The 144,179-nt window shown below is 48.2% G+C and overlaps 1 protein-coding gene across 1 annotated transcript; it reads left to right on the top strand.

Moving 5' to 3' along the window:
- The first annotated feature begins 47,114 nt into the window (after positions 1-47,114).
- LOC134892299 (protein kinase C delta type-like) lies at positions 47,115-48,750 on the top strand. The gene has a single exon (XM_063913602.1). It carries the CDS (start codon positions 47,193-47,195, stop codon positions 48,717-48,719), a length of 1,527 nt encoding a protein of 508 aa, XP_063769672.1. The 5' UTR covers positions 47,115-47,192; the 3' UTR covers positions 48,720-48,750.
- Positions 48,751-144,179: the final 95,429 nt, after the last annotated feature.

The raw sequence follows: 144,179 nt of genomic DNA, 5'->3' as shown, positions 1-144,179 counted from the left end.
CACGGAGACACGGAGTGGGACAAAGAGGAAATCACGATCCCCAAAGACGGGAAACTCCAATTACACACAGATACCCGAGAAGGAAGATAAACAGGAAATACTGACGGAGGAATCCTCCCTCAAAATTATTAACCTCTCAGAACATAGGTTAACGGAAGACTAAAATGCAGTCTTAAGGAAAGGCTTATCCTTTGCCCCTCAAAAGAGTTTTAATCGCTTTCAGTGGGAAAAAAATACCAAGCTATTCTGCCGAAAACTATTACTGACCAAGTTTTATGCTAATAAAACAATGCAACAAGCGGATAGATTGACCACATCCTCTTCCTTATTACCGCACGGTATACACAACACTCAGGATCATGAGGGGATGGAAGTCTCTGAGGAACTCACGGAACAAGATCAAGAAATGATCTCGATACTGGAAGAGCTATCTATGGAAAGCACCCTGAGAGAGACCCAAACAAGAACTAGAACTATCTGCAAGAAAAGATCAACCTTCTTCCCACAAGGCCAAATATGTCCAGAGGTGAAGATCTTTATGGATATGGTCAGTAAAGATCTAGATGGGATACGAAGAAAGGGATCCAAATATACGGACAACCTTACCAAAGGGGAGCGAAGAGCTCTCAATGAGATCAATGAATGGGAGGATGTGGTCGTGAAACCCTCCGATAAAGGGGGTAACATTGTCTTATGGCCGAAAGAAATGTATATCCAGGAGACCATGAAGCAACTCAGTGATCCTGAATGTTATGTTAAGACACTGTTCAATCCTACTGACAACTGTAGGATAACCCTTAATCGACTCATTGAGAAAGCTCTGAAAGAAAGTGATCACGCAACAGGAATATGATTTCCTGCGGGTAGACCATTCCAGGACCCCAACTTTCTATCTCTTGCCTAAGGTGCATAAAGATTTGAGCAACCCCCCAGGAAGACCGATAGTGTCCGGTATAGGGGGTGTATCAGAGAAGGCCAGCATCTTTATTGATACCCACTTGCGGAAACATGTAACTGCCTTGCCATCCTATACACGTGACACGGGGGATGTGATTGCGAAACTACATGATGTAAAATTGGAGGGTAATCACCTTTTGGTAGGTCTTGATGTGGAGTCACTGTATAGCAGCATAGACCATGCAAAAGGCCTTGCTGCAGTAGAATACTTTCTTCAAATGGAAGGTCCTAGTGAATTTAACTCCTTCCTACTGTGACTATTGCACTTTGTCCTTCACAAGAACATCTTTACATTTGCCGACGCATTCTTTACCCAGATACGTGGAACAGCGATGGGCACAGCTTGCGCACCCACTTATGTCAACCTATATTTGGGCTGGTGGGAGAAGGAAGTGGTGTTCAATGAGATCAATGAACCCTTTACCAGCAAAATAACTTGGATGCGGTATATAGACGACATCTTCGTTATCTGGGAAGGTGACGACAAGTCATTGAAAGAGTTCATTCAGCGGCTGAATAAGAATGATCTGAATCTCAAACTCACATATGAGATTAGCAGAGAATCCATCCCATTCCTGGACCTCAGAATCTATAGGGATAAGGATGAAATGCTGGCAACAGAACTCTATAGGAAGAAGACTGCCACAAATAGCCTACTACTCAGTACCAGTTCACATTTACCCGCAACTGTTCAGAACATTCCTAGGGGTGAATTCCTCAGACTAAGACGAAACTGCTCAGATGATGATATATATAAGATCAAGAGTAAGGAACTGACAGGAAGACTAAGAGAGAGAGGATACAGTATGAGGTGTATTAAAAAAGCCAGTAGATCCCTTCTTCACACCAATAGGCAATCTATTATCTTCCAAGAGAGCAAGAGATCAAAACAATTGAAAGACTCCTTGACGAAACCCGAGATACGGTTTGTGGGTGACTTTTGCCAAGAGTGGAAGGAAATCAGGGAGATCATTAACAAGCACTGGCCTCTACTACTCAATGACTCTTACTTGGCCAATAATCTTGGTCCAACAGTATCGATGAGCTGGAAGAAATCACACAATATTGGGGACAAACTGGTTAGGAGTCATTTCTGCCATCTTCCAAGACGAGAGGATACGATTAAAGGCACATATCCGTGTGGCTCATGTGCAGTCTGTGCACATGTTGAAACAAGGCCTGACATTAAGGATAGGGATGGAGATGAGCTGCAAATGAAGGAGTTCTCAAATTGCCAAACAACCAATGTCATCTACTGTATCCAATGCCCATGTAAAATGCTGTACGTGGGCATGACCACCAGAATGGTAAAAATACGTATAATGGAGCATATGGGCAATATCAGGAATGTTGAAGCGGACTCGATGAGATATAGGAGAATCACCTCTGTTGCCAAACACTTTCAACGTAAACACTCTAAGTCTCCTCAGGAACTGAGGTTCTTTTGCCTTGAGAGATTACGGATGGGTATAAGAGGAGGAGACACCTCTAGAGAACTGCAAAAATTGGAAAGCAAGTGGATTTTTAAATTAAATACAATGGCACCAAGAGGCTTAAACGAAAACATCAATTATGGGGTTTTCCTTCCAACTTGAACTCCACCCTATCTCCATCCCCAGGAACTCATTGGTCTAACACACTTTCTAGCTTCCGCTCCTCTCATGTCCTCATAGTTTCCCTCCCTCTCTCATACATATTTGTCTCCGAGTCAAATAAGATTCTTTCTCTTTATTCTCTATATTTCCTCATCTTATGTTCCCATCTAGCTCATATGATAGGAACTGCTATATAACCCTAATTCTGCAAGCTCTACACACTTAGTAAACAAATGAACACTCTTATTATACTGTTCTGTTTATTTTCTATCTAACAGTAATAAGTACTATCTAATCCTTATGGATATTGATTTCGTCCATGTGTGTGAACCAATTGTGTTATATCTATACCCTATATAACAATTGTTCAATATTTATTAGTATACCTTGTAGTTTGGCACAATTATTAGTTTAACTATGTATACTCTACATTACATCTGTTAGATATATAATGATGTATCCCCCATCTAGGTGCAAGCATTATTTGAACGACGAGCATTAAGTCCAACCTTCTAACTCATATAGTTACACTACAGTATATATTTGGGTTTAGTAATATATTTGAATACCCAGGAACTACTCTTCCTTTTTATTTTCCTTATGTGGTTTTATTTCTTGTTATTCACCATATAGCTGCGATTTCAGGATTAATGCCCAACACCCCACTATATAACCCACATCACTTATTGCAAAGGCCTAAGCCTAATAGATATACTTCACACCCCTTTTCTATACTAATTATTCCTTTATCTTTTTATTCTAATTTTCATATTTAATTATTATATACCCTTCCCTTTTCCCCTTTATATTTAATCTCACCATTACTTTCCTCACTCCTAACTATCTAGTATAGCTCTAATGAGCAATTAATTAGCTCAGCCTGTCACCATGGCACTGTCTGTTATGATTCCAGCACTCTGGTCAGAGGAGATCTTATGGCAAGGACCGGAGCACTGGAACGGAATGCTGGGGAAGGGAGCAGGACAGGAAAATAGCCCCTGGCGCCCTAACTCTGTTGTCTCACCCGTGTTGTCAGAAATCCCCTGCGAGACTATGGTTTCTTGAGCCCTTGGCAGCCGCGTTTGAAGGGCGGATTATGTCTGCCCAACTTCGATGCCCCCCGGTCTTAATGAGAGACAAAGGGAAACCCGAGACAGGGTGATAACAAGAGGCCCTCTAACTAAACAACCAGGCCAGGGGCTAAGCAAACTCAAAACTATAATATGTGCGGAGAAACCGCCAGGGAAAAGGACAACCAAAATATCCACTTGTCCAATTCTCCTACCCGGCACCGCCGAGTACCAGAGAAGACTTGTGGAAGCGGAACCCTCCGCAAATGCTCCAAACACAAAATATAAAAGGTAAAGCGGCTGAGCCGCAACACACGGCAGAGCCGCAACTCACGAACACCACTGGATATAAAACGGTGATCAGTCAGGACTCCAGGGAACCAAACGACCTCTTGGGATGAGATGACAACTCCCGAATACCGGACTTCTGAGGACTGGAATGACCGGATACAGCAGGACTGGAAACAGACTCTCAGCAAACAAAGGCAGCATGCAGGAAGCTATTACCGGCGTCTGTGAGAAGCCCTGGGAGTGTATTTAACAAGGAGTCCTCCAATCAGCTGCTAAAGGCTGATTAGAATAAATGCCGTGCAGCTGCCTTGCTGCACGGCCAGAGAGCAGGTGAATATCTTAATTTCCTAAAGCCTAGCAACGGGGAACGCGGTCCGCCAGTGGCGTCCCCGTTGCTAGGGTCCGTGCGGCTCAGCACGCCCGGCGTCTAGCGTTGCTAGGGAGCCGGCGGCTGTACGTGCACGGCGTCTCTAGTTGCTAGGCGCTGGGCCGCGCAGACCATCAAGCGGACCCCGGCGCCTAACAGTACCCCCCCCCTTGAGGAGGGGTCAAGGAACCCCTAAAGCAAGGTTTCTGAGGAAATTCCCGAAAAAATGCCCTCTTGAGCCTCGGGGCATGAAGATCCTTATCCAGGACCCAAGACCTTTCCTCCGGACCATAGCCTTTCCAGTGAACCAGAAAATACAGCCGATCCCGGGACAATTTGGAATCGAGAACCTTCTCTACCAAGAACTCCTGTTGTCCCTGTACATCCACTGGAGATCTACCCTGAGAGATCTTCCGAGGAAATCTACTGGAAGAAACGTATTGTTTCAACAGGGAACAATGAAACGTATTTCCAATCCTGAGAGATCTTGGTAAACGTAACCGAAAGGCAACTGGGTTGACTCTTTTAATAATAAGAAATGGCCCAATAAATTTGGGTCCCAGTCTAGCCGAGGATTGTCGAAGCCTGATGTTGCGAGTCGACAACCACACCCTATCTCCCACCTTAAAAGTGCAAGGACGTCGGAGCCTGTCAGAAAATTTCTTCTCTCGAAAGGCCGCTTTTCTGAGAGCAAGGTGCACCTTTTTCCAAATGGCTCTGAGATGGGAGGTTAAGGTAAGCGAGGAGACTGAGGAATGATGAAAAAAAGAATTAGCTCTGGGGTGAAAACCAAAAACTGAAAAGAATGGAGACTCTTTAGTGGAGGAATGACAAGAATTATTGTAAGCAAATTCAGCCAACGGAAGAAACTCGGACCAATCATTCTGGAGTTTGGCTGAATACAAGCGCAAATATTGTTTCAATGATTGGTTAACTCGTTCGGTTTGCCCATTGGATTGTGGGTGGTAACCGGATGTTAACGACAATTTCATCTTCAATGAGGCACAAAAATATTTCCAGAATTGTGCGATGAATTGTGGACCCAGATCAGAAACAATATCAGTAGGCAACCCATGAAGCCTGAATACATGGCGGAGAAACAAAACTGCCAACCCTTGGGCAGAAAGCAATCGGGGAAGAGCAATAAAATGAGCCATTTTACTAAAACGGTCCACTACCACCCATATGACTCGGAATCCGGCTGAAAGGGGAAGGTCAACCACAAAATCCATGGAAATATGAGACCACGGCCTGAGAGGAACATTTAAGGGCATAAGTTGCCCGATGAGCAAGGAACGGGGAACCTTATGCTGTGCACAAACCTGACATGAATAAACAAATTCCTTGACGTCTTTAGAAAGACCAGGCCACCATACTGAGCGAGAGACTAACTCCAATGTCTTAGAGACTCCTGGATGCCCTGAAACTTTGTTATCATGGAATTCCGTTAAAAGAGTAGCTCTCAAAAACTCAGGGACGTAAAGACGACCAGCAGGAGTAATTCTAGGAGCTTGGTGTTGAAGCTGTTTTAACTGGGTAAATAAATCTTGTGTGAGGCCCGCCCAGATGACCGAAGATGGAAGTATGGGGGTAACAGGATTGTTATTGTGAACCGGAAGAAAGCTACGTGACAGGGCATCAGCCTTAGTATTCTTGGAACCAGGCCTGAAAGTGATTATAAATTTGAAACGCGTAAAAAATAATGCCCAACGTGCCTGCCGGGCATTAAGTCGCTTAGCCGATTCAATGTATTGCAGGTTCTTATGGTAAGTCAATACCGAAATAGTATGTTTTGCTCCCTCCAGCCAATGCCTCCACTCCTCGAAAGCCCACTTTACCGCCAGTAACTCCCGATTACCAACGTCATAGTTGGATTCAGCGGAGGAGAATTTCCTGGACATAAAGGCACAAGGATGTAACTCCAGAGACTCCGGATCCTTTTGAGAAAGGATAGCCCCCACTCCAACCTCCGAGGCATCAACCTCCACCACAAAGGGCAATTCCGGATTAGGATGTCTGAGGACTGGAGCCGAGACAAAGACTTGTTTCAAGGCCCGCAAGGACAACTCAGCTTCACGCGACCAGTTGGTAGGATCCGCTCCTTTCTTTGTCAGAGCTACAATGGGAGCAACCAGGTCAGAAAAAGAATGAATGAACCTCCTATAATAATTTGCAAACCCTAAAAAGCGCTGAATTGCTTTTAAATTGGTGGGTTGCGCCCAACTAAGGATGGCCTGGAGTTTCTTTGGTTCCATGGAAAATCCCTGAGGGGAAATTATGTACCCTAAAAAAGATACTTCCGTGACATGAAACTCACACTTCTCCAGCTTGGCATATAAATGATTCTCACGTAACTTTTGAAGAACCAGACGCACCTGGGTAACATGTTGTTCCATTGATTCAGAAAAAATCAGGATGTCGTCTAAGTAAACGACCACGAATTTCCCTAGGAAGTCACGGAGCACATCGTTAATGAGGTCTTGAAAAACTGCCGGAGCATTGGACAGGCCGAACGGCATCACCAGGTATTCGTAGTGACCCGACTGAGTACTGAAGGCCGTTTTCCACTCATCTCCAGATTTAATTCGGATGAGGTTGTACGCTCCTCTAAGGTCAATTTTAGAAAAAAATCACAGCAGAACGTAACTGATCAAAGAGTACAGAAATCAACGGCAAAGGATAGGTGTTTTTAACTGAGATCTTATTCAGGGCTCTAAAATCAATGCAAGGTCTAAGCGAGCCATCCTTTTTCTCCACAAAGAAGAAGCCTGCACTTAAAGGAGATTTTGATGGTCTAATAAATCCTTTCTCAAGGCTCTCCTTTACATAATCATTCATAGCCGCAGTTTCTGGCCCGGATAATGCATATAATCTTCCCTTTGGCAATGCGGCACCAGGAATTAACTCAATAGCACAATCATAAGGCCGATGGGGAGGCAGAATGTCCGCATTGCCTTTGGAGAAAACATCAGCAAACTCCTGGTATTCCACCGGAATGAGTTCTGGAATGATAGCTGCTACTCTGACTGGAAACGTGATACATTCCTTATCACAAAAAGTACCCCAATGTGAAATCTCCCCCGACCGCCAATCAATGGTGGGATTATGAAAGGCCAGCCAAGGGTGACCCAGAACAACTGGAACTGCTGGGCAATGTGTAAGAAAGAACACGATTTTCTCGGAATGTAGAGCTCCTACTGTAAGTAGTACAGGGGGTGTACGGAGAGAAATAATCCCATTAGACAGCGGACTCCCATCTAAGCCATGCATGGTGACACACCTACCCAAAGGTAACTGAGGAATGCCTAAGGCCTTAGCCCAAGTTAAATCCATAAAGTTTCCTGCAGCTCCACTGTCAACAAAAGCCGACACCGAAGAACTGAGGCTGCCAAAGGAAACTTTAACTGGGACTAAAAGGGAGTTATTCGAGGAGATAAGCTGCAGACCTAGGTGGAACCCCTCACAATTCACCTGGTCAAAGCGTTTCCCGACTTGTTCGGACAATTACGAGCAAAATGTCCCTTACCCCCACAGTACAGACAAAGACCAGAATTTTGCCTTCTGGCTCTTTCTTCAGGAGACAGCCGGGAGAGACCCATCTGCATGGGCTCCTCTACGTCTTCAGGAATGGAATATACACACGGACTTGACCTTACAGGTGCTCCTTTTTCAGCCCTCCGCTCTCTGAGACGACGATCAATCTTAATAGAAAGCTCCATGAGTTTATCGAGAGTCTCAGGAGCGGGGTACTGAAGGAGACTGTCTTTTATAGACTCTGATAAGCCGAGGCGAAACTGACTGCGCAGGGCTGGGTCATTCCAGCCACAGTCGTTCGACCAACGGCGAAACTCCGTACAATAAACCTCCGCAGGATTTCTACCCTGTCTGAGAGCGCGCAACTGACTTTCAGCGGACGCCTCTCTATCACGGTCATCATACAAGAGCCCTAAAGACTCAAAAAAAAGCGCCAACTGACAACAATGCCGGATCCTCTGCTCTTAAACCAAATGCCCAGGTCTGAGGATCCCCCTGGAGCAAAGAAATAATAAACCCGACCCGCTGAGATTCAGTACCCGAGGAAGTCGGTCTTAAACGAAAAATAAGAATTTACTTACCGATAATTCTATTTCTCGTAGTCCGTAGTGGATGCTGGGGACTCCGTAAGGACCAGGGGGATAGCGGCTCCGCAGGAGACTGGGCACATCTAAAGAAAGCTTTAGGACTATCTGGTGTGCACTGGCTCCTCCCCCTATGACCCTCCTCCAAGCCTCAGTTAGGATACTGTGCCCGGACGAGCGTACACAATAAGGAAGGATTTTGAATCCCGGGTAAGACTCATACCAGCCACACCAATCACACTGTACAACTTGTGATCTGAACCCAGTTAACAGCATGATAACAGAGGAGCCTATAGAAAAGATGGCTCACTACAGCAATAACCCGATTTTTTGGTAACAATAACTATGTACCAGTATTGCAGACAATCCGCACTTGGGATGGGCGCCCAGCATCCACTACGGACTACGAGAAATAGAATTATCGGTAAGTAAATTCTTATTTTCTCTAACGTCCTAAGTGGATGCTGGGGACTCCGTAAGGACCATGGGGATTATACCAAAGCTCCCAAACGGGCGGGAGAGTGCGGATGACTCTGCAGCACCAATTGAGAGAACTCCTCAGCCAGGGTATCAATTTTGTAGAATTTTACAAACGTATTTGCTCCTGACCAAGTAGCTGCTCGGCAAAGTTGTAAAGCCGAGACCCCTCGGGCAGCCGCCCAAGATGAGCCTACCTTCCTTGTGGAGTGGGCATTTACAGATTTTTGGCTGTGACAGGCCTGCCACAGAATGTGCAAGCTGAATTGTACTACAAATCCAACGAGCAATAGTCTGCTTAGAAGCAGGAGCACCCAGCTTGTTGGGTGCATACAGGATAAACAGCGAGTCAGATTTTCTGACTCCAGCCGTCCTGGAAACATATATTTTCAGGGCCCTGACAACGTCTAGCAACTTGGAGTCCTCCAAGTCCCTAGTAGCCGCAGGCACCACAATAGGTTGGTTCAGGTGAAACGCTGAAACCACCTTAGGGAGAAACTGAGGACGAGTCCTCAATTCCGCCCTGTCCGAATGGAAAATCAGATAAGGGCTTTTACAGGATAAAGCCGCCAATTCTGACACGCGCCTGGCCCAGGCCAGGGCCAACAGCATGACCACTTTCCATGTGAGATATTTTAACTCCACAGATTTAAGTGGTTCAAACCAATGTGACTTTTGGAACCCAAAAAACTACATTGAGATCCCAAAGTGCCACTGGAGGCACAAAAGGAGGCTGTATATGCAGTACCCCTTTTACAAACGTCTGAACTTCAGGGACTGAAGCTAGTTCTTTTTGGAAGAAAATTGACAGGGCCGAAATTTGAACCTTAATGGACCCCAATTTCAGGCCCATAGACACTCCTGTTTGCAGGAAATGTAGGAATCGACCCAGTTGAATTTCCTCCGTCGGGCCTTACTGGCCTCGCACCACGCAACATATTTTCGCCAAATGCGGTGATAATGTTTTGCGGTTACATCCTTCCTGGCTTTGATCAGGATAGGGATGACTTCATCCGGAATGCCTTTTTTCCTTCAGGATCCGGCGTTCAACCGCCATGCCGTCAAACGCAGCCGCGGTAAGTCTTGGAACAGACAGGGTCCTTGTTGGAGCTGGTCCCTTCTTAGAGGTAGAGGCCACGGATCCTCCGTGAGCATCTCTTGAAGTTCCGGTTACCAAGTCCTTCTTGGCCAATCCGGAGCCACGAATATAGTGCTTACTCCTCTCCATCTTATCAATCTCAGTACCTTGGGTATGAGAGGCAGAGGAGGGAACACATACACTGACTGGTACACCCACGGTGTTACCAGAGCGTCTACAGCTATTGCCTGAGGGTCCCTTGACCTGGCGCAATACCTGTCGAGTTTTTCCCAACGGTTTATAATCATGTGGAAGACTTCTGGGTGAAGTCCCCACTCTCCCGGGTGGAGGTCGTGCTGAGGAAGTCTGCTTCCCAGTTGTCCACTCCCGGAATGAATACTGCTGACAGTGCTATCACATGATTTTCCGCCCAGGGAAGAATCCTTGCAGCTTCTGCCATTGCCCTCCTGCTTCTTGTGCCACCCTGTCTGTTTACGTGGGTGACTGCCGTGATGTTGTCCGACTGGATCAACACCGGCTGACCTTGAAGCAGAGGTCTTGCTAAGCTTAGAGCATTGTAAATGGCCCTTAGCTTCAGGATATTTATGTGAAGTGATGTCTCCAGGCTTGACCATAAGCCCTGGATATTCCTTCCCTGTGTGACTGCTCCCCAGCCTCGCAGGCTGGCATCCGTGGTCACCAGGACCCAGTCCTGAATGCCGAATCTGCGGCCCTCTAGAAGATGAGCACTCTGCAACCACCACAGGAGGGACACCCTTGTCCTTGGTGACAGGGTTATCCGCTGATGCATCTGAAGATGCGACCCGGACCATTTGTCCAGCAGGTCCCACTGGAAAGTTCTTGCGTGGAATCTGCCGAATGGGATTGCTTCGTAGGAAGCCACCATTTTACCCAGAACCCTTGTGCATTGATGCACTGAGACTTGGCTCGGTTTTAGGAGGTTCCTGACTAGCTCGGATAACTCCCTGTCTTTCCCCTCCGGGAGAAACACCTTTTTCTGGACTGTGTCCAGGATCATCCCTAGGAACCGAAGACAAGTCGTCGGAACCAGCTGCGATTTTGGAATATTGAGAATCCAATCGTGCTGCCGCAACACTACCTGAGATAGTGCTACAACGACCTCCAACTGTTCCCTGGATCTTACCCTTATCAGGGAATCGTCCAAGTAAGGGATAACTAAAATTCCCTTCCTTCGAAGGAATATCATCATTTCGGCCATTACCTTGGTAAAGACCCGGGGTGCCGTGGACCATCCATACGGCAGCGTTTGAACTGATAGTGACAGTTCTGTACCATAAACCTGAGGTACCCTTGGTGAGAAGGGTAAATTTTGACATGAAGGTAAGCATCCTTGATGTCCCGAGACATCATGTAGTCCCCTTCTTCCAGGTTCGCAATCACTGCTCTGAGTGACTCAATCTTGAATTTGAACCTCTGTATGTAAGTGTTCAAAGATTTTAGATTTAGAATCGGTCTCACCGAGCCGTCCGGCTTCGGTACCACAACAGTGTGGAATAATACCCCGTTCCCTGTTGCAGGAGGGGTACCTTGATTATCACCTGCTGGGAATACAGCTTGTGAATGGCTTCCAAAACTGTCTCCCTGTCAGAAGGAGACATCGGTAAAGCCGACTTTAGGAAAACGGCGAGGGGGAGACGTCTCGAATTCTAATTTGTACCCCTGAGATATCACCTGAAGGATCCAGGGGTCTACTTGCGAGTGAGCCCACTGCACGCTGAAATTCATTGAGACGGGCCCCCCACCGTGCCTGATTCTGCTTGTAAAGCCCCAGCGTCATACTGAGGGCTTGGCAGAGGCGGGAGAGGGTTTCTGTTCCTGGGAACTGGCTGATTTCTGCAGCCTTTTTCCTCTCCCTCTGTCACGGGGCAGAAATGAGGAACATTTTGCCCGCTTGTCCACGAAAAGACTGCGCCTGATAATACGGCGTCTTCTCATGTTGAGAGGCGACCTGGGGTACAAACGTGGATTTCCCAGCTGTTGCCGTGGCCACCAGGTCTGAAATACCGACCCCAAATAACTCCTCCCCTTATTAAGGCAATACTTCCAAATGCCGTTTGGAATACGCATCACCTGACCACTGACGTGTCCATAACCCTCTACTGGTAGAAATGGACAACGCACTTAGACTTGATGCCAGTCGGCAAATATTCCGCTGTGCATCACGCATATATAGAAATGCATCTTTTAAATGCTCTATAGGCAAAAATATACTGTCCCTATCTAGGGTATCAATATTTTCAGTCAGGGAATCCGACCACGCCAACCCAGCACTGCACATCCAGGCTGAGGCGATTGCTGGTCGCAGTATAACACCAGTATGTGTGTAAATACATTTTAGGATACCCTCCTGCTTTCTATCAGCAGGATCCTTAAGGGCGGCCATCTCAGGAGAGGGTAGAGCCCTTACAAGCGTGTGAGCGCTTTATCCACCCTAGGGGGTGTTTCCCAACGCACCCTAACCTCTGGCGGGAAAGGATATAATGCCAATAACATTTTAGAAATTATCAGTTGTTATCGGGGGAAAACCACGCATCATCACACACCTCATTTAATTTCTCAGATTCAGGAAAACTACAGGTAGTTTTTCCTCACCGAACATAATACCCCTTTTTGGTGGTACTCGTATTATCAGAAATGTGTAAAACATTTTTCATTGCCTCAATCATGTAACGTGTGGCCCTACTGGAAGTCACATTTGTCTCTTCACCGTCGACACTGGAGTCAGTATCCGTGTCGGCGTCTATATCTGCCATCTGAGGTAACGGGCGCTTTAGAGCCCCTGACGGCCTATGAGACGTCTGGACAGGCACAAGCTGAGTAGCCGGCTGTCTCATGTCAACCACTGTCTTTTATACAGAGCTGACACTGTCACGTAATTCCTTCCAACAGTTCATCCACTCAGGTGTCGACCCCCTAGGGGGTGACATCACTATTACAGGCAATCTGCTCCGTCTCCACATCATTTTTCTCCTCATACATGTCGACACAAACGTACCGACATACAGCACACACACAGGGAATGCTCTGATAGAGGACAGGACCCCACTAGCCCTTTGGGGAGACAGAGGGAGAGTTTGCCAGCACACACCAAAGCGCTATATATATACAGGGATAACCTTATATAAGTGTTTTTCCCCTTATAGCTGCTGTATTGTTAATACTGCGCCTAATTAGTGCCCCCCTCTCTTTTTTAACCCTTTCTGTAGTGTAGTGACTGCAGGGGAGAGCCAGGGGAGCTTCCCTCCAACTGAGCTGTGAGGGAAAATGGCGCCAGTGTGCTGAGATAGGCTCCGCCCCTTTTTCGCGGACTTTTCTCCTGCTTTTTTATGGATTCTGGCAGGGGTTAAAATTCATCCATATAGCCCTGGGGGCTATATGTGATGTATTTTCGCCAGCCAAGGTGTTTTTATTGCTGCTCAGGGCGCCCCCCCCCTAGCGCCCTGCACCCTCAGTGACCGAAGTGTGCTGAGGAGCAATAGCGCACAGCTGCAGTGCTGTGCGCTACCTTGGTGAAGACAGGATGTCTTCTGCCGCCGATTTTCCGGACCTCTTCTGGCTCTGTAAGGGGGCCGGCGGCGCGGCTCTGGGACCCATCCATGGCTGGGCCTGTGATCGTCCCTCTGGAGCTAATGTCCAGTAGCCTAAGAAGCCCAATCCACTCTGCACGCAGGTGAGTTCGCTTCTTCTCCCCTTAGTCCCTCGATGCAGTGAGCCTGTTGCCAGCAGGTCTCACTGAAAATAAAAAACCTAAACTAAAACTTTCACTAAGGAGCTCAGGAGAGCCCCTAGTGTGCACCCTTCTCGTTCGGGCACAGAGATCTAACTGAGGCTTGGAGGAGGGTCATAGGGGGAGGAGCCAGTGCACACCAGATAGTCCTAAAGCTTTCTTTAGATGTGCCCAGTCTCCTGCGGAGCCGCTATTCCCCATGGTCCTTACGAAGTCCCCAGCATCCACTTAGGACGTTAGAGAAAATCCATTTTTGATGTGCCGGTATATAATCTAAGTTACGATCTAGAGAGGAATCACCATTATGAATTAATCGTTATAAGTACCTCTTGTTCCTGGGAGAGAAATTTCCATGGTTTTAAATGAGCATAATTGCATAACTTAGTTTTCATTATTTGAAGGATAGGAATCACAGCGTTGCCACTAAGCGAATTAACGGTTATTTCTTTTGTGTCAACCCAATCTGTACTGTCTTTTCTTTTCTTCTCTTTGAAAAGGATAAAGAGCTGCCATTTTATGCTCACATATATGCTTTGATACTAGACACACATGGGTTGCAGTGATAAGAGCTGGTAAAATACTTACCATATATATATATATATATATATATATATATATATATATATATATATATATATTCTCTCTATTTTTCTGTGACACAAATATCCGAGATACCAGTATATATATGTTTTGACACTATATGCACATGAGCTGCAGTAACAAGAGCTCTTAATTACCTGCTACACATCCTTTACTGACAAGCTTTCTTCTTTTTGACACGAGTACTCGAGACAGAGTATCCATTATCTGGTCTCTAGTACGTACTGTCTTGTCAGCCATACATTGTTGCAGAATGGTGGACGCAAATATGTATCAAATTACATTAAGCACTGTTACTGCAGTCTTGAACAGTAGACTGGTGTAAAGGGTGACTGTATGTTACAAAACTTTAACATTACCCATTGTGTTCCTCTTCCTTTCCTTTTCACTCCTTGGAATAATACAGGAATTAGTATCCTGGAAAGGCACCGATCAGTGGTTTCTGCAGAAATATGAATCCCCCTATCGAGGGCTATTAAGGCTACAACATTATAGGAATTATTACTACATTTTAGTCTCCAAAGGGAGCATGACAGTAGCTAACCAGCACTGACAAATCTCAGCAATATTTCACTCAGCTTATTAAATTGTATAAATCCTTCTTGCCTTTGAATTTTTGGACTTTGACATCATTTAGATGCTCTAGTCCCACAGGCAATCTCCTAATTTTTGCACTTTCAGGCTATCAGATGAAATATTATGCCTGATTATGGTGACTTATTTTAAGTATGGAAATAAAAGTTAAATTTTAACAAAGTATAATCATTTCAAAAGAGTGCGCCACACATTAAGCCCTTATTTAGTGATAGGCCCACTAGTGGCTTACACTAATAACCTTTAGGAAAAACCACACTAAAGCCTGCCAGAGAGACACAGAGAGAGTTCTGCCAGCTCACACCCAGCGTCTATCCCGGTACTGAGGCCAGTAATAAGACTGCCCAGACCTGCTAGCGCTTTTTTCATATAAAATAAATTACCAAATTTTCAGTGCAACCCCCCCGTTTTGCACCCTGTTACTTGCACAGTGTGGAGGTCACGGCCAGCGTCTCTGCAGCCTTCTGTGAAGAGAAAAAATAAGAATTTACTTACCGATAATTCTATTTCTCATAGTCCGTAGTGGATGCTGGGAACTCCGAAAGGACCATGGGGAATAGCGGCTCCGCAGGAGACTGGGCACAAAAGTAAAAGCTTTAGGACTACCTGGTGTGCACTGGCTCCTCCCCCTATGACCCTCCTCCAAGCCTCAGTTAGGATACTGTGCCCGGACGAGCGTACACAATAAGGAAGGATTTTGAATCCCGGGTAAGACTCATACCAGCCACACCAATCACACCATACAACTTGTGATCTGAACCCAGTTAACAGCATGATAACAGAGGAGCCTCTGAAAAGATGGCTCACAACAATAATAACCCGATTTTTGTAACAATAACTATGTACAAGTATTGCAGACAATCCGCACTTGGGATGGGCGCCCAGCATCCACTACGGACTATGAGAAATAGAATTATCGGTAAGTAAATTCTTATTTTCTCTGACGTCCTAGTGGATGCTGGGAACTCCGAAAGGACCATGGGGATTATACCAAAGCTCCCAAACGGGCGGGAGAGTGCGGATGACTCTGCAGCACCGAATGAGAGAACTCCAGGTCCTCCTCAGCCAGGGTATCAAATTTGTAGAATTTAGCAAACGTGTTTGCCCCTGACCAAGTAGCTGCTCGGCAAAGTTGTAAAGCAGAGACCCCTCGGGCAGCCGCCCAAGATGAGCCCACTTTCCTTGTGGAATGGGCTTTTACAGATTTTGGCTGTGGCAGGCCTGCCACAGAATGTGCAAGCTGAGTTGTACTACAAATCTAACGAGCAATAGTCTGCTTTGAAGCAGGAGCACCCAGCTTGTTGGGTGCATACAGGATAAACAGCGAGTCAGATTTTCTGACTCCAGCCGTCCTGGAAACATATATTTTCAGGGCCCTGACTACGTCCAGCAACTTGGAATCCTCCAAGTCCCTAGTAGCCGCAGGTACCACAATAGGCTGGTTTAAGTGAAACGCTGAAACCACCTTAGGGAGAAATTGAGGACGAGTCCTCAATTCTGCCCTGTCCGTATGAAAAATTAGGTAAGGGCTTTTATAGGATAAAGCCGCCAATTCTGAGACACGCCTGGCTGAAGCCAGGGCTAACAGCATTACCACTTTCCATGTGAGATATTTTAAGTCCACAGTGGTGAGTGGTTCAAACCAATGTGATTTTAGGAACCCCAAAACTACATTGAGATCCCAAGGTGCCACTGGAGGCACAAAAGGAGGCTGTATATGCAGTACCCCCTTGACAAACGTCTGAACTTCAGGAACTGAAGCTAGTTCTTTCTGGAAGAAAATCGACAGGGCCGAAATTTGAACCTTAATGGATCCTAATTTTAGGCCCATAGACAGTCCTGTTTGCAGGAAATGCAGGAAACGACCCAGTTGAAATTCCTCTGTAGGGGCCTTCCTGGCCTCACACCACGCAACATATTTACGCCAAATACGGTGATAATGTTGCACAGTTACATCCTTCCTGGCTTTGATCAGGGTAGGGATGACTTCATCCGGAATGCCTTTTTCCTTCAGGATCCGGCGTTCAACCGCCATGCCGTCAAACGCAGCCGCGGTAAGTCTTGGAACAGACAGGGTCCCTGCTGGAGCAGGTCCTTTCTTAGAGGTAGAGGCCACGGGTCCTCCGTGAGCATCTCTTGAAGTTCCGGGTACCAAGTCCTTCTTGGCCAATCCGGAGCCACGAGTATAGTCCTTACTCCTCTCCTTCTTATGATTCTCAGTACCTTGGGTATGAGAGGCAGAGGAGGGAACACATACACTGACTGGTACACCCACGGTGTTACCAGAGCGTCCACAGCTATTGCCTGAGGGTCCCTTGACCTGGCGCAATATCTGTCTAGTTTTTTGTTGAGGCGGGACGCCATCATGTCCACCTTTGGTTTTTCCCAACGGTTCACAATCATGTGGAAGACTTCTGGGTGAAGTCCCCACTCCCCCGGGTGGAGGTCGTGTCTGCTGAGGAAGTCTGCTTCCCAGTTGTCCACTCCCGGAATGAACACTGCTGACAGTGCTATCACATGATTTTCCGCCCAGCGAAGAATCCTTGCAACTTCCGTCATTGCCCTCCTGCTTCTTGTGCCGCCCTGTCTGTTTACGTGGGCGACTGCCGTGATGTTGTCCGACTGGATCAACACCGGCTGACCCTGAAGCAGAGGCCTTGCTTGACTTAGGGCATTGTAAATGGCCCTTAGTTCCAGGATATTTATGTGAAATGACGTTTCCATGCTTGACCACAAGCCCTGGAAATTTCTTCCCTGTGTGACTGCTCCCCAGCCTCTCAGGCTGGCATCCGTGGTCACCAGGACCCAGTCCTTAATGCCGAATCTGCGGCCCTCTAGAAGATGAGCACTCTGCAACCACCACAGGAGAGACACCCTTGTCCTTGGAGACAGGGTTATCCGCTGATGCATCTGAAGATGCGATCCGGACCATTTGTCCAGCAGATCCCAGTGAAAAGTTCTTGCGTGGAATCTGCCGAATGGAATCGCTTCGTAAGAAGCCACCATTTTTCCCAGGACCCTTGTGCATTGATGCACTGACACTTGGCCTGGTTTTAGGAGGTTCCTGACTAGCTCGGATAACTCCCTGGCTTTCTCCTCCGGGAGAAACACCTTTTTCTGGACTGTGTCCAGAATCATCCCTAGGAACAGCAGACGTGTCGTCGGAATCAGCTGCGATTTTGGAATATTTAGAATCCACCCGTGCTGTCGTAGTACTACTTGAGATAGTGCTACTCCGACCTCTAACTGTTCCCTGGACCTTGCCCTTATCAGGAGATCGTCCAAGTAAGGGATAATTAAGACGCCTTTTCTTCGAAGAAGAATCATCATTTCGGCCATTACCTTGGTAAAGACCCGGGGTGCCGTGGACAATCCAAACGGCAGCGTCTGAAACTGATAGTGACAGTTCTGTACCACAAACCTGAGGTACCCTTGGTGAGAAGGGCAAATTGGGACATGGAGGTAAGCATCCTTGATGTCCAGAGACACCATATAGTCCCCTTCTTCCAGGTTCGCTATCACTGCTCTGAGTGACTCCATCTTGAATTTGAACCTTTGTATGTAAGTGTTCAAGGATTTCAGATTTAAAATAGGTCTCACCGAGCCGTCCGGCTTCGGTACCACAAACAGCGTGGAATAATACCCCTTTCCCTGTTGTAGGAGGGGTACCTTGATTATCACCTGCTAGGAATACAGCTTGTGAATGGCTTCCAATACCGCCTCCCTGTCGGAGGGAGACGTTGGTAAAGCAGACTTCAGGAACCGGCGAGGGGGAGACGTCTCGAATTCCAATTTGTACCCCTGAGATACTACCTGCAGGATCCAGGGGTCCACTTGCGAATGAGCCCACTGCGCGCTGAAATTCTTGAGACGGGCCCCCACCGTGCCTGAATCCGCTTGTAAGGCCCCAGCGTCATGCTGAGGACTTGGCAGAAGCGGGGGAGGGCTTCTGTTCCTGGGAAGAGGCTGCCTGCTGCAGTCTTTTTCCCCTTCCTCTGCCCCGGGGCAGATATGAGTGGCCTTTTGCCCGCTTGCCCTTATGGGGACGAAAGGACTGAGCCTGAAAAGACGGTGTCTTTTTCTGCTGAGAGGTGACCTGGGGTAAAAAGGTGGATTTCCCAGCCGTTGCCGTGGCCACCAGGTCCGATAGACCGACCCCAAATAACTCCTCCCCTTTATACGGCAATACTTCCATATGCCGTTTGGAATCCGCATCACCTGACCACTGTCGCGTCCATAACCCTCTTCTGGCAGAAATGGACAGCGCACTTACTCTTGATGCCAGAGTGCAAATATCCCTCTGTGCATCTCGCATATATAGAAATGCATCCTTTAAATGCTCTATAGTCAATAATATACTGTCCCTGTCCAGGGTATCAATATTTTCAGTCAGGGAATCCGACCAAGCCACCCCAGCACTGCACATCCAGGCTGAGGCGATTGCTGCTCGCAGTATAATACCAGTATGTGTGTATATACTTTTTAGGATATTTTCCAGCTTCCTATCAGCTGGTTCCTTGAGGGCGGCCGTATCAGGAGACGGTAACGCCACTTGTTTTGATAAGCGTGTGAGCGCCTTATCTACCCTAGGGGGTGTTTCCCAACGCGCCCTAACCTCTGGCGGGAAAGGGTATAATGCCAATAATTAGAAATTAGCAGTTTTTTATCGGGGGAAACCCACGCTTCATCACACACCTCATTTAATTCATCTGATTCAGGAAAAACTACGGGTAGTTTTTTCACACCCCACATAATACCCTTTTTTGTGGTACTTGTAGTATCAGAAATGTTCAAAACCTCCTTCATTGCCGTGATCATGTAACGTGTGGCCCTACTGGAAAATACGTTTGTTTCCTCACCGTCGACACTGGAGTCAGTGTCCGTGTCTGGGTCTGTGTCGACCATCTGAGGTAACGGGCGCTTTAGAGACCCTGACGGTGTTTGAGACGCCTGTACAGATAATAACTGATTTGCCGGCTGTCTCATGTCGTCAACAGTCTTTTGTAAAGTGCTGACGCTATCACGTAATTCCTTCCATAAGACCATCCAGTCAGGTGTCGACTCCCTAGGGGGTGACATCACTATTACAGGCAATTGCTCCGCCTCCATACCATTTTCCTCCTCATACATGTCGACACAACGTACCGACACACAGCACACACACAGGGAATGCTCTGATAGAGGACAGGACCCCACTAGCCCTTTGGGGAGACAGAGGGAGAGTTTGCCAGCACACACCAGAGCGCTATATATATACAGGGATAACCTTATATAAGTTTTTCCCTTATATAGCTGCTGTATTGATTTATCTGCCAAATTAGTGCCCCCCCCTCTCTTGTTTTACCCTGTTTCTGTAGTGCAGGACTGCAGGGGAGAGTCAGGGAGCTTCCCTCCAACGGAGCTGTGAGGGAAAATGGCGCCAGTGTGCTGAGGAGATAGGCTCCGCCCCCTTCTCGGCGGCCTTTCTCCCGCTTTTTTAAGGAAAAACTGGCAGGGGTTAAATGCATCCATATAGCCCAGGAGCTATATGTGATGTATTTTTTGCCATCTAAGGTGTTTTTATTGCGTCTCAGGGCGCCCCCCCCCCCAGCGCCCTGCACCCTCAGTGACCGGAGTGTGAAGTGTGCTGAGAGCAATGGCGCACAGCTGCGGTGCTGTGCGCTACCTTATTGAAGACAGGACGTCTTCTGCCGCCGATTTCCCGGACCTCTTCTGTCTTCTGGCTCTGTAAGGGGGCCGGCGGCGCGGCTCTGGGACCCATCCATGGCTGGGCCTGTGATCGTCCCTCTGGAGCTAATGTCCAGTAGCCTAAGAAGCCCAATCCACTCTGCATGCAGGTGAGTTCGCTTCTTCTCCCCTTAGTCCCTCGGTGCAGTGAACCTGTTGCCAGCAGGATTCACTGAAAATAAAAAACGTATACTTAAACTTTTTCACTAAGCAGCTCAGGAGAGCCACCTAGTGTGCACCCTTCTCGTTCGGGCACAAAAATCTAACTAACTGAGGCTTGGAGGAGGGTCATAGGGGGAAGAGCCAGTGCACACCAGGTAGTCCTAAAGCTTTTACTTTTGTGCCCAGTCTCCTGCGGAGCCGCTATTCCCCATGGTCCTTTCGGAGTTCCCAGCATCCACTAGGACGTCAGAGAAAATGGCGCTGCCCAGAGCTGTGTGGGTTATGTTAACTTCAATGTCAGTGCTGTCTGAGGTCCCCCCATGCTGCCCAGGGCGCCCCCCCTGCGCCCTGCAGTGCCGTGATCTCAGACGCATCTTCTGCCGTCACTGAAGTCTTACGTTCTTCTCATACTCACCCGGCTTCAATCTTCTGGCTCTGTGAGGGGGGTGACGGCGCAGCTCCGGGAACAAGCAGCTAGGCGTACCAAGTGATCGAACCCTCTGGAGCTAATGGTGTCCAGTAGCCTAAGAAGCAGAGCCCTTGAACTCTTAAGAATTAGATCTGCTTCTCTCCCCTCAGTCCCACGATGCAGGGAGCCTGTTGCCAGCAGGTCTCCCTGAAAATAACAAACTTAATAAAGTATTTTCCTGAGAAACTCTGGAGAGCTCCCTAGTGTGCATCTAGTGTGCATCCAGTCTCACTGGGCACAGAATCTAACTGGAGTCTGGAGGAGGTGCATAGAGGGAGGAGCCAGTTCACACCCATTCGAAGTCTTATAGTGTGCCCAGGGGCGGATTGGGAACAAAAAGCGGCCCTGGAAAAATTTGTACTAGTGGCCCCACATGGGCAGCACCAGAGGTGTAAGGTATAGCCATAGGCCATGGCCGCAGCACCCTCCCCCCAAGACTTTCCAGATAGTGGGCATGTCTAGCATCAAGGGGGAAGTTAAAAGGAAATAAAATTAAATATTATGAGCACATTATATGATACATCTTTAGAATTTAGGAAACTAATTCTTTAGAAAGATATTTTCTTGCTTATTACACCAACTGTATCCCAATCACTATTCACTCAATCTTATATGTCAGTCAAGCAGGCACACAGAGCACACACTAGATCATCTGCAATCACAGGCTAAGTGGCAAAGTAATTTTCATATATGCTAATTATTTTGCATCTTATTCATTATGTCTATAAATAGGACCACATGTCCTCAAACGAAACAGGCCCCACGGGTGCGTCGGCCCACCGGGAATCTTCCCTGTAAGCCCTATGGGCAATTCGCCTCTGAGTGTGCCCATGTCTCCTGCGGATCCCGTCTATACCCCATGGTTCTTGAAGCATCCCCAGCATCCTCTAGGACGTATGAGAAAATAAGATTTTACTTACCGGTAAATCTATTTCTCGTAGTCCGTAGTGGATGCTGGGGACTCTGTAAGGACCATGGGGAATAGACGGGCTCCGCAGGAGACATGGGCACTTTAAGAAAGAATTTAGATTCTTGTGTGCTCTGGCTCCTCCCTCTATGTCCCTCCTCCAGACCTCAGTTAGAGAAACTGTGCCCGGAAGAGCTGACAGTACAAGGAAAGGATTTTGGTAATCCAGGGCAAGATACATACCAGCCACACCAATCACACCGTACAACTTGTGATCTGAACCCAGTTAACAGCATGATAACAGAGGAGCCTCTGAAAAGATGGCTCACAACAATAATAACCCGATTTTTGTAACAATAACTATGTACAAGTATTGCAGACAATCCGCACTTGGGATGGGCGCCCAGCATCCACTACGGACTATGAGAAATAGAATTATCGGTAAGTAAATTCTTATTTTCTCTGACGTCCTAGTGGATGCTGGGAACTCCGAAAGGACCATGGGGATTATACCAAAGCTCCCAAACGGGCGGGAGAGTGCGGATGACTCTGCAGCACCGAATGAGAGAACTCCAGGTCCTCCTCAGCCAGGGTATCAAATTTGTAGAATTTAGCAAACGTGTTTGCCCCTGACCAAGTAGCTGCTCGGCAAAGTTGTAAAGCAGAGACCCCTCGGGCAGCCGCCCAAGATGAGCCCACTTTCCTTGTGGAATGGGCTTTTACAGATTTTGGCTGTGGCAGGCCTGCCACAGAATGTGCAAGCTGAATTGTACTACAAATCTAACGAGCAATAGTCTGCTTTGAAGCAGGAGCACCCAGCTTGTTGGGTGCATACAGGATAAACAGCGAGTCAGATTTTCTGACTCCAGCCGTCCTGGAAACATATATTTTCAGGGCCCTGACTACGTCCAGCAACTTGGAATCCTCCAAGTCCCTAGTAGCCGCAGGTACCACAATAGGCTGGTTTAAGTGAAACGCTGAAACCACCTTAGGGAGAAATTGAGGACGAGTCCTCAATTCTGCCCTGTCCGTATGAAAAATTAGGTAAGGGCTTTTATAGGATAAAGCCGCCAATTCTGAGACACGCCTGGCTGAAGCCAGGGCTAACAGCATTACCACTTTCCATGTGAGATATTTTAAGTCCACAGTGGTGAGTGGTTCAAACCAATGTGATTTTAGGAACCCCAAAACTACATTGAGATCCCAAGGTGCCACTGGAGGCACAAAAGGAGGCTGTATATGCAGTACCCCCTTGACAAACGTCTGAACTTCAGGAACTGAAGCTAGTTCTTTCTGGAAGAAAATCGACAGGGCCGAAATTTGAACCTTAATGGATCCTAATTTTAGGCCCATAGACAGTCCTGTTTGCAGGAAATGCAGGAAACGACCCAGTTGAAATTCCTCTGTAGGGGCCTTCCTGGCCTCACACCACGCAACATATTTACGCCAAATACGGTGATAATGTTGCACAGTTACATCCTTCCTGGCTTTGATCAGGGTAGGGATGACTTCATCCGGAATGCCTTTTTCCTTCAGGATCCGGCGTTCAACCGCCATGCCGTCAAACGCAGCCGCGGTAAGTCTTGGAACAGACAGGGTCCCTGCTGGAGCAGGTCCTTTCTTAGAGGTAGAGGCCACGGGTCCTCCGTGAGCATCTCTTGAAGTTCCGGGTACCAAGTCCTTCTTGGCCAATCCGGAGCCACGAGTATAGTCCTTACTCCTCTCCTTCTTATGATTCTCAGTACCTTGGGTATGAGAGGCAGAGGAGGGAACACATACACTGACTGGTACACCCACGGTGTTACCAGAGCGTCCACAGCTATTGCCTGAGGGTCCCTTGACCTGGCGCAATATCTGTCTAGTTTTTTGTTGAGGCGGGACGCCATCATGTCCACCTTTGGTTTTTCCCAACGGTTCACAATCATGTGGAAGACTTCTGGGTGAAGTCCCCACTCCCCCGGGTGGAGGTCGTGTCTGCTGAGGAAGTCTGCTTCCCAGTTGTCCACTCCCGGAATGAACACTGCTGACAGTGCTATCACATGATTTTCCGCCCAGCGAAGAATCCTTGCAACTTCCGTCATTGCCCTCCTGCTTCTTGTGCCGCCCTGTCTGTTTACGTGGGCGACTGCCGTGATGTTGTCCGACTGGATCAACACCGGCTGACCCTGAAGCAGAGGCCTTGCTTGACTTAGGGCATTGTAAATGGCCCTTAGTTCCAGGATATTTATGTGAAATGACGTTTCCATGCTTGACCACAAGCCCTGGAAATTTCTTCCCTGTGTGACTGCTCCCCAGCCTCTCAGGCTGGCATCCGTGGTCACCAGGACCCAGTCCTTAATGCCGAATCTGCGGCCCTCTAGAAGATGAGCACTCTGCAACCACCACAGGAGAGACACCCTTGTCCTTGGAGACAGGGTTATCCGCTGATGCATCTGAAGATGCGATCCGGACCATTTGTCCAGCAGATCCCAGTGAAAAGTTCTTGCGTGGAATCTGCCGAATGGAATCGCTTCGTAAGAAGCCACCATTTTTCCCAGGACCCTTGTGCATTGATGCACTGACACTTGGCCTGGTTTTAGGAGGTTCCTGACTAGCTCGGATAACTCCCTGGCTTTCTCCTCCGGGAGAAACACCTTTTTCTGGACTGTGTCCAGAATCATCCCTAGGAACAGCAGACGTGTCGTCGGAATCAGCTGCGATTTTGGAATATTTAGAATCCACCCGTGCTGTCGTAGTACTACTTGAGATAGTGCTACTCCGACCTCTAACTGTTCCCTGGACCTTGCCCTTATCAGGAGATCGTCCAAGTAAGGGATAATTAAGACGCCTTTTCTTCGAAGAAGAATCATCATTTCGGCCATTACCTTGGTAAAGACCCGGGGTGCCGTGGACAATCCAAACGGCAGCGTCTGAAACTGATAGTGACAGTTCTGTACCACAAACCTGAGGTACCCTTGGTGAGAAGGGCAAATTGGGACATGGAGGTAAGCATCCTTGATGTCCAGAGACACCATATAGTCCCCTTCTTCCAGGTTCGCTATCACTGCTCTGAGTGACTCCATCTTGAATTTGAACCTTTGTATGTAAGTGTTCAAGGATTTCAGATTTAAAATAGGTCTCACCGAGCCGTCCGGCTTCGGTACCACAAACAGCGTGGAATAATACCCCTTTCCCTGTTGTAGGAGGGGTACCTTGATTATCACCTGCTAGGAATACAGCTTGTGAATGGCTTCCAATACCGCCTCCCTGTCGGAGGGAGACGTTGGTAAAGCAGACTTCAGGAACCGGCGAGGGGGAGACGTCTCGAATTCCAATTTGTACCCCTGAGATACTACCTGCAGGATCCAGGGGTCCACTTGCGAATGAGCCCACTGCGCGCTGAAATTCTTGAGACGGGCCCCCACCGTGCCTGAGTCCGCTTGTAAGGCCCCAGCGTCATGCTGAGGACTTGGCAGAAGCGGGGGAGGGCTTCTGTTCCTGGGAAGAGGCTGCCTGCTGCAGTCTTTTTCCCCTTCCTCTGCCCCGGGGCAGATATGAGTGGCCTTTTGCCCGCTTGCCCTTATGGGGACGAAAGGACTGAGCCTGAAAAGACGGTGTCTTTTTCTGCTGAGAGGTGACCTGGGGTAAAAAGGTGGATTTCCCAGCCGTTGCCGTGGCCACCAGGTCCGATAGACCGACCCCAAATAACTCCTCCCCTTTATACGGCAATACTTCCATATGCCGTTTGGAATCCGCATCACCTGACCACTGTCGCGTCCATAACCCTCTTCTGGCAGAAATGGACAGCGCACTTACTCTTGATGCCAGAGTGCAAATATCCCTCTGTGCATCTCGCATATATAGAAATGCATCCTTTAAATGCTCTATAGTCAATAATATACTGTCCCTGTCCAGGGTATCAATATTTTCAGTCAGGGAATCCGACCAAGCCACCCCAGCACTGCACATCCAGGCTGAGGCGATTGCTGGTCGCAGTATAATACCAGTATGTGTGTATATACTTTTTAGGATATTTTCCAGCTTCCTATCAGCTGGTTCCTTGAGGGCGGCCGTATCAGGAGACGGTAACGCCACTTGTTTTGATAAGCGTGTGAGCGCCTTATCTACCCTAGGGGGTGTTTCCCAACGCGCCCTAACCTCTGGCGGGAAAGGGTATAATGCCAATAATTAGAAATTAGCAGTTTTTTATCGGGGGAAACCCACGCTTCATCACACACCTCATTTAATTCATCTGATTCAGGAAAAACTACGGGTAGTTTTTTCACACCCCACATAATACCCTTTTTTGTGGTACTTGTAGTATCAGAAATGTTCAAAACCTCCTTCATTGCCGTGATCATGTAACGTGTGGCCCTACTGGAAAATACGTTTGTTTCCTCACCGTCGACACTGGAGTCAGTGTCCGTGTCTGGGTCTGTGTCGACCATCTGAGGTAACGGGCGCTTTAGAGACCCTGACGGTGTTTGAGACGCCTGTACAGATAATAACTGATTTGCCGGCTGTCTCATGTCGTCAACAGTCTTTTGTAAAGTGCTGACGCTATCACGTAATTCCTTCCATAAGACCATCCAGTCAGGTGTCGACTCCCTAGGGGGTGACATCACTATTACAGGCAATTGCTCCGCCTCCATACCATTTTCCTCCTCATACATGTCGACACAACGTACCGACACACAGCACACACACAGGGAATGCTCTGATAGAGGACAGGACCCCACTAGCCCTTTGGGGAGACAGAGGGAGAGTTTGCCAGCACACACCAGAGCGCTATATATATACAGGGATAACCTTATATAAGTTTTTCCCTTATATAGCTGCTGTATTGATTTATCTGCCAAATTAGTGCCCCCCCCTCTCTTGTTTTACCCTGTTTCTGTAGTGCAGGACTGCAGGGGAGAGTCAGGGAGCTTCCCTCCAACGGAGCTGTGAGGGAAAATGGCGCCAGTGTGCTGAGGAGATAGGCTCCGCCCCCTTCTCGGCGGCCTTTCTCCCGCTTTTTTAAGGAAAAACTGGCAGGGGTTAAATGCATCCATATAGCCCAGGAGCTATATGTGATGTATTTTTTGCCATCTAAGGTGTTTTTATTGCGTCTCAGGGCGCCCCCCCCCCCAGCGCCCTGCACCCTCAGTGACCGGAGTGTGAAGTGTGCTGAGAGCAATGGCGCACAGCTGCGGTGCTGTGCGCTACCTTATTGAAGACAGGACGTCTTCTGCCGCCGATTTCCCGGACCTCTTCTGTCTTCTGGCTCTGTAAGGGGGCCGGCGGCGCGGCTCTGGGACCCATCCATGGCTGGGCCTGTGATCGTCCCTCTGGAGCTAATGTCCAGTAGCCTAAGAAGCCCAATCCACTCTGCATGCAGGTGAGTTCGCTTCTTCTCCCCTTAGTCCCTCGGTGCAGTGAACCTGTTGCCAGCAGGATTCACTGAAAATAAAAAACGTATACTTAAACTTTTTCACTAAGCAGCTCAGGAGAGCCACCTAGTGTGCACCCTTCTCGTTCGGGCACAAAAATCTAACTAACTGAGGCTTGGAGGAGGGTCATAGGGGGAAGAGCCAGTGCACACCAGGTAGTCCTAAAGCTTTTACTTTTGTGCCCAGTCTCCTGCGGAGCCGCTATTCCCCATGGTCCTTTCGGAGTTCCCAGCATCCACTAGGACGTCAGAGAAAATAGCGCTGCCCAGAGCTGTGTGGGTTATGTTAACTTCTATGTCAGTGCTGTCTGAGGTCCCCCCATGCTGCCCAGGGCGCCCCCCCTGCGCCCTGCAGTGCCGTGATCTCAGACGCATCTTCTGCCGTCACTGAAGTCTTCCGTTCTTCTCATACTCACCCGGCTTCAATCTTCTGGCTCTGTGAGGGGGGTGACGGCGCAGCTCCGGGAACAAGCAGCTAGGCGTACCAAGTGATCGAACCCTCTGGAGCTAATGGTGTCCAGTAGCCTAAGAAGCAGAGCCCTTGAACTCTTAAGAATTAGATCTGCTTCTCTCCCCTCAGTCCCACGTTGCAGGGTGCCTGTTGCCAGCAGGTCTCCCTGAAAATAACAAACTTAATAAAGTATTTTCCTGAGAAACTCTGGAGAGCTCCCTAGTGTGCATCTAGTGTGCATCCAGTCTCACTGGGCACAGAATCTAACTGGAGTCTGGAGGAGGTGCATAGAGGGAGGAGCCAGTTCACACCCATTCAAAGTCTTATAGTGTGCCCAGGGGCGGATTGGGAACAAAAAGCGGCCCTGGAAAAATTTGTACTAGTGGCCCCACATGGGCAGCACCAGAGGTGTAAGGTATAGCCATAGGCCATGGCCGCAGCACCCTCCCCCCATGACTTTCCAGATAGTGGGCATGTCTAGCATCAAGGGGGAAGTTAAAAGGAAATAAAATTAAATATTATGAGCACATTATATGATACATCTTTAGAATTTAGGAAACTAATTCTTTAGAAAGATATTTTCTTGCTTATTACACCAACTGTATCCCAATCACTATTCACTCAATCTTATATGTCAGTCAAGCAGGCACACAGAGCACACACTAGATCATCTGCAATCACAGGCTAAGTGGCAAAGTAATTTTCATATATGCTAATTATTTTGCATCTTATTCATTATGTCTATAAATAGGACCACATGTCCTCAAACGAAACAGGCCCCACGGGTGCGTCGGCCCACCGGGAATCTTCCTTGTAAGCCCTATGGGCAATTCGCCTCTGAGTGTGCCCATGTCTCCTGCGGATCCCGTCTATACCCCATGGTTCTTGAAGCATCCCCAGCATCCTCTAGGACGTATGAGAAAATAAGATTTTACTTACCGGTAAATCTATTTCTCGTAGTCCGTAGTGGATGCTGGGGACTCTGTAAGGACCATGGGGAATAGACGGGCTCCGCAGGAGACATGGGCACTTTAAGAAAGAATTTAGATTTTTGTGTGCTCTGGCTCATCCCTCTATGTCCCTCCTCCAGACCTCAGTTAGAGAAACTGTGCCCGGAAGAGCTGACAGTACAAGGAAAGGATTTTGGTAATCCAGGGCAAGATACATACCAGCCACACCAATCACACCGTATAACTTGTGATAAACTTACCCAGTCAACATTATGAACAACAACAGAGCATCAGTTCAACCCTGATGCAACAATAACATAGCCCTTATTGCAGCAATAACTATATACAAGTATTGCAGAAGAAGTCCGCACTTGGGACGGGCGCCCAGCATCCACTACAGACTACGAGAAATAGATTTACCGGTAAGTAAAATCTTATTTTCTCTAACGTCCTAGTGGATGCTGGGGACTCCGTAAGGACCATGGGGATTATACCAAAGCTCCCAAACGGACGGGAGAGTGCGGATGACTCTGCAGCACCGATTGAGCAAACACAAGGTCTTCCTCAGCCAGGGTATAAAACTTATAGAACTTTGCAAAAGTGTTTGAACCTGACCAAGTAGCCGCTCGGCACAGCTGTAATGCCGAGACCCCTCGGGCAGCCGCCCAAGAAGAGCCCACCTTCCTAGTGGAATGGGCCTTAACTGATTTTGGCAGCGGCAATCCAGCCGCCTAATGAGCCTGCTGAATCATGTTACAGATCCAGCGAGCAATAGTTTGCTTTGAAGCAGGCTCCCCCAAGCTTGTTGGAAGCATACAGGATAAACAAAGATTCTGTTTTCCTGACCCTAGCCGTTCTGGCAACATAAACCTTCAAAGCCCTGACCACATCAAGTAACTTGGAATCCTCCAAGTCAGTAGTAGCCACAGGCACCACAATAGGTTGGTTTATATGTAAGGATGAAACCACTTTCGGCAGAAATTGTGGGCGGGTCCGCAATTCTGCTCTACCCGCATGGAAAACCAGATAGGAGCTTTTATGTGACAAAGCCGCCAATTCTGACACACGCCTAGCCGTAGCCAAGGCTAGCAGCATGACCACCTTCCACGTGAGATATTTCAATTCCACCGTTTTGAGTGGTTCAAACCAATGTGATTTCAGGAAACTCAACACCACGTTAAGATCCCAAGGTGCCACTGGAGGCACAAAAAGGGGCTAAATATGCAGCACTTTTTTGAAAGAAAATGGATAGGGCCGAAATCTGGACCTTAATGGAACCCAATTTTAGGCCCAAAGTCACTCCCGACTGTATGAAGTGAAGGAAACGGCCCAGCTGGAATTCCTCCTTAGGGGCATTCCTGGCCTCACACCAAACAACACATCTTCGCCATATACGGTGATAATGTTGAGCCGTCACGTCCTTCCTAGCCTTTATCAGCGTAGGAATGACCTCACCCGGAATGCCTTATTCTGCTAGGATCTGGCGTTCAACCGCCATGCCGTCAAACGCAGCCGCGGTAAGACTTGGAACAGACAGGGCCCCTGTTGCAACAAGTCCTGTCTTAGAGGCAGAGGCCACGGGTCCTCTGTGAGCATTTCTTGCAGATCTGGATACCAAGTCCTTCTTGGCCAATCCGGAACAATGAGTATTGTTCTCACTCCTCTTTTTCTTATGATTCTCAGCACCTTGTGAGAGGAAGAGGAGGAAATACATAGACCGACTGGAACACCCACGGTGACACCAGTGCGTCCACAGCTATCGCCTGAGGGTCTCATGACCTGGCGCAATATCTGTAGCTTTTTGTTGAGGCGGGATGCCATCACGTCCACCTGTGGCAGTTCCCACCGACTTGCAATCTGCGTGAAGACTTCTTGATGAAGTCCCCCCTCTCCCGGGTGGAGGTCGTGCCTGCTGAGGAAGTCTGCTTCCCAGCTGTCCACTCCCAGGATGAACACTGCTGACAGTGCGCTTACGCGATTCTCCGCCCAGCGAAGAATTCTGGTGGCTTCTGACTGAATCAGAACCGGTTGGTCGCGAAGCAGGGTCTCCGCTTGACGTAGGGCGTTGTATACGGCCCTTAATTCCAGGATGGTGATGTGAAGGCAAGTCTCCTGACTTGACCACAGACCTTGGAAATTCCTTCCCTGTGCGACTGCCCCCCACCCTCGGAGGCTTGCATCCGTGGTCACCAGGAACTAGTCCTGAATGCCGAATCTGCGGCCCTCGAGAAGGTGAGCACTCTGCAGCCACCACAGGAGAGACACCCTGGCCCTGGGGGATAGGGTGATTAACCGATGCATCTGAAGATGTGATCCGGACCACTTGTCCAGTAAGTCCCATTGAAAAGGTCCTTGCATGGAACCTGCTGAAGGGAATGGCCTCTTATGATGCCACCATCCTTCCCAGGACTCGAGTGCAGTGATGCACTGACACCTGTTCTGGTTTTAATTAGTGATGAGCGGGTTCGGTTCCTCGGAAACCGAACCCCCCCGAACTTCACCCATTTTACACGGGTCCGAGGCATACTCGGATTCTCCCGTATGGCTCGGTTAACCCGAGCGCGCCCGAACGTCATCATCCCGCAGTCGGATTCTCGTGAGATTCGGATTCTATATAAGCAGCCGCGCGTCGCCGCCATTTTCACTCGTGCATTGGAAATGTTAGGGAGAGGACGTGGCTGGCGTCCTCTCCGTTTATTCATTGTTGAGTTGATGCAAATATTTGTGCTTGCTTATATCATTGTGGGGACTGGGGAGCAGCTTTATATTAATGTAGGAGGAGTACAGTGCAGAGTTTTGCTGATCAGTGACCACCAGTTTTAGCCGTTCTCTGCCTGAAAAAAACGCTCCTTATCTGTGCTCAGTGTGCTGCATATATCTGTGCTCACACTGCTTAATTGTGGGGAGGACTGGGGAGCAGCTGTATTATATAGGAGGAGTACAGTGCAGAGTTTTGCTGACAGTGACCACCAGTATACGTTGTCTGCCTGAAAAACACTCCATATCTGTGCTCAGTGCGCTGCATATATCTGTGCTCACACTGCTTTATTGTGGGGACTGGGGACCACCAGTATAATATTATATAGGAGGAGTGCAGTGCAGAGTTTTGCTGACCAGTGACCACCAGTATACGTTGTCTGCCTGAAAACACTCCATATCTGTGCTGCATTGTGTAGTATATAGTAGGAGTACAGTGCATAATTTTGCTGACCACCAGTATATAATATATAGGAGTACGGTACAGAAGGCCACTGCTGTACCTACCTCTGTCTCGTCAAGTAAACTATCCATCCATACCTGTGGTGTATTTAAGTTTTGCACAGTTTGCTGACCACCAGTATATAATATATAGCATTACGGTACAGTAGGCCACTGCTGTACCTACCTCTGTGTCGTCAAGTATACTATCCATCCATACCTGTGGTGCATTTCAGTTTTGCACAGTTTGCTGACCACCAGTATATAATATATAGCATTACGGTACAGTAGCCACTGCTGTACCTACCTCTGTGTCATCAAGTATACTATCCATCTAGATTCTATACCTGTGGTGCATTTCAGTTGTGCAGTTTGCTGACACAGTGACCACCAGTATATATAGCAGTACGGTACGGAAGGCCACTGCTGTACCACTACCTACCTCTGTGTCGTCAAGTATACTATCCATCTACATTCTATACCTGTGGTGCATTTTAGTTTTGCAGTTTGCTGACACAGTGACCACCAGTATATATAGCAGTACAGTACGGAAGGCCACTGCTGTACCTACCTCTGTGTCGTCAAGTATACTATCCATCTACATTCTATACCTGTGGTGCATTTCAGTTGTTGTGCAGTTTGCTGACACAGTGACCACCAGTATATATAGCAGTACGGTACGGAAGGCCACTGCTGTACCTACCTCTGTGTCGTCAAGTATACTATCCATCTACATTCTATACCTGTGGTATACCTCATTTTTCTTTGCATCATGTGCTGTTTGGGGACAATTTTTTTGAAGTGCCATCCTGCCTGACACTGCAGTGCCACTCCTCGCTTAAAATGCAAAATTTTATTGCAATTATTATTATTAATAAATTGGTAATGTTTGAATTGTGCACCTGCAACCTTTTTCTTTGTATGCAGTTCTACTGAAAGGTCTCCACAGGGTCGCACCTCTCATTACCGGTGTGCACCCCAGGACCCCTCCCCTGTATACCTAATGCTGTGTATTCACATACACAATAGAAGGCCAGAGACCCCTTCTGCCTGGTGGTAGCACCCACGCCCACCTGTCCTATATATTGGTTTTAATTAGGTTCCTGACATTTCTTAGACTGCATGCAGAGCAAGGTGAGTCCTGCACAAATGTATATTGGATTATCAGATGGGGGTGCATTTCCGGGGTGTGGGTCCCCCTGGACTGTTGTGGCTGTTTTGCCTCAGGAGCAACACATATTAACACTTATTTTCATATTTACTTTCATCCCTATCGTGTGTTTTGTTTCAATGTAATTCATTTCCTACCTTCACTTTTCACTACTTTACCTCTCACTACTTTATCTCCCCCCTCATTACCTCTCACTAATTTACCCCTGCTGTTTTCAGCAGCCTCTCTCACTAACCTATTTTCACTTTTTCACTATATATTTTTTCACTTTTGTGTTGCCCTGGGGTCACTCAGCTGCTTCATTTTGGGGGGTCCTGCACCCTAGATTTGTACCCCCCAAAATGTTAGGGACTTGCCCGACTAATGAGGTCACCTGGACGCGGTGGGCAAGCCGTTACTTATGGCCATAACTATGCGAAGAACCTCGCTTAAAATGCAAAATTTTATTGCAATTATTATTATTAATAAATTGGTAATGTTTGAATTGTGCACCTGCAACCTTTTTCTTTGTATGCAGTTCTACTGAAAGGTCTCCGCAGGGTCGCACCTCTCATTACCGGTGTGCACCCCAGGACCCCTCCCCTGTATACCACTCCTAGATGGGCCAGGTGTTTGTGTCGGCCACTTGGGTCGCTTAGCTTAGTCACACAGCGACCTTGGTGCGCCTCTTTTTTTCTTTGCATCATGTGCTGTTTGGGGACAATTTTTTTGAAGTGCCATCCTGCCTGACACTGCAGTGCCACTCCTAGATGGGCCAGGTGTTTGTGTCGGCCACTTGGGTCGCTTAGCTTAGTCACACAGCTACCTCATTGCGCCTCTTTTTTTCTTTGCATCATGTGCTGTTTGGGGACTATTTTTGGAAGTGCCATCCTGTCTGACACTGCAGTGCCACTCCTAGATGGGCCAGGTGTTTGTGTCGGCCACTTGTGTCGCTTAGCTTAGTCACACAGCGACCTTGGTGCGCCTCGTTTTTTCTTTGCATCATGTGCTGTTTGGGGACAATTTTTTTGAAGTGTCATCCTGCCTGACACTGCAGTGCCACTCCTAGATGGGCCAGGTGTTTGTGTCGGCCACTTGTGTCGCTTAGCTTAGCCATCCAGCGACCTCGGTGCAAATTTTAGGACTAAAAATAATATTGTGAGGTGTGAGGTGTTCAGAATAGACTGGAAATGAGTGGAAATTATGGTTATTGAGGTTAATAATACTATGGGATCAAAATGACCCCCAAATTCTATGATTTAAGCTGTTTTTTAGGGTTGTTTTTTTTTAAAAACACCCAAATCCAAAACACACCCGAATCCGACAAAACTTTTTCAGTGAGGTTTTGCCAAAACGCGTCCGAATCCAAAACACGGCCGCGGAACCGAATCCAAAATTAAAACACAAAACCTGAAAAATGTCCGGTGCACATCACTAGTTTTAATAGGTTCCTGACCAGTGTCATGAGCTCCTGAGCTCTCTCTATCGGGAAATAAACCCTTTTCTGGTCTGTGTCTAGAATCATGCCTAGGAAAGGCAGATGAGCCGTAGGAACCAACTGCAACTTTGGAATATTTAGAATCCAGCCGTGTTGCCGTTACACTTCCAGAGAAAGTGATACGCTGTTCAGCAACTGCTCTCTTAATCTCGCTTTTATGAGGAGATCGTCCAAGTACTGGATAATTGTGACACCTTGCTTCCGCAGGAGCACCATCATTTCCGCCATTACCTTGGTGAAGATTCTCGGGGCCGTGGGGAGACCAAACGGCAACGTCTGAAATTGGTAATGACAATCCTGTGTCACAACTGAGGGCCTGAGCTGATGGGAGGCAGCCTCAGTTGTAGGGGCTGAGATGTACCGGAACCTGGGAGGTTGTATCAGACCCCTGGACATGTAAGTAACATGAATAATAACTGCCCGAAGGCGTGACCACGACAACTTGGATAAAAGTCAATGATGTTTATTATGACAACTCCGCAACACAGCAGCAGTAAAAGAAAACGTAAAAGTCAGCAAAGAATAAATACAGTTCCTGGGTACTACAGGATGGCAGGAGCCACAGGGCACTGGTAGTGTGAGATAGTTCTTATGATCTTCTAGATGGAAAGTCCTTACCAGGCCCGACTGTAGCAATGGAGATAACCCAGGATTGTGCCAGCTGGTGTTCCAGGAAAAGCTGGGTTGCTGAAGATAAAACAGCTGCTGTGGATACTGGCTGGAACCAGACTGTTGTTAGCACGGAGTGGATACTGGCTGGAACCAGTTAAATAATAAATGAACTTGGGAGCGATGAAATATGAACTGAAATGTAGAACTTGAGAGCGGAGAAATAATAATACCGGTGGAGAGTGGTAAAGTGTAGAAAGGACACCGGCCCTTTAAGGGAAGCTGTACTCTGCTGGAAGCTGAGCTGGAAGCAGGTAATGTTGTAGCTGGAAACAGATGAATCCACAATGGATTGGAGAGTCAGGCTACACCGCAGGTGGAATGCTGGTGCGGGTCTCTATGGTGGAAGTCTTGAGACAGGAGCTGGAACCTGGAAGACAATCACAGGAGAGAGACAAACAGGAACTAGGTTTGACAACCAAAGCACTGACGCCTTCCTTGCTCAGGCACAGTGTATTTATACCTGCAGCAAGGAAGGGATTGGCTAGGCAATTATGCAGATTATCAATACTGAGAACAGATTGGTGGAAATGATCAGCTGACAGAATCCAAGATGGCTGCGCCCATGCAGACACTTGGAGGGAAGTTTGGTTTGTAATCCATGTGGTAATGAAAACAGTAATGGCGGCGCCGGCCACCGGAGACAGGAGGCGCCAGGCTGACAGATGCACATCCAACCACGCGGACACAGCGGAGGCCGCGGCTGACGTAATCGCCACTCAGACACTCTGCATGCAGAAGTTCAGGGACGGCGGCGGAGGCCGCGGGAGACGCCATGCCAGGTGTAATATGGCGTTTACTGTGACAGCGTCCCAGAGTGACAGGAGAGGATACAGGAATGTACACATCAGGATAACAGATGGGATCCGGTCCTGGAGCGCTGAGCCAGCCTTAGGAGGCATCTGATGGGTAAGAAATGGCGTCCAGATACCCGGATCGTGACAGCACCCCCCCCTTTAGGAGTGGCCCCAGGACACTTCTTTGGCTTTTGAGGAAACTTGGAATGGAATCTCCGGACCAAGGCAGGAGCATGGACATCAGAAGCATTGGTCCATGAACGTTCCTCAGGACCATAACCCTTCCAGTCAATAAGATATTGTAGTTGAACGTAACGGTGACGTGAGTCCAGGATCTTGGCTACTTCATACTCAACGCCTCGTTGAGTTTGGACTTTGGAAGTTGGAGGAAGTGAGGAATGAAACTGATTCAAGATCAGCGGTTTCAACAGGGAAACATGGAATGTCCTGGGTATTTTTAAGAAGGGAGGCAACTGGAGTCTGTAAGCAACAGGATTGATGACTTGTTCAATCTTGAAAGGACCGATATAGCGAGGTGCAAACTTCATACTGGGAACTCTTAACCTCAAATTCTTCGTGGATAACCATACCCGATCACCCACCTTGAGAGCAGGAACTGCTCGACGCTTCTTATCCGCAAACTTCTTGTACCTGAACGATGCCTTGAGCAGAGCTGATCGTACGCTCTTCCAGATATTGGCAAACTGATGCAAGGTGATATCCACTGCGGGAACAGAAGTTGCTGGAAGCGGTTGGAACTCAGGGACTTTAGGGTGGAATCCAAAGTTAGTGAAGAATGGTGTTGAAGCAGATGAAGAATGATACTGGTTGTTATGACAGAACTCGGCCCAGGGAAGTAATTGAACCCAGTCATCTTGAGAGGAGGACACATAGATGCGGAGGAAGGCCTCCAAGTCCTGATTCACCCTCTCGGTTTGACCATTGGTCTGAGGATGGTAAGCCGTGGAAAACTTTAGCTTGACTTGGAGGACTTGACATAAACTTCGCCAGAATTTGGCTGTGAATTGAACTCCTCGATCTGAGATAATTTCTTCAGGAAGACCGTGGAGTCGGAAGATCTCTTGTATGAATACTTGAGCCAACTTGGAAGCTGACGGAAGACCGGTGAGAGGAATGAAGTGTGCCATCTTGGTGAACCGGTCAACTACCACCCAGATGGTATTGAACTTGTTGCACATGGGTAAGTCTGTAATGAAATCCATCGACAAGTGGGTCCATGGTCGACGGGGAACAGATAGTGGAACCAGTTGCCCCGCAGGCGACTGGCGGGATACTTTATGTTGGGCACACTTTGGGCAAGATGCAATAAACTCCAAGACGTCCTTTTTCAGAGTTGGCCACCAATAGGACCTAGAGATAAACTCCAGGGTTTTTTGGATACCTGTATGTCCGGCAAAACGGGAAGCATGGGCCCAATGCATGAGCTTCTTCCTTAGCATCGGCTTCACAAAACTTTTCCCTGATGGGGGCGTAGAGTCCATCCCTACCGTGGAGAATGCCAACGGATTTATAATAGGATGCTTGTCTGAAGACTCTGACTCATTTTCTTGCTCCCATGAGCGGGAAAGGGCATCGGCCTTGCGATTCTGAGAGCCCGGACAGAACTGGAGTTTAAAGTCGAACCTGGAAAAGAAAAGTGCCCATCTGGCCTGACGAGGGTTGAGACATTGTGCGCCCTTCAGGTATAAAAGGTTCTTGTGGTCTGTAAGTATGGTGATTGAATGAGAAGCTCCCTCCAACAGATACCTCCACTCTTCTAGAGCGAGCTTGATGGCTAGCAACTCCTGGTCGCCAATGGCATAGTTGCGCTCAGCTGGGGAGAACTTCCGGGAGAAGAAACTGCAAGGGTGTAAATGGCCATCTTTAGCCCTCTGAGATAACACCGCTCCTACTCCAACGGAGGAGGCATCCACCTCTAAGATGAAAGGAGAGTCGATGTCAGGCTGTTTCAGAACAGGCGCAGAGATGAACCTTTGTTTTAAAAGATGAAATGCTTGCATGGCTTCTTCAGACCACTTGGACGGGTTAGCACCCTTCTTAGTGAAAGCAGTAATAGGCGCCACAATGGTGGAAAAGTCTCGTATAAACTTTCGGTAATAGTTGGCGAACCCTAAGAACCTCTGGACCCCTTTGAGGGTTAAGGGTACCGGCCAATTTTGGATTGCTTGTAGTTTCTCAGGATCCATCTCTAGTCCGGAACCGGACACAATGTACCCTAGAAACGGAATGGACTTGACTTCAAAGACGCATTTTTCTAATTTGCAATAGAGATGATTGACACGGAGACGGGACAGAACCTCTTTAACCCAAAAACGATGTTCCTCTAAATCGTTGGCAAAAATGAGGATATCGTCTAGATAGACCACGACATGACGGTATAGAATGTCTCTGAAGATCTCATTGACAAAATGCTGGAAGACAGCTGGAGCATTGCTCAATCCGAAGGGCATGACGAGGTACTCATAATGTCCGTCACGGGTGTTAAAGGCGGTCTTCCACTCGTCACCCTCACGGATCCGGATGAGATTGTATGCACCTCGCAAGTCCAGCTTTGTAAAGATGGTAGCTCCGCTAACTCTGTCAAAGAGCTCAGTAATCAGGGGTAAAGGATAACGGTTCTTGATGGTAATGTCGTTCAAACCTCTGTAGTCGATGCACGGCCGCAGACCACCATCTTTCTTTTTTACAAAAAAGAAGCCTGCGCCGGCTGGAGAAGAAGAAGGTCGAATGAACCCCTTTGCTAGGTTCTCTTTAATATATTCCTCCATAGAATGCGTCTCAGGCAGAGACAACGGATAAGTTCGGCCTCGAGGTGGAACCTTCCCTGGAACGAGATCAATCGGACAGTCCCATTCTCTATGAGGAGGAAGGATATCAGCAGAAGCTTTACTGAACACATCCGTGAAATCTTGATATGGAGGAGGTGGAACATCAGACGACCTGGGGGAGGAAGAACAGACAGGCAATACTTTAAACAAACATGTCTCAGCACAGGAGGAACCCCATGCCAGGATTTGCGTAGTCGTCCAATCAATTGTAGGATTGTGAAGACGGAGCCATGGAAGGCCCAGGACCACAGGATGTGTGGCTCTTGGAATCACTAAAAAAGAAATAAGTTCGGAATGAAGAACTCTCACTCTCAGACGAACTGGTAGAGTCCTTAAAGAAATAACTGCATCAAAAATTTTGCTGCCATCCACGGCAGTTAAAGAAATGGACGAAGGAAGTCTCTCGGTGGGTAGGGACCACCGTTTAACATAGGCTTCGGTAATAAAGTTCCCAGCTGCTCCGGAATCAAGGAGGGCAATGACGTTCCGATAACGTTGAGCAACTTGAAGCGAGACTGGGAGATTACAATCTTGAGGAGATGGAGAGGAGATCATTACTCCTAGCCGGCCCTCTCCTTGGCGAGCTAGGATTTGGAGTTTCCCGGACGTTTGGGACAGGCATTAATGGTGTGAGACGGAGCTGCACAATAGAGACAGAGAAACTCGGAGAGACGTCTTCGGCGCTCAGCAGGAGTTAAACGGGAACGGCCAAGTTGCATGGGCTCATCTTTAGATGGTGACAGTTGACGAGGAGGAGGAGCAGAAGATTTTGGAGCAGATGATCTTCCACGCTCAGTTGCTCTCTCTCTGAAACGTAAATCAACTTTCGTGCAGAGTGAGATTAGCTCATCTAACTTAGAAGGTAAGTCTCTGGTAGCTAACTCATCTTTAATACGCTCAGATAAGCCATGCCAGAATGCAGCATACAGGGCCTCGTCGTTCCATGCCAGTTCGGATGCCAGGATCTGGAACTGTATCAGATATTGTCCTACAGTACGTGACCCCTGGCGTAAACGGAGAATCTCGGATGAAGCTGAGGTTACCCGGCCTGGCTCGTCGAAGATGCGCCTGAATGTTGACACGAAGGCAGTGTAGGAAGATAGCAGGGTGTCGGACCTCTCCCATAACGGTGATGCCCAATCAAGGGCTGAGCCACTGAGAAGAGAAATAATGTAGGCAATTTTTGTACGGTCACTGGGAAAATTGCCAGGTTGTAGCTCAAACTGAATCTCACACTGGTTGAGAAATCCCCTGCAGAATCTTGGAGATCCGTCAAATTTTGCTGGCGTTGGAAGGTGAAGACGTGGAGCAGAAATGGGTAAGGTGGGTGGGGTTATAGCTGGAGTCACTGTGGTTGACGCACCAGACGCGCCTGATCCACGGAGAGTTGTCTGAATCCCATCCAGCCGAGTAGAGAGATCCTGGAGACAGCGGATGATGTGGCCCTGTGCAGCCTCCTGATGTTCTAGTCGGGCTGCCAGTTCTTGCATCGGCCTGGCCGCTTGATCCTGGTCTCCGGCTGGATTCATTAGGTCAGTGCTTACTGTCACAACTGAGGGCCTGAGCTGATGGGAGGCAGCCTCAGTTGTAGGGGCTGAGATGTACCGGAACCTGGGAGGTTGTATCAGACCCCTGGACATGTAAGTAACATGAATAATAACTGCCCGAAGGCGTGACCACGACAACTTGGATAAAAGTCAATGATGTTTATTATGACAACTCCGCAACACAGCAGCAGTAAAAGAAAACGTAAAAGTCAGCAAAGAATAAATACAGTTCCTGGGTACTACAGGATGGCAGGAGCCACAGGGCACTGGTAGTGTGAGATAGTTCTTATGATCTTCTAGATGGAAAGTCCTTACCAGGCCCGACTGTAGCAATGGAGATAACCCAGGATTGTGCCAGCTGGTGTTCCAGGAAAAGCTGGGTTGCTGAAGATAAAACAGCTGCTGTGGATACTGGCTGGAACCAGACTGTTGTTAGCACGGAGTGGATACTGGCTGGAACCAGTTAAATAATAAATGAACTTGGGAGCGATGAAATATGAACTGAAATGTAGAACTTGAGAGCGGAGAAATAATAATACCGGTGGAGAGTGGTAAAGTGTAGAAAGGACACCGGCCCTTTAAGGGAAGCTGTACTCTGCTGGAAGCTGAGCTGGAAGCAGGTAATGTTGTAGCTGGAAACAGATGAATCCACAATGGATTGGAGAGTCAGGCTACACCGCAGGTGGAATGCTGGTGCGGGTCTCTATGGTGGAAGTCTTGAGACAGGAGCTGGAACCTGGAAGACAATCACAGGAGAGAGACAAACAGGAACTAGGTTTGACAACCAAAGCACTGACGCCTTCCTTGCTCAGGCACAGTGTATTTATACCTGCAGCAAGGAAGGGATTGGCTAGGCAATTATGCAGATTATCAATACTGAGAACAGATTGGTGGAAATGATCAGCTGACAGAATCCAAGATGGCTGCGCCCATGCAGACACTTGGAGGGAAGTTTGGTTTGTAATCCATGTGGTAATGAAAACAGTAATGGCGGCGCCGGCCACCGGAGACAGGAGGCGCCAGGCTGACAGATGCACATCCAACCACGCGGACACAGCGGAGGCCGCGGCTGACGTAATCGCCACTCAGACACTCTGCATGCAGAAGTTCAGGGACGGCGGCGGAGGCCGCGGGAGACGCCATGCCAGGTGTAATATGGCGTTTACTGTGACAGCGTCCCAGAGTGACAGGAGAGGATACAGGAATGTACACATCAGGATAACAGATGGGATCCGGTCCTGGAGCGCTGAGCCAGCCTTAGGAGGCATCTGATGGGTAAGAAATGGCGTCCAGATACCCGGATCGTGACATCCTGTACCGCAAATCTGAGGTACGCCTGATGAGGTGGATAAATGGGGACATGAAGGTATGCATCCTTTATGTCCAGAGACACCGTAAAATCTCCCCCTTTCAGGCTTGCGATGACCACTCTTAGCGATTCCATCTTGAACTTGAACCTTTTCAGGTATATGTTCAGGGATTTTAAATTCAATATGGGTCTGACCGAACCGTCCGGTATCGGGACTACAACATGGTCGAATAATAACCCCCTCCTTGTTGAAGGAGGGGAACCTTGACCACCACCTGTTGAAGATACAATTTGTGAATTGCAGTTAACACTATTTCCCTCTTGTGGGGGGAAGCCGGCAGGGCCGTCGGTGAGGGGCATCTCCTCAAAGTCCAGCTTGTATCCCTGAGACACAATATCAATTGCCCAGGGATCCAACAGGGAGTGAACCCACTTGTGGCTGAAATTACGAAGACGTGCCCCCACCGGGCCTAGCTCCGCCTGTGGAGCCCCAGCGACATGCGGTGGATTTTGTAGAGGCCGGGGAGGACTTCTGTTCCTGGAAACTAGCTGTGTTGTGCAGCTTCTTTCCTCTGCCCCTGCCTCTGGCAAGAAAGGACGCACCTCGGAATTTCTTGTTTCTTTGTGATCGAAAGGCTGCATTTGATAATGTCGTGCTTTCCTAGGCTGTGCAGGAATATAAAGCAAAAGATCAGAATTACCAGCTATAGCTGTGGAGACCAGGTCCGAAATCCCTTCTCCACACAATCCTCAGCTTTCCATATGCCTCTTAAGTCGGCATCACCTGTCCATTGCATATTCTACAGACACGTCAAGCAGAAATCGACATATCGTTGACTCTAGAACCCAGTAGACCAATGTCTCTTTGGGCATGTTTATATATATATATATATATATATATATATATATATATATATATATACAGGTTGAGTATCCCTTATCCAAAATGCTTGGGACCAGAGGTATTTTGGATAACGGATTTTTCCGTATTTTGGAATAATTAGATACCATAATAAGATTTCATGGTGATGGGACCTAAATCTAAGCACAGAATGCATTTATGTTTCATATACACCTTATACACACAGCCTGAAGGTAATTTTTTGCCAATATTTTTTATAACTTTGTGCATTAAACAAAGTGTGTGTACATACACACAATTCATTTATGTTTCATATACACCTTGTATACACAGCCTGAAGGTCATTTAATACAATATTATTAATAACTTTGTGTATTAAACAAAGTTTGTGTACACTGAGCCATCAAAAAACAAAGATTTCACTATCTCACTCTCACTCAAAAAAGTCCGTATTTCGGAATATTCCGTATTTCGGAATATATGGATATGGGATACTCAACCTGTATCTCTTTTTATATATATATATATATATATATATATATCTTTATATATATCTTAAGACAGCATCTTTTATATATATATATATATATATATACATATATATATATATATATATATATATATATACACACACACATATATATATATATATATATACATACTAGGGTCTCAATCTCTGCTGATAAGGTACCTGACCACGCTGCTACAGCGCTATAAACCCATGCCGACACAATCGCCGGTCTGAGTAGTGTACCAGAATGTGCACGCTATCTGCATGATCCCTGAGGATAGCTGTTAACTCAGGGCTACCTTTTGGGCAAACGTGACACCCTAGGGGAAGATTCCCATCGTATCCTGGCCCTAGTAGGGAAAGGATACTCCCTGAGAATTCTTTGTGGGAAACTGCAGTCTCTTGTCTGGAGATTCCCGCTCTTTTTCATCATGAGAGGAGGGAAATTTACCTCAGCTTTCTTCCCCTTAAACATGTGTACCCTTGTGTCAGGGACAGATGAGTCATCAGTGATATGCAAATCATCTTTTATTACAATAATCATATATTGAATACTTTCCTGCCATTTTGGCTGTAACTTTGCATTATCGTAGTCGACACTGGAGTCAGACTCCGTCGATATCAGTGTCTATTATTTTGGATAGTGATCATTGAGAGACTCTGAAGGTCTCTGCGACATAGGGACAGACATGGGTAGATTCCCTGTCTGTTCTCTAATCTTTTGTGCAATAATTTCACCGTAGCACTTAATTACACATATCCAAACAGGTGTCGGCGTTGTCGACGGAGACACCCCTCACACACACATTTGCTCCATCTTCTCCTTAGGGGAGCCTTTTACCTCAGACATGTCGACACACACGTACCGACACACCACACACTCAGGGAATGCTCATCTGAAGACAATTCCCCCACAAGGCCCTTTGGAGAGACAGAGAGAGAGAGAGAGTATGCCAGCACACACCCCAGCGCTATTAACCCAGGAATAACACAGTAACTTAATGTTAACCGAGTAGCTGCTGTTTATATTGATTTTTGCGCCTTATGTGCCCCCCCTCTCTTTTTACCCTCTTCTACCGTGTATCTGCAGGGGAGAGGCTGGGGAGCTTCCTCTCAGCGGTGCTGTGGAGAAAAAATATGGCGCTGGTGAGTGCTGAGGAAGAAGCCCCGCCCCCTCGACGGCAGGCTTCTGTCCCGCTTAAATATACATTTTCTTGGCGGGGGCTCATACATATATACAGTGCCCAACTGTATATTATGCAAACTTTGCCAAAGAGGTCCTAATTGCTGCCCAGGGCGCCCCCTGCACCCTTACAGTGACCGGAGTATGTGGGGGTGTGTGAGAGCAATGGCGCACAGCTGCAGTGCTGTGCACTACCTCAGTAAAGACTGGAGTCTTCTGCCGCCGATTTCGAAGTCTTCTTGCTTCTTATGCTCACCCGGCTTCTGTCTTCCGGCTCTGCGAGGGGGACGGCGGCGCGGCTCTGGGATCGGACGACGAGGGTGAGATCCTGTGTACGATCCCTCTGGAGCTAATGGTGTCCAGTAGCCTAAGAAGCAGGACCTAGCTTCAGAGAGTAGGGCTGCTTCTCTCCCCTCAGTCCCACGATGCAGGGAGTCTGTTGCCAGCAGAGCTCCCTGAAAATAAAAAACCTAACAAAATACTTTCTTACAGCAAGCTCAGGAGAGCTCACTGAACAGCACCCAGCTCGTCCGGGCACAGATTCAAACTGAGGTCTGGAGGAGGGACATAGAGGGAGGAGCCAGAGCACACCAGAATCTAAATTCTTTCTTAAAGTGCCCATGTCTCCTGCGGAGCCCGTCTATTCCCCATGGTCCTTACGGAGTCCCCAGAATCCACTAGGACGTTTGAGAAAAGTGCAAGTAACTTTGCATTCGGAATAAATTATATTACAATACAAGAGGAGCAAACATGTTTATATATATTTATATTTATTTATTTGGTGTGTTTTTTTTGCGGGGGCAGGGTAAATACTGGCTGCTTTTGCATGTAGCCCACAAATGTTACATAGCTTTCTTTTTACACTGCAACTTAGATTTCAGTCTGGGCACACCCCACCCACATTTAATTCTCTCTGCACATGTAATTTCTGCATATAGGGGGTCTTTCCGAGTTGATCACTCGCTGCCGATTTTCACAGCGCAGCGATCAGTTAGAAAAACGGCAAAACTGTGCATGAGTATGCACCGCAATGCGCACACGCGTCGTACGGGTACAAACAGCATCGTTGCTGTGCAATGCTTCTAGCGAAGAATCCATTCGCACAACCGATCGCAAGGAGATTGACAGGAAGATTGCGTTTATGGGTGTCAACTGACCGTTTTCTGGGAGTGGTAGGGAAAACGCAGGCATGTCCAGGCGTTTGCAGGGCGGGTCTCTGACGTCAATTCCGGGACCAGTCAGGCTGAAGTGATCGCAAGGGCTGAGTAAGTTCACACCTACTCAGAAACTGCAAAAAACTTTTTTGTCCCGCCCGGCTGCACAAGCGTTCGCACACTTGCAAAGCGAAAGTTCACTCCCCTAGAGGTGGCGACTATCTGATCGCTGCTCTGCAAAAAATAGCTAGCGAGCGATCAACTCGGAATGACCCCCATACTGCAACATGGCTTCGCCCAGGTGCTCAGTTACTTGCTTTATTTTTGCTTTACTTCCAAAACAGAATCAGGCCTATACTTCGCACATCTTGATGATTTTTTTTATCTTATAGTTACTTGTGGATTTGAACATTGTTACAGTTACACAGAAGAAGACAAATCTGTCTATTGTAATAGGAGGTTTCTTAACACACACTGAAAGGAGCATGAAGTAAGGACCCCACACTTATCAGGCAGAAATGGTTTGCACTCCCAGAGAAAGTCAACTACAGTAAGCACAACTTAGGTGACATCAGCAAGGCATCAACATGAGCAGAAATACTGACAAGTAAAGGTCGATGTAGAAAAAAATGTCATCATTTTAAAATTATAGTAATTGATGTAAAACGATGTGGTGGTCAGGTGCTAAAACACACGTACTAACAACCGTGCCAGCAGCGTGGCGAGTGCAGTGAGCCCGCAAGGGTGCTCTTTTACCCTAGCCCCACTGCCGGCAATCCGGTGGTCGGGATCCTGGCGCCGGGATCCCAAGAGCCGGTATATCATAGTACACCCATTAAATACACCCAAATGTATTTTAAAGAGGTTATTACTTTCACATTGTTTGTAACAACTCACATCCTGTTTCTCATGGAACAGCAGATCAGCTTTACATTCTACACCTTGGAATCATGTTGGTAGGTAAACTTATTGCTAAATTTGACACAAAGAACATATTAAACATGTATGTAAAAAAAGATATCACTGAATTGGCTGAGGATGTGTATACCATGAAATACAATACAATTTATTATGCAGCAATGCTAGACTATTCATGAGATACAAGCCACATTAAGCAAATGATTCCTCATATGACTGGTGGAAAACAGTGATACTGTAGAATTAAAGAAAACATTTTAGTTTTTTTTAATAGTTGACATCAGAACTGGTGAAAATAAGTTTAGAATTTGAAAAGGATAACATTTTCATATATATCAGCTGCCATAATAGAGGTGACCTTTAGGTCTAAGCTCAGCTGCACAACTGTGACACAGTTATGACATCACAGTAACTGCTGACATCACGCAGCTACTTATACAGCTGCTGAAGCCCCTGAGTCTCTGTTTTCATGAACCCCAAACAGCAGTGACATCTTGTGATACTGCTAGTTTGTTTATTTTCTCTAAGAGCCCTACTCTTGTCTTCGGACTTAACATGGGATCTAAAAGGAGAAAGAAAGCAAAGATATTCAAGAAGAGCAAAGGAAAGCAGGCAGCAAAAAGAGAGGCGAGAAGAAATGCATTGGTTGAAGGTATGCAGAGAGGCTGGGACACATTGGCAGGATTTATGAAAAGGAATAGAGATCAGTTCCTAAAATCATGTAACAGATGTCAAAGATTATGGCAAGCGAGACACAGGAGAAATGTGGACATTGCTAAAGATCCAGGGGAAGGATGCAGCCATTGGCCAGGTCAGATAAAACTGCCAGAGAAAGAGATGACCAGAAAGAAAGCACGCAAAACAAACATAGAAAGACATTGGGACAGACTTGCTGGTTTTCTTAAAAAGAAAAAGAATCAAATTGTAACAGCAGTCAGCAGACGACAACCAGATATACCAACAGTTCAGAAAACTCCAGATGAGAGCATCACTATGCCCACCAACCACCACAGTACTATCCCCTTAACAGTAGAAACATTTACTTTCCACTCTCTACTTGGAACAGGAGGTTTTGGCAAAGTGATGCTCGCCACAGATGCCATTAGTAAGGAAAGAGTGGCAGTTAAGATCATAAAGAAGAGAGAACTCATTAAAGCCTCAAAGACAAGAGGAAAACTAAAAAATGAGGACATTTTGTCTGAGTGTCGGGTACTGCAACTGGCACGTGAGTGTAAATTTCTGACCAATGGAAATGCAGTCTTGCACACAACCAGCTATCTCTACTGCGTAATGGAACTGGGTGGCGGAGGGGACCTGTTCCGTTTTATGAAAGAGAATGTAACGCTGAACCTACCCACAATAAAATTTATCGCAGCAGAACTGGTCTGTGGCATGCAGTTCATGCATTCCAGAGGTATAATACACAGAGACCTCAAATTGATGAATGTTTTGCTGACCACCGACGGGCATGTAAAGATCACAGACTTTGGTCTGGCCCTATTGAATGCATATGGAGAAACCAAATCCAGAACACTTGTGGGGACACCTGGCTACATGGCTCCTGAAATTATAACTCGCAGGTCATACAGTGCAGCTGGAGATTGGTTTGCATTTGGTGTTATGCTTTATAAACTCATTTTACAAAAACACCCTTTCCCTGGAAACGCTGCAGTGAAAAGAAGAAAGATCCTTCAGGAAGAACCAACATATTCGGGACTTACTGATCCTGTAACAAAGGATTTTTTATCCAAACTCCTGTGCAAGTACCGGTCTGCCCGGCTCGGGGAAAAGGGCAAGGTGCGGGAACACCGTTTTTTCTATTCAGTTATCTGGGAAAACATAGAGACTGGAAAAACAGCATCCCCAGTCAAACCGCACAGGTGCTCCAACGACACAGATGAAAAACAACAGATTCCTGTGTCCTACAGTGAAGCTTTCAAAGAGCCAATTCCTGCAACAGACCAGAGCCTTTTTGAAGACATTCAATTTGTTTGCCCTAAATGGGGTGAAACGTATCATAATGTGCCAATGGAACCAGATACCATATCATCGGTTGACGGCAATCTGCACAACCAAAAATAGAAACATCTTTAACACGCTGCCTCTGCTGCCTGCCTGATCTGTTCAACATCTTATAAAAGGGTGGGAGGAGGGTGGGACTCGAGCTGCAGCCACCTCCACGTGGTGAGTCCTGGGTTGTTGCATGTATTTGTTCGCAACAAGCTGAGAGCTGCAGGAAGAGGTCACTATGTTGAGTTCACTTACTATATGACACTGAGCCTAATTCAGAGCTGATCGCTCCACACCCATTGTGTTGTGTGCACGCGCAGCGGCCGCACTGAACGTGCGCAGAGCATCTCACTAGTGCGATCTCCTCTGCCTGACTGACAGGCAGAGGTGGTCGCGGGGCTGGAAGGGGTGTGCCAGCGGCCTTTGAACGCCGTTGGGAGGGCGCTGTGCGGACAATGCAGTTGTTTCCAGACCATTTGCGTGGCAGGCCACTGTGGCTGCGTGATGTCACATGCAGCTGCTGCAACCAAAAACATGACAGGTAGCTGCCTGGGATGCTTTCACACCTCTGCTGGGGTCTTAGGTCTTGACATGCGGGCGGACTAGCCCTGTGCTGGGCATCACCCCACATGCCAAAGATTGTGATCGTAGACTACGATCAGCTCTGAATCACCCCCACTATATGGTGAACAGGGCATGTATTATGGGTCCTAACTATTGTATTCTGCTACTTAGCAACAAACAGTATGAGAGAAAACGCTGCCAGATAACTTTGTGGTGGTGTTCTGCGGGCATGCCTTTAGGGCGTAAATACAAAATCTTTAGGCGCCGGTCGGCCGACTAAGATATTATCAGATTTTAAAAAACTAAATTGCATGCAATCCAGGGATACCATGAATTCCCCTTCCTCTAGACTTGATATCACTGCCCTTAGAGATTCCATTTTGAACTTGAACTCCTTCAGAAAGGGTTTAGCAATTTTAGGTTCAGAATGTGTCTGACAGAACCATCCGGTTTCGGTACTACGAAAAAGTTTGAATAGTAACCTTTGTTTTGCAGATGAGGAGGGACCGGTAAAATAACCTGATTTCTGGACGGCTGCCTACAGAACAGCCCTGTCTGCCTGCAAAGCTGGCAAGCCTGATTTGAAGAATCGATGAGGAGGGAGATCTTTAAATTCCAGCCTGTACCCCTGGGACACGATATCTTGCACCCAGGGTCCAGGCCGGACGACACCCAGAAGTGACAGAAAAGCCTGAGTCTCGCTCCCACCAGCCCCACCTCCGGGGCGTGCAGTCCACCGTCATGTGGAGGACTTCGGCATACCTGAAGCAGGTTTCTGTTCCTGGGAACCGGTCGCAGCCGGTTTCTTGGATTTGGGTCGGCCTCCCCTAAAGAAGGTCTGGCCTTTCGTGGCTTGGCAGCCCAAAAGGTCTGTGATGCAGTTGAAGAAAAGGGTTTCTTCATAGCAGGTGCAGCTGAGGGAAGAAAAGGTGACTTACCAGCCGTAGCCGTGGAGATCCACGCATCTAACGCTTCCCCAAAGAGAGCCTGACCTGTGTAGGGTAGGGTCTCCACAATTCTCTTGGATTCCGCGTCGGCAGACCACTGCTGCAGCCACAGTCCTCGACGAGCTGAGACAGACATGGAAGAAATTCCTGCAGCCATAGAACCCAGGCCTTTCATGGATTCTAACCAGAAATCCTGCCGAATCTTGAATGTTACGCAAAAACAATTCAACATAAGATTTATCCATAGTATCCAAATCTTCAAGTAATGTGTCTGGCCACTTTACTATAGCTTTGGCAATCCAAGCACTGGCAACAGTGGGACATAATATAACCCCTGAAGCCGTGTACATGGATTTGAGCGTATTATAAATTTTACGGGTAAAACCCCCTTTTTTGAGAGTCTGGATACAGATACGTCAACAATGGGCGGGTTTTCCCATCTTTTTCTATCCTCCACACGGAAATGAAACACCACCAGGACCCTTTTAGGGATATGGAATTTTTTCTCAGGGTTTTCCCATGCTTTTTTAAAAATAAGAATTTACTCACCGGTAATTCTATTTCTCGTAGTCCGTAGTGGATGCTGGGGACTCAGTCAGGACCATGGGGAATAGCGGCTCCGCAGGAGACAGGGCACAAAATTTAAAAGTTTGACCACTAGGTGGTGTGTACTGGCTCCTCCCCCTATGACCCTCCTCCAAGCCTCAGTTAGGATACTGTGCCCGGACGAGCGTACACAATAAGGAAGGATTTTGAATCCCGGGTAAGACTCATACCAGCCACACCAATCACACCGTACAACTTGTGATCTGAACCCAGTTAACAGTATGATAACGTAGGAGCCTCTGAAAAGATGGCTCACAACAATAAACAACCCGATTTTTTTTGTAACAATAACTATGTACAAGTATTGCAGACAATCCGCACTTGGGATGGGCGCCCAGCATCCACTACGGACTACGAGAAATAGAATTACCGGTGAGTAAATTCTTTTTTTCTCTGACGTCCTAGTGGTTGCTGGGGACTCCGTCAGGACCATGGGGATTATACCAAAGCTCCCAAACGGGCGGGAGAGTGCGGATGACTCTGCAGCACCAAATGAGAGAACTCCAGGTCCTCCTTAGCCAGGGTATCAAATTTGTAGAATTTTACAAACGTGTTCTCCCCTGACCACGTAGCTGCTCGGCAGAGTTGTAATGCCGAGACCCCTCGGGCAGCCGCCCAAGATGAGCCCACCTTCCTTGTGGAGTGGGCATTGACAGATTTAGGCTGTGGCAGGCCTGCCACAGAATGTGCCAGTTGAATTGTGCTACAAATCCAACGAGCAATCGTCTGCTTAGAAGCAGGAGCACCCAGCTTGTTGGGTGCATACAGTATAAACAGCGAGTCAGATTTTCTGACTCCAGCCGTCCTTGAAATATATATTTTCAATGCTCTGACAACGTCCAGCAACTTGGAATCCTCCAAATCGCTAGTAGCCGCAGGCACCACAATAGGCTGGTTCAGGTGAAACGCTGATACCACCTTAGGCAGAAAATGAGGACGCGTCCTCAATTCTGCCCTGTCCGAATGGAAAATCAGATATGGGCTTTTATACGATAAAGCCGCCAATTCCGACACTCTCCTGGCTGAAGCCAGGTTCAGTAGCATGGTTACTTTCCATGTAAGATATTTCAAATCTACCGATTTGAGTGGCTCAAACCAATGGGATTTGAGAAAATCCAAAACTACATTGAGATCCCACGGTGCCACTGGGGGCACAACCGGGGGCTGTATATGTAGTACTCCTTTTACAAAAGTCTGGACTTCAGGAACTGAAGCCAATTCTTTCTGGAAGAAAATCGACAGGGCCGAAATTTGAACCTTAATGGACCCTAATTTGAGGCCCATAGATAATCCTGTTTGCAGGAAATGTAGGAATCGACCCAGTTGAAATTCCTCTGTCGGGGCCTTCCTGGCCTCACACCATGCAACATATTTTCTCCAAATGCGGTGATAATGTTGTGCAGTCACCTCCTTCCTGGCTTTGACCAGGGTAGGGATGACCTCTTCCGGAATGCCTTTTTCCCTTAGGATCCGGCGTTCAACCGCCATGCCGTCAAACGCAGCCGCGGTAAGTCTTGGAATAGACACGGTCCCTGCTGAAGCAGATACCTTCTTAGAGGTAGAGGCCACGGATCTTCCGTGAGCATCTCCTGAAGTTCCGGGTACCAAGTCCTTCTTGGCCAGTCCGGAGCCACTAGTATCGTTCTTACTCCCCTTTGCCGTATAATTCTCAGTACCTTGGGTATGAGAGGCAGAGGAGGGAACACATACACTGACTGGTACACCCATGGTGTTACCAGAGCGTCCACAGCTATTGCCTGAGGGTCTCTTGACCTGGCGCAATACCTGTCCAGTTTTTTGTTGAGGCGGGATGCCATCATGTCCACCATTGGTCTTTCCCAATGGACTACAATCATGTGGAAGACTTCTGGATGAAGTCCCCACTCTCCCGGGTGAAGATCGTGTCTGCTGAGGAAGTCTGCTTCCCAGTTGTCCACTCCCGGGATGAACACTGCTGACAGTGCTATCACATGATTTTCCGCCCAGCGAAGAATCCTTGCAGCTTCTGCCATTGCCCTCCTGCTTCTTGTGCCGCCCTGTCTGTTTACGTGGGCGACTGCCGTGATGTTGTCCGACTGGATCAACACCGGCTGACCCTGAAGCAGAGGTTTTGCCAGGCTTAGAGCATTGTAGATTGCTCTTAGTTCCAGTATATTTATGTGAAGAGACGTTTCCAGGCTTGACCACACGCCCTGGAAGTTTCTTCCTTGTGTGACCGCTCCCCAGCCTCTCAGGCAGGCATCCGTGGTCACTAGGACCCAGTTCTGTATGCCGAATCTGCGGCCCTCTAACAGATGAGCACTCTGCAACCACCATAGCAGAGAGACCCTTGTCCTTGTCGACAATTTTATCCGCTGATGCATCTGCAGATGCGATCCGGACCATTTGTCTAGCAGATCCCACTGAAAAATTCGTGCATGGAATCTGCCGAATGGAATCGCTTCGTAAGAAGCCACCATTTTTCCCAGGACTCTTGTGCATTGATGCACAGACACTGTCCCTGGTTTTAGGAGGTTCCTGACGAGTTCGGATAACTCCCTGGCTTTCTCCTCCGGAAGAAATACCTTTTTCTGAACAGTGTCCAGAATCATCCCTAGGAACAGCAGACGTGTCGTCGGGATCAGTTGGGATTTTGGAAAATTCAGAATCCACCCGTGCTGTTGGAGCACTACTTGAGTTAGTGCTACTCCGACCTCCAGCTGTTCTCTGGATCTTGCCCTTATCAGGAGATCGTCCAAGTAAGGGATAATTAATACGCCTTCTCTTCGAAGAAGGATCATCATTTCGGCCATTACCTTGGTAAAGACCCTGGGTGCCGTGGACAATCCAAACGGCAGCGTCTGAAACTGATAATGACAGTTTTGTACCACGAACCTGAGGTACCCTTGGTGTGAAGGGCAAATTGGGACATGAAGGTAAGCATCCTTGATGTCCAAGGACACCATAAATGTACAGGTTCAGAGATTTCAGATTTAGAATAGGTCTTACCGAGCCGTCCGGCTTCGGTACCACAAATAGCGTGGAGTAATACCCCTTTCCCTGTTGTAGAAGGGGTACCTTGATTATCACCTGCTGAGAATACAGCTTGTGAATGGCTTCCAATACCGTCGCCCTGTCTGAGGGAGACGTTGGCAAAGCAGATTTTAGGAACCGGCGAGGGGGAGACTTCTCGAATTCCAACCTGTAACCCTGAGATACTACCTGCAGGATCCAGGGGTCCACCTGCGAGTGAGCCCACTGTGCGCTGAAATTCTTGAGGCGACCCCCCACCGCCCCTGAGTCCGCTTGTAAGGTCCCAGCGTCATGCTGAGGCCTTTGCAGAAGCCGGGGAGGACTTCTGCTCCTGGGAAGGGGCTGCTTGCTGCAGTCTCTTACCCTTTTCTTTGCCTCGGGGCAAATATGAATGTCCTTTTGCTCGCTTGTTCTTATAGGAACGAAAGGACTGCGGCTGAAAAGACTGCGTCTTTTTCTGCTGGGAGGGGACTTGAGGTAAAAAGGTGGACTTCCCGGCTGTTGCCGTGGCTACCAAATCCGATAGACCGACCCCAAATAATTCCTCCCCTTTATACGGCAATACTTCCATATGCCGTTTGGAATCCGCATCGCCTGACCACTGTCGTGTCCATAGACTTCTTCTGGCAGATATGGACATCGCACTTACTCTTGATGCCAGAGTGCAGATATCCCTCTGTGCATCTCGCATATAAAGGAATGCATCCTTTAATTGCTCTATAGTCAATAAAATACTGTCCCTATCCAGGGTATCAATATTTTCAGTCAGGGAATCCGACCAAGCCACCCCAGCACTGCACATCCAGGCTGAGGCGATTGCTGGTCGCAGTATAACACCAGTATGTGTGTATATACTTTTTAGAGTATTTTCCAGCCTCCTATCAGCTGGATCCTTGAGGGCGGCCGTATCAGGAGACGGTAACGCCACTTGTTTGGATAAACGTGTGAGCGCCTTGTCCACCCTAGGGGGTGTTTCCCAGCGCGCCCCAACCTCTGGCGGGAAAGGGTATAACGCCAATAACTTCTTTGAAATTAGCAGTTTTTTATCAGGGGTAACCCACGCTTCATCACACACGTCATTCAATTCCTCTGATTCAGGAAAAACTACAGGTAGTTTTTTCAGACCCCACATAATACCCCTTTTTGTGGTACTTGCAGTATCAGAGATATGCAAAGCCTCCTTCATTGCCGTGATCATATAACGTGTGGCCCTACTGGAAAATACGTTCGTTTCTTCACCGTCGACACTAGATTCGGTGTCCGTGTCTGGGTCTGTGTCGACCGACTGAGGCAAAGGGCGTTTTACAGCCCCTGACGGTGTTTGAGACGCCTGTACAGGTACTAACTGGTTTGCCGGTCGTCTCATGTCGTCAACCGACTTTTGCAGTGTGCTGACATTATCACGTAATTCCATAAACAAAGCCATCCATTCCGGTGTCGACTCCCTAGGTGGTGACATCACCATTACCGGCAATTGCTCCGCCTCCACACCAACATCGTCCTCATACATGTCGACACACACGTACCGACACACAGCAGACACACAGGGAATGCTCTGATAGAAGACAGGACCCCACTAGCCCTTTGGGGAGACAGAGGGAGAGTTTGCCAGCACACACCAAAGCGCTATAATTATATAGGAACAACCTTATATAAGTGTTGTTTCCTTATAGCTGCTTAAATATATATAATATCGCCAAAAAATGCCCCCCCTCTCTGTTTTTTACCCTGTTTCTGTAGTGCAGTGCAGGGGAGAGCCTGGGAGCCTTCCTAGCAGCGGAGCTGTGTAGGAAAATGGCGCTGTGTGCTGAGGAGATAGGCCCCGCCCCCTATTCCGGCGGGCTCTTCTCCCGGTTTTTCTGAGACCTGGCAGGGGTGAAATACATCCATATAGCCTCATGGACTATATGTGATGTATTCTTTTTAGCCAGAAAGGTATTAACATTGCTGCCCAGGGCGCCCCCCCCAGCGCCCTGCACCCTCAGTGACCGCCGGTGTGAAGTGTGCCTGAGCGCAATGGCACACAGCTGCAGTGCTGTGCGCTACCTCATGAAGACTGAAAAGCCTTCAGCCGCCGGTTTCTGGACCTCTTCTTACTTCGGCATCTGCAAGGGGGTCGGCGGCGCGGCTCCGGTGACCCATCCAGGCTGTACCTGTGATCGTCCCTCTGGAGCTAGTGTCCAGTAGCCTAAGAAGCAAATCCATCCTGCACGCAGGTGAGTTCACTTCTTCTCCCCTAGGTCCCTCGTTGCAGTGAGCCTGTTGCCAGCAGGACTCACTGAAAATAATAAAACTATCAAAACTTTTACTCTAAGCAGCTCTTTATGAGAGCCACCTAGATTGCACCCTGCTCGGACGGGCACAAAAACCTAACTGAGGCTTGGAGGAGGGTCATAGGGGGAGGAGCCAGTACACACCACCTAGTGGTCAAACTTTTAAATTTTGTGCCCTGTCTCCTGCGGAGCCGCTATTCCCCATGGTCCTGACGGAGTCCCCAGCATCCACTAGGACGTCAGAGAAAATAGCATTTAATTCTTTTGACGCAGGGAAGGTTAGCGAGGCTTTCTTATTTTCAGTAAAGTAAGCCTCCTCAACCTGCACAGGTGTTGTATCAGAAATATTCAACACATCCCTAATGGCCTCTATCATCAACTGCACCCCTTTTGCAAGAGATGCTGCCCCTCTCAACACATCCCCATCACTGTCCTCAGTGTCAGAATCGGTATCCATGTCATCTTGCATAATTTGCGCAAGAGCACGTTTTTGGGAATATACAGCGGGGGGCCCTGAGGTAACAGAACTGGGCCAGACTGCCATAGAACTCTGTAAAGCCTGAGTTGCAGAATCATTTTGTGCAACCCTAGTAGAAATCTGAGAAATCATAGATTTGATAGAGGATAACCGCTCAGGCTCCCTTGCTGGTATCTGTGCTAAAACAGTGCAATCCTGATTACATGGAATGGGATCATCCTGAGAGGACATATCCTCTGCAGCATATGACAAAGAGTCCCGGACATAGCTTAATGGAGACCACAGACACGCCACACACACACACACACACACACACACACACACACGGGAGGGCAGACAGAGTTTCACCCCCAAGAATGGCAAGAGGGACAAAAAGAATGGAGCCAACCCACACACAGCGTTTTTTAGGTATAGGGAGACCCCAACCAGCGCTAACTATGCACCTTAATAGGTTACACAGCCTGTATACAGCCTCCCCCCCCCCTTCTACAACCCCCTGGTACCGTGAGAGATAGCTGGAGTTGTTCTGGAGGGACTTGCTCTTCACTGACAGCGTTGTGTAGGAAGGAAAATGGCGCTGAACGCTGCTGGGTCCGCTCTGAGAAGCTCCGCCCCCAAAATGGCGCCGTCTTCCCTCTCTTCATAGGATTATACTGGCCTGAGGAATTATTCTGGCTGAGATCCCGGGACCCCGACAGGCTGTGTGACCAGTGTAGGGTGTAGGCGCTGGCTCAGGGCGCCCCTTATAGCGCCGCACTATGTACCGCTGATCCCCGGAGCGCAGTTAGTACTGCGCTCCATACATACCCTGTTGCCACAATCTTCACACCGGCCCCCCGCTTGCTAGGGGATTTGGTCACTCACTCGCCACCAATCTTCTGGCTCTGTAAGGGGGTGGCGGCATGCTGCTGGAGTGAGCGATCCCCTGTGGTGAAGAACGATCGATCCCCTCAGGAGCTCAGTGTCCTGTCAGCGGAGATAGTGGCTCAGACCCTGCAGGGCGGACACTACTCCCCACCTTAGTCCCACGTAGTAGGGAGGCTGTTGCCAGCAGCCTCCCTGTAAAATAATAAACTCTAAAATAAACTTTTACTAAAGAAGCTCTGTAGAGCTCCCCTAGCTGTGACCGGCTCCTCCGGGCACATTTTCTAAACTGAGTCTGGTAGGAGGGGCATAGAGGGAGGAGCCAGCCCACACTCTCAAACTCTTAAAGTGCCAATGGCTCCTGGTGGACCCGTCTATACCCCATGGTACTAATGTAGACCCCAGCATCCTCTAGGACGTAAGAGAAATTTAAGAGACAAATCCAGGTTGGTTTCTCCCATTTAAATTATTGTTGCTTTAAATCTGCAGGCTAGAAATTTCAGGCTATTATAAAAAAAAACTAGCGGTATCGGACTGTAGATGCAGTGGCGCACTGCAGCCTTTCTTCCCAGCCCAGCACACACTGCAGTGGGTCCAGAGATGCTGCTGCAGCCAAATAAAGCAGTCTCTTATTACTGCAGGGAAGGGGGGTTAGCAATGGCACTGATCACCCCCCCTCCTGAATCTGTTCCTGGCTGAGGGACGAATGGCGCCGGCTGTGCAGGTCGGCACCTCTCTGCAGTGCAAAAACAATACTTTTGTCCTGGTTAAAAGGGGGCATGGCCACACCTCTGTGATTAGGTCACACCCCTGCATTACAGGGACTGTGGCAGGCTGTCCACGGCCCTGTGTATATGCAGCAACCACAAGTACAGGTTACATTTCAGGATGGGAGGTCAGTTCTGCAGTATACAGAGGGATAAGGAAGAAAAACATATGGTGAATGAGGTTAAAAGGAGGGTGATGAAAGGCTTCATCTTACACACAGTCCAATGTTCTCTCCCTTCTATATCAGGCAAGACTGGCAACTGTGGTGTCATTAAGCAGCACTGATGAAATGAATAATAGGATTTTACTTACCGGTAAATCTATTTCTCGTAGTCCGTAGAGGATGCTGGGGACTCCGTAAGGACCATGGGGAATAGACGGGCTCCGCAGGAGATAGGGCACTTTAAGAAAGCTTTGGATTCTGGGTGTGCACTGGCTCCTCCCTCTATGTCCCTCCTCCAGACCTCAGTTAGAGAAACTGTGCCCAGAGGAGATGAACAGTACGAGGAAAGCATTTTTGTAAATCTAAGGGCAAGATTCATACCAGCCACACCAATCACACCGTATAACTTGTGATAAACTTCCCAGTTAACAGTATGAACAATAACATAGCCTCGGTTCAAACCCGATAAACTATAACATAACCCTTATGTAAGCAATAACTATATACAAGTCTTGCAGAAGAAGTCCGCACTTGGGACGGGCGCCCAGCATCCTCTACGGACTACGAGAAATAGATTTACCGGTAAGTAAAATCCTATTTTCTCTAACATCCTAGAGGATGGATGCTGGGGACTCCGTAAGGACCATGGGGATTATACCAAAGCTCCCAAACGGGCGGGAGAGTGCGGATGACTCTGCAGCACCGATTGAGCAAACAGGAGGTCCTCCTCAGCCAGGGTATCAAACTTACAGAACTTTGCAAAGGTGTTTGACCCCGACCAAGTAGCAGCTCGGCACAGTTGTAGTGCCGAGACCCCTCAGGCAGCCGCCCAAGAAGAGCCCACCTTCCTAGTGGATTGGGCCTTAATCGATTTAGGCAATGGCAATCCTGCCGAAGAATGCGCCTGCTGAATCGTGTTACAGATCCAGCGAGCAATAGTCTGCTTTGAAGCAGGAGCGCCAACCTTGTTAGCCGCATACAGAACAAACAGAGCTTCAGTCTTCCTGATCCTAGCTGTTCTGGTCACATAAATCTTCAAAGCCCTGACCACATCCAGGGACTCGGAATCCTCCAAGTCCCGTGTAGCCACAGGCACAACAATAGGTTGGTTCGTACAACATGACCACTTTCCAAGTGAGGTATTTCAACTCCACTGTTTTGAGTGGTTCAAACCAAGGTGACTTAAGGAAACTTAATACCACGTTAAAGTCCCAAGGCGCCACCGGAGGTACAAAGGGAGGCTGAATATGCAGCACGCCCTTCACAAAAGTCTGTACTTCAGAAAGAGAAGCCAATTCTCTTTGAAAGAAAATGGATAAGGCCGAAATTTGAACCTTTATGGACCCTAAGTTTAGGCCCAAATTCACTCCCGTTTGAAGGAAGTGAAGCAGACGGCCCAACTGGAACTCCTCCGTAGGAGCAGCTCTGGCCTCAGACCAAGAAACATATTTTCGCCATATACGGTGATAATGTTTCAACGTCACGTCCTTCCTAGCCTTGATCAGGGTAGGAATGACCTCCTCCGGAATCCCTTTTTCCGCTAGGATCCGGCGTTCAACCGCCATGCCGTCAAACGCAGCCGCGGTAAGTCTTGGAACAGACAGGGCCCCTGCTTCAGCAGGTCCTGCCTTAGAGGAAGAGGCCACGGATCTCCTGTGAGCAACTCTTGCAGATCCGGATACCAAGTCCTCCTTGGCCAATCTGGAACAATGAGGATTGTTTTGACCCTTCTTATTCTTATTATCCTCAACACCTTGGGTATGAGAGGTAGAGGAGGAAACACATAGACCGATCTGGACACCCAAGGTGTCACCAGAGCGTCTACCGCCACCGCCTGAGGGTCTCTTGACCTGGCGCAATACCTCTTTAGCTTTTTGTTGAGGCGGGACGCCATCATGTCTATCTGAGGCAGTCCCCACCGATCCGTGATCTGTGTGAAGACTTCTTGATGAAGTCCCCACTCTCCCGGATGCAGGTCGTGCCTGCTGAGGAAGTCCGCCTCCCAGTTGTCCACCCCCAGGATGAACACTGCTGATAGTGCGCTTACATGGCCCTCCGCCCAGCGTAGAATCCTGGTCGCCTCTGCCATGGCCACTCTGCTCCTTGTGCCGCCTTGGCAGTTTACATGAGCCACTGCCGTGACATTGTCTGACTGAATCAGAATCGGTTTGTTCCGAAGCCATTCCTCCGCTTGGCGTAGGACGTTGTATATGGCCCTCAACTCCAGGACATTGATGTGGAGACCAGTCTCTAGGCTTGACCAGAGACCCTGGAAATTTCTTCCTAGTGCGACAGCTCCCCAACCTCGGAGGCTCGCGTCCGTGGTCACCAGGACCCAGTCCTGAATGCCGAACCTGCGACCCTCCAGATCGTCCAAGTACGGGATAATTGTGACGCCCTGCCTGCGCAGGAGCACCATCATTTCCGCCATTACCTTGGTGAAAATTCTCGGGGCCGTGGAAATACCAAACGGCAGTATCTGAAATTGGTAGTGACAGTCCTGTACTGCAAATTTCAGAAACACCTGGTGAGGAGGGAAAATCGGAACATGAAGGTACGCATCCTTTATGTCCACGGACACCATCCAATCCCCTCCCTCCAGGCTGGCGATGACCGCTCTGAGCGATTCCATTTTGAACTTGAACCTCTTCAAGTACAGGTTCAGGGATTTCAGATTTAAATGGGTCTGACCGAACCGTCCGGTTTCGGTACCACAAACAGGGATGAATAATAACCCTCTCCTTGCTAGAGATGAGGAACTTCTACTATCACCTGTTGAATGTACAATTTGTGAATTGCAGCCAACACCAGCTCCCTTTTCGACGGGGAAGCCGGCAGAGCCGATTTGAAAAAACGGCGAGGAGGCATGTCTTCGAATTCCAGTCTATATCCCTGGGAAACAATTTCTATTGCCAGGGATCCATCTGTGAGAGAACCCAGACGTGGCTGAAAAGACGAAGACGTGCCCCCACTTGATCCGACCCACCCCCGGAAAGCCCCAGCGTCATGCGGTGGACTTTGCAGAAGTAAGGGAGGACTTCTGCTCTTGGGAACTAGCTGAGTGCAACTTTTTTCCCTTGCCTTTTCCTCTGGCAACAAAGGACGATCCTCGTACCTTCTTGCTTTTATTGGAACGAAAGGACTGCATTTGATAATGCGGTACCTTCTTAGCATGCTGCGGGGGAACATAAGGTAAAAAATTCGATTTACCGGCCGTAGCAGTAGAGACAAGGTCCGAGAGGCCTTCTCCAAACAACTCCTCCCCCTTATAAGGCAATGACTCCATATGCCGCTTTGAGTCGGCGTCTCCCATCCACTGTCGGGTCCACAAGCGTCGCCTAGCAGAAATAGACATAGCGTTTATTCTGGAGCTTAGTAAACAAATGTCTCTCTGAGCATCCCTCATATACAAGGCAGCATCTCTGATATGCTCAATGGTCATCAGAATGGTATCCCTATCTAAGGTGTCAATCTCCGCAGATAAGGAGTCTGCCCATGCCACGATAGCACTACAAACCCAGGCCGATGCCATGGCCGGTCTAACGATAGTTCCTGAATGTGTGTAAATGTGCTTCATGGTAATTTCCTGCTTGCGATCAGCAGGATCCTTGAGGGAAGCAGTATCCGGAGAAGGCAGCGCCACCTTCTTGGATAAGCGTGTCAGCGCCTTGTCTACTTTAGGCGAAGATTCCCATCGTATCCTATCCTTCTGTGGAAAAGGATACGCCATAAGAATCCTTTTGGGAACATGTAGTCTCCTATCCGGAGACTCCCAAGCCTTTTCGCACAATTCGCTTAGCTCAAATGAGGACGGAAAGGTGACCTCAGGCTTTTTCCCTTTATACATGTGAACCCTCGTGTCAGGGACAGGGGGTTCCTCAGTGATATGCAAAACTTCCTTTATGGCAATAATCATGTATCGAATACCCTTTGCCACCTTTGGCTGTAATTTTGCATCCTCATAGTGACACTAGAGTCAGTATCTGTGTCAGCGACCTGGGATATGGGGCGCTTTTGATACCCTGAAGGTCCTGGCGCCACAGGGACAGGCACGGTCTGGCTACCTGACTGATCCCTAGCTTCAGCCTTGTCTAACCTTTTATGCAGGAGATTCACATTTGCATTTAAGACATTCAGCATATCCACCCAGTCCGGTGTCGGCGTTGCCGACGGCGACCTGACATTCAAACACTCCCCCTCCACATTAAGCGAGCCTTCCTCATCAAACATGTCGACACACACGTACCGACACACTTCACACACACAGGGAAACTCTTTTCTGAAGACAGTATCCCCTTTAAGGCCCTTTGGAGAGACAGAGAGAGAGTATGCCAGCACACACCCCAGCGCAATGACCCTGGAGACCAACACAAAATGTTTTTCCCCAGCAGCGCTGTATAATATCTAATCCGCCAATTATGTGCCCCCCCCCCCCTCTCTTTTAAACACCCCTTCACCGTGTGTAAGCAGGGGAGAGTCCGGGGAGCTTCCTCTCAGCGTTCTGTGGAGAGTAAAATGGCGCTGGTGAGTGCTGAGGGAGAAGCCCCGCCCCCTCGGCGGCGGGCTTCGGTCCCGCTCAAAGTTGTGTAAAAATGGCGGGGGCTCTTTTATATACATGCACAGTGCCCAGCTGTACATGTATATACCTTTTTGCCATGTCTTGAGGTGTTAATATCGCTGCCCAGGGCGCCCCCCTGCGCCCATACAGTGACAGGAGTGTGTGAGGTGTGTGGAGCAATGACGCACAGCTGCGGTGCTGTGCGTTACCTCAGTGAAGCCGCTGAAGGCTTCTGCCGCCTGAGACGTCTTCTTGCTTCTGTTCTTCTGGCTCTGTGAGGAGAACGGCGGCGTGGCTCCGGGGGTGGACGCCCAGGACGAACCTCTGGAGCTAATGGTGTCCAGTAGCCGAGGAAGCAGATCCTATCATTTAAGTAGGTCTGCTCCTCTCTCCCCAGTCCCTCGATGCAGGGAGCCTGTTGCCAGCAGAGCTCCCTGTAAAAATAGAAAAATCCAAACAAAAATGCTTTCAAATGCAAAGAACTCAAGAGAGCTCCCTGCAGTGCACCCATCTTCCTCTGGGCACAGTGTAATACTGAGGTCTGGAGGAGGGACATAGAGGGAAGAGCCAGTGCACACCCAGAATCCAAAGCTTTCTTAAAGTGCCCTATCTCCTGCGGAGCCCGTCTATTCCCCATGGTCCTTACGGAGTCCCCAGCATCCTCTAGGACGTTAGAGAAAATATGTAATCTGTAACAAGGTGTGAGCTTCAGTACAATGTGTATATTCGGAGGGGAGTTCTGTGATTTAGTGTAGGTAGACAAATGTCCACTCTGATGTACAAGTTTGAGTGAAGTTAAAAAAACACATTGATCTGTGACAGAGTCACGTTCATATGATAATCAGGTAATAAAAATGTATTCCATTAACATACCTCCCAACAAGACCCTCTCCAGGAGGGACAGAATGCTCTGTTCCTGGACTTTTCTCTTAATTTATGATTGCCATCACCTGTGCTGAAACACCTTTCTTATCCATTAACCTGTTCAACACAGGTGCCAGCAATCTTAAATTAAGAGAAAAGTCCAGAAGCAGAGCATTGTGTCCCTCCTGGAAAGGGACATGTTGGGAGGTATGCATTAAGGTCCATATGGGTTCAGTGCTAAACAAATTAGTACACAGGCTGCAGTGTGACAATGAAATTGCTGGTATGGCCACGAATACTCACTAAACCACTGCTCAGCTGGTAGAAGTCATCACCAGAGAAGATGGTGCCTGGGTAGGAGGAGAATGTCTGAACCCAGCCCAGTACCACAGTGCCCCCTGAGGACAATCAATACACAATTAACAGCAAAAAGAAAAACTAAACAATCCCATGTTTCTGTGTATTTTCAGCCAATAAAGCAGGACTACTCTAACATATATTTACATTTGCTGGGCATTACAGGTGTACAGCTTACTTCATACTCTGCTAATTGAAATTATGCCTATGTTATGAGAGAGGCACAGTACCATAGGTGATTCCTCTAGACCACAGTATACTATTAATACCTGTGCATCATTACAATTAGACTTTTAACCTGGCACAAGGACTTATATTTTTCCCAAAGCTGCGTAATAAGTACACCTTACTGCTGTGCTAACACTCTGCACATGAAGACATAATTGTAAGTGACTGGAGTGATGGAGGAGGGAAGGGGATGCCCTCTGTTTCTTGCACAGGGCACTCAGGTAATGATATGGAAGTAAAGCAAAAATAGGATTTTAATACCTACCGGTAAATCCTTTTCTCTTAGTCCGTAGAGGATGCTGGGGATGCTTCAAGAACCATGGGGTATAGACAGGATCCGCAGGAGACATGGGCACACTATAAGACTTTGAATGGGCGTGAACTGGCTCCTCCCTCTATGCCCCTCCTCCAGACTCCAGTTATAGGAACTGTGCCCAGGGAGACGGACATTTCGAGGAAAAGGATTTATTTAATTATTTAAAACTAAGGTGAGATACATACCAGCTCACACCACTAACACGCCGCACAATATGGCATTCAACAACAATGCATGCAACGGCATGACCAACAACAGTCACAGATTGACTGAACTCCACGCAACATGAGCGTAACTATAACCAAACTGCAGATACAGCCCGCACTGGGACGGGCGCCCAGCATCCTCTACGGACTAAGAGAAAAGGATTTACCAGTAGGTATAAAAATCCTATTTTCTCATACGTCCTAGAGCACAGGTTCTCAAACTCGGTCCTCAGGACCCCACACAGTGCATGTTTTGCAGGTCTCCTCACAGATCACAAGTGAAATAATTAGCTCCACCTGCGGACCTTTTAAAATGTGTCAGTGAGTAATTAATACACCTGTGGGGTTACCTGCAAAACATGCACTGTGTGGGGTCCTGAGGACTGAGTTTGAGAACCACTGTCCTAGAGGATGCTGGGGATGCTTCAAGAACCATGGGGTTTATACCAAAGCTCTAGAACGGGCGGGAGAGTGTGGATGACTCTGCAGCACCGATTGACCAAACAAGAGGTCCTCCTCAGCCAGGGTATCAAACTTGTAAAACTTCGCAAAGGTGTTTGTACCCGACCAAGTAGCAGCTCGGCAAAGTTGTAACAGCGAGACTCCCCGGGCAGCCGCCCAGGATGAGCCCCCTTTCTGGTAGAATGGGCTTTCACCGATTTCGGTAACGGCAATCCTGCCGTAGAATGAGCCTGCTGAATCGTATTACGAATCCAGCGTGCTTAGAAGCAGGAGCCCCAATCTTGTTGGGAGCCCACAGGACAAACAAAGCCTCTGTTTTCCTAATCTGCGCTGTTCTGGCGACATAGATCTTCAAAGCTCTGACCACATCGAGAGACTTTGACTCCGCCAAGGCGTCAGTAGCCACTGGCACCACAATTGGCTGGCTAACAGGAAATAATGAAACCACTTTTGGCAGAAATTGCTGATGAGTTCTCAACTCCGCTCTATCAGCATGGAAAATCAAATAGGGGCTTTTGTGAGACAAAGCCGCCAACTCAGACACTCGCCTTGCAGACGCCAAGGCCAACAACATGAACACTTTCCAAGTAAGGAATTTTAACTCAACCTTGCGCAAAGGTTCAAACCAATGTGATTGCAAGAATTGCAACACCACATTAAGGTCCCATGGTGCCACTGGGGGCACAAAGGTAGGTTGGATGTGCAGCACTCCTTTTACGAAGGTCTGAACTTCTGGAAGGGAGGCCAATTCTTTTTGAAAAAAGATTGACAAGGCCGAAATCTGTACTTTAATAGAGCCTAACTTTAGGCCCGCATCCACACCTGCTTGTAGGAAATGGAGCAAACGCCCCAGGTGAAATTCTTCCATAGGAGCATTCTTGGATTCACACCAAGACACATATTTTCTCCAAATACGGTGGTAATGCTTTGCCGTTACTTCTTTTCTAGCCTGAAGAAGTGTACGAATGACTTCACAGGGAATACCCTTTCGGGATAGGATTTGGCGTTCAACCGCCACGCCGTCAAACGCAGCCGCGGTAAGTCCTGATACACGCACGCCCCTGATGTAACAGGTCCTCCCGAAGAGGAAGAGGCCAGGGGGTAAATTTACTAAGATGGGAGTTCTATTTAAGATGGGATGTTGCCCATGGCAACCAATCAGATTCTGCTTCTCATTTATCTAGCACCTTCTAGAAGATAATACCTGGAATCTGATTGGTTGCTATTGCCAACATCCCATCTTAAATAGAACTCCCATCTTAGTAAATTTACCCCCAGGGATCTTCTATGAGCAATTCCTGAAGATCTGGATACCAAGCCCTTTTTGGCCAATCTGGAACAATGAGGATCGCCTGAACCCTTGTTCTTCTCATCATTTTTATCACCTTTGGAATGAGTGGAAGTGGAGGGAACACATAGACTGACTGAAACACCTACGGTGTCACTAGGGCGTCCACCGCTATCGCCTGAGGGTCCCTTGACCAGGAACAATATCTCTGAAGTTTCTTGTTGAGGTGGGACGCCATCATGTCCACTTGAGGAACTCCCCAACGACTTGTCACTTCTGCAAAGACCTCTTGATGAAGACCCCACTCTCCTGGATGGAGATCGTGTCTGCTGAGGAAGTCTGCTTCCCAGTTGTCCACTCCTGGAATGAAGACCGCTGACAGAGCGCTGGCATGTCTTTCCGCCCAGCGAAGAATGTTCGCGGCCTCGGCCATCGCCGCGTATTCTTTTCGTTCCGCCTTAGCGGTTTATGTACGCCACTGCTGTCACGTTGTCTGACTGAATCAAGACCGGCAGACCTCGAAGAAGATGTTCTGCTTGCAGTATGCCGTTGTAGATGGCTCTTAATTCCAGAATGTTTATGTGTAGACAAGCTTCCTGGCTTGACCACTTTCCCTGAAAGTTTCTTCCATGTGTGACTGCTCCCCAGCCTCGAAGGCTTGCATCCGTGGTCACCAGGATCCAATCCTGACTCTCGAACCTGCATCCCTCCAGAAGGTGAGAACTGTGCAGCCACCACAGAAGGGAAATTCTGGTCCTGGGAGATAGAATTATTTTCCGGTGCACGTCCAGGTGAGACCCGACCACTGGTCCAGCAGGTTCCACTGAAACACCCTGGCATGGAACCTGCCATACGGAATGGCCTCGTAGGCCGCCACCATCTTCCCCAGCAACCGTGTGCAGTGAAGAACTGACACCTTTGCCGGTTTCAGAATCTGTTTTACCATGTTCTGTAATTTCAAAGCTTTTCCCACTGGAAGAAAAACTCTTTGCAATTCTGTATCCAGAATCATACCCAGGAACGACAGCCGTGTCGTTGGATCCAACTGTGATTTTGGCAAATTTAGGAGCCTACCGTGTTGTTGCAGAATCGTCAGTGAAAGGGCAACATTCTTCAACAATTGCTCATTGGACCTCGCCTTTATGAGGAGATCGTCCAAGTACGGGATAATTGTGATTCCCTGCTTGCGCAGGAGAACCATCATCTCCGCCATTACTTTGGTGAAAATCCTCGGAGCCGTGGACCGTAATGACAATCCTGCACAGCAAATCTCAGGTAAGCCTGGTGCGGAGGATATATGGGGACATGTAAGTAGGCATCTTTTATGTCGACTGACACCATAAAATCCCCCTCCTCCAGACTGGAGATCACTGCTCGTAGAGACTCCATCTTGAACTTGAATCTTTTCAGAAAGACATTGAGGGATTTTAGGTTTAGAATCGGTCTGACTGAGCCATCCGTCTTCGGGACCACGAACAGGCTCGAATAAAACCCTTCCCCCTGTTGAGACGGGGGCACCGTGACAATCAGTTGATTTTGACACAACTTTAGAATCGCAGCGCTTACTATCTGCCTTTCTGGAAGAGAAGCTGGCAAGGCCGATTTGAAAAATTGGTGAGGGGGCACGTCTTGAAACTCTAACTTGTACCCCTGGGTTACTAAGTCTACTATCCACGGATCCAGGTCCGAGTGCACCCAGACCTGACTGAAGAGTTTGAGACGTGCCCCCACAGGTGCGGACTCCCGCAACAGAGCCCCAGCGTCATGCGGTGGATTTGGTAGAAGCCGAAGAGGACTTCTGCTCTTGGGAACTTGCCACCGCCTGCGACCTCTTTCCCCTTCCTCTCGCAGCCAGAAAGGAGGACCCTCGTCCTTTTTTGAATTTAATGGGCCGAAAGGACTGCATCTGATAGTGGGGCGTTTTCTTCTGTTGTGCTGGAACATAAGGTAAAAATGACGACTTACCCGCGGTAGCTGTAGACACCAGGTCAGTGAGACCGTCGCCAAACAATACCCTACCGTTAAACGTTAGAGACTCCATCGCCTTCTTAGAGTCAGCATCAGCATTCCATTGATGAATCCACAATGCTCTCCTAGCCGAGACCGCCATGGCATTGGCCCTTGATCCCAAAAGGCCAATATCCCTTACAGCTTCTTTTAAATATGCTGCAGAGTTCCTGATGTGACACAGAGTCAAAAGCACACTATCTCTGTCTAGGGAATCTACCTCAGATGAAAAGTTATCTGCCCACCGTTCAATAGCGCTACTCACCCATGCCGCAGCAACGGCAGGCCTGAGTAGCGACCCCGTAGTAACATAAATAGCCCACGGGATCCTTTAGGGCTGCCTTGTCAGGAGACGGAAGCGCCACCTTTTTAGATAGACGCAATAAAGCTTTGTCTACCGTGGGGACTGACTCCCACCTTTCCCTGTCCCCAGAAGGGAACAGATATGCCACTGGAATTCTTTTGGGAACATGTATCCTTTTGTCAGGATTTTCCAAAGCTTTTTCAAAAAGTGCGTTCAGCTCATGAGAGGGAGGAAACGTTCCCTCAGGTTTCTTTCCTTTATACATACAGACCCTAGTATCAGGAACAGCGGGGTCCTCAGTGATATGTAAAACATCTTTTATTGCCACAATCATGTACTGAATACTCTTAGCCAGTTTTGGATGTAACCTGGCATCACTATAGTCGACACTGGAATCACAGTCTGTGTCGGTATCTGTATCTGCTATCTGGGTATATGGCGGTTTCTGTGACCCCGAAGGAGACTGGGCCTGTGACAAAGCATCTTCCATGGATTTCCACCATGTCTGGTTCTTAGACTCAGATTTATCAAATCTCTTAGCTAACTTAGTCACATTTGTGTTTAAAACACTTAACATATTCACCCAATCACCTGTCGGCGGTGTCGACACTGCCACTCTCACAGAATTGCCTGTCCCCACTCCAGCCTCCTCCTGGGAAGAGCATTCAGCCTCAGACATGTCGACACACACACACACACACACACACACACACACGTACCGACACAACCACACTTGGGCTATAGGAGACAGACCCACAAAATCTCACCAAGGGGTCTGAGACCCAGACTGTTCCCAGCGTTCAACCTGATCTCTGATAACCTGAATAAGGCATGGGAGAACTGTCTACTCAAATGTTCTCAGGAACTGATGAACATACTGGTGAAACATGACAATCTGGTTTTAGAAGAATGTGACAAGGAGATAGAAAGACTTAGTAAAAGTCTGGAAGTCTGGGAAAAAGACACTCAGTTCCAGAAGCTATTTGAAAGACAAGAGAAGGAATTAGAAAGCTATGAGGACACCATCATCGAAAGGAAAAGGACTAAATATTTACGGGATAAGAGGGACTTTCTGAGTAACAACATTTTCAGGTGGAATAGCAAGAAATTGAGAGAGGCTACTCCCAAACCGAGGTATCAGGAAGTCTATACATCATCAGAAATAGAGTCATCAGGAGGAGAGGATATTTATGAGCCCAGTAATTTGGACCCCAGAAGGCAATTCAATCCTGAACAAGACCCTTATTTAGGGGCAATGCGGGGGGCCGGGGGCCGCCCCGCAAAAGGAAGACACGGAGGGGGACAAAGAGGAAATCACGATCCCCAAAGATGGGAAACTCCAATTACACACAGATACCCGAGAAGGAAGACAAACAACAGGAAATACTGACGGAGGAATCCTCCCTCAAAATTATTAATCTCTCAGAACATAGGTTAACGGAAAACCAAAATGCAGTCTTAAGGAAAGGCTTATCCTTTGCCCCTCAAAAGAGTTTCAATCGCTTTCAGTGTGAAAAAAATACCAAGCTATTCTGCCGAAAACTATTACTTACCAAGTTTTATGCTAATAAAACAATGCAACAAGCGGATAGATTGACCACATCCTCTTCCTTATTACCGCAAGGTATACACAACACTCAGGATCATGAGGGGATGGAAGTCTCTGAGGAACTCACGGAACAAGATCAATAAATGATCTCGATACTGGAAGAGCTATCTATGGAAAGCACCCTGATAGAGACCCAAACAAGAACTAGAACTATCTGCAAGAAAATATCAACCTTATTCCCACAAGACCAAATATGTCCAGAGGTGAAGATCTTTATGGATATGGTCAGTAAAGATCTAGATGGGATACGAAGAAAGGGATCCAAATATACGGACAACCTTACCAAAGGGGAGCGAAGAGCTCTCAATGAGATCAATAAATGGGAGGATGTGGTCGTGAAACCCTCCGATAAAGGGGGTAACATTGTCTTATGGCCGAAAGAAATGTATATCCAGGAGGCCATGAAGAATCTCAGTGATCCTGAATGTTATGTTAAGACACTGTTCAATCCTACTGACAACTGTAGGATAACCCTTAATCGACTCATTGAGAAAGCTCTGAAAGACAAAGTGATCACGCAACAGGAATATGATTTCCTGCGGGTAGACCATCCCAGGACCCCAACTTTCTATCTCTTGCCTAAGGTGCATAAAGATTTGAGCAACCCCCCAGGAAGACCGATAGTGTCCGGTATAGGGGGTGTATCAGAGAAGGCCAGCATCTTTATTGATACCCACTTGCGTAAACATGTCACTGCCTTGCCATCCTATACACGTGACACGGGGGATGTGATTGCGAAACTACATGATGTAAAATTGGAGGGTAATCACCTTTTGGTAGGTCTTGATGTGTAGTCACTGTATAGCAGCATAGACCATGCAAAAGGCCTCGCTGCAGTAGAATACTTTCTTCAAATGGACGGTCCTAGTGAATTTAACTCCTTCCTACTGCGACTATTGCACTTTGTCCTTCACAAGAACATCTTGACATTTGCTGACGCATTCTTTACCGATATGTGGAACAGCGATGGGCGCAGCTTGCGCACCCACTTATGCCAACCTATATTTGGGCTGGTGGGAGAAGGAAGTGGTGTTCAATGAGATCAATGAACCCTTTACCAGCAAAATAATAACTTGGATGCGGTATATAGACGACATCTTCGTTATCTGGGAAGGTGACGACAAGTCATTGAAAGAGTTCATTCAGCGGCTGAATAAGAATGATCTGAATCTCAAACTCACATATGAGATTAGCAGAGAATCCATCCCATTCCTGGACCTCAGAATCTATAGGGATAAGGATGAAATGCTGGCAACAGAACTCTATAGGAAGAAGACTGCCACAAATAGCCTACTACTCAGTACCAGCTCACATTTACCCACTACTGTTCAGAACATTCCTAGGGATGAATTCCTCAGACTAAGACGAAACTGCTCAGATGATGATATATATAAGATCAAGAGTAAGGAACTGACAGGAAGACTAAGAGAGAGAGAGGATACAGTATGAGGTGTATTAAAAAAGCCAGTAGATCCCTTCTTCACACCAATAGGCAATCTATCATCTTCCAAGAGAGCAAGAGATCAAAACAATTGAAAGACTCCTTGACGAAACCCGAGATACGGTTTGTGGGTGACTTTTGCCAAGAGTGGAAGGAAATCAGGGAGATCATTAACAAGCACTGGCCTCTACTACTCAATGACTCTTACTTGGCCAATAATCTTGGTCCAACAGTATCGATGAGCTGGAAGAAATCACACAATATTGGGGACAAACTGGTTAGGAGTCATTTCTGCCGTCTTACAAGACGAGAGGATACGATTAAAGGCACATATCCGTGTGGCTCATGTGCAGTCTGTGCACATGTTGAAACAAGGCCTGACATTAAGGATAGGGATGGAGATGAGCTGCAAATGAAGGAGTTCTCAAATTGCCAAACAACCAATGTCATCTACTGTATCCAATGCCCATGTAAAATGCTGTACGTGGGCATGACCACCAGAATGGTAAAAATACGTATAATGGAGCATATGGGCAATATCAGGAATGTTGAAGCGGACTCGATGAGATATAGGAGAATCACCTCTGTTGCCAAACACTTTCAACGTAAACACTCTAAGGGGTATATTTACAAAGATTCGTGTTTTGGCCGTTTTGAAGGGTGTTTGAACTCGAATGGTATCGGGTGCATTTTACTGCAACTTTTTGAATCCTGATACGATCATTCACTAAGCTGCCGAGTTTTGCACAATCGTTTTTACCGATGTCGATGTGATTCGTAATATCAGGCAGTGTTTTACGGGAGTGATGAGTAAAACGCTGCCTGACAAAACACAAGGAATCCCGGCCGGATCTGTGAGATCCGTGCAGGGCTTCATTGTGTACCTTAAAAAGTTGATTAAAGTCTTAACAAATCTGAAAAAAATTGCGTGGGGTCCCCCCTCCTAAGCACAACCAGCCTCGGGCTATTTGAGCCGGTCCTGGTTGAAAAAATATGGGGGGGGGGAAGCGTAGGGGTCCCCCGTATTTTTGAAACCAGCACCGGGCTCCACTAGCCAGGTACATAATGCCACAGCCGGGGGACACTTTTATACTGGTCCCTGCGGCCCTGGCATTACATACCCAACTAGTCACCCCTGGCAGGGGTACCCTGGAGGAGTGGGAACCCCTTAAATCAAGGGGTCCCCCCCCTCCAGCCACCCAAGGGCCAGGGGTGAAGCCCGAGGCTGTCCCCCCATCCAAGGGGGCGGCGGATGGGTGGCTGATAGCCTTTTGAAAAAATGTGAATATTGTTTTTAGTAGCAGTACTACAAGTCCCAGTAAGCCTCCCCCGCAAGCTGGTACTTGGAGAACCACAAGTACCAGCATGCGGTGGAAGACCGGGCCCGCTGGTACCTGTAGTACTACTACTAAATAAATACCCCCAAAAAAACAGGACATACACACCGTGAAAGTATAATTTTATTACATACATGCACACCTCCATACATACATACTTACTTATGTTCCCACGAGGCTCGGTCCTCTTCTCCATGTAGAATCCTTGGGGTACCTGTGAAAAAAATATTATACTCACATAATCCAGTGTAGAATCAGACCTTTGTATAATCCACGTACTTGGCAAAATAATAAAACGGAAACCCGACCACGCACTGAAAGGGACTGCCAGGACCCCCCCTGACTCCTGTCAAAGAGGGTCCCTTCAGCCAATCAGGGAGCGCCACGTCGTGGCACTCTCCTGATTGGCTGTGTGCTCCTGTAGTGTCTGTCAGGCAGCACACGGCACAGATACAATGTAGCGCCTATGCGCTCCATTGTAGCCAATGGTGGGAACTTTGCGGTCAGCGCTTGACCGAAAGTAACCTCACCGCTGACCGAAAAGTTCCCACCATTGGCTACAATGGAGCGCATAGGCGCTACATTGTATCTGTGCCGTGTGCTGCCTGACAGACACTACAGGAGCACACAGCCAATCAGGAGAGTGCCACAACGTGGCGCTCCCTGATTGGCTAAAGGGACCCTCTTTGACAGGAGTCAGCGGGGGTCCTGGCAGTCGGGGAAAGGGGTCCCATGTGTAAACATGGGACCCCTTTTCAGTGCGTGGTCGGGTTTCCGTTTTATTATTTTGCCAAGTACGTGGATTATACAAAGGTCTGATTCTATACTGGATTATGTGAGTATAATTTTTTTCACAGGTACCCCAAGGATTCTACATGGAGAAGAGGACCGAGCCTTGTGGGAACATAGGTAAGTATGTATGTATGGAGGTGTGCATGTATGTAATAAAATTATACTTTCACGGTGTGTGTGTCCTGTTTTTTTGGGGGTATTTTTTTAGTAGTAGTACTACAGGTACCAGCGGGCCCGGTCTTCCACCGCATGCTGGTACTTGTGGTTCTCCAAGTACCAGCTTGCGGGGAGGCTTGCTGGGACTTGTAGTGCTGCTACTAAAAACAATATTCACATTTTTTCAAAAGGCTATCAGCCCCCCATCCGCCGCCCTTGGATGGGGGGGACAGCCTCGGGCTTCACCCCTGGCCCTTGAGTGGCTGGAGGGGGGGGACCCCTTGATTTAAGGGGTTCCCACTCCTCCAGGGTACCCCGGCCAGGGGTGACTAGTTGGGTATGTAATGCCGGGGCCGCAGGGTCCAGTATAAGTGTCCCCTGGCTGTGGCATTATGTACCTGGCTAGTGGAGTCCGGTGCTGGTTTCAAAAATACGGGGGGCCCCTACGCTTTTTGTCCCCCGTATTTTTGGAACCAGGACCAGGCGCAGAGCCCGGTGCTGGTTGATTAAATATGGGGGAACCCCTGTCATTTTTTCCCCCATATTTTTTCAACCAGGACCGGCTCAAAGAGCCCGAGGCTGGTTATGCTTAGGAGGGGGGACCCCACGCAATTTTTTAATCAGTTTTTACACTAAACAGTCCCTTTCCCATAGATAACCATGCACAGATCTCACTGATCCGTGCATGGTAATCCAAACTCGACTGGAAAAAGCAGGTCTATTTTTTTGCTGCTTTTTTTAACGATTCGGAAAAAAAACAGACCCGCACTTGAGCACTCAGAAACTAACACCCAAATACGAATGAATAGTGAACGCCCGTATTGTATAAAATAACAGCCGTGTTTGACCGATGGTCTATTCATTCGTATTTCGGAACTTTGCAAATCAAACCATTACGAATAGTCCAAACACTGCCGAGATTGGTGCTTAGTGAATTCCCGGATTGGGACTTAGAAAAAAAAACACAAATCGGACAAACTCAGATTCTTAGTAAATACTGGCCTTAGTCTCCTCAGGAACTGAGGTTCTTTTGCCTTGAGAGATTACAGATGGGTATAAGAGGAGGAGACACCTCTAGAGAACTGCAAAAATTGGAAAGCAAGTGGATTTTTAAATTAAATACAATGGCACCAAGAGGCTTAAACGAAAACATCAATTATGGGGTTTTCCTTCTAACTCCACCCTATCTCCATCCCCAGGAACTCATTGGTCTAACACACTTTCTAGCTTCCGCTCCTCTCATGTCCTCATAGTTTCCCTCCCTCTCTCATACATATTTGTCTCCGAGTTAAATAAGATTCTTTCTCTTTATTCTCTATATTTCCTCATCTTATGTTCCCATCTAGCTCATATGATAGGAACTGCTATATAACCCTAATTCCGCAAGCTCTACACACTTAGTAAACAAATGAACACTCTTATTATACTGTTCTGTTTATTTTCTATCTAACAGTAATAAGTACTATCTAATCCTTATGGATATTGATTTCGTCCATGTGTGTGAACCAATTGTGTTATATCTATACCCTATATAACAATTGTTCAATATTTATTAGTATACCTTGTAGTTTGGCACAATTATTAGTTTAACTATGTATACTCTACATTACATCTGTTAGATATATAATGATGTATCCCCCAGCTAGGTGCAAGCATTATTTGAACGACGAGAATTAAGTCCAACCTTCTAACTCATATAGTTAGACTACAGTATATATTTGGGTTTAGTAATATATTTTAATACCCAGGAACTACTCTTCCTTTTTATTTTCCTTATGTGGTTTTATTTCTTGTTATTCACCATATAGCTGCGATTTCAGGATTAATGCCCAACACCCCACTATATAACCCACATCACTTATTATCAAAGGCCTAAGCCTAATAGATATACTTCACACCCCTTTTCTATACTAATTATTCCTTTATCTTTTTATTCTAATTTTCATATTTAATTATTATATACCCTTCCCTTTTCCCCTTTATATTTAATCTCACCATTACTTTCCTCACTCCTAACTATCTAGTATAGCTCTAATGAGCAATTAATTAGCTCAGCCTGTCACCACGGCACTGTCACACTTAGGGATATATTGTTTATATCTCTATATCCTTACACCCCTATTACCCAAATATGCAATTATTGTAATACTGACACCATCTGAATATTGACATACTTTATTACACATTCACAGCTCTCAATTATAATTGCGTATCACATTTTAATAACATTTTAACCCTTAACCCTTTAGAAAAAACTCTATTACACACACGGCACTATTTCAGTATGGGCAGTATGGATGGTGTAATGGTTAGCATTACTGCCTCACGGCACTGAGGTCATGGGTTCTATTCCCACCATGGTCCTAACTGTTTGGAGTTTGTATATTCTCCCCGTGCTTGCGTGGGTTTCCTCCGAGTACTTTGGTTTCCTCCCACAATCCAAAAATATACTGGTAGGTTAATTGGCTCCCAACAAAATTAACCCTAGCGTGAATGTGTGTGTGTGTGCATGTGACAGGGAATATAGATTGTAAGCTCCACTGGGGCAGGGACTGATGTGAATGATCAAAATATTCTCTGTACAGCGCTGCGGAATATGTGTGCACTATACAAATAACTGGTAATAATAATAATAATAATAATAATATTTCAACTAATGTGTGTGCACATAAGGCTAACATGCTTTGTTTTGAAACACAGTCTAACAATGTTGTGTTTCGGAATGAGACCGGATCAGTTAGCTCAAATAGCTTGCCCCAGCACTTCAAATGACTACAATACAGGTTGGTTTCCCATCATAAAATAATCATCAGCTCCTCCCCTTTTTTCTTTTTGGGATAGACACAGATGCATAAATGTTTTCGTACTAATAGGATCCAAGTGATATTGCCTCATTAGAGATATATAATATATACATTAACAGTTAGGGTCATGCCACTATATACTTTCCATATATATGTATATTTATATATTAATGGTCAGGTGTATTCAATAATATATTAATTAATTGCTGATTGTTTGCATACTATGTTATTAAATTAGGGACTCATATAGCATTTATAAAAAAAGCCAGCTTTCAATAAATCTCCTATCTAAAATCTCCATAATCTCTCCACTCGACTTTTCTCCCCTCCTTCCTTCCCCCTCTTCCTCCTCTTTCTTAATGCTTTATTGATAGAGATTGAACAATTGCCTCTCGGCTTATAGTTTTTATCCTAACTTGATGATCTGAATGATCAGTTAATTATGATGCTTATAGCGCTGGTCTTAAATAAGGCGCTTGCCCCATCAATGTTACTGATGTGAACAAGCTGTTTGTGAAACGTACGTCATCAACTAACCAGCGGGACGTGGGCGCGCATCTATTACGGAGGTGCGGGAATAACACCCGACCCGACGCCCGGCTCCCGCAGCGGCTCCCTATCACCAGATGGAGACTTTATTTTGCTCTGGACTGAGGCGCACGTAGTATACGGAGGTGCGGGGATCCCACCCGACCCGGCGTCCGTCTCCCGGGGCCTGTTTCTGCGCAACCATTGGACAATTTCCCTGATTTTCCTACAGGCACACTATACGTGACATCAATCAGGTATTCAGGGCTGCTCTCTCATCCACTGTGTAACATCTGTGGGCCCCCCTGCAATGCTCCTATGCAACAGGGGAGGGGGATGCTAAACGTGGACAGCAGAAGCAGCCCGCACTGCTCTTTCCTTTCAGCCCTAGGTGGACGGCTCTTCCCGGCTCTCATTGTTCCCATTCACTGCCCATTGTGGCACATGGGACAACACTAGAAAGGGAATCTGTTTCCACACACCTGGGGCTCTTTTCCGTCTTTAAGTTTATGCATTTTACAAATAACATCACATAGATGTACTATATGTAATTCATAATAATGTTACAGATACCTGCATGGGAATGCTAACCTAATAATTTCAATTGAAAGCCACCCCTTCTTTTCTTTGGTTGGGATAGAGTGCAATACGCAAAGCCCATTCATCTTGGTTAATAGTGCCTGCATAAAAAGGGCTGGAGTTATCAATCAGAGGAAAAATCAATTTTTGATGTGCCGGTATATAATCTAAGTTACGATCTAGAGAGGAATCACAATTATGAATTAATCGTTATAAGTACCTCTTGTTCCAGGGAGAGAAATTTCCATGGTTTTAAATGAGCATAATTGCATAACTTAGTTTTCATTATTTGAAGGATAGGAATCACAGCATTGCCACTAAGCGAATTAACGGTTATTTATTTTGTGTCAACCCAATCTGTACTGTCTTTTCTTTTCTTCTCTTTGAAAAGGATAAAGAGCTGCCATTTTATGCTCACATATATGCTTTGATACTAGACACACATGGGTTGTAGTGATAAGAGCTGGAAAAATACTTACCATATATATATATATATATATATTCTCTATTTTTCTGTGACACAAATATCCGAGACACCAGTATATATATGTTTTGACACTATGGGGTATATTTACTAAGGTCCCGATTTTGACCGAGATGCCGTTTTTTCTTTAAAGTGTCATCTCGGTAATTTACTAAGCAAAAATCACGGCAGTGATGAGGGCATTCGTAATATTTTGGAAGTCCTAGGAAAAAATCACGAATCAATACACCATCGGTCAAATACGCCTGCAATTTGGTAGAAATCGGGAATTTACTAAAAAGTGCAAAACACAAACACTGCCGACAATAGCCAAACACTGCCGTGATAAAATACAAATCGTGAAAAAGTGCTAAAAAAAAACAGACCTGCTTTTTTATCCCGTGTTTGTATAGGCATGCACGGATCCATGAGATCCGTGCATGTTTTTCAGTGGGAAGGGGGGTGAAATGTTCTAAATTTACAGAAAAAAAATTGCGTGGGGTCCCCCCTCCAAAGCATAACCAGCCTCGGGCACTTTGAGCCGATCCTGGTTGCAGAAATATGGGGAAAAAATGGACAGGGGTTCCCCCATATTTAAGCAACCAGCATCGGGCTCTGCGCCTGGTCCTGGTTCCAAAAATACGGGGGACAAAAAGAGTAGGGGTCCCCCGTATTTTTGAAACCAGCACCGGGCTCCACTAGCTGGACAGATAATGCCACAGCCGGGGGTCACTTTTATACAGTGCCTTGCGGCCGTGGCATCAAATATCCAACTAGTCACCCCTGGCCAGGGTACCCTGGGGGAGTGGGGACCCCTTCAATCAAGGGGTCCCCCCCCCAGCCACCCAAGGGCCAGGGGTGAAGCCCGAGGCTGTCCCCCCCATCCAATGGGCTGCGGATGGGGGGCTGATAGCCTTTGTGATAAGTGTTTGATATTGTTTTTAGTAGCAGTACTACAAGGCCCAGCAAGCCTCCCCCGCAAGCTGGTACTTGGAGAACCACAAGTAGCAGCATGCGGCGGTAAAATGGGCCCGCTGGTACCTGTAGTACTACTACTAAAAAAATACCACAATAAAGACATTACACACACACCTTGACAGTATAACTTTAATACATCCATCCACACCTCCATATACACATACTTACCTTATGTTCCCACGCAGGTCGGTCCTCTTCTCCAGTAGAATCCATGGTGTACCTGTTGAAAAAATTATACTCACATAATCCATGGTTGAAGGCTCCTCGGTAACTCCTTTTGTAATCCACGTACTTGAAAAAATAAAAAAACGGACACCCGACCACGAACTGAAAGGGGACCCATGTTTTCACATGGGCCCCCTTTCCCCGAATGCCAGAAACCCACTCTGACTGATGTCTAAGTGGGTTTCTTCAGCCAATCAGGGAGCGCCACGTTGTGGCACCCTCCTGATCGGCTGTGTGCTCCTGTACTGTCTGACAGGCGGCACACGGCAGTGTTACAATGTAGCGCCTATGCGCTCCATTGTAACCAATGGTGGGAACTTTCAGGTCAGCGGTGAGGTCACTTTCGGTCAACCGCAGACCTGAAAGTTCCTACCATTGGTTACAATGGAGCGCATAGGCGCTACATTGTAACACTGCCGTGTGCTGCCTGTCATACAGTACAGGAGCACACAGCCGATCAGGAGGGTGCCACAACGTGGCGCTCCCTGATTGGCTGAAGAAACCCACTTAGACATCAGTCAGAGTGGGTTTCTGGCATTCGGGGAAAGGGGGCCCATGTGAAAACATGGGTCCCCTTTCAGTTCGTGGTCGGGTGTCCGTTTTTTTATTTTTTCAAGTACATGGATTACAAAAGGAGTTACCGAGGAGCCTTCAACCATGGATTATGTGAGTATAATTTTTTCAACAGGTACACCATGGATTCTACTGGAGAAGAGGACCGACCTGCGTGGGAACATAAGGTAAGTATGTGTATATGGAGGTGTGGATGGATGTATTAAAGTTATACTGTCAAGGTGTGTGTGTAATGTCTTTATTGTGGTATTTTTTTAGTAGTAGTACTACAGGTACCAGCGGGCCAATTTTTCCGCCGCATGCTGGTACTTGTGGTTCTCCAAGTACCAGCTTGCGGGGGAGGCTTGCTGGGCCTTGTAGTACTGCTACTAAAAACAATATCAAACACTTATCACAAAGGCTATCAGCCCCCCATCCGCAGCCCATTGGATGGGGGGGACAGCCTCGGGCTTCACCACTGGCCCTTGGGTGGCTGGGGGGGGGACCCCTTGATTGAAGGGGTCCCCACTCCCCCAGGGTACCCCGGCCAGGGGTGACTAGTTGGATATTTGATGCCACGGCCGCAAGGCACTGTATAAAAGTGACCCCCGGCTGTGGCATTATCTGTCCAGCTAGTGGAGCCCGGTGCTGGTTTCAAAAATACGGGGGACCCCTACGCTTTTTGTCCCCCGTATTTTTGGAACCAGGACCAGGCGCAGAGCCCGATGCTGGTTGCTTAAATATGGGGGAACCCCTGTTCATTTTTCCCCCATATTTCTGCAACCAGGATCGGCTCAAAGAGCCCGAGGCTGGTTTGCCTTAGGAGGGGGGACCCCACGCAATTTTTTTTTAACATTTAAACTTTATTTTTTTTTTTAACAAAGTGCACAATGAAGCCCAGCACGGATCTCTCAGATCCGGCCGAGATTCATTGTATTAAAGTCGGCAGTGTTTTACAAGTCACTCACGTAAAACACTGCCTAAAAAAAACGAATGACATCGACATCGGAAAACCCGAAAATGCAGAATACGGCAGCTTAGTAAATTAGTCGTAATCAATTCAAAAAGTTGCATATTTACACTTTCGATGTCATTCGTGATTGAACTTTGACCTCAAACGGGAAAACACGAATCTTAGAAAATTTACCCCTATATGCACATGAGCTGCAGTAACAAGAGCTCTTAATTACCTGCTACACATCCTTTACTGACAAGCTTTCTTCTTTTTGACACGAGTACTCGAGACAGAGTATCCATTATCTGGTCTCTAGTACGTACTGTCTTGTCAGCCATACATTGTTGCAGAATGGTGGACGCAAATATGTATCAAATTACATTAAGCACTGTTACTGCAGTCTTGAACAGTAGACTGGTGTAAAGGGTGACTGTATGTTACAAAACTTTAACATTACCCATTGTGTTCCTCTTCCTTTCCTTTTCACTCCTTGGAATAATACAGGAATTAGTATCCTGGAAAGGCACCGATCAGTGGTTTCTGCAGAAATATGAATCCCCCTATCGAGGGCTATTAAGGCTACAACATTATAGGAATTATTACTACATTTTAGTCTCCAACGGGAGCATGACAGTAGCTAACCAGCACTGACAAATCTCAGCAATATTTCACTCAGCTTATTAAATTGTATAAATCCTTCTTGCCTTTGAATTTTTGGACTTTGACATCATTTAGATGCTCTACTCCCACAGGCAATCTCCTAATTTTTGCACTTTCAGGCTATCAGATGAAATATTATGCCTGATTATGGTGACTTATTTTAAGTATGGAAATAAAAGTAAAATTTTAACAAAGTATAATCATTTCAAAAGAGTGCGCCACACATTAAGCCCTTATTTAGTGATAGGCCCACTAGTGGCTTACACTAATAACCTTTAGGAAAAACCACACTAAAGCCTGCCAGAGAGACACAGAGAGAGTTCTGCCAGCTCACACCCAGCGTCTATCCCGGTACTGAGGCCAGTAATAAGACTGCCCAGACCTGCTAGCGCTTTTTTCATATAAAATAAATCACCAAATTTTCAGTGCAACCCCCCCGTTTTGCACCCTGTTACTTGCACAGTGTGGAGGTCACGGCCAGCGTCTCTGCAGCCTTCTGTGAAGAGAAAAAACGGCGCTGCTCAGAGCTGTGTGGGTTATGTTAACTTCTATGTCAGTGCTGTCTGAGGTCCCCCATGCTGCCCAGGGCGCTCCCCCTGCGCCCTGCACCCTGCAGTGCCGTGATCTGTGTGGGAGCATGGCGCGCAGCGCGGCCGCTGCACGGTACCTCAGACACGTCTTCTGCTGTCAATGAAGTCTTCCATTCTTCTCATACTCACCCGGCTTCAATCTTCTGGCTCTGTGAGGGGGGTGACGGCGCAGCTCCGGGAACAAGCAGCTAGGCGTACCAAGTGATCGAACCCTCTGGAGCTAATGGTGTCCAGTAGCCTAAGAAGCAGAGCCCTTGAACTCTTAAGAATTAGGTATGCTTCTCTCCCCTCAGTCCCACGATGCAGGGAGCCTGTTGCCAGTAGGTGTCCCTGAAAATAACAAACCTAATAAAGTATTTTCCTGAGAAACTCTGGAGAGCTCCTTAGTGTGCATCCAGTCTCACTGGGCACAGAATCTAACTGGAGTCTGGAGGAGGGGCATAGAGGGAGGAGCCAGTTCACACCCATTCAAAGTCTTATAGTGTGCCCAGGGGCGGATTGGGAACAAAAAGCGGCCCTGGAAAAATTTGTACTAGTGGCCCCACAGGGGCAGCACCAGAGGTGTAAGGTATAGCCATAGGCCATGGCAGCAGCACCCTCCCCCCAAGACTTTCCAGATAGTGGGCATGTCTAGCATCAAGGGGGAAGTTAAAAGGAAATAAAATTAAATATTATGAGCACATTATATGATACATCTTTAGAATTTAGGAAACTAATTCTTTAAAAAGATATTTTCTTGCTTATTACACCAACTGTATCCCAATCACTAATCACTCAATCTTATATGTCAGTCAAGCAGGCACACAGAGCACACACTAGATCATCTGCAATCACAGGCTAAGTGGCAAAGTAATTTTCATATATGCTAATTATTTTGCATCTTATTCATTATGTCTATAAATAGGACCACATGTCCTCAAACGAAACAGGCCCCACTGGTGCGTCGGCACACCGGGAATCTTCCATGTAAGCCCTATGGACAATTCGCCTCTGAGTGTGCCCATGTCTCCTGCAGATCCCGTCTATACCCCATGGTTCTTGAAGCATCCCCAGCATCCTCTAGGACGTATGAGAAAAGTGCAAGTAACTTTGCATTCGGAATAAATTATATTACAATACAAGAGGAGCAAACATGTTTATATATATTTATATTTATTTATTTGGGTTTTTTTTGGGGGGGGGGGGCAGGGTAAATACTGGCTGCTTTTGCATGTAGCCCACAAATGTTACATAGCTTTATTTTTACATTGCAACTTAGATTTCAGTCTGGGCACACCCCACCCACATTTAATTCTCTCTGCACATGTAATTTCTTCATATAGGGGGTCTTTCCGAGTTGATCACTCGCTGCTGATTTTTGCAGCACAGCGATCAGTTAGAAAAACGGCAAAACTGTGCATGAGTATGCACCGCAATGCGCACGCCCGTCGTACAGGTACAAACAGCATCGTTGCTGTGCAATGCTTCTAGCGAAGAATCCATTCGCACAACCGATCGCAAGGAGATTGACAGGAAGATTGCGTTTATGGGTGTCAACTGACCGTTTTCTGGGAGTGGTAGGGAAAACGCAGGCATGTTCAGGCGTTTGCAGGGCGGGTGTCTGACGTTAACTCCGGGACCAGTCAGGCTGAAGTGATCGCAAGGGCTGAGTAAGTTCACACCTACTCAGAAACTGCAAAAAACTTTTTCATCCCGCTCGGCTGCACAAGCGTTCGCACACTTGCAAAGCGAAAATTCACTCCCCTAGAGGTGGCGACTATCTGATCGCTGCTCTGCAAAAAATAGCCAGCGAGCGATCAACTCGGAATGACCCCCATACTGCAACATGGCTTCGCCCAGGTGCTCAGTTACTTGCTTTATTTTTGCTTTACTTCCAAAACAGAATCAGGCCTATACTTCGCACATCTTGATGATTTTTTTATCTTATAGTTACTTGTGGATTTGAACATTGTTACAGTTACACAGAAGAAGACAAATCTGTCTATTGTAATAGGAGGTTTCTTAACACACACTGAAAGGAGCATGAAGTAAGGACCCCACACTTATCAGGCAGAAATGGTTTGCACTCCCAGAGAAAGTCAACTACAGTAAGCACAACTTAGGTGACATCAGCAAGGCATCAACGTGAGCAGAAATACTGACAAGTAAAGGTCGATGTAGAAAAAATGTCATCATTTTAAAATTATAGTAATTGATGTAAAACGATGTGGTGGTCAGGGGCTAAAACACACGTACTAACAACCGTGCCAGCAGCGTGGCGAGTGCACTGAGCCCGCAAGGGTGCTCTTTTACCCTAGCCCCACTGCCGGCAATCCGGTGGTCGGGATCCTGGCGCCGGGATCCCAAGAGCCGGTATATCATAGTGCACCCATTAAATACACCCAAATGTATTTTAAAGAGGTTATTACTTTCACATTGTTTGTAACAACTCACATCCTGTTTCTCATGGAACAGCAGATCAGCTTTACATTCTACACCTTGGAATCATGTTGGTAGGTAAACTTATTGCTAAATTTGACACAAAGAACATATTAAACATGTATGTAAAAAAAGATATCACTGAATTGGCTGAGGATGTGTATACCATGAAATACAATACAATTTATTATGCAGCAATGCTAGACTGTTCATGAGATATAAGCCACATTAAGCAAATGATTCCTCGTATGACTGGTGGAAAACAGTGATACTGTAGAATTAAAGAAAACATTTTAGGTTTTTTTAATAGTTGACATCAGAACTGGTGAAAATAAGTTTAGAATTTGAAAAGGATAACATTTTCATATATATCAGCTGCCATAATAGAGGTGACCTTTAGGTCTAAGCTCAGCTGCACAACTGTGACACAGTTATGACATCACAGTAACTGCTGACATCATTAACCCCAAACAGCAGTGACATCTTGTGATACTGCTAGTTTGTTTATTTTCTCTAAGAGCCCTACTCTTGTCTTCGGACTTAACATGGGATCTAAAAGGAGAAAGAAAGCAAAGATATTCAAGAAGAGCAAAGGAAAGCAGGCAGCAAAAAGAGAGGCGAGAAGAAATGCATTGGTTGAAGGTATGCAGAGAGGCTGGGACACATTGGCAGGATTTATGAAAAGGAATAGAGATCAGTTCCTAAAATCATGTAACAGATGTCAAAGATTATGGCAAGCGAGACACAGGAGAAATGTGGACATTGCTAAAGATCCAGGGGAAGGATGCAGCCATTGGCCAGGTCAGATAAAACTGCCAGAGAAAGAGATGACCAGAAAGAAAGCACGCAAAACAAACATAGAAAGACATTGGGACAGACTTGCTGGTTTTCTTAAAAAGAAAAAGAATCAAATTGTAACAGCAGTCAGCAGACGACAACCAGATATACCAACAGTTCAGAAAACTCCAGATGAGAGCATCACTATGCCCACCAACCACCACAGTACTATCCCCTTAACAGTAGAAACATTTACTTTCCACTCTCTACTTGGAACAGGAGGTTTTGGCAAAGTGATGCTCGCCACAGATGCCATTCGTAAGGAAAGAGTGGCAGTTAAGATCATAAAGAAGAGAGAACTCATTAAAGCCTCAAAGACAAGAGGAAAACTAAAAAATGAGGACATTTTGTCTGAGTGTCGGGTACTGCAACTGGCACATGAGTGTAAATTTCTGACCCATGGAAATGCAGTCTTGCACACAACCAGCTATCTCTACTGCGTAATGGAACTGGGTGGCGGAGGGGACCTGTTCCGTTTTATGAAAGAGAATGTAACGCTGAACCTACCCACAATAAAATTTATCGCAGCAGAACTGGTCTGTGGCATGCAGTTCATGCATTCCAGAGGTATAATACACAGAGACCTCAAATTGATGAATGTTTTGCTGACCACCGACGGGCATGTAAAGATCACAGACTTTGGTCTGGCCCTATTGAATGCATATGGAGAAACCAAATCCAGAACACTTGTGGGGACACCTGGCTACATGGCTCCTGAAATTATAACTCGCAGGTCATACAGTGCAGCTGGAGATTGGTTTGCATTTGGTGTTATGCTTTATAAACTCATCTTACAAAAACACCCTTTCCCTGGGAATGCTGCAGTGAAAAGAAGAAAGATCCTTCAGGAAGAACCAACATATTCGGGACTTACTGATCCTGTAACAAAGGATTTTTTATCCAAACTCCTGTGCAAGTACCGGTCTGCCCGGCTCGGGGAAAAGGGCAAGGTGCGGGAACACCGGTTTTTCTATTCAGTTATCTGGGAAAACATAGAGACTGGAAAAACAGCATCCCCAGTCAAACCGCACAGGTGCTCCAACGACACAGATGAAAAACAACAGATTCCTGTGTCCTACAGTGAAGCTTTCAAAGAGCCAATTCCTGCAACAGACCAGAGCCTTTTTGAAGACATTCAATTTGTTTGCCCTAAATGGGGTGAAACGTATCATAATGTGCCAATGGAACCAGATACCATATCATCGGTTGACGGCAATCTGCACAACCAAAAATAGAAACATCTTTAACACGCTGCCTCTGCTGCCTGCCTGATCTGTTCAACATCTTATAACAGGGTGGGAGGAGGGTGGGACTCGAGCTGCAGCCACCTCCACGTGGTGAGTCCTGGGTTGTTGCATGTATTTGTTCGCAACAAGCTGAGAGCTGCAGGAAGAGGGCACTATGTTGAGTTCACTTACTATATGACACTGGGCCTAATTCAGAGCTGATCGCTCCACACCCTGAATCCCATTGTGTTGTGTGCATGTCACATGCAGCTGCTGCAACCCAAAACATGGCGGGTAGCTGCCTGGGATGCTATCGCACCTCTGCAGGGGGCTTAGGTCTTGACATGCGGGCGGACTAGCCCTGTGCTGGGCATCACCCCACATGCCAAAGATTGTGATCGTAGACTACGATCAGCTCTGAATCACCCCCACTATATGGTGAACAGGGCATGTATTATGGGTCCTAACTATTGTATTCTGCTACTTAGCAACAAACAGTATGAGAGAAAACGCTGCCAGATAACTTTGTGGTGGTGTTCTGCGGGCATGCCTTTAGGGCGTAAATACAAAATCTTCAGGCGCCGGTCGGCCGACTAAGATATTATCAGATTTTAAAAAACTAAATTGCAATCCAGGGATACCATGAATTCCCCCTCCTCCAGACTTGATATCACTGCCCTTAGAGATTCCATTTTGAACTTGAACTCCTTCAGAAAGGGGTTTAGCAATTTTAGGTTCAGAATGTGTCTGACAGAACCATCCAGTTTCGGTACTACGAAAAAGTTTGAATAGTAACCTTTGTTTTGCAGATGAGGAGGGACCGGTCATAGGCGTGCGCAGCACATTTTATTAGGGGGTGCACCGTCGGAGGGGTGTGTCTAGCACCGCCTTTTGGGCGTGTCTAGCACCATCTATTGATGGTCAATGCAATATAAAATATCCACCCTTGTACCAATCCTAATAAAGCAGGTACATTGTCAGATGTTGTGGTGTGCACCAAACAAACACCCCTGATGGCACTCACTGCAATTACAAATGCAACTCCTCAGCCTGGTCTGGCTCCCCTCTCTTTCCTCTGCAAGCTGCAGCAGCTTACTTACAAGCCAGTCACTTACTGACACTGACAGTCGCAGACTAGTACTGCTGCTGCTGGAAAAATGAGTGTCGTGTTAATGCTGCTGCTGACCGCATGCCAGTATTGAATTTGTCTTCCTAAGAGGAACGCTGGCTGCATGCTGCTCCTCATCAGTGGCTGGCATTGGCATAGCATAGAAGGAGAGGGGTGGGCGTGTGAGCAGCATGACGTAATCACATCACGTTGTTTTTGTACATGGAGGTGGAGACGGGAGTTTTAAAGCCGGGGCAGTGGCACCCTTGATTAACCCAGGTGTCCGGTCAGTAATGCAGTCCTGATAGGCTGCAGCGCAGAGGGGACAGTAATCAGCATGCTCGGCGATCGCTGCATCAGGCATGTGAGATCAGGGTGCCAGACATTAGGGGGTGCATGTGCGCACCAGGCACCCACCCTGCGCACACCTATGGGACCGGTACAATAACCTGACTTCTGGACGGCTGCCTGCAGAACAGCCCTGTCTGCCAGCAAAGCTGGCAAGCCTGATTTGAAGAATCGGTGAGGAGGGAGATCTTTAAATTCCAGCCTGTACCCCTGGGACACGATATCTTGCACCCAGGGTACAGGCCGGACGACACCCAGAAGTGACAGAAAAGCCTGAGTCTCGCTCCCACCAGCCCCACCTCCGGGGCATGCAGTCCACCGTCATGTGGAGGACTTCGGCATACCTGAAGCAGGTTTCTGTTCCTGGGAACCGGTCGCAGCCGGTTTCTTGGATTTGGGCCGGCCTCCCCTAAAGGTGTTGGACGGTCTGGCCTTTCGTGGCTTGGCAGCCTAAAAGGTCTGTGATGCAGTTGAAGAAAAGGGTTTCTTCGTAGCAGGTGCAGCTGAGGGGAGAAAAGGTGACTTACCCGCTGTAGCCGTGGAGATGCACGCATCTAACGCTTCCCCAAAGAGAGCCTGACCTGTGTAGGGTAGGGTCTCCACAATTCTCTTGGATTCCGCGTCGGCAGACCACTGCTGCAGCCACAGTCCTTGACGAGCTGAGACAGACATGGAAGAAATTCCTGCAGCCATGGAACCCAGGCCTTTCATGGATTCTAACCAGAAATCCTGCCGAATCTTGAATGTTATGCAAAAACAATTCAACATAAGATTTATCCATAGTATCCAAATCTTCAAGTAATGTGTCTGGCCACTTTACGATAGCTTTGGCAATCCAAGCACTGGCAACAGTGGGACGTAATATAACCCCTGAAGCCGTGTACATGGATTTGAGCGTATTATCAATTTTACGCCAGCTCTTTCAAGGCGGTGGATCCTAGAACAGGTAAAACCCCCTTTTTTTAGAGTCTGGATACAGATACGTCAACAATGGGCGGGTTTTCCCATCTTTTTCTATCCTCCACACGGAAATGAAACACCACCAGGACCCTTTTAGGGATATGGAATTTTTTCTCAGGGTTTTCTCATGCTTTTTCAAAAATAGCATTTAATTCTTTTGATGCAGGGAAGGTTAGCGAGGCTTTCTTATTTTCAGTAAAGTAAGCCTCCTGAACCTGCACAGGTGTTGTATCAGAAATATTCAACACATCCCTAATGGCCTCTATCATCAACTGCACCCCTTTTGCAAGAGATGCTGCCCCTCTCAACACATCCCCATCACTGTCCTCAGTGTCAGAATCGGTATCCATGTCATCTTGCATAATTTGCGCAAGAGCACGTTTTTGGGAATATACAGCGGGGGGCCCTGAGGTAACAGAACTGGGCCAGACTGCCATAGAACTCTGTAAAGCCTGAGTTGCAGAATCATTTTGTGCAACCCTAGTAGAAATCTGAGAAATCATAGATTTGATAGAGGATAACCGCTCAGGCTCCCTTGCTGGTATCTGTGCTAAAACAGTGCAATCCTGATTACATGGAATGGGATCATCCTGAGAGGACATATCCTCTGCAGCATATGACACAGAGTCCCTGGACACAGCTTAATGGAGACCACAGACACGCCACACACACACACACACACACACACACACACACACACACACACACACACACACACACACAGAGTTTCACCCCCAAGAATGGCAAGAGAGACACAAAGAATGGAACCAACCCACACACAGCGTTTTTTAGGTATAGGGAGACCCCAACCAGCGCTGACTGTGCACCTTAATAGGTTACACAGCCTGTATACAAGCCTCCCCCCCTTCTACAACCCCCTGTTACCGTGAGAGATAGCTGGAGTTGTTCTGGAGGGACTTGCTCTTCACTGACAGCGTTGTGTAGGCAGGAAAATGGCGCTGAACGCTGCTGGGTCCGCTCTGAGAAGCTCCGCCCCCAAAATGGCGCTGTCTTCCCTCTCTTCATAGGATTATACTGGCCTGAGGAATTATTCTGGCTGAGATCCCGGGACCCCGACAGGCTGTGTGACCAGTGTAGGGTGTAGGCGCTGGCTCAGGGCGCCCCTCACAGCGCCGCACTATGTACCGCTGATCCCCGGAGCGCAGTTAGTACTGCGCTCCATACCCTGTTGCCACCATCTTCACACCGGCCCCCCGCTTGCTAGGGGATTTGGTCACTCACTCGCCACCAATCTTCTGGCTCTGTAAGGGAGTGGCGGCATGCTGCTGGAGTGAGCGATTCCCTGTGGCGGGGAACGATCGATCCCCTCAGGAGCTCAGTGTCCTGTCAGCGGAGATAGTGGCTCAGACCCTGCAGGGCAGACACTACTCCCCACCTTAGTCCCACGTAGTAGGGAGGCTGTTGCCAGCAGCCTCCCTGTAAAATAATAAACTCTAAAATAAACTTTTACTAAAGAAGCTCTGTAGAGCTCCCCTAGCTGTGACCGGCTCCTCCAGGCACATTTTCTAAACTGAGTCTGGTAGGAGGGGCATAGAGGGAGGAGTCAGCCCACACTCTCAAACTCTTAAAGTGCCAATGGCTCCTGGTGGACCCGTCTATACCCCATGGTACTAATGTAGACCCCAGCATCCTCTAGGACGTAAGAGAAATTTAAGAGACAAATCCAGGTTGGTTTCTCCCATTTAAATTATTGTTGCTTTAAATCTGCAGGCTAGAAATTTCAGGCTATTATAAAAAAAACTAGCTGTATCGGACTGTAGATGCAGTGGCGCACTGCAGCCTTTCTTCACAGCCCAGCACACACTGCAGTGGGTCCAGGGATGCTGCTGCAGCCAAATAAAGCAGTCTCTTATTACTGCAGGGAAGGGGGGTTAGCAATGGCACTGATCACACCCCCTCCTGAATCTGTTCCTGGCTGAGGAACGAACGGCGCAGGCTGTGCAGGTCGGCACCTCTCTGCAGTGCAAAAACAATACTTTTGTCCTGGTTAAAAGGGGGCATGGCCACACCTCTGTGATTAGGTCACACCCCTGCATTACAGGGACTGTGGCAGGCTGTCTACGGCCCTGTGTACATGCAGCAACCACAAGTACAGGTTACATTTCAGGATGGGAGGTCAGTTCTGCAGTATACAGAGGGATAAGGCAGAAAAACATATGGTGAATGAGGTTAAAAGGAGGGTGATGAAAGGCTTCATCTTACACACAGTCCAATGTTCTCTCCCTTCTATATCAGGGAAGACTGGTAACTGTGGTGTCATTAAGCAGCACTGATGAACTGAATAATAGGATTTTACTTACCGGTAAATCTATTTCTCGTAGTCCGTAGAGGATGCTGGGGACTCCGTAAGGACCATGGGGAATAGACGGGCTCCGCAGGAGATAGGGCACTTTAAGAAAGCTTTGGATTCTGGGTGTGCACTGGCTCCTCCCTCTATGTCCCTCCTCAAGACCTCAGTTAGAGAAACTGTGCCCAGAGGAGATGAACAGTACGAGGAAAGGATTTTTGTAAATCTAAGGGCAAGATTCATACCAGCCACACCAATCACACCGTATAACTTGTGATAAACTACCCAGTTAACATTATAAACAATAACATAGCCTCGGTTCAAATTCAAACCCGATAAACTATAACATAACCCTTATGTAAGCAATAACTATATACAAGTCTTGCAGAAGAAGTCCGCACTTGGGACGGGCGCCCAGCATCCTCTACGGACTACGAGAAATAGATTTACCCGTAAGTAAAATCCTATTTTCTCTAACGTCCTAGAGGATGCTGGGGACTCCGTAAGGACCATGGGGATTATACCAAAGCTCCCAAACGGGCGGGAGAGTGCAGATGACTCTGCAGCACCGATTGAGCAAACAGGAGGTCCTCCTCAGCCAGGGTATCAAACTTATAGAACTTTGCAAAGGTGTTTGACCCCGACCAAGTAGCAGCTCGGCACAGTTGTAGTGCCGAGACCCCTCGGGCAGCCACCCAAGAAGAGCCCACCTTCCTAGTGGAATGGGCCTTAATCGATTTAGGCAATGGCAATCCTGCCGAAGAATGCGCCTGCTGAATCGTGTTACAGATCCAGCGAGCAATAGTCTGCTTTGAAGCAGGATCGCCAACCTTGTTGGCCGCATACAGAACAAACAGAGCTTCAGTCTTCCTGATCCTAGCTGTTCTGGTCACATAAATCTTCAAAGCCCTGACCACATCCAGGGACTCTGAATCCTCCAAGTCCCATTTAGCCACAGGCACAACAATAGGTTGCTTCGTACAACATGACCACTTTCCAAGTGAGGTATTTCAACTCCACTGTTTTGAGTGGTTCAAACCAAGGTGACTTAAGGAAACTTAATATCACGTTAAGGTCCCAAGGCGCCACCGGAGGTACAAAGGGAGGCTGAATATGCAGCACGCCCTTCACAAAAGTCTGTACTTCAGAAAGAGAAGCCAATTCTCTTTGAAAGAAAATGGATAAGGCCGAAATTTTAACCTTTATGGACCATAAGTTTAGGCCCAAATTCACTCCCGTTTGAAGGAAGTGAAGCAGACGGCCCAACTGGAACTCCTCCGTAGGAGCAGCTCTGGCCTCACACCAAGAAACATATTTTCGCCATATACGGTGATAATGTTTCAACGTCACGTCCTTCCTAGCCTTGATCAGGGTAGGAATGACCTCCTCCGGAATCCCTTTTTCCGCTAGGATCCGGCGTTCAACCGCCATGTCGTCAAACGCAGCCGCGGTAAGTCTTTCAACAGACAGGGCCCCTGCTTCAGCAGGTCCTGCCTTTGAGGAAGAGGCCACGGATCTCCTGTGAGCAACTCTTGCAGATCCGGATACCAAGTCCTCCTTGGCCAATCTGGAACAATGAGGATTGTTCTAAACCTTCTTATTCTTATTATCCTCAACACCTTGGGTATGAGAGGCAGAGGAGGAAACACATAGACCGATCTGGACACCCAAGGTGTCACCAGAGCGTCTACCGCTACCGCCTGAGGGTCTCTTGACCTGGCGCAATACCTCTTTAGCTTTTTGTTGAGGCGGGACGCCATCATGTCTATCTGAGGCAGTCCCCACCGATCCGTGATCTGTGTGAAGACTTCTTGATGAAGTCCCCACTCTCCCGGATGCAGGTCGTGCCTGCTGAGGAAGTCCGCCTCCCAGTTGTCCACCCCCGGGATGAACACTGCTGATAGTGCGCTTACATGGCCCTCCGCCCAGCGTAGAATCCTGGTCGCCTCTGCCATGGCCACTCTGCTCCTTGTGCCGCCTTGGCGGTTTACATGAGCCACTGCCGTGACATTGTCTGACTGAATCAGAATCGGTTTGTTCCGAAGCCATTCCTCCGCTTGGCGTAGGGTGTTGTATATGGCCCTCAACTCCAGGACATTGATGTGGAGACCAGTCTCTAGGCTTGACCAGAGACCCTAGAAATTTCTTCCTAGTGCGACAGCTCCCCAACCTCAGAGGCTCGTGTCCGTGGTCACCAGGACCCAGTCCTGAATGCCGAACCTGCGACCCTCCAGGAGGTGAGCACTGCGCAGCCACCACAGGAGAGACACCCTGGCCCTGGGAGACAGGGTGATCCGTTTTTGCATGTGTAGATGGGACCCGGACCATGTGTCCAATAGGTCCCATTAAAAGGTCCTTGCATGGAACCTGCCGAAGGGAATGGCCTCGTATGAAGCCACCATCTTCCCCAGAACCATTGTGCAATGATGCACTGAAACCTTTTTTTTGGCTTCAATAGGTTCCTGACCAGAGCTACGAGCTCCTGAGCCTTCTCCACTGGAAGAAAAGCTCTTTTTTGGTCTGTGTCTAGAATCAGGCCCAAAAAGGTCAGACGCGTTGCAGGGACTAGCTGGGATTTCGGTAAATTGAGAATCCAGCCGTGCCTCTGCAACGTCTTCACGGACAGAGACACGCTGTCCAGCAACTTCTCCCGAGATCTCGCCTTCATGAGGAGATCGTTCAAGTACGGGATAATTGTGACGCCCTGCCTGCACAGGAGCACCATCATTTCCGCCATTACCTTGGTGAAAATTCTCGGGGCCGTGGAAAGACCAAACGGCAACGTCTGAAATTGGTAGTGACAGTCCTGTACTGCAAATTTCAGAAACACCTGGTGAGGAGGGAAAATCGGAACATGAAGGTACGCATCCTTTATGTCCAGGGACACCATCCAATCCCCTCCCTCCAGGCTGGCGATGACCGCTCTGAGCGATTCCATTTTGAACTTGAACCTCTTCAAGTACAGGTTCAGGGATTTCAGATTTAAATGGGTCTGACCGAACCGTCCGGTTTCGGTACCACAAACATGGATGAATAATAACCCTCTCCTTGCTGGAGATGAGGAACTTCTACTATCACCTGTTGAATGTACAATTTGTGAATTGCAGCCAACACCAGCTCCCTTTTCGACGGGGAAGCCGGCAGAGCCGATTTGAAAAACCGGCGAGGAGGCATGTCTTCGAATTCCAGTCTGTATCCCTGGGAAACAATTTCTATTGCCCAGGGATCCACCTGTGAGAGAACCCAGACGTGGCTGAAAAGACGGAGACGTGCCTCCACTTGATCCGACCAGGGACGTGCAGTCAGGGGAGGCAGTGCCTCCCCTGTCATTAATGATTAAGATAATACAAAGAAGATGCATATGACACATATTCTGTGTCATATGTATCCTCTTAATATTATTGTTATCATTGCTCCCCTCCTTATGTGTTTGGGAGGCACCGATCGTGGTGCCTCCCGTTGTCTCTGGGGAAAGGTATGGGAGCGGGGGGCGGGCACTAGCCATGGGCAGTAAAAGCCCATTGAAAATATATGGGAAAGCGGCACCATTAGAGGTGCCGCTTTCATACAGGGACGTGCTTTCAACCTATGAAAGCACGTCCCTGTCAGTGAGGCCACAGTGATTGGCCAGCGGATCCGTCACTGGATCCGCTGTCAATCACTGTGTGGGCGACGCTGGCAGAGGAGGTGCGGGCGGCTGGATGCGGCGGTGGTGCGGGCGGCGGTGGTGCGGGCGGCGGAGGTTTACCTTTAGCCTGCAGAGTTTGGCAGCGGAGCGGTACCAGTTTCAAAAATGGCGCCTCAGCGTAATTTTTGAAATTCAAGATGGCCGCCGCGAGCCAATCACGGCTCGCCGCGTCATTGCCCCGCCCCCTCTGGCTGACTTATATAAGTCAGCGCGAGGCAGAAGAGCGTCAGTCCGACGGCGGAAGAGGAGCTGTGAAGAGCTCCTGAAGAAAGAAGACGCCGGAAGTCCTGGATGGGCGGCGGCTATGCAAAAGAGCTTAGCAGCCGCCGCCCACCAGGTGAAGACGCTGGAAGCCCTGGGGAGGTGACGCCCCCCCAGGTGAAGACGCTGGAAGCCCTGGGAAGGCGGCGGCCACGCAAAAGAGCTTAAAGGCCGCCGCCCCCAGTTGAAGATCCAGTTTAATAAAACTTATTTTTAAGACCGTGTGGTGTTTTATTTTAATATTTTCTTTACAGGTGGACTACAGGTGCCAGCAGGCCCTTTATGTCCGGGCATGCTGGCACTTGTGGTTCTCCAAGTGCCAGCATGCTGGGGAAGGCTTGCTGGGACCTGTAGGCCACCTGTAAAGAACAATATTACTATTCTTTGCAGGTGGACTACAGGTGCCAGCGGGCCCTTTATGTCCGGGCATGCTGGCACTTGTGGTTCTCCAAGTGCCAGCATGCTGGGGCAGGCTTGCTGAGACCTGTAGGCCACCTGTAAAGAACAATATTAACACACAATGAACCCCGTACCCACCTCCACCAGGGGTGTGGGGCATAGCACTGGGCTATCAGCCCAGTGCTGGTTATTGCTCGGGAGGGGGGACCCCATTTTTATTTTTTTGGGGTTCCCACCTTCCGAGGAATTCCAACCCTGGGCTGACTGGCTGGGGGGATGATTAATGTTATGGCAGGGGGACCCCACACTGAGTGTCTCCCCTGCTATGGCATTACTCCCCCTGGCTGGTTCTGCCTAGCGCTGGTTTTATTGATGTATCAGGGGTCCACACTTTTTTTTTTTCCTCGGGGGGGGGCTTGTTAGCTGCCAGTGCCTCCCCAACCAGTGACCTCACCGCACGTCACTGGGATCCGACCCCCCCCCCCCCCCCCCCGGAAAGCCCCAGCGTCATGCGGTGGACTTTGCGGAAGTAGGGGAGGACTTCTGCTCTTGGGAACTAGCTGATTGCAGCTTTTTTCCCTTGCCTTTTCCTCTGGCAACAAAGGACGATCCTCGTACCTTCTTGCTTTTATTGGAACGAAAGGACTACATTTGATAATGCGGTACCTTCTTAGCATGCTGCGGGGGAACATAAGGTAAAAAATTCGATTTACCGGCCGTAGCAGTAGAGACAAAGTCCGAGAGGCCTTCTCCAAACAACTCCTCCCCCTTATAAGGCAATGACTCCATATGCCGCTTTGAGTCGGCGTCTCCCGTCCACTGTCAGGTCCACAAGAGTCGCCTAGCAGAAATAGACATAGCGTTTATTCTGGAGCTTAGTAAACAAATGTCTCTCTGAGCATCCCTCATATACAAGGCAGCATCTCTGATATGCTCAATGGTCATCAGAATGGTATCCCTATCTAAGGTGTCAATCTCCGCAGATAAGGAGTCTGCCCATGCCACGATAACACTACAAACCCAGGCCGACGCCATGGCCGGTCTAACGATAGTTTCTGAATGTGTGTAAATGTGCTTCATGGTAATTTCCTGCTTGCGATCAGCAGGATACTTGAGGGAAGCAGTATCCGGAGAAGGCAGCGCCACCTTCTTGGATAAGCGTGTCAGCGCCTTGTCTACTTTAGGCGAAGATTCCCATCTTATCCTATCCTTCTGTGGAAAAGGATACGCCATAAGAATCCTTTTGGGAACATGTAGTCTCCTATTCGGAGACTCCCAAGCCTTTTCGCACAATTCGCTTAGCTCAAATGAGGACGGAGAGGTGACCTCAGGCTTGCGCAGGAGAACCATCATCTCCGCCATTACTTTGGTGAAAATCCTCGGAGCTGTGGACCGTAATGACAATCCTGCACAGCAAATCTCAGGTAAGCCTGGTGCGGAGGATATCTGGACATGTAAGTAGGCATCTTTTATGTCGACTGACACCATAAAATCCCCCTCCTCCAGACTGGAGATCACTGCTCGTAGAGACTCCATCTTGAACTTGAATCTTTTCAGAAAGACATTGAGGGATTTTAGGTTTAGAATCGGTCTGACTGAGCCATCCGGCTTCGGGACCACGAACAGGCTCGAATAAAACCCTTCCCCCTGTTGAGACGGGGGCACCGTAACAATCAGTTGATTTTGACACAACTTTAGAATCACAGCGCTTACTATCTGCCTTTCTGGAAGAGAAGCTGGCAAGGCCGATTTGAAAAATTGGTGAGGGGGCACGTCTTGAAACTCTAACTTGTACCCCTGGGTTACTAAGTCTACTATCCACGGATCCAGGTCCGAGTGCACCCAGACCTGACTGAAGAGTTTGAGACGTGCCCCCACAGGTGCGGACTCCCGCAACAGAGCCCCAGCGTCATGCGGTGGATTTGGTAGAAGCCGAAGAGGACTTCTGCTCTTGGGAACTTGCCACCGCCTGCGACCTCTTTCCCCTTCCTCTCGCAGCCAGGAAGGAGGACCCTCGTCCTTTTTTGAATTTATTGGGCCGAAAGGACTGCATCTGATAGTGGGGCGTTTTCTTCTGTTGTGCTGGAACATAAGGTAAAAATGACGACTTACCCGCGGTAGCTGTAGACACCAGGTCAGTGAGACCGTCGCCAAACAATACCCTACCGTTAAACGGTAGAGACTCCATCGCCTTCTTAGAGTCAGCATCAGCATTCCATTGATGAATCCACAACGCTCTCTGACATGGCATTGGCCCTTGATCCCAAAAGGCCAATATCCCTTACAGCTTCTTTTAAATATGCTGCAGCGTCCCTGATGGGACCCAGAGTCAAAAGCACACTATCTCTGTCTAGGGAATCTACCTCAGATGAAAAGTTATCTGCCCACCGTTCAATAGCGGTACTCACCCATGCCGCAGCAACGGCAGGCCTGAGTAGCGACCCCGTAGTGACATAAAATAAGATTTTACTCACCGGTAAATCTATTTCTCGTAGTCCGTAGTGGATGCTGGGACTCCGTAAGGACCATGGGGATTAGTGGCTCCGCAGGAGACTGGGCACAACTAAAGAAAGCTTTAGGACTACCTGGTGTGCACTGGCTCCTCCCACTAAGACCCTCCTCCAGACCTCAGTTAGGATACTGTGCCCGGAAGAGCTGACACAATAAGGAAGGATTTTGAATCCCGGGTAAGACTCATACCAGCCACACCAATCACACCGTATAACTCGTGATACTATACCCAGTTAACAGTATGAAATATAACTGAGCCTCTCAACAGATGGCTCAACAATAACCCTTTAGTTAGGCAATGACTATAAACAAGTATTGCAGACAATCCGCACTTGGGATGGGCGCCCAGCATCCACTACGGACTACGAGAAATAGATTTACCGGTGAGAAAATCTTATTTTCTCTGACGTCCTAAATGGATGCTGGGACTCCGTAAGGACCATGGGGATTATACCAAAGCTCCCAAACGGGCGGGAGAGTGCGGATGACTCTGCAGCACCGAATGAGCAAACTCTAGGTCCTCCTCAGCCAGGGTATCAAACTTGTAGACTCTTACAAAAATGTTTTAACCCGACCAAGTAACAGCTCGGCAAAGTTGTAAAGCTGAGACCCCTCGGGCAGCCGCCCAAGAAGAGCCCACTTTTCTCGTGGAATGGGCTTTTACAGAATTAGGGTGCGGCAGTCCAGCCGCAGAATGTGCAAGTTTAATCGTGCTACAGATCCAGCGAGCAATCGTCTGCTTAGAAGCAGAAGCACCCAGCTTGTTGGGTGCATACAGGAGAAATAGCGAGTCAGATTTTCTGACTCCAGCCGTCCTTGAAATATATATTTTCAATGCTCTGACAACGTCCAGCAACTTGGAATCCTCCAAGTCCCAAGTAGCCGCAGGCACCACAATAGGTTGGTTCACATTAAAAAATGATACCACCTTAGGAAGGAATTGGGAACGAGTCCTCAATTCCGCCTTATCCATATAAAATACAGATAAGGGCTTTTGTATGACAAAGCCGCCAATTCTGATACACGCCTGGCCGACGCCAAGGCCCACAGAATGACCACTTTCCACGTGAGGTATTATAGCTCCACGGATTTAAGTGACTCAACCCAATGCGACTTCAGGAAATCCAACACCACGTTGAGATCCCACGGTGCCACTGGAGGCACAAACGGGGGCTGACTATGCAGCACTCCCTTAACAAAAGTCTGAACTTCGGGGCGTGGCCTGGCTGCTGAAGGGGATAGACACGCACTGAGTGAGCTCCGGTGTTTTGGGGCTCCAAATCTCCCAAATACACCCTCTCTGTGCCCCTTTGCTGCTCCCAGCAGTTCCCCTGTCCCTCCTGTTCCCCCTGCAGTGTCCCTGTTGGAGTCGCGGAATCGGGGAGCTGCACTCTGTGCTCCCGCGGATTGCGGCCTGCGGGACTCCCTCAAGCCGGGGCCTTGATTTCTTCCTCGTCCCGGCGGCGGCCTCGAGAACCTCCGGTTTTGCCTGCGGACTCCCCCCTGACCTCCGGCACCTACGCGGCTGCTAGCCGCGTCTGGAAGTGACCCCCAGCCGCCCGCTGCCTACCTTTACCGCCCGCAGCCGCCGAGGCCCTGGAGAAACGGACGGGATCGCGGGACGCCCGGCGGCCATCTTCGTGGTGATATTTGTGCGGCCTGCTGTCTCTCGCCTGCTGGGCCCCGCTGTGGATATTACTTGTGTGCTGCAGCTCGCGGGATTCCTGCACTGGGACGGGGGCTGGCTCCAGGGCTGTGCTCTCTGCTGGAGCTGGTGAACTTGGAGTTGCCCACACAGCGCTGCCTGCCCTAGTGGGATCTCCAGACGGCTGTGGCTGCTGCCTACTCCTGCTGGGGCTACACTATAATTATCAGCTGCTGCAGCCGCCCCTATCCAGTCTGTCTGCCAACTGCTGCAGCTGCCCTTCGCCAGTTGGGCCCCTGTGAATTAAGTGACCCCCAAACCCTCGGAGGCCGTGCTGTGCCCGCAGACCCCCTGCTGCAACGTGTCACACCCTATATTCTGGCCTGACTGAGCCCTGGTATTGTGCTATTGCAATCCAATGTACAGGCCCCTAGCTTTGTGTCTGCCTGCCTGATGTTGCCCTAAAGCCACGTGGGGGGCCACCGCACGGGGATGACCCACATTTTATCTAACACCAAGGCCATATGAAAGTATAACGCTACACCACCTTCTTTGCAGACCGATCTCATGGTGAGAGGCATAAAGAAGAAGAAGGCCAAGACCAAGCCGGACGCGACCCCGTCTCCTGCGGCCCGTCACTCGTCAGATCTGCGTCAGTTCTTAACTCAGCAGACCTCGGACCCAGCCGCCTCCTCTGCCGTCCGGGCCTCTCCGATTTTGCATACCCCGGTGGAGGAGTTGTCGTCCTCCAGGAACCGGCTTCCTCCTATGGCTTCCTCTTCGACCGCTGAGATTAGCGAGATCCTGTCGCATGTTAGATCTCTTCCCACGAAACAGGATTTTTCAACCTTAGAGTCTCGCTTGCTGTCCACCATCAAGCAGGAAGTGACAGCGCTTCGACAAGATATGTCTCAAATTGCGGACCGTGTGGACATATTGGAACGACACGAGACATCCAGCGTTGACACTCTTACCAAATTTCGGGAGGTGCTTTCTCATCAGCGGAGCGACATATCTTTTCTCAAATCACGTATTGAGGATATGGATAATCGCGGCCGGCAAAATAATATCAGGGTCAGGGGTCTCCCTGAGAGCGTCCAACAGGCTGATCTGACGAACGCCTTAACTGCAATATTTGGAGAACTTATCGATCTGGACTCTAACAAGGACATCGTATTTGATAGGGCACATCGTGCTCTCCGTCCCCGCGGCATACCATCCGACAAGCCGCGAGACGTGATTTGCAGGCTCCACTACTATGTCCAGAAGGAGGAGATAATGAGAAAGGCCCGTCAGCTGGATGGTATTGATTTTCAAGGCGAAAGGATTCAGTTATTTCCGGATCTCGCATGGTCGACTCTACAACAACGCCGAGCCTTGAAACCCCTCACCGATTCCCTTCGGAAACTGGAACTGAAATACAGATGGGGCTTCCCTTTTTCTCTTCAGGTCACTCTTAATGGCAACGTAGCTACCGTTTCCAGACCCTCGGAGCTTCCGGCCTTCTTCACGACCCTAGGCATACCACCAGTCCTATTACCTGATTGGGAGGCCTTTCATCACCAGCCTGACATGCCTACCGTGACCCCTCCAGATGATATGTGGCGGCAAGTGCGATCCCCACGTACACGGGGGCCTCATCCTGCTGATTCACTGTCTTCTGAACCTCCTTGATTGAGAGGCCCTATCCGGTTTTGATGTGAATTCTCCTGCTACTGCTGTTAAATGCTTGGTTTTTCTTCTTCTTCGTGCTGAACTACGTTGCTCACATGTGTGATCGTTTATATACTGGTTTTGTAGTTAAGCTGTATGTTATCGTTAGAATGTTTTGTATTTTGCCCATATGCGCCCCTCGGTAATTTTTCTCACTATTTCTGCTTCTACATTGTGGGTGGTCGCTGTCCTTGGCCCCCCGTTGGTCCCCCAATATGCTGCATCCCCTGTTTCTTTGGGCTAGGAGTCGGCAGGATTCCGCTCCTGTCCCTTTTGCAGCTGCTCCTTTTCTAATATTGCTCTTAGCTTTGTTAGGTATTACTGCCCTTTGCAGAGTGGCTCTCCACTCCGCATCTTCTTTCTTTACTTTTTCTGATTTCTCTTTCACTCAATTTCCTACCTTTGTTGTCCTTTCTCTACCCCCTTGCTTACCTATCACAGGGATGTTCAATGCAATTCTCTTCAGACTACCGCAATGGCGGGGATGAATGATTTACACGTCACTACCATTAATGTAAAGGGTTTAAATATTCCTGAGAAAAGGTCTAAACTCCTCAAATGGCTTAGAGATGAGAAGGTTGATGTTGCTTTCATTCAGGAGACACATTTTAGGTTGGGACAAGCACCGTCCCTGAAATGTCATTATTATCCTCATGTTTTTATGTCCAATAACCCTTCAGGTAAGACATTGGGGGTGGCTGTTTTATTGGCTCGTCACCTCCCTATCCTTAATGTCACTTCACATAGGTTAGCTGAAGGTAGGGGGCTGTTGGTTAAATGCAATATACATAATCAGCGTTTCTCTTTTGTGAATGTTTATGCTCCCAATGCTCAACAGCCTTCCTTTCTATCTTCGGTCCTGGAAACAGCTGAGCCTCTCCTTGAAGGAGTGATAGTGATGGGAGGCGACTTAAATTGGACTCTTGATCCCCTTCATGACACCTCTAAAATGATCTCCTATAGGCCGGAGAGGGAGTACAGGAGGGTGAGACGCACCTTGCTCGACCACCAGCTGATCGATACATGGAGACTGACGCATCCTGCCGAGGTAGATTATTCCTTTTTTTCGCACCCACATCAGACATATTCCAGGATTGATTACTTGTTCCTGAGCCACCAACACCTACATCTTCTTTCTGACGCATCTATTGGACAAATTGTATGGTCGGACCATGCCCCTGTTAACCTTACAATACACCTCCCGTCTTGTACACGTCGCCAATGGTCTTGGCGTTTTAATGATACGTTTTTACAAGATGCGACGTGTCGCTCTCAAATTGACTCCGCCTTAGACTCCTATATCGGTACTAATGATCTAGATGATATCTCCAAGGTCTCAGTGTGGGAAGCACATAAATGCGTCATAAGGGGGGTTTGTGTCCAGATAGGCACATTTCGTAAAAAACAAAGAGAAAAACTTAGAGATGATTTATTGTCTAAGATAAAATCTCTCGAACTTTTACATAAGAAATTCCAAACCCCACAACATTACTCTGATCTTGACAATGCTAGGGCTGATTTGAATAAATTGCTTTCTGATAGAGTAAAATTTTCATATCGGAAGTGCCGCAGCAGATACTACCAATGGGGCAACAAACCTGGGAAACTATTGGCCAAAGCTCTTAGAGAGCAACGTGCACTCACCTTTATTCATTCTATTAAAGATAGTCGCGGACAACCCCAACACGAGACACTCCACATTGCCAAGGCCTTTCGGACCTTCTACTCCACTTTATACAATCTTTCTGGGCCTTCTGGACGGACAGATAGGCTATCTCACCGAGCAGCTATATCTGACTACTTAAGGACTCTAGACTTCCCGTCAATGTCCAAAGATGAGATAGACGGTTTGGAAGCCCCCTTTTCTTATGAGGAGGTTGCTAAAGTTATTGATTCCTCACCCAACAGCAAAAGTCCTGGCCCTGATGGGTATACTATTGCCTATTATAAGGCTTTCAAGGAGAAATTAACCCCTCTTCTCACGAGAGCCTTTAATACTATATCAGAACACTCACATTTCTCCCCACAATCCCTTGAAGCCCATATTATAGTTTTACCCAAAGAGGGCAAAGATCCCAGTCTCTGCTCTAGCTACCGGCCGATCTCGCTACTGAATATAGACATAAAACTCTTTGCCAAATTAATTGCAAATCGCCTCAAAACATTATTGCCCGGTTTGATTCATGGAGACCAGGCCGGATTTGTCTTAGGCCGAGAGGCCAGAGACAACACCTCTAAAGTGCTTAATATGATTCACTACGCTGGCCGGGCTTCGTCCCCCTCGATCCTGCTGTCGACCGATGCTGAAAAAGCTTTTGACAGGGTGGACTGGGACTTCCTGTCTGGCGTCTTGAGGCATCTAGGGCTTGGCAACGCCTGTCTCCATAGAATCTTATCTCTTTATACTTCACCATCTGCTAAAATTAGGGTTAATGGCTACCTATCCGATTCCTTTTCAATCTCCAATGGCACACGACAGGGCTGCCCACTATCCCCGCTACTTTTTGTTCTATGCATGGAAGCTTTGGCCAGAAGCATTAGGGCTAACCCCAACGTCTCTGGTTTGGTGGTGAGGGGGACCGAATACAAATTGGCTTTATATGCCGACGACTTACTCGCTTTAATCTCGAATCCGGTCACCTCACTACCGAATCTGATGTTTGAATTTGATAAGTTCGGAGCCCTTTCTAATTTTAAGATAAATTATTCCAAATCTATTGCCATGAACCTGACCACCTCCCCCGGTGTGATTGTGGGTTTAAAGTGCTCCTTCCCTTTTGCCTGGCATGACCACAAATTAAAGTATTTGGGGATTTTACTCTCCAACGACTTATCCAAACTTTTCTCCTTGAATTTTAGCCCTTTATTGACGAAGCTCCGTATGGACTTCCAGAGGTGGAAGAAATTACGACTATCGTGGTTTGGTAGAATTAACGTAGTCAAAATGAATGCCCTCCCTAGGATTTTATTCTTTCTTCAAACTCTCCCTATACACATCCCTCTCCTGTGGTTTCGGGACGTCCAGAATCTCATTCGCGCCTTTGTTTGGGGTTGCAACGCACCTAGATTTAAACACGATATCCTATTTTGGAGAAAACACCAGGGTGGACAACAGCTCCCACATATTCCCAGCTATTACCATGCAGTACAGTTGACTAGGATTTTAGAATGGACGCGTGCCAAAGACTGTAAACAATGGGTGCTTCTGGAGGAGGGATGTCTCCAACATCATATTGAGGTCGTACCATGGTTGCCTATCCTTCCAAGGGTTACTCACCCCACAGTCTCCCCCACGCTCAAGCTGTGGAACAAACTGAGGTCTGGAAGCCATATATCCTCCAAATGGTCTCCCTTAACTTCCTTTCTATATAATCCCGAATTTATTCCAGGTCTCCATGAGACGGCCTTTGCTCCATGGGCGGAGGCTGGGATTTTTAGGGTCGGTCAGCTGGTGAGTTCGGGCAAGGTGCGGTCATTTTCGGATATTCAATCTCTCTGGAATATACCTAGCTCCGGTTTTTGGAAGTTCCTTCAGGTTCATCATTTCATAACATCCTCCAGGAACCTCCCTGATATAACTAGGGATCTTACCTCTTTTGAAAAAATTTGTGTCTCTCCTAGATCTCCTACACACACCATCTCTCAAATATATGTGCTTCTTATTGAGAACCTATTTCCGCAGCCCCCTACCTTCATGACTTCCTGGGAGAGGGAAATGCCGGGATTAGCTACACGGGCCAATTGGGACACCATATTTCGTAACACCCAGGCGAGCTCCTTATGTTTATCAACTATGGAGACTCTTTTCAAGCTCATATATAGGTGGTATAGGACTCCCCTTGTCCTCAATAAAATGTTTCCCTCTCTCTCAAATCTTTGCTGGAGATGTAAAGGTGCCCCAGGGAGCTTTTTACACATTTGGTGGGACTGCCCTCTTATGACCCCGTTTTGGAGGGAAGTATTTAAATGCTCCGAACTGATAGTAGGGGATGTAGTTCCTAGAGACCCAGAGTTTTGGCTTCTCAACCTCACCTCGGTGGGTGTACATTCCTACAAATACTCCCTGCTGAGACATCTTAGCAATGCTGCTAAGGCGGTTATTCCGACTCTTTGGAGATCCGCCTTACCGCCTTCGATTAAACTATGGTTTAAAAAGATTGACTACTTTTTAGATATGGAAGACCTTGTCTCCTTTTCAATAGGAAAAACCACCAACTTTACAGCCATTTGGGCTCCCTGGTATGTTTTCAAGGAGTCGCCTATATATCGGTCTTTCATGTTTAACTAGACTGTCTACCATTATTCATTCCAGGCATATACTTAACATGTTTTGCAACTTTAACTGGAATAACCCTCCCGCTATTCACTCATAGGACTCATCCCTTCTCTGCAAATTTCCTCATCTAACACTACCTTTTACACGGCTTCTCCCTTTCTTTCTTTTCATTTCTTTTCTATCTCTCTCTTCCTTTCTATATTAACCTCAGCTGTTTTGTTATGACGTTTGTTTTTTCATGTTTATTATGCTATTGAAAAGCAGACAATTTTTCTTTCCTTTTTTTTTTATGCCTTAGGAGCTTTACATGTATCTCATTGATATACATACTATTGGGTATATGCAATTGCGGTCGAATTCGCGGCAATTTTCGCCGTTTTTTAATTCGACTCAATTCGACAGGTGAATCCCGGAAGGTGGCTTCCGGAATTCACCATATTCAATGAAAAACGGATTCGCCAGAGTCGCGGGCGAAAATCGGCCGATTTGGCGGATTTTGCCGCGATTTTAAAAAACGGTAAAAAAACGTGAAAAACCCGGAAAAAAAATGGCGTGGGGTCCCCCCTCCAAAGCATAACCAGCCTCGGGCTCATCGAGCTGGTCCTGGTTCTAAAAATGCAGGGGAAAAATTGGCCAGGGATCCCCCGTATTTTTAAAACCAGCACCGGGCTCTGCGCCTGGTGCTGGTGCCAAAAATACGGGGGACAAAAAGAGTAGGGGTCCCCCGTATTTTTAACACCAGCATCGGGCTCCACTAGCTGGACAGATAATGCCACAGCCGGGGGTCACTTTTATGCCGTGCCCTGCGGCCGTGGCATTAAATATCCAACTAGTCACCCCTGGCCGGGGTACCCTGGGGGAGTGGGGACCCCTTCAATCAAGGGGTCCCCCCCCCCCCAGCCACCCAAGGGCCAGGGGTGAAGCCCGAGGCTGTCCCCCCCCATCCAATGGGCTGCGGATGGGGGGGGCTGATAGCCTTTTGTGATAATAAAAAGATATTGTTTTTTCCAGCAGTACTACAAGTCCCAGCAAGCCTCCCCCGCAAGCTGGTACTTGGAGAACCACAAGTACCAGCATGCGGGAGAAAAACGGGTCCGCTGGTACCTGTAGTACTACTGGGAAAAAAATACCCAAATAAAAACAGGACACACACACCTTGATAGTAAAACTTTATTACACACTACCGACACACACATACTTACCTATGTTGACACGCCGACTGCCACGGTCTCCGACGATCCGAGGGTACCTGTGAAAAAATTATACTCACCTTCCAGCGTCCAGAGATAAATCCACGTCCAGAGAGTAAAATCCACGTACTTGTTTAAAAAAAAAAACACGCAAAAACCCGCTCCATACCGGACTAGAAAGGGGTCCAATGCTTTCACATCAGACCCCCTTCTCCCGAATGCCGGGACATCACGTGACTCCTGTCACCGACGTCCCTTCAGCCAATCAGGAAGCGCTACTTCCGTGGCGCTCACCTGATTGGCTGTGCGCTGTCTGTACTGTGACAGCACATCGCAAAGCCGCTCCATTACTTTCAATGGTGGGAACTTTGCGGGTAGCGGTGGGGTCACCCGCCGGTCAGCCGCTGACCGGCGGGTGACCTTACCGCTAGCCGCTAAGTTCCCACCATTGAAAGTAATGGAGCGGCTATGCGATGTGCTGTCACAGTACAGACAGCGCACAGCCAATCAGGTGAGCGCAACGAAGTTGCGCTTCCTGATTGGCTTAGAGACCTTTCTGTGACAGCTGTCACTGACAGGTCTCATTCGTGGAAAGGTGTCCCATGTGTCAGCATGGGACCCCTTTCAGTCCGGCATGGAGCGGGTGTTCGGTTTGTTTTTTTGCCAAGTACGTGGATTTATCTCTGGACCATGGCTGAGGTGAGTATATTGATCTTTTCTTTTCAGGTATCCGTGGATTCTACATGGAGAAGAGGACCGATGTCGGCGTGTGAACATAGGTAAGTATGTGTGTGTCGACGTATGAAATAAAGTTTTACTGTCGACGGTGTGTGTGTCCTGTTTTTATTTGGGTATTTTTTTCCCAGTAGTACTACAGGTACCAGCGGGCCCGTTTTTCTCCCGCATGCTGGTACTTGTGGTTCTCCAAGTACCAGCTTGCGGGTGAGGCTTGCTGGGACTTGTAGTACTACTGGAAAAAACAATATCTTTTTATTATCACAAAAGGCTATCAGCCCCCCCATCCGCAGCCCATTGGATGGGGGGGGACAGCCTCGGGCTTCACCCCTGGCCCTTGGGTGGCTGGGGGGGGGGGACCCCTTGATTGAAGGGGTCCCCACTCCCCCAGGGTACCCCGGCCAGGGGTGACTAGTTGGATATTTAATGCCACGGCCGCAGGGCACGGCATAAAAGTGACCCCCGGCTGTGGCATTATCTGTCCAGCTAGTGGAGCCCGATGCTGGTGTTAAAAATACGGGGGACCCCTACTCTTTTTGTCCCCCGTATTTTTGGCACCAGCACCAGGCGCAGAGCCCGGTGCTGGTTTTAAAAATACGGGGGATCCCCTGTCAATTTTTTCCCCGCATTTTTAGAACCAGGACCAGCTCGAAGAGCCCGAGGCTGGTTATGCTTTGGAGGGGGGACCCCACGCCATTTTTTTTTATGATTTCACCGTTCCAGCATAAAAAAAAAAAAAATATATTTTAAAAAATATATAAATAATATTTGTGCCTCCAAAAAAAAAAAAAAAAGTACCTAATCCCTTCTAATATAAATAGATCTGCTATTCCCCCCCCAAAAAACACAAAAAAAAACATGTTTAATTTTTTTTTATTTGTTTTCACCCTCCAAAGTGTGGCGGATTGAAAATGACGAATTTGCTGTCTAAAAGCACTGCTGTCGAATTTCCAAACTTGAATTGAATATGCTTTGGTCGAATTGCAGCACTTGTATCATTGCAGAAAAGTCGAATTTGCAAAAAGTCGAATTTCAAAAAGTCGAATTTTGAAAGTCCGTTTTTTGGTCGGAAAGCACTGAATTGCATAGGCGATTTTTTTTTTTGGTCGAAAATGACCCGAAATTCGACAATTTCGGGAATTCGACCGCAATTGCATATACCCCCATGTGTTGATTTTGTCTCCTATTTTGGGAAATGTATTGTACTATTGTTTTTGTCTGCTGCCTTAATAAAAACAGTTTACATAAAAAAAAGTCTGAACTTCAAGCAGTGAAGCCAGTTCAATTTTGGAAGAAAATCGATAGAGCCGAAATCTGGACCTTAATGGAACCCAATTTTAGGCCCATAGTCACCTCTGACTGTAGGAAGTGCAGAAATCGACCTAGCTGAAATTTCTCCTTTGGGGCCTTCCTGGCCTCACAGTACGCAACATATTTCCGCCATATGCGGTGATAATGGTTTGCGTTCACTTCTTTCCTAGCTTCAAATAGCGTAGGGATAACTTCCTCTGGAATTCCCTTTTCCTTCAGGATCCGGCGTTCAACCGTCATGCCGTCAACGCAGCCGCGGTAAGTCTTGGAACAGACAGGCCCCCTGCTGCAGCAGGTCCTGTCTGAGCGGCAGAGGCCATGGGTCCTCTGAGATCATTTCTTGGAGTTCTGGTTACCAAGCTCTTCTTGGCCAACCCGGAACAATGAGTATAGTTCTTACTCCTCTCCTTCTTAATATTCTCATTACCCTGGGTAAGAGAGGCAGAGAAGGGAACACATACACCGACTGGTACACCCACGGTGTTACCAGAGCGTCCACAGCTATCGCCTGAGGGTCCTTGACCTGGCGCAATATCTTTGTAACTTTTAGTTGAGGCGGGACGCCATCATGTCCACCTGTGGCCTTTCCCAACGGTGTACAATCATTTGGAAGACTTCTGGATGAAGTCCCCACTCTCCCGGGTGGAGGTTTCTTAGTTGTCCACTCCGGGAATGAACACTGCTGACAGTGCTAACACATGATTTTCCGCCCATCGGAGAATCCTTGTGGCTTCTGCCATCGCCATCCTGCTTCTTGTGCCGCCCTGTCGGTTTACATGAGCGACCGCCGTGATGTTGTCTGACTGGATCAGCACCGGCCGGTGTTGAAGCAGGGGTCTAGCCTGACTTAGGGCATTGTAAATGGTCCTCAGTTCCAGAATATTTATGTGTAGGGAAGTCTCCTGACTTTTCCATAGCCTTGGAAGTTCCTTCCCTGTGTGACTGCCCCCCAGCCTCGAAGGCTGGCATCCGTGTTCACCAGGACCCAGTCCTGTATGCCGAATCTGCGGCCCCCTAGAAGATGAGCACTCTGCAGCCACCACAACAGCGACACCCTGACCCTTGGAGACAGGGTTATCCGCCGATGCATCTGAAGATGCGACCCGGACCACTTGTCCAACAGATCCCACTGGAAAATCCTTGCATGGGACCTGGCGAATGGAATTTCTTCGTAAGAAGCTACCATCTTTCCCAGGGCTCGCGTGCATTGATGCACCGACACCTGTATACGTATTAGGAGGTCTCTGTCTAGAGACAACAACTCCTTGGACTTCTCCTCCGGGAGAAACCCTTTTTATCCTGTTCTGTGTCCAGAACCATACCCAGGAACAGTAGACGCGTCGTAGGAACCAGCTGCGACTTTGGAATATTCAGAATCCAGCCGTGCTGTTGTAGCACTTCCCGAGATAGTGCTACTCCGACGAACAACTGCTCCCTGGACCTCGCCTTTATAAGGAGATCGTCCAAGTACGGGATAATTATTTCGGCCATTACCTTGGTAAATATCTCGGTGCCGGGGACAGACCAACGGCAACGTCTGGAATTGGTAATGACAATCCTGTACCACAATATTGAGGTACTCCTGGTGAAGAGGGTAAATAGGGACATGCAGGTAATCATCCTTGATGTCCAGTGATACCATGAAATTCTCCAGGCTTGCAATAATCGCCCTGAGCGATTCCATTTTGAACTTAAACCTTCGTATATAAGTGTTCAAGGCTTTCAATTTTAGAATGGGTCTCACCGAACAGTCTGGTTTCGGTACCACAACATTTTGGAATAGTAACCCCGGCCTTGTTGAAGGAGGGGTACCTTGCTTTCACCTGCTGGAAGTACAGCTTGTGAATTGCCGCCAGTACTACCTTTCTCCGAGGGCAGCCGGCAAGGCTGATGTGAGGTAACGGCGAGGGGGAGTCGCCTCGAACTCCAGCCTGTATCCCTGTGATACTATTTGCAGAACCTAGAGATCCACCTGTGGGCAAGCCCACTGGTCCCTGAAGTTCCCAAGACGCGCCCCTACCGCACCTGTCTCCACCTGTGGAGCCCCAGCGTCATGCGGTGGACTCAGAGGAAGCGGGGGAAGATTTTTGATCCTGGGAACTGGCTGCTGGTGCAGCTTTTTTCCTTCTTCCCTTGTCTCTGTGCAGAAAGGAAGCGCCTTTGACCCGCTTGCTTTTCTGAAGCCGAAAGGACTGTACCTGAAAATACGGTGCTTTCTTAGGCTGTGAGGAAACCTGAGGTAAAAAATTTTCTTCCCAGCTGTTGCTGTGGATACGAGGTCCCAGAGACCATCCCCAAACAATTCCTCACCCTTATAAGGCAGAATCTCCATGTGCCTTTTACAGGCAGCATCACCTGTCCACTGCCGGGTTTCTAATACCCTCCTGGCAGAATGGACATTGCATTAATTCTGGATGCCAGCCGGCAAATATCCCTCTGTGCATCCTTTATATATAAGACAACGTCTTAAATATGCTCAATGTTAGCAAAATATTATCCCTGTCTTAGCGTATTAATATTATCTGACAGGGTATCAGACCACGCTGCAGCAGCCCTATTTATGCTGAGGCAATTGCAGGTCTCAGTATATAACCTGAGTGTGTAAATACAGACTTCAGGATCGCCTCCTGCTTTTTATCAGCAGGTTCCTTCAAGGTGGCCGTATCCTAAGACGGCAGTGCCACCTTTTGACAAACGTGTGAGCGCCTTATCCACCCTAAGGGATATCTCCCAACGTGACCTATCCTCTGGCGGGAAAGGGTACGCCATCAGTAACTTTTTAGAAATTAACAGTTTCTTATCGGGGGAAACCACGCTTCTTTACACACTTCATTCATTCATCTGATGGGGGAACAAAACACTGGCTGCTTTTTCTCCCCAAATATAAAACCCCTTTTATGTGGTACTTGGGTTCATGTCAGAAAATGCGTAACACATTTTTCATTGCCGAGATCATGTAACGGATGTTCCTAGTGGACTGTGTATATGTCTCAACCTCGTCGCCACTGGAGTCAGACTCCGTGTCGACATCTGTGTCTGCCATCTGAGGTAACGGGCGTTTTTTGAGCCCCTGATGGCCTTTGAGACGCCTGGGCAGGCGCAGGCTGAGAAGCCGGCTGTCCCACAGCTGTTACGTCATCCAGCCTTTTATGTAAGGAGTTGACATTGTCGGTTAATACCTTCCACCTATCCATCCACTCTGGTGTCGGCCCCACAGGGGGCGACATCCCATTTATCGGCCTCTGCTCCGCCTCCACGTAACCTTCCTCATCCAACATGTCGACACAGCCGTACCGACACACCGCACACACACACAGGGAATGCTCTGACTGAGGACAGGACCCCACAAAGTCCTTTGGGGAGACAGAGAGAGAGTATGCCAGCACACACCAGAGCGCTATATAATGCAGGAATTAACACTATAACTGAGTGATTTTTCCCCAAATAGCTGCTTGTATACATATATTGCGCCTAAATTTAGTGCCCCCCCTCTCTTTTAAACCCTTTGAGCCTGAAAACTACAGGGGAGAGCCTGGGGAGCTGTCTTCCAGTTGCACTGTGAAGAGAAAATGGCGCCAGTGTGCTGAGGGAGAAGCCCCGCCCCTTTTTCAACTGACTTTCTCCCGCTTTTTCTGGAATACTGGCAGGGGTAATTTTACATCTATATAGCCTCTAGGACTATATATGATGTAGATTTGCCAGCAAAGGTGTCATATATTGCCCTCAGGGCGCCCCCCCCAGCGCCCTGCACCCATCAGTGACCGGAGTGTGAGGTGTACATGAGGAGCAATGGCGCACAGCTGCAGTGCTGTGCGCTACCTTGGTGAAGACCGAAGTCTTCTGCCGCCGATTTTCCGGACTCTTCATGCTTCTGGCTCTGTAAGGGGGACGGCGGCGCGGCTCCGGGAACGAACACCAAGGTCGGGTCCTGCGGTCGATCCCTCTGGAGCTAATGGTGTCCAGTAGCCTAAGAAGCCCAAACTACCACCTGTTAGGTAGGTTCGCTTCTTCTCCCCTTAGTCCCTCGCTGCAGTGAGTCTGTTGCCAGCAGATCTCACTGTAAAATAAAAAACCTAAATATACTTTCTTTCTAGGAGCTCAGGAGAGCCCCTAGTGTGCATCCAGCTCAGCCGGGCACAAGAATCTAACTGAGGTCTGGAGGAGGGTCTTAGTGGGAGGAGCCAGTGCACACCAGGTAGTCCTAAAGCTTTCTTTAGTTGTGCCCAGTCTCCTGCGGAGCCGCTAATCCCCATGGTCCTTACGGAGTCCCAGCATCCACTTAGGACGTCAGAGAAATAGATTTCAGTGTATTTTCCTGCTTACGATCCACAGGATCCTTTAGGGCTGCCGTGTCAGGAGACGGAAGCGCCACCTTTTTAGATAGACGCGATAAAGCTTTGTCTACCGTGGGGATTGACTCCCACCTTTCCCTGTCCCCAGAATGGAACAGATATGCCACTGGAATTCTTTTGGGAACATGTATCCTTTTCTCAGGATTTTCCCAAGCTTTTTCAAAAAGTGCGTTCAGCTCATGAGAGGGAGGAAACGTTACCTCAGGTTTCTTCCCTTTATACATACAGACCCTAGTATCAGGAACAGCGGGGTCCTCAGTGATATGTAAAACATCTTTTATTGCCAAAATCATGTACTGAATACTCTTAGCCAGTTTTGGATGTAACCTGGATCACTATAGTCGACACTGGAATCAGAGTCCGTGTCGGTATCTGTATCTGCTATCTGGGTATATGGCGGTTTCTGTGACCCCGAAGGAGCCTGGGCCTGTGACAAAGCATCTTCCATGGATTTCCTCCATGTCTGGTTCTTAGACTCAGATTTATCAAATCTCTTAGCTAACTTAGTCACATTTGCGTTTAAAACACTTAACATATTCACCCAGTCACCTGTCCAGGGCCGTCTTTTCGTATGGGCTCAATGGGCTCTTGCCCAAGGGCCCCAGGAGTATAAGGGCTCTAGGCTGATAGCTGAGAGTCCCCTCTTTCCAGGGGTACCAGATTTTTGAAAATCGGCCCTGGGGAACCAGAGATATCGGACTTCAAAGCAGTGGTCCCCATCCAAGCCTGTTAATTGCTCTTCCCAGCCAGATATCTCGGGCTCTGTATGACTTAGAGTTTTTCTGAGGATACATTTCAAAATCTGTGACTCTCCACTTTCGGTGGACACTGGCAGCTTGTCTCTACTATGCCCAGAACCAGAGATATCAGCCTTCCAGCAGCAGGTCCCTGCTCCAGCTCCACATGCCTAATATGCAGTTTTATATATTTGTTGGTGGATTGCTCTGGTTCCTGAACTCTGATCCCCAAGTCCCCAGAACCTCCTAACAGGTGGGACTCTCTAGTTTTTTTTTTATCCCATTCAAAGCTAAGGAACTTGAGATATCTGCAGTCAAGTAAGCTGTTCTCTCACCAGAAAATGATGAAAATTAAGCCCACTCCACTATCTACCCCTCCCTTATGTATTAAACACCCCATACCACCCTGGAAGTCATGTACCGGGGCCCCTTCATTCAGCCCAATGCCTCCTTCTACAGTTTAGTGTTCTCCATCGCGCCCCATCTGTTCAGTAAAGGAGTAATTAGCATAAATTACTGCTCCAGGTCCTACATGCTGTGCGGAAGATAGAACACCCCCTACCACCGCTGATAGCACCCCTCACCCCTACCGCTGGAGGACGAGTAGGGGCCCCAGTGTATTGCTGTGCCCAGGGGCCCACACTGCTGTTAAGACGGCCCTGCACCTGTCGGCGGTGCCGACACTGCCACTCTCACAGAATTGCCTGTCCCCACTCCAGCCTCCTCCTGGGAAGAGCATTCAGCCTCAGACATGTCGACACACACACACACGTACCGACACAACCACACTGGGGCTATAGGAGACAGACCCACACTAAAGCCTGCCAGAGAGACACAGAGAGAGTTCTGCCAGCTCACACCCAGCGTCTATCCCGGTACTGAGGCCAGTAATAAGACTGCCCAGACCTGCTGGCGCTTTTTTCATATAAAATAAATCACCAAATTTTCAGTGCAACCCCCCCGTTTTGCACCCTGTTACTTGCACAGTGTGGAGGTCACGGCCAGCGTCTCTGCAGCCTTCTGTGAAGAGAAAAAATGGCGCTGCTCAGAGCTGTGTGGGTTATGTTAACTTCTATGTCAGTGCTGTCTGAGGTCCCCCCATGCTGCCCAGGGCGCCCCCCCCCCCCCCCTGCGCCCTGCAGTGCCGTGATCTCAGACGCGTCTTCTGCCGTCACTGAAGTCTTCCGTTCTTCTCATACTCACCCGGCTTCAATCTTCTGGCTCTGTGAGGGGGGTGACGGCGCGGCTCCGGGAACAAGCAGCTAGGTGTACCAAGTGATCGAACCCTCTGGAGCTAATGGTGTCCAGTAGCCTAAGAAGCAGAGCCCTTGAACTCTTAAGAATTAGGTCTGCTTCTCTCCCCTCAGTCCTACGATGCAGGGAGCCTGTTGCCAGCAGGTCTCCCTGAAAATAACAAACCTAATAAAGTATTTTCCTGAGAAACTCTGGAGAGCTCCTTAGTGTGCATCCAGTCTCACTGGGCACAGAATCTAACTGGAGTCTGGAGGAGGGGCATAGAGGGAGGAGCCAGTTCACACCCATTCAAAGTCTTATAGTGTGCCCAGGGGCGGATTGGGAACAAAAAGCGGCCCTGGAAAAATTTGTACTAGTGGCCCCACATGGGCAGCACCAGAGGTGTAAGGTATAGCCATAGGCCATGGCAGCAGCACCCTCCCCCCAAGACTTTCCAGAGAGTGGGCATGTCTAGCATCAAGGGGGAAGTTAAAAGGAAATAAAATTAAATATTATGAGCACATTATATGATACATCTTTAGAATTTAGGAAACTAATTATTTAGAAAGATATTTTCTTGCTTATTACACCAACTGTATCCCAATCACTATTCACTCAATCTTATATGTCAGTCAAGCAGGCACACAGAGCACACACTAGACCATCTGCAATCACAGACTAAGTGGCAAAGTAATTTTCATATATGCAAATTATTTTGCATCTTATTCATTATGTCTATAAATAGGACCACATGTCCTCACACGAAACAGACCCCACGGGTGCGTCGGCCCACCGGGAATCTTCCCTATAAGCCCTATGGCCAATTCGCCTCTGAGTGTGCCATAGTTACCGACATTCTGGCTGCTCTCTGCGGGAGAGCAGCCAGGTCGGCTCACAGGGCGGGCAGGGGAGACTGTGACGAAGAGGAGGGGGTGGACCGGAGGCGGGATGGGGGCGGAGCAAGGGCGGGGTCACGATGACACCTCATTTAAGCCACGCCCCCACTCTGTAATGCCGCGATCACCGGCATTACACTGCAGGGGGCGTGGCTATGATGATGGAATTCAGCAAGAATCGCGTCATCGACTGCCCGGACCGCCCACTTTACACACTAAGTGGGCGGACGGGCAGGGGGGACCCCCGCGAATCGGGAGACTTGCCTGCTCTTCCGGGGGGCCGGGAGGGTCACCCGATTTTCGGGAGCCTCCCGGCCGTTCCGGGAGAGTAGGCAAGTATGGAGTCTGCCCATGTCTCCTGCGGATCCCGTCTATACCCCATGGTTCTTGAAGCATCCCCAGCATTCTCTAGGACGTATGAGAAAAGTGCAGGTAACTTTGCATTCGGAATAAATTATATTACAATACAAGAGGAGCAAACATGTTTATATATATTTAGATTTATTTATTTGTGGGTTTTTTTTTGGGGGGGGGGGCAGGGTAAATACTGGCTGCTTTTGCATGTAGCCCACAAATGTTACATAGCTTTATTTTTACACTGCAACTTAGATTTCAGTTTGGGCACACCCCACCCACATTTAATTCTCTCTGCACATGTAATTTCTTCATATAGGGGGTCTTTCTGAGTTGATCACTCGCTGCCGATTTTCGCAGCGCAGCGATCAGTTAGAAAAACGGCAAAACTGTGCATGACTATGCACTGCAATGCACACGCGCGTCGTACGGGTACACACAGCATCGTTGCTGTGCAATGCTTCTAGCGAAGAATCCATTCACACAACCGATCGCAAGGAGATTGACAGGAAGATTGCATCTATGGGTGTCAACTGACCGTTTTCTGGGAGTGGTAGGGAAAACGCAGGCATGCATTGGTGTGCGCAGGGTGGGTGCCTGGTGCGCACAGGCACCCCCTAATGTCTGGCACCCTGATCTCACATGCCTGATGCAGCGATCGCCGAGCATGCTGATTACTGTCCTCTCTGCGCTGCAGCCTGTCAGGACTGCATTACTGACCGGACACCTGGTTTAATCAAGGGTGCCACTGCCCCGGCTTTAAAACTCCCGTCTCCACCTCCATGTACAAAAACAACGTGATGTGATTACGTCATGCTGCTCACACGCCCACCCCTCTCCTTCTATGCTATGCCAACGCCAGCCACTGATGAGGAGCAGCATGCAGCCAGCGTTCCTCTTAGGAAGACAAATTCAATACTGGCATGCGGTCAGCAGCAGCATTAACACGACACTCATTTTTCCAGCAGCAGCAGTACTAGTCTGCGACTGTCAGTGTCAGTAAGTGACTGGCTTGTAAGTAAGCTGCTGCAGCTTGCAGAGGAAAGAGAGGGGAGCCAGACCAGGCTGAGGAGGAGCAGTGTAATTGCAGTGAGTGCCATCAGGGGTGTTTGTTTGGTGCACACCACAACATCTGACAATGTACCTGCTTTATTAGGATTGGTACAAGGGTGGATATTTTATATTGCATTGACCATCAATAGATGGTGCTAGACACGCCCAAAAGGCGGTGCTAGACACACCCCTCCGACGGTGCACCCCCTAATAAAATGTGCTGCGCACGCCTATGACCGGTCCCTCCTCATCTGCAAAACAAAGGTTACTATTCAAACTTTTTCGTAGTACCGAAACTGGATGGTTCTGTCAGACACATTCTGAACCTAAAATTGCTAAACCCCTTTCTGAAGGAGTTCAAGTTCAAAATGGAATCTCTAAGGGCAGTGATATCAAGTCTGGAGGAGGGGGAATTCATGGTATCCCTGGATTGCAATTTAGTTTTTTAAAATCTGATAATACCTTAGTCGGCCGACCGGCGCCTGAAGATTTTGTATTTACGCCCTAAAGGCATGCCCGCAGAACACCACCACAAAGTTATCTGGCAGCGTTTTCTCTCATACTGTTTGTTGCTAAGTAGCAGAATACAATAGTTAGGACCCATAATACATGCCCTGTTCACCATATAGTGGGGGTGATTCAGAGCTGATCGTAGTCTACGATCACAATCTTTGGCATGTGGGGTGATGCCCAGCACAGGGCTAGTCCGCCCGCATGTCAAGACCTAAGCCCCCTGCAGAGGTGCGATAGCATCCCAGGCAGCTACCCGCCATGTTTTGGGTTGCAGCAGCTGCATGTGACATGCACACAACACAATGGGATTCAGGGTGTGGAGCGATCAGCTCTGAATTAGGCCCAGTGTCATATAGTAAGTGAACTCAACATAGTGACCTCTTCCTGCGGCTCTCAGCTTGTTGCGAACAAATACATGCAACAACCCAGGACTCACCACGTGGAGGTGGCTGCAGCTCGAGTCCCACCCTCCTCCCACCCTGTTATAAGATGTTGAACAGATCAGGCAGGCAGCAGAGGCAGCGTGTTAAAGATGTTTCTATTTTTGGTTGTGCAGATTGCCGTCAACCGATGATATGGTATCTGGTTCCATTGGCACATTATGATACGTTTCTCCCCATTTAGGGCAAACAAATTGAATGTCGTCAAAAAGGCTCTGGTCTGTTGCAGGAATTGGCTCTTTGAAAGCTTCACTGTAGGACACAGGAATCTGTTGTTTTTCATCTGTGTCGTTGGAGCACCTGTGCGGTTTGACTGGGGATGCTGTTTTTCCAGTCTCTATGTTTTCCCAGATAACTGAATAGAAAAACCGGTGTTCCCGCACCTTGCCCTTTTCCCCGAGCCGGGCAGACCGGTACTTGCACAGGAGTTTGGATAAAAAATCCTTTGTTACAGGATCAGTAAGTCCCGAATATGTTGGTTCTTCCTGAAGGATCTTTCTTCTTTTCACTGCAGCATTCCCAGGGAAAGGGTGTTTTTGTAAGATGAGTTTATAAAGCATAACACCAAATGCAAACCAATCTCCAGCTGCACTGTATGACCTGCGAGTTATAATTTCAGGAGCCATGTAGCCAGGTGTCCCCACAAGTGTTCTGGATTTGGTTTCTCCATATGCATTCAATAGGGCCAGACCAAAGTCTGTGATCTTTACATGCCCGTCGGTGGTCAGCAAAACATTCATCAATTTGAGGTCTCTGTGTATTATACCTCTGGAATGCATGAACTGCATGCCACAGACCAGTTCTGCTGCGATAAATTTTATTGTGGGTAGGTTCAGCGTTACATTCTCTTTCATAAAACGGAACAGGTCCCCTCCGCCACCCAGTTCCATTACGCAGTAGAGATAGCTGGTTGTGTGCAAGACTGCATTTCCATGGGTCAGAAATTTACACTCGTGTGCCAGTTGCAGTACCCGACACTCAGACAAAATGTCCTAATTTTTTAGTTTTCCTCTTGTCTTTGAGGCTTTAATGAGTTCTCTCTTCTTTATGATCTTAACTGCCACTCTTTCCTTACGAATGGCATCTGTGGCGAGCATCACTTTGCCAAAACCTCCTGTTCCAAGTAGAGAGTGGAAAGTAAATGTTTCTACTGTTAAGGGGATAGTACTGTGGTGGTTGGTGGGCATAGTGATGCTCTCATCTGGAGTTTTCTGAACTGTTGGTATATCTGGTTGTCGTCTGCTGACTGCTGTTACAATTTGATTCTTTTTCTTTTTAAGAAAACCAGCAAGTCTGTCCCAATGTCTTTCTATGTTTGTTTTGCGTGCTTTCTTTCTGGTCATCTCTTTCTCTGGCAGTTTTATCTGACCTGGCCAATGGCTGCATCCTTCCCCTGGATCTTTAGCAATGTCCACATTTCTCCTGTGTCTCGCTTGCCATAATCTTTGACATCTGTTACATGATTTTAGGAACTGATCTCTATTCCTTTTCATAAATCCTGCCAATGTGTCCCAGCCTCTCTGCATACCTTCAACCAATGCATTTCTTCTCGCCTCTCTTTTTGCTGCCTGCTTTCCTTTGCTCTTCTTTAATATCTTTGCTTTCTTTCTCCTTTTAGATCCCATGTTAAGTCCGAAGACAAGAGTAGGGCTCTTAGAGAAAATAAACAAACTAGCAGTATCACAAGATGTCACTGCTGTTTGGGGTTTATGAAAACAGAGACTCAGGGGCTTCAGCAGCTGTATAAGTAGCTGCGTGATGTCAGCAGTTACTGTGACGTCATAACTGTGTCACAGTTGTGCAGCTGAGCTTAGACCTAAAGGTCACCTCTATTATGGCAGCTGATATATATGAAAATGTTATCCTTTTCAAATTCTAAACTTATTTTCACCAGTTCTGATGTCAACTATTAAAAAAACCTAAAATGTTTTCTTTAATTCTACAATATCACTGTTTTCCACCAGTCATATGAGGAATCATTTGCTTAATGTGGCTTATATCTCATGAATAGTCTAGCATTGCTGCATAATAAATTGTATTGTATTTCATGGTATACACATCCTCAGCCAGTTCAGTGATATCTTTTTTTACATACATGTTTAATATGTTCTTTGTGTCAAATTTAGCAATAAGTTTACCTACCAACATGATTCCAAGGTGTAGAATGTAAAGCTGATCTGCTGTTCCATGAGAAACAGGATGTGAGTTGTTACAAGCAATGTGAAAGTAATAACCTCTTTAAAATACATTTGGGTGTATTTAATGGGTGCACTATGATATACCGGCTCTTGGGATCCCGGCGCCAGGATCCCGACCACCGGATTGCCGGCAGTGGGGCTAGGGTAAAAGAGCACCCTTGCGGGCTCAGTGCACTCGCCACGCTGCTGGCACGGTTGTTAGTACGTGTGTTTTAGCCCCTGACCACCACATCGTTTTACATCAATTACTATAATTTTAAAATGATGACATTTTTTCTACATCGACCTTTACTTGTCAGTATTTCTGCTCACGTTGATGCCTTGCTGATGTCACCTAAGTTGTGCTTACTGTAGTTGACTTTCTCTGGGAGTGCAAACCATTTCTGCCTGATAAGTGTGGGGTCCTTACTTCATGCTCCTTTCAGTGTGTGTTAAGAAACCTCCTATTACAATAGACAGATTTGTCTTCTTCTGTGTAACTGTAACAATGTTCAAATCCACAAGTAACTATAAGATAAAAAAATCATCAAGATGTGCGAAGTATAGGCCTGATTCTGTTTTGGAAGTAAAGCAAAAATAAAGCAAGTAACTGAGCACCTGGGCGAAGCCATGTTGCAGTATGCGGGTCATTCCGAGTTGATCGCTCGCTAGCTATTTTTTGCAGAGCAGCGATCAGATAGTCGCCACCTCTAGGGGAGTGAATTTTCGCTTTGCAAGTGTGCGAACGCTTGTGCAGCCGAGCGGGACGAAAACGTTTTTTGCAATTTCTGAGTAGGTGTGAACTTACTCAGCCCTTGCGATCACTTCAGCCTGACTGGTCCCGGAATTGACGTCAGACACCCGCCCTGCAAACGCCTGGACATGCCTGCGTTTTCCCTACCACTCCCAGAAAACGGTCAGTTGACACCCATAGATGCAATCTTCCTGTCAATCTCCTTGCGATCGGTTGTGTGAATGGATTCTTCGCTAGAAGCATTGCACAGCAACGATGCTGTGTGTACCCGTACGACGCGCGTGTGCATTGCAGTGCATAGTCATGCACAGTTTTGCCGTTTTTCTAACTGATCGCTGCGCTGCGAAAATCGGCAGCGAGTGATCAACTCAGAAAGACCCCCTATATGAAGAAATTACATGTGCAGAGAGAATTAAATGTGGGTGGGGTGTGCCCAAACTGAAATCTAAGTTGCAGTGTAAAAATAAAGCTATGTAACATTTGTGGGCTACATGCAAAAGCAGCCAGTATTTACCCTGCCCCCCCCCCCCCAAAAAAAACACAAATAAATAAATATAAATATATATAAACATGTTTGCTCCTCTTGTATTGTAATATAATTTATTCCGAATGCAAAGTTACCTGCACTTTTCTCATACGTCCTAGAGAATGCTGGGGATGCTTCAAGAACCATGGGGTATAGACGGGATCCGCAGGAGACATGGGCAGACTCCATACTTGCCTACTCTCCCGGAATGGCCGGGAGGCTCCCGAAAATCGGGTGACCCTCCCGGCCCCCCGGAAGAGCAGGCAAGTCTCCCGATTCGCGGGGGTCCCCCCTGCCCGTCCGCCCACTTAGTGTGTAAAGTGGGCGGTCCGGGCAGTCGATGACGCGATTCTTGCTGAATCGCATCATCATAGCCACGCCCCCTGCAGTGTAATGCCGGTGATCGCGGCATTACAGAGCGGGGGCGTGGCTTAAATGAGGTGTCATTGTGACCCCGCCCTTGCTCCGCCCCCGTCCCGCCTCCGGCCCACCCCCTCCTCTTCGTCACAGTCTCCCCTGCCCGCCCTGTGAGCCGACCTGGCTGCTCTCCCGCAGAGAGCAGCCAGAATGTCGGTAACTATGGCACACTCAGAGGCGAATTGGCCATAGGGCTTATAGGGAAGATTCCCGGTGGGCCGACGCACCCACGGGGTCTGTTTCGTGTGAGGACATGTGGTCCTATTTATAGACATAATGAATAAGATGCAAAATAATTTGCATATATGAAAATTACTTTGCCACTTAGCCTGTGATTGCAGATGGTCTAGTGTGTGCTCTGTGTGCCTGCTTGGCTGACATATAAGATTGAGTGAATAGTGATTGGGATACAGTTGGTGTAATAAGTAAGAAAATATCTTTCTAAATAATTAGTTTCCTAAATTCTAAAGATGTATCATATAATGTGCTCATAATATTTAATTTTATTTCCTTTTAACTTCCCCCTTGATGCTAGACATGCCCACTATCTGGAAAGTCTTGGGGGGAGGGTGCTGCTACCATGGCCTATGGCTATACCTTACACCTCTGGTGCTGCCCAAATGGGGCCACTAGTACAAATTTTTCCAGGGCCGCTTTTTGTTCCCAATCCGCCCCTGGGCACACTATAAGACTTTGAATGGGTGTGAACTGGCTCCTCCCTCTATGCCCCTCCTCCAGACTCCAGTTAGATTCTGTGCCCAGTGAGTCTGGATGCACACTAAGGAGCTCTCCAGAGTTTCTCAGGAAAATACTTTATTAGGTTTGTTATTTTCAGGGAGACCTGCTGGCAACAGGCTCCCTGCATCGTGGGACTGAGGGGAGAGAAGCAGACCTAATTCTTAAGAGTTCAAGGGCTCTGCTTCTTAGGCTACTGGACACCATTAGCTCCAGAGGGTTCGATCACTTGGTACACCTAGCTGCTTGTTCCCGGAGCCCCCTCACAGAGCCAGAAGATTGAAGCCGGGTGAGTATGAGAAGAACGGAAGACTTCAGTGACGGCAGAAGACGCGTCTGAGGTACCGCGCAGCGGCCGCGCTGCGCGCCATGCTCCCACACAGATCACGGCACTGCAGGGTGCAGGGCGCAGGGGGGGGGGGGGGGCGCCCTGGGCAGCATGGGGGGACCTCAGACAGCACTGACATAGAAGTTAACATAACCCACACAGCTCTGAGCAGCGCCATTTTTTCTCTTCACAGAAGGCTGCAGAGACGCTGGCCGTGACCTCCACACTGTGCAAGTAACAGGGTGCAAAACGGGGGGGGTGGCACTGAAAATTTGGTGATTTATTTTATATGAAAAAAGCGCTAGCAGGTCTGGGCAGTCTTATTACTGGCCTCAGTACCGGGATAGACGCTGGGTGTGAGCTGGCAGAACTCTCTCTGTGTCTCTCTGGCAGGCTTTAGTGTGGGTCTGTCTCCTATAGCCCCAGTGTGGTTGTGTCGGTACGTGTGTGTGTGTGTCGACATGTCTGAGGCTGAATGCTCTTCCCAGGAGGAGGCTGGAGTGGGGACAGGCAATTCTGTGAGAGTGGCAGTGTCGGCACCGCCGACAGGTGACTGGGTGAATATGTTAAGTGTTTTAAACGCAAATGTGACTAAGTTAGCTAAGAGATTTGATAAATCTGAGTCTAAGAACCAGACATGGAGGAAATCCATGGAAGATGCTTTGTCACAGGCCCAGGCTCCTTCGGGGTCACAGAAACCGCCATATACCCAGATAGCAGATACAGATACCGACACGGACTCTGATTCCAGTGCAGTGGCGGAACAAGCAAGCGGTGGGCCCAGGTGCAACAAAATGCTTTGCCCCCACCCCCCCCCCCCCATCCCATCCATGTCCACCCCATGGGCAGTGCGCGCCGTAGGCGCGCGCAAAAATACATAGTGGCGTGGCTTCGTGGGGAAGGGGTGTGTCCACAAAATAATACCAATTCATAAAACGGTGCACAGTAGTCTCCATTCTTCAAATTACGCCGCACAGTAGCACCACTACACCAGGTAGAGACCCTTTTACTCCTTACAGCGAACAGATTCCCCTTTTTACACGTAACGGCAGACAGCGTGCACTTTTTACACATAACGGCAGACAGCGTGCCCTCGTTACACATAGCGGCAGACAGCATACACTTTTTACACAATGGCAGACAGCGTGCCCTCGTTACACATAGCGGCAGACAGCGTGCCCTCGTTACACATAGCGGCAGACAGCGTGCACTTTTTACACATTACGGCAGACAGCGTCCCCATTTTACACATTACGGCAGACAGCGTCCCCATTTTACACATTACGGCAGACACCATACACTTTTACACATAACGGCAGATAGCGTGCCCTTTTTACACATTACGGCAGGCAGATTCTACCTTTTTACACATAGCGGCAGGCAGATTCCCCATTTTTATACATAGCGGCAGGCAGATTCCCCATTTTTATACATAGCGGCAGGCAGATTCCCCATTTTTATACATAGCGGCAGGCAGATTCCCCATTTTTATACATAGCGGCAGGCAGATTCCCCATTTTTACACATTGTGGCAGGCAGATTCCCCATTTTTACATTGCGGCAGGCAGATTCCCCATTTTTACACATTGCGGCAGGCAGATTCCCCATTTTTACATTGCGGCAGGCAGATTCCCCATTTTTATACATAGCGGCAGGCAGATTACCCATTTTTACATTGCGGCAGGCAGATTCCCCATTTTTACATTGCGGCAGGCAGATTCCCCATTTTTACACATTGCGGCAGGCAGATTCCCCATTTTTACATTGCGGCAGGCAGATTCCCCATTTTTACACATTGCGGCAGGCAGATTCCCCATTTTTACATTGCGGCAGGCAGATTCCCCATTTTTACATTGCGGCATGCAGATTCCCCATTTTTATACATAGCGGCAGGCAGTCCCCCCTTTTTACACATTGCGGCAGGCAGTCCCAACAAATAAAAAAAGAAAGAGACAGAAAGAAAGAAAGAAAGAAAGAAAGAAAGAAAGAAAGAAAGAAAGAAAGAAAGAAAGAAAGAAAGAAAGAAAGAATTATACTTACCCTCTCTGTTGGCTCAGGCTCCTCGGTGCAGCTTCCCGAGCAGTAAAGAAGGAGGAGGGAGGTGAAGGAGGGAGCCGCAGCAGCGCTGTGTTACTGGTGGAGGCGCTGCTGCTGCTGCCCCTCTGCTTCCCTATAGGCTGTTCTCAGAGACAGCCTATAGTGAAGCAGAGGAGCAGCAGCAGCAGTGCCTCCACCAGTAACAAAGCGCTGCTGCGGCTCTCTCCTTCACTGAGAGACTGTGACCTGTTTGTATATGAGGGAGGGAGGGAGGGACGGACCCTCCTCCCTCCTTCGTGTGCGGGTGGCCAGAATCGTTCCTTATGACGGACGGGTCACGGGAGCGCTGGTGTGCGGCTGCGGCATGACATACAATGAGTCATTGTGACCAGTGGCGTAACTAGAAATTTTTCTCCCCCAAGCCAAAAAATCCTTCGGCGCCCCCCCCCCCCCCCCCCATACACCCCGTAATTGGCACTAGCAAAGATAGAAAAATGCGTGCGCCGCATTGCCCGTTATACATTATGCTACACACTGCAATGCCCCTGATACATTATAGCACATACAATGTCTGTGACACGGTATGACACACACCACAATGATCCTGAGACATTATACCACATACCACAATGCCCGTGATATAGTATACCATACACCGTAATGCCTGTGACACATTATGACACACACCGCAATGTCCGTGATACATTATGCCACACACCGTAATGCCCATTACACATTAAGTTCTACAGTAAGGCTTCTAATTACTTTTCAATTACCTGCTTGTTGCCAGAGGTTTCATGCTCTTGGTTCCATGCACGGTGCCAGGATGTCATGCTCGTTGCCAGGGGTTTCATGCACTGGGTGTCATGCTCGTTGCTAGTGGGTAGTGCTTGTTGCTAGGGCCGTGCTCCCAGTGCCACATATGCTCCCAGTGCCAGATATTCCCCCACAGTGCCAGGTATATGCCCCCAGTGCCAGGTATATGCCCCTAGTGCCAGATATTCCCCCCCCAGTGCCTGCTTCCCCCCCAGTGCCAGGTATATGTTCCCAGTGCCGGGTATATGCCCCCCAGTGCCGGGTATATGCCCCCCCAGTGCCAGATATTCTCCCACAGTGCCAGATATTCCCCCCCAGTGCCAGGTATATGCCCCCAGTGCCAGGTATATGCCCCCAGTGCCAGGTACATGCCCCCCCAGTGCCAGTTATATGCTCCCAGTGCCAGGTATATGCCCTCAGTGCCAGATATTCCCCCTCAGTGCCTGCTTCCCCCCCCAGTGCCAGGTATATGCCCCCAGTGCCGGGTATATGCCCCCAGTGCCGGGTATATGCCCCCCCAATACCGGGTATATGCCCCCAGTGCCAGATATTCCCCCCCAGTGCCTGCTTCCCCCCCAGTGCCAGGTATATGCCTCCAGTGCTGGGTATATGCCTCCCCCCCAGTGCCAGGTATATGCCCCCCCCAGTGCCAGGTATATGCCCCCAGTGCCAGGTACATGCCCCCAGTGCCGGGTATATGCCCCCCCAGTGCCAGGTACATGCCCTCAGTGCCGGGTATATGCCCCGCCAGTGCCAGGTATATGTCCCCAGTGCCAGGTATATGTCCCCAGTGCCAGATCTGTCCCCCCAGTGCCTGCTCCCCCGGCCCCCCCTCCCCCCTCTATGTGTTGGAGGGACACGAGCGCATCGCGCCGCGCGCGTCTCTCCTGTGTCCCTCCTGGCTCTCCCCCGGCCGGTCTAAGGAAGCATGTGCCGTTCATGAGCCAATCAGAGCTCACGAACGGCACATGCTTCCTTAGATCGGCCGGGGGGAGAGCCAGGAGGGACACAGGAGAGACGCGCGATGCGCTCGTGTCCCTCCAACACATAGGGGGGGGGGGGCCAGGGGAGCAGGCACCACAGCAGGGAGGGAGAGGAGACCGCAGATTGACATGCGGACGTTCGTCCGCATGTTAATCTGTTCTAAATGCCGGCCGGCGGCTTTGGGCCCTTTAGTGCGGCGGGGCCCCAGTGCACTGCACTGCCTGCCCCGCCAGTAGTTCCGCCCCTGTTCCAGTGTCGACTATAGTGATCCAGGTTACATCCAAAACTGGCTAAGAGTATTCAGTACATGATTTTGGCAATAAAAGATGTTTTACATATCACTGAGGACCCCGCTGTTCCTGATACTAGGGTCTGTATGTATAAAGGGAAGAAACCTGAGGTAACGTTTCCTCCCTCTCATGAGCTGAACGCACTTTTTGAAAAAGCTTGGGAAAATCCTGAGAAAAGGATACATGTTCCCAAAAGAATTCCAGTGGCATATCTGTTCCATTCTGGGGACAGGGAAAGATGGGAGTCAATCCCCACGGTAGACAAAGCTTTATCGCGTCTATCCAAAAAGGTGGCGCTTCCGTCTCCTGACATGGCAGCGCTAAAGGATCCTGTGTATCGTAAGCAGGAAGATACACTGAAATCTATTTATTTCACTACGGGGTCGCTACTCAGGCCTGCCGTTGGTGCGGCATGGGTGAGTAGCGCTATTGAACGGTGGGCAGATAACTTTTCATCTGAGGTAGATTCCCTAGACAGAGAGAGTGTGCTTTTGACTCTGGGTCCCATCAGGGACGCTGCAGCATATTTAAAAGAAGCTGTAAGGGATATTGGCCTTTTGGGATCAAGGGCCAATGCCATGTCAGAGAGCGTTGTGGATTCATCAATGGAATGCTGATGCTGACTCTAAGAAGGCGATGGAGTCTCTACCGTTTAACGGTAGGGTATTGTTTGGCGACGGTCTCACTGACCTGGTGTCTACAGCTACCGCGGGTAAGTCGTAATTTTTACCTTATGGTCCAGCACAACAGAAGAAAATGCCCCACTATCAGATGCAGTCCTTTCGGCCCAATAAATTCAAAAAAGGACGAGGGTCCTCCTTCCTGGCTGCGAGAGGAAGGGGAAAGAGGTCGCAGGCGGTGGCAAGTTCCCAAGAGCAGAAGTCCTCTTCGGCTTCTACCAAATCCACCGCATGACGCTGGGGCTCTGTTGCGGGAGTCCGCACCTGTGGGGGCACGACTCAAACTCTTCAGTCAGGTCTGGGTGCACTCGGACCTGGATCCGTGGATAGTAGACTTAGTAACCCAGGGGTACAAGTTAGAGTTTCAAGACGTGCCCCCTCACCAATTTTTCAAATCGGCCTTGCCAGCTTCTCTTCCAGAAAGGCAGATAGTAAGCGCTGTGATTCTAAAGTTGTGTCAAAATCAACTGATTGTTACGGTGCCCCCGTCTCAACAGGGGGAAGGGTTTTATTCGAGCCTGTTCGTGGTCCCGAAGCCGGATGGCTCAGTCAGACCGATTCTAAACCTAAAATCCCTCAATGTCTTTCTGAAAAGATTCAAGTTCAAGATGGAGTCTCTACAAGCAGTGATCTCCAGTCTGGAGGAGGGGGATTTTATGGTGTCAGTCGACATAAAAGATGCCTACTTACATGTCCCCATATATCCTCCGCACCAGGCTTACCTGAGATTTGCTGTGCAGGATTGTCATTACGGTCCACAGCTCCGAGGATTTTCACCAAAGTAATGGCGGAGATGATGGTTCTCCTGCGCAAGCCTGAGGTTACCTTTCCGTCCTCATTTGAGCTAAGCGAATTGTGCGAAAAGGCTTGGGAGTCTCCGAATAGGAGACTACATGTCCCCAAAAGGATTCTTATGGCGTATCCTTTTCCACAGAAGGATAGGATAAGATGGGAATCTTCGCCTAAAGTAGACAAGGCGCTGACACGCTTATCCAAGAAGGTGGCGCTGCCTTCTCCGGATACTGCTTCCCTCAAGTATCCTGCTGATCGCAAGCAGGAAATTACCATGAAGCACATTTACACACATTCAGGAACTATCGTTAGACCGGCCATGGCGTCGGCCTGGGTTTGTAGTGTTATCGTGGCATGGGCAGACTCCTTATCTGCGGAGATTGACACCTTAGATAGGGATACCATTCTGATGACCATTGAGCATATCAGAGATGCTGCCTTGTATATGAGGGATGCTCAGAGAGACATTTGTTTACTAAGCTCCAGAATAAACGCTATGTCTATTTCTGCTAGGCGACTCTTGTGGACCCGACAGTGGACGGGAGACGCCGACTCAAAGCGGCATATGGAGTCATTGCCTTATAAGGGGGAGGAGTTGTTTGGAGAAGGCCTCTCGGACTTTGTCTCTACTGCTACGGCCGGTAAATCGAATTTTTTACCTTATGTTCCCCCGCAGCATGCTAAGAAGGTACCGCATTATCAAATGCAGTCCTTTCGTTCCAATAAAAGCAAGAAGGTACGAGGATCGTCCTTTGTTGCCAGAGGAAAAGGCAAGGGAAAAAAGCTGCAATCAGCTAGCTCCCAAGAGCAGAAGTCCTCCCCTACTTCCGCAAAGTCCACCGCATGACGCTGGGGCTTTCCGGGGGGGTCGGATCCCAGTGACGTGCAGTGAGGTCACTGGTTGGGGAGGCACTGGCAGCTAACAAGCCCCCCCCCCCCCCCCCCCCCGAGAAAAAAAAAAAAGTGTGGACCCCCGATACATCAATAAAACCAGCACTAGGCAGAACCAGCCAGGGGGAGTAATGCCATAGCAGGGGAGACACTCAGTGTGGCGTCCCCCTGCCATAACATTAATCATCCCCCCAGCCAGTCAGCCCAGGGTTGGAATTCCTCGGAAGGTGGGAACCCCAAAAAATAAAAATGGGGTCCCCCCTCCCGAGCAATAACCAGCACTGGGCTGATAGCCCAGTGCTATGCCCCGCACCCCTGGTGGAGGTGGGTGCGGGGTTCATTGTGTGTTAATATTGTTCTTTACAGGTGGCCTACAGGTCCCAGCAAGCCTGCCCCAGCATGCTGGCACTTGGAGAACCACAAGTGCCAGCATGCCCGGACATAAAGGGCCCGCTGGCACCTGTAGTCCACCTGCAAAGAATAGTAATATTGTTCTTTACAGGTGGCCTACAGGTCCCAGCAAGCCTGCCCCAGCATGCTGGCACTTGGAGAACCACAAGTGCCAGCATGCCCGGACATAAAGGGCCCGCTGGCACCTGTAGTCCACCTGTAAAGAAAATATTAAAATAAAACACCACACGGTCTTAAAAATAAGTTTTATTAAACTGGATCTTCACCTGGGGGCGGCGGCCTTTAAGCTCTTTTGCGTGGCCGCCGCCTTCCCAGGGCTTCCTGCGTCTTCACCTTGGGGGGCGTCACCTCCCCAGGGCTTCCAGCGTCTTCACCTGGTGGGCGGCGGCTGCTAAGTTCTTTTGCATAGCCGCCGCCCATCCAGGACTTCCGGCGTCTTCTTTCTTCAGGAGCTCTTCACAGCTCCTCTTCCGCCGTCGGACTGACGCTCCTCTGCCTCGCGCTGACTTATATAAGTCAGCCGGTGGGGGCGGGGCAATGACGCGGCGAGCCGTGATTGGCTCGCGGCGGCCATCTTGAATTTCAGAAATTACGCTGAGGCGCCATTTTTGAAACTGGTACCGCTCCGCTGCCAAACTCTGCAGGCTAAAGGTAAACGTCCGCCGCCCGCACCGCCGCCGCCCGCACCACCGCCGCATCCAGCCGCCCGCACCTCCTCCGCCAGCGTCGCCCACACAGTGATTGACAGCGGATCCAGTGACGGATCCGCTGGCCAATCACTGTGGCTTCACTGACAGGGACGTGCTTTCATAGGTTGAAAGCACGTCCCTGTCTGAAAGCGACACCTCTAATGGTGCCGCTTTCCCATATATTTTCAATGGGCTTTTACTGCCCATGGCTAGTCCCCGCCCGTGCCCGCCCCCCGCTCCCATACCTTTCCCCAGAGACAACGGGAGGCACCACGATCGGTGCCTCCCAAACACATAAGGAGGGGAGCAATGATAACAATAATATTAAGAGGATACATATGACACAGAATATGTGTCATATGCATCTTCTTTGTATTATCTTAATCATTAATGACAGGGGAGGCACTGCCTCCCCTGACTGCACGTCCCTGGTCGGATCAAGTGGGGGCACGTCTCCGTCTTTTCAGCCACGTCTGGGTTCTCTCACAGGTGGATCCCTGGGCAATAGAAATTGTTTCCCAGGGATACAGACTGGAATTCGAAGACATGCCTCCTCGCCGGTTTTTCAAATCGGCTCTGCCGGCTTCCCCGTCAAAAAGGGAGCTGGTGTTGGCTGCAATTCACAAATTGTACATTCAACAGGTGATAGTAGAAGTTCCTCATCTCCAGCAAGGAGAGGGTTATTATTCATCCCTGTTTGTGGTACCGAAACCGGACGGTTCGGTCAGACCCATTTAAATCTGAAATCCCTGAACCTGTACTTGAAGAGGTTCAAGTTCAAAATGGAATCGCTCAGAGCAGTCATCGCCAGCCTGGAGGGAGGGGATTGGATGGTGTCCCTGGACATAAAGGATGCGTACCTTCATGTTCCGATTTTCCCTCCTCACCAGGTGTTTCTGAAATTTGCAGTACAGGACTGTCACTACCAATTTCAGACGTTGCCGTTTGGTCTTTCCACGGCCCTGAGAATTTTCACCAAGGTAATGGCGGAAATGATGGTGCTCCTGTGCAGGCAGGGCGTCACAATTATCCCGTACTTGGACGATCTCCTCATGAAGGCGAGATCTCGGGAGAAGTTGCTGGACAGCGTGTCTCTGTCCGTGAAGACGTTGCAGAGGCACGGCTGGATTCTCAATTTACCGAAATCCCAGCTAGTCCCTGCACCGCGTCTGACCTTTTTGGGCCTGATTCTAGACACAGACCAAAAAAGAGCTTTTCTTCCAGTGGAGAAGGCTCAGGAGCTCGTAACTCTGGTCAGGAACCTATTGAAGCCAAAAAAAAGGTTTCAGTGCATCATTGCACAAGGGTTCTGGGGAAGATGGTGGCTTCATACGAGGCCATTCCCTTCGGCAGGTTCCATGCAAGGACCTTTTAATGGGACCTATTGGACAAATGGTCCGGGTCCCATCTACACATGCAAAAACGGATCACCCTGTCTCCCAGGGCCAGGGTGTCTCTCCTGTGGAAACATTATCACCGTATATGGCGAAAATATGTTTCTTGGTGTGAAGCCAGAGCTGCTCCTACGGAGGAGTTCCAGTTGGGCCGTCTGCTTCACTTCCTTCAAACGGGAGTGAATTTGGGCCTAAACTTATGGTCCATAAAGGTTAAAATTTCGGCCTTATCCATTTTCTTTCAAAGAGAATTGGCTTCTCTTTCTGAAGTACAGACTTTTGTGAAGGGCGTGCTGCATATTCAGCCTCCCTTTGTACCTCCGGTGGCGCCTTGGGACCTTAACGTGGTATTAAGTTTCCTTAAGTCACCTTGGTTTGAACCACTCAAAACAGTGGAGTTGAAATACCTCACTTGGAAAGTGGTCATGTTGTACGAAGCAACCTATTGTTGTGCCTGTGGCTAAATGGGACTTGGAGGATTCCGAGTCCCTGGATGTGGTCAGGGCTTTGAAGATTTATGTGACCAGAACAGCTAGGATCAGGAAGACTGAAGCTCTGTTTGTTCTGTATGCGGCCAACAAGGTTGGCGATCCTGCTTCAAAGCAGACTATTGCTCGCTGGATCTGTAACAAGATTCAGCAGGCGCATTCTTCGGCAGGATTGCCATTGCCTAAATCGATTAAGGCCCATTCCACTAGGAAGGTGGGCTCTTCTTGGGCGGCTGCCCGAGGGGTCTCGGCACTACAACTGTGCCGAGCTGCTACTTGGTCGGGGTCAAACACCTTTGCAAAGTTCTATAAGTTTGATACCCTGGCTGAGGAGGACCTCCTGTTTGCTCAATCGGTGCTGCAGAGTCATCTGCACTCTCCCGCCCGTTTGGGAGCTTTGGTATAATCCCCATGGTCCTTACGGAGTCCCCAGCATCCTCTAGGACGTTAGAGAAAATACGATTTTACTTACGGGTAAATCTATTTCTCGTAGTCCGTAGAGGATGCTGGGCGCCCGTCCCAAGTGTGGACTTCTTCTGCAAGACTTGTATATAGTTATTGCTTACATAAGGGTTATGTTATAGTTTATCGGGTTTGAACCGAGGCTATGTTATTGTTCATACTGTTAACTGGGTAGTTTATCACAAGTTATACGGTGTGATTGGTGTGGCTGGTATGAATCTTGCCCTTAGATTTACAAAAATCCTTTCCTCGTACTGTTCATCTCCTCTGGGCACAGTTTCTCTAACTGAGGTCTTGAGGAGGGACATAGAGGGAGGAGCCAGTGCACACCCAGAATCCAAAGCTTTCTTAAAGTGCCCTATCTCCTGCGGAGCCCGTCTATTCCCCATGGTCCTTACGGAGTCCCCAGCATCCTCTACGGACTACGAGAAATAGATTTACCGGTAAGTAAAATCCTATTATTCAGTTCATCAGTGCTGCTTAATGACACCACAGTTGCCAGTCTTCCCTGATATAGAAGGGAGAGAACATTGGACTGTGTGTAAGATGAAGCCTTTCATCACCCTCCTTTTAACCTCATTCACCATATGTTTTTCTGCCTTATCCCTCTGTATACTGCAGAACTGACCTCCCATCCTGAAATGTAACCTGTACTTGTGGTTGCTGCATGTACACAGGGCCGTAGACAGCCTGCCACAGTCCCTGTAATGCAGGGGTGTGACCTAATCACAGAGGTGTGGCCATGCCCCCTTTTAACCAGGACAAAAGTATTGTTTTTGCACTGCAGAGAGGTGCCGACCTGCACAGCCTGCGCCGTTCGTTCCTCAGCCAGTAACAGATTCAGGAGGGGGTGTGATCAGTGCCATTGCTAACCCCCCTTCCCTGCAGTAATAAGAGACTGCTTTATTTGGCTGCAGCAGCATCTCTGGACCCACTGCAGTGTGTGCTGGGCTGTGAAGAAAGGCTGCAGTGCGCCACTGCATCTACAGTCCGATACAGCTAGTTTTTTTTATAATAGCCTGAAATTTCTAGCCTGCAGATTTAAAGCAACATTAATTTAAATGGGAGAAACCAACCTGGATTTGTCTCTTAAATTTCTCTTACGTCCTAGAGGATGCTGGGGTCTACATTAGTACCATGGGGTATAGACGGGTCCACCAGGAGCCATTGGCACTTTAAGAGTTTGAGAGTGTGGGCTAGCTCCTCCCTCTATGCCCCTCCTACCAGACTCAGTTTAGAAAATGTGCCTGGAGGAGCCGGTCACAGCTAGGGGAGCTCTACAGAGCTTCTTTAGTAAAAGTTTATTTTAGAGTTTATTATTTTACAGGGAGGCTGCTGGCAACAGCCTCCCTACTACGTGGGACTAAGGTGGGGAGTAGTGTCTGCCCTGCAGGGTCTGAGCCACTATCTCCGCTGACAGGACACTGAGCTCCTGAGGGGATCGATCGTTCCCCGCCACAGGGGATCGCTCACTCCAGCAGCATGCCGCCACTCCCTTACAGAGCCAGAAGATTGGTGGCGAGTGAGTGACCAAATCCCCTAGCAAGCGGGGGGCCGGTGTGCAGATGGTGGCAACAGGGTATGGAGCGCAGTACTAACTGCGCTCCGGGGATCAGCGGTACATAGTGCGGCGCTGTGAGGGGCGCCCTGAGCCAGCGCCTACACCCTACACTGGTCACACAGCCTGTCGGGGTCCCGGGATCTCAGCCAGAATAATTCCTCAGGCCAGTATAATCCTATGAAGAGAGGGAAGACAGCGCCATTTTGGGGGCGGAGCTTCCCAGAGCGGACCCAGCAGCGTTCAGCGCCATTTTCCTGCCTACACAACGCTGTCAGTGAAGAGCAAGTCCCTCCAGAACAACTCCAGCTATCTCTCACGGTACCAGGGGGTTGTAGAAGGGGGGGAGGCTTGTATACAGGCTGTGTAACCTATTAAGGTGCACAGTCAGCGCTGGTTGGGGTCTCCCTATACCTAAAAAAACGCTGTGTGTGGGTTGGTTCCATTCTTTGTGTCTCTCTTGCCATTCTTGGGGGTGAAACTCTGCCCTCGTGTGTGTGTGTGTGTGTGTGTGTGTGTGTGTGTGTGTGGTGTGTCTGTGGTCTCCATTAAGCTGTGTCCAGGGACTCTGTGTCATATGCTGCAGAGGATATGTCCTCTCAGGATGATCCCATTCCATGTAATCAGGATTGCACTGTTTTAGCACAGATACCAGCAAGGGAGCCTGAGCGGTTATCCTCTATCAAATCTATGATTTCTCAGATTTCTACTAGGGTTGCACAAAATGATTCTGCAACTCAGGCTTTACAGAGTTCTATGGCAGTCTGGCCCAGTTCTGTTACCTCAGGGCCCCCCGCTGTATATTCCCAAAAACGTGCTCTTGCGCAAATTATGCAAGATGACATGGATACCGATTCTGACACTGAGGACAGTGATGGGGATGTGTTGAGAGGGGCAGCATCTCTTGCAAAAGGGGTGCAGTTGATGATAGAGGCCATTAGGGATGTGTTGAATATTTCTGATACAACACCTGTGCAGGTTGAGGAGGCTTACTTTACCGAAAATAAGAAAGCCTCGCTAACCTTCCCTGCATCAAAAGAATTAAATGCTATTTTTGAAAAAGCATGAGAAAACCCTGAGAAAAAATTCCATATCCCTAAAAGGGTCCTGGTGGTGTTTCATTTCCGTGTGGAGGATAGAAAAAGATGGGAAAACCCGCCCATTGTTGACGTATCTGTATCCAGACTCTAAAAAAAGGGGGTTTTACCTGTTCTAGGATCCACCGCCTTGAAAGAGCTGGCTGATCGTAAAAATTGATAATACGCTCAAATCCATGTACACGGCTTCAGGGGTTATATTACGTCCCACTGTTGCCAGTGCTTGGATTGCCAAAGCTATAGTAAAGTGGCCAGACACATTACTTGAAGATTTGGATACTATGGATAAATCTTATGTTGAATTGTTTTTGCATGACATTCAAGATTCGGCAGGATTTCTGGTTAGAATCCATGAAAGGCCTGGGTTCCATGGCTGCAGGAATTTCTTCCATGTCTGTCTCAGCTCGTCGAGGACTGTGGCTGCAGCAGTGGTCTGCCGACGCGGAATCCAAGAGAATTGTGGAGACCCTACCCTACACAGGTCAGGCTCTCTTTGGGGAAGCGTTAGATGCGTAGATCTCCACGGCTACAGCGGGTAAGTCACCTATTCTCCCCTCAGCTGCACCTGCTACGAAGAAACCCTTTTCTTCAACTGCATCATAGACCTTTTGGGCTGCCAAGCCACGAAAGGCCAGACCGTCCAACACCTTCTTTAGGGGAGGCCGGCCCAAATCCAAGAAACCGGCTGCGACCGGTTCCCAGGAACAGAAACCTGCTTCAGGTATGCCGAAGTCCTCCACATGACGGTGGACTGCACGCCCCGGAGGTGGGGCTGGTGGGAGCGAGACTCAGGCTTTTCTGTCACTTCTGGGTGTCGTCCGGCCTGTACCCTGGGTGCAAGATATCGTGTCCCAGGGGTACAGGCTGGAATTTAAAGATCTCCCTCCTCACCGATTCTTCAAATCAGGCTTGCCAGCTTTGCTGGCAGACAGGGCTGTTCTGCAGGCAGCCGTCCAGAAGTCAGGTTATTGTACCGGTCCCATAGGTGTGCGCAGGGTGGGTGCCTGGTGCGCACAGGCACCCCCTAATGTCTGGCACCCTGATCTCACATGCCTGATGCAGCGATCGCCGAGCATGCTGATTACTGTCCCCTCTGCGCTGCAGCCTGTCAGGACTGCATTACTGACCGGACACCTGGGTTAATCAAGGGTGCCACTGCCCCGGCTTTAAAACTCCCATCTCCACCTCCATGTACAAAAACAACGTGATGTGATTACGTCATGCTGCTCACACGCCCACCCCTCTCCTTCTATGCTATGCCAACGCCAGCCACTGATGAGGAGCAGCATGCAGCCAGCGTTCCTCTTAGGAAGACAAATTCAATACTGGCATGCGGTCAGCAGCAGCATTAACACGGCACTCATTTTTCCAGCAGCAGTACTAGTCTGCGACTGTCAGTGTCAGTAAGTGACTGGCTTGTAAGTAAGCTGCTGCAGCTTGCAGAGGAAAGAGAGGGGAGCCAGACCAGGCTGAGGAGTTGCATTTGTAATTGCAGTGAGTGCCATCAGGGGTGTTTGTTTGGTGCACACCACAACATCTGACAATGTACCTGCTTTATTAGGATTGGTACAAGGGTGGATATTTTATATTGCATTGACCATCAATAGATGGTGCTAGACACGCCCAAAAGGCGGTGCTAGACACACCCCTCCGACGGTGCACCCCCTAATAAAATGTGCTGCGCACGCCTATGCAGGCATGTCCAGGCGTTTGCAGGGCGGGTGTCTGACGTCAATTCCGGGACCAGTCAGGCTGAAGTGATCGCAAGGGCTGAGTAAGTTCACACCTACTCAGAAATTGCAAAAAACTTTTTCGTCCCGCTCGGCTGCACAAGCGTTCGCACACTTGCAAAGCGAAAATTCACTCCCCTAGAGGTGGCGACTATCTGATCGCTGCTCTGCAAAAAATAGCTAGCGAGCGATCAACTCGGAATGACCCGCATACTGCAACATGGCTTCGCCCAGGTGCTCAGTTACTTGCTTTATTTTTGCTTTACTTCCAAAACAGAATCAGGCCTATACTTCGCACATCTTGATGATTTTTTTATCTTATAGTTACTTGTGGATTTGAACATTTTTACAGTTACACAGAAGAAGACAAATCTGTCTATTGTAATAGGAGGTTTCTTAACACACACTGAAAGGAGCATGAAGTAAGGACCCCACACTTATCAGGCAGAAATGGTTTGCACTCCCAGAGAAAGTCAACTACAGTAAGCACAACTTAGGTGACATCAGCAAGGCATCAACGTGAGCAGAAATACTGACAAGTAAAGGTCGATGTAGAAAAAATGTCATCATTTTAAAATTATAGTAATTGATGTAAAACGATGTGGTGGTCAGGGGCTAAAACACACGTACTAACAACCGTGCCAGCAGCGTGGCGAGTGCACTGAGCCCGCAAGGGTGCTCTTTTACCCTAGCCCCACTGCTGGCAATCCGGTGGTCGGGATCCTGGCGCCGGGATCCCAAGAGCCGGTATATCATAGTGCACCCATTAAATACACCCAAATGTATTTTAAAGAGGTATTACTTTCACATTGTTTGTAACAACTCACATCCTGTTTCTCATGGAACAGCAGATCAGCTTTACATTCTACACCTTGGAATCATGTTGGTAGGTAAACTTATTGCTAAATTTGACACAAAGAACATATTAAACATGTATGTAAAAAAAGATATCACTGAACTGGCTGAGGATGTGTATACCATGAAATACAATACAATTTATTATGCAGCAATGCTAGACTATTCATGAGATATAAGCCACATTAAGCAAATGATTCCTCATATGACTGGTGGAAAACAGTGATATTGTAGAATTCAAGAAAACATTTTAGGTTTTTTTAATAGTTGACATCAGAACTGGTGAAAATAAGTTTAGAATTTGAAAAGGATAACATTTTCATATATATCAGCTGCCATAATAGAGGTGCCCTTTAGGTCTAAGCTCAGCTGCACAACTGTGACACAGTTATGACATCACAGTAACTGCTGACATCACGCAGCTACTTATACAGCTGCTGAAGCCCCTGAGTCTCTGTTTTCATGAACCCCAAACAGCAGTGACATCTTGTGATACTGCTAGTTTGTTTATTTTCTCTAAGAGCCCTACTCTTGTCTTCGGACTTAACATGGGATCTAAAAGGAGAAAGAAAGCAAAGATATTCAAAAAGAGCAAAGGAAAGCAGGCAGCAAGAAGAGAGGCGAGAAGAAATGCATTGGTTGAAGGTATGCAGAGAGGCTGGGACACATTGGCAGGATTTATGAAAAGGAATAGAGATCAGTTCCTAAAATCATGTAACAGATGTCAAAGATTATGGCAAGCGAGACACAGGAGAAATGTGGACATTGCTAAAGATCCAGGGGAAGGATGCAGCCATTGGCCAGGTCAGATAAAACTGCCAGAGAAAGAGATGACCAGAAATAAAGCACGCAAAACAAACATAGAAAGACATTGGGACAGACTTGCTGGTTTTCTTAAAAAGAAAAAGAATCAAATTGTAACAGCAGTCAGCAGACGACAACCAGATATACCAACAGTTCAGAAAACTCCAGATGAGAGCATCACTATGCCCACCAACCACCACAGTACTATCCCCTTAACAGTAGAAACATTTACTTTCCACTCTCTACTTGGAACAGGAGGTTTTGGCAAAGTGATGCTCGCCACAGATGCCATTCGTAAGGAAAGAGTGGCAGTTAAGATCATAAAGAAGAGAGAACTCATTAAAGCCTCAAAGACAAGAGGAAAACTAAAAAATGAGGACATTTTGTCTGAGTGTCGGGTACTGCAACTGGCACATGAGTGTAAATTTCTGACCCATGGAAATGCAGTCTTGCACACAACCAGCTATCTCTACTGCGTAATGGAACTGGGTGGCGGAGGGGACCTGTTCCGTTTTATGAAAGAGAATGTAACGCTGAACCTACCCACAATAAAATTTATCGCAGCAGAACTGGTCTGTGGCATGCAGTTCATGCATTCCAGAGGTATAATACACAGAGACCTCAAATTGATGAATGTTTTGCTGACCACCGACGGGCATGTAAAGATCACAGACTTTGGTCTGGCCCTATTGAATGCATATGGAGAAACCAAATCCAGAACACTTGTGGGGACACCTGGCTACATGGCTCCTGAAATTATAACTCGCAGGTCATACAGTGCAGCTGGAGATTGGTTTGCATTTGGTGTTATGCTTTATAAACTCATCTTACAAAAACACCCTTTCCCTGGGAACGCTGCAGTGAAAAGAAGAAAGATCCTTCAGGAAGAACCAACATATTCGGGACTTACTGATCCTGTAACAAAGGATTTTTTATCCAAACTCCTGTGCAAGTACCGGTCTGCCCGGCTCGGGGAAAAGGGCAAGGTGCGGGAACACCGGTTTTTCTATTCAGTTATCTGGGAAAACATAGAGACTGGAAAAACAGCATCCCCAGTCAAACCGCACAGGTGCTCCAACGACACAGATGAAAAACAACAGATTCCTGTGTCCTACAGTGAAGCTTTCAAAGAGCCAATTCCTGCAACAGACCAGAGCCTTTTTGAAGACATTCAATTTGTTTGCCCTAAATGGGGTGAAACGTATCATAATGTGCCAATGGAACCAGATACCATATCATCGGTTGACGGCAATCTGCACAACCAAAAATAGAAACATCTTTAACACGCTGCCTCTGCTGCCTGCCTGATCTGTTCAACATCTTATAACAGGGTGGGAGGAGGGTGGGACTCGAGCTGCAGCCACCTCCACGTGGTGAGTCCTGGGTTGTTGCATGTATTTGTTCGCAACAAGCTGAGAGCTGCAGGAAGAGGTCACTATGTTGAGTTCACTTACTATATCACACTGGGCCTAATTCAGAGCTGATCGCTCCACACCCTGAATCCCATTGTGTTGTGTGCATGTCACATGCAGCTGCTGCAACCCAAAACATGGCGGGTAGCTGCCTGGGATGCTATCGCACCTCTGCAGGGGGCTTAGGTCTTGACATGCGGGCGGACTAGCCCTGTGCTGGGCATCACCCCACATGCCAAAGATTGTGATCGTAGACTACGATCAGCTCTGATTCACCCCCACTATATGGTGAACAGGGCATGTATTATGGGTCCTAACTATTGTATTCTGCTACTTAGCAACAAACAGTATGAGAGAAAACGCTGCCAGATAACTTTGTGGTGGTGTTCTGCGGGCATGCCTTTAGGGCGTAAATACAAAATCTTCAGGCGCCGGTCGGCCGACTAAGATATTATCAGATTTTAAAAAACTAAATTGCAATCCAGGGATACCATGAATTCCCCCTCCTCCAGACTTGATATCACTGCCCTTAGAGATTCCATTTTGAACTTGAACTCCTTCAGAAAGGGGTTTAGCAATTTTAGGTTCAGAATGTGTCTGACAGAACCATCCAGTTTCGGTACTACGAAAAAGTTTGAATAGTAACCTTTGTTTTGCAGATGAGGAGGGACCGGTCATAGGCGTGCGCAGCACATTTTATTAGGGGGTGCACCGTCGGAGGGGTGTGTCTAGCACCGCCTTTTGGGCGTGTCTAGCACCATCTATTGATGGTCAATGCAATATAAAATATCCACCCTTGTACCAATCCTAATAAAGCAGGTACATTGTCAGATGTTGTGGTGTGCACCAAACAAACACCCCTGATGGCACTCACTGCAATTACAAATGCAACTCCTCAGCCTGGTCTGGCTCCCCTCTCTTTCCTCTGCAAGCTGCAGCAGCTTACTTACAAGCCAGTCACTTACTGACACTGACAGTCGCAGACTAGTACTGCTGCTGCTGGAAAAATGAGTGTCGTGTTAATGCTGCTGCTGACCGCATGCCAGTATTGAATTTGTCTTCCTAAGAGGAACGCTGGCTGCATGCTGCTCCTCATCAGTGGCTGGCGTTGGCATAGCATAGAAGGAGAGGGGTGGGCGTGTGAGCAGCATGACGTAATCACATCACGTTGTTTTTGTACATGGAGGTGGAGACGGGAGTTTTAAAGCCGGGGCAGTGGCACCCTTGATTAACCCAGGTGTCCGGTCAGTAATGCAGTCCTGACAGGCTGCAGCGCAGAGGGGATAGTAATCAGCATGCTCGGCGATCGCTGCATCAGGCATGTGAGATCAGGGTGCCAGACATTAGGGGGTGCCTGTGCGCCCCAGGCACCCACCCTGCGCACACCTATGGGACCGGTACAATAACCTGACTTCTGGACGGCTGCCTGCAGAACAGCCCTGTCTGCCAGCAAAGCTGGCAAGCCTGATTTGAAGAATCGGTGAGGAGGGAGATCTTTAAATTCCAGCCTGTACCCCTGGGACACGATATCTTGCACCCAGGGTACAGGCCGGACGACACCCAGAAGTGACAGAAAAGCCTGAGTCTCGCTCCCACCAGCCCCACCTCAGGGGCGTGCAGTCCACCGTCATGTGGAGGACTTCGGCATACCTGAAGCAGGTTTCTGTTCCTGGGAACCGGTCGCAGCCGGTTTCTTGGATTTGGGCCGGCCTCCCCTAAAGAAGGTGTTGGACGGTCTGGCCTTTCGTGGCTTGGCAGCCCAAAAGGTCTGTGATGCAGTTGAAGAAAAGGGTTTCTTCGTAGCAGGTGCAGCTGAGGGAAAAAAAGGTGACTTACCCGCTGTAGCCGTGGAGATCCACGCATCTAACGCTTCCCCAAAGAGAGCCTGACCTGTGTAGGGTAGGGTCTCCACAATTCTCTTGGATTCCGCGTCGGCAGACCACTGCTGCAGCCACAGTCCTCGACGAGCTGAGACAGACATGGAAGAAATTCCTGCAGCCATGGAACCCAGGCCTTTCATGGATTCTAACCAGAAATCCTGCCGAATCTTGAATGTTATGCAAAAACAATTCAACATAAGATTTATCCATAGTATCCAAATCTTCAAGTAATGTGTCTGGCCACTTTACTATAGCTTTGGCAATCCAAGCACTGGCAACAGTGGGACGTAATATAACCCCTGAAGCCGTGTACATGGATTTGAGCGTATTATCAATTTTACGATCAGCCGGCTCTCTCAAGGCGGTGGATCCTAGAACAGGTAAAACCCCCTTTTTTTAGAGTCTGGATACAGATACGTCAACAATGGGCGGGTTTTCCCATCTTTTTCTATCCTCCACACGGAAATGAAACACCACCAGGACCCTTTTAGGGATATGGAATTTTTTCTCAGGGTTTTCTCATGCTTTTTCAAAAATAGCATTTAATTCTTTTGATGCAGGGAAGGTTAGCGAGGCTTTCTTATTTTCAGTAAAGTAAGCCTCCTCAACCTGCACAGGTGTTGTATCAGAAATATTCAACACATCCCTAATGGCCTCTATCATCAACTGCTCCCCTTTTGCAAGAGATGCTGCCCCTCTCAACACATCCCCATCACTGTCCTCAGTGCCAGAATCGGTATCCATGTCATCTTGCATAATTTGCGCAAGAGCACGTTTTTGGGAATATACAGCGGGGGGCCCTGAGGTAACAGAACTGGGCCAGACTGCCATAGAACTCTGTAAAGCCTGAGTTGCAGAATCATTTTGTGCAACCCTAGT

The sequence above is a fragment of the Pseudophryne corroboree genome, chromosome 1 (assembly GCF_028390025.1).
Source record: "Pseudophryne corroboree isolate aPseCor3 chromosome 1, aPseCor3.hap2, whole genome shotgun sequence".
NCBI lineage: Eukaryota > Metazoa > Chordata > Amphibia > Anura > Myobatrachidae > Pseudophryne > Pseudophryne corroboree.
This window is presented reverse-complemented; position numbering and strand designations above follow the sequence as displayed.

What these genes read in the sequence shown, in the direction of transcription:
- LOC134892299 (XM_063913602.1), top strand. Translation starts at nt 47,193, where the DNA reads ATGGGATCTAAAAGGAGAAAGAAAGCAAAGATATTCAAGAAGAGCAAA.